This window comes from Neofelis nebulosa, chromosome 7 (genome assembly GCF_028018385.1).
Source record: "Neofelis nebulosa isolate mNeoNeb1 chromosome 7, mNeoNeb1.pri, whole genome shotgun sequence".
Classification (NCBI taxonomy): Eukaryota; Metazoa; Chordata; class Mammalia; order Carnivora; family Felidae; genus Neofelis; species Neofelis nebulosa.
In genome coordinates, this window is record NC_080788.1 from 38088856 (window position 1) to 38231536 (window position 142681).

General features: G+C 48.6%; 2 protein-coding genes, 2 long non-coding RNA genes and 1 other non-coding gene across 20 annotated transcripts in view; 1 reads left to right on the plus strand and 4 right to left on the minus strand.

The window, feature by feature from the left end:
• Positions 1–4386: 4386 nt before the first annotated feature.
• Positions 4387–17027, minus strand: LOC131516373 (uncharacterized). Its single transcript, XR_009264034.1, has 3 exons — positions 16549–17027; positions 11019–11098; positions 4387–5977 (listed from the first exon to the last, which is right to left on the minus strand). It is a non-coding gene; the product is annotated as an uncharacterized LOC131516373 (long non-coding RNA).
• Positions 17028–19320: 2293 nt separating this feature from the next.
• Positions 19321–77703, minus strand: LOC131516374 (uncharacterized). 2 transcript variants are annotated; one of them, XR_009264035.1, is made up of 4 exons: positions 77423–77703; positions 76659–77106; positions 22140–22259; positions 19321–19411 (listed from the first exon to the last, which is right to left on the minus strand). It is a non-coding gene; the product is annotated as an uncharacterized LOC131516374 (long non-coding RNA). The 2 variants fall into 2 exon arrangements; XR_009264036.1 differs by having other exon boundaries at positions 77357–77703.
• Positions 77704–78013: 310 nt separating this feature from the next.
• On the plus strand, positions 78014–78120 carry LOC131518316 (U6 spliceosomal RNA). Its single transcript, XR_009265007.1, has one exon. It is a non-coding gene; the product is annotated as a U6 spliceosomal RNA (small nuclear RNA).
• A 5052-nt stretch (positions 78121–83172) lies between these two features.
• On the minus strand, positions 83173–94002 carry SKOR1 (SKI family transcriptional corepressor 1). 2 transcript variants are annotated; one of them, XM_058737283.1, is made up of 9 exons: positions 93917–94002; positions 89425–91627; positions 88210–88300; positions 87171–87278; positions 86578–86649; positions 85135–85209; positions 84821–84895; positions 84242–84307; positions 83173–83719 (listed from the first exon to the last, which is right to left on the minus strand). In XM_058737283.1, exons 2-9 carry the CDS (start codon positions 91615–91617, stop codon positions 83625–83627), a joined length of 2775 nt encoding a protein of 924 aa, XP_058593266.1. In that variant the 5' UTR covers positions 91618–91627; positions 93917–94002; the 3' UTR covers positions 83173–83624. The 2 variants fall into 2 exon arrangements, with proteins under 2 accessions (XP_058593266.1, XP_058593267.1); XM_058737284.1 differs by lacking the exon at positions 93917–94002 and adding an exon at positions 91850–92018.
• Positions 94003–110663: 16661 nt separating this feature from the next.
• MAP2K5 (mitogen-activated protein kinase kinase 5) overlaps positions 110664–142681 on the minus strand; it is a 270655-nt gene continuing 238637 nt past the window's right edge. For all 14 annotated transcript variants that reach the window (XM_058740633.1, XM_058740638.1, XM_058740627.1 and 11 more), the window contains one exon: positions 110664–111104. In XM_058740633.1, coding sequence (XP_058596616.1) covers positions 111000–111104 — 105 coding nt within the window. In that variant the 3' untranslated portion in view covers positions 110664–110999. The remainder of the gene's footprint in view (positions 111105–142681) is intronic.

Consider the following 142681-nt stretch of genomic DNA (forward strand, 5'->3'; position numbering starts at 1 on the left):
GTTGTGAGATCAAGTTCAATGTAGGGCTCTGCGCTGGGTGTGGAACCTGCTTAAGATTCTCTTTGCCCTCTCCCTCTGCCCCTTCCCCTCTGTCACATGCACTCTCTCTCTCAAAAAATAAAATAAAATAAAATAAAATCCATTGGTCTGTCTTCCACTTTTTTTTTTAATGTTTATTCTTTTTTTTTTTTTTTAATTTTTTTTTTTCCAACGCTTTTTATTTATTTTTGGGACAGAGAGAGACAGAGCATGAGCGGGGGAGGGGCAGAGAGAGAGGGAGACACAGAATCAGAAACAGGCTCCAGGCTCCGAGCCATCAGCCCAGAGCCTGACGCGGGGCTCGAACTCACGGACCGCGAGATCGTGACCTGGCTGAAGTCGGACGCTTAACCGACTGCGCCACGCAGGCGCCCCAATGTTTATTTATTCTTGAGACAGAGAGAGAGAGAGAGAGAGATCAGGGGAGGGGCAGAGAAAGAGGGAGACACAGAATCTGAAGCAGCTCCAGGCTCTGAGCTGTCAGCACAGAGCCCGACGTGGGGCTCGAACTCATGAGCTGTGAGACCTGAGCCAAAATCAAATGCCCAACTGACTGAGCCACCCAGGCGCCCCTATCTTCTACTCTGAATGACTATTTTACCCACACATGATTTTGTAACATTGGTCATTTGGAAAATGTCAGCTCATGGAGTTATGCAGATCTTTCTAATATGGACCATGTTATTAACAATACCAAAAATCACATTTGTTAATATCACCACCCATCTCACCACTCAAGTGTTTAAGTGTTGGAAAGTTGTCCAGGTCATGACATAAGCCATAGAGTACCCTTTGAGAACTGCTGATGTCATGAACAATCCCTTTTATGTGTAATAACAAAAGGCTGCTGCTCAAATTTGCACCGAGCTTTTATTTTTTATTTTAAAAATGTTTATTTATTTATTCCGAAAGAGAGGGAGAGTGAGAGAGTATGAGCAGGGAGGGGCAGAGAGAGAGAGAGAGAGAGAGAGAGAGAGAGAGAAAGAGAGAGGGAGGGAGGGAGAGAATCCCAAGCAGGCTCCACGCTGTTGGCCCAGGGCCCTATACAGGGCTTCAACTCAAGAACTGAGAGATCATGATCTGCGCTGAAATCAGGAGTCAGACACTTAGCCGACTGAGCCACCCAGTGCCCCTTGTGTAAAAAATTCTAATTTTTGCCTGAAAGCTTGAATTTCATCATTAGTAATCAACACTGCCAGTTTTCCTTGAAGGGATAGGATCTTTTCATTCCGTTTTGAGACAATGTCTGAAAAATTCCCAAATCTGAATCGCCAAAGATCACCATTTAGTCATCACCTCAAGTAAAAATGGTGCTCCACGAAAAAACCAGTGGAATTCAGTTTGCAAGTCCAACAATTCATTGCAAACGCCCCTCTCCCCAGATGGCCTGCGGAACGCAGTGAAAGTGTTCCATGGGCGCTTCTCATGGCATTCTACAGGACCTTAAAAAGACAGGTACTCCAAGGCTGAAATTTAATAAAATGAATAATCTCTACGGCTTTCAAAGAGATTCTTTTTTTTTTTTAATTTTTTTTAACGTTTATTTATTTATTTATTTTTGAGACAGAGACAGAGCATGAGCGGGGGAGGGGCAGAGAGAGAGGGAGACACAGAATCGGAAACAGGCTCCAGGCTCTGAGCTATCAGCCCAGAGCCCGACGCGGGGCTCAAACTCACGGACCGCGAGATTGTGACCTGAGCCGAAGTCGGACGCTTAACTGACTGAGCCACCCAGGCGCCCCTCAAAGACATTCTTAAAGAAACTGGTGTTTCCGTTATTTCGAGTGTGTGGGGGTGACAGGTTACAATGACCATTAGGAGAGTTTGGGGCTGTCATTTCTTGATCTAACACACCAGCAGTTCTACTCAACTTTTGCTTTTTGTAACATCAATGCCAATGTCAACACTGTGGGGGGAGAAAAACACACACACACAAAGCTGGGGCGCCTGGGTGGCTCAGTCGCTTAAGCCTCAGACTTCACCGATCAGGTCATGATCTCGAGGTTCATGAGTTTGAGCCCCGCGTCGGGCTCTGGGCTGACAGCTCAGAGCCTGGAGCCTGCTTCAAATGCTGTGTCTCCTTCTCTCTCTGCCCCTCCCCCACTCGTGTTCTGTCTCTCTCTGTCTCAAAAATAAATAAACACTAAAAAAAAAAAAGAAAAAATTGTAAAAGAGTAAATAATGCCTTAGTATTATCATTAAACATTGGTTTGGCATTGTGGATCCTCTGTAAGGGTCTCAGGGACCTTCAGGAATTCATAAGACCACCCTTTGAGAACTACTGATGGAGTATATAATCCCTCTTGTGTTAAACGAGAAAAAGAAACCAACAAGATACACACAGAAGTGCTAACAGTGTCTACCTCTAGCAATTGAAAGTGATAAAGTGATGTTTACTTTTTACTTTATATACTTTTCTATTTTTTGAAGCCTTTACGATGAGTATGTATTTCTTAAGTAATGAAAAACACTAAAGAAAAAGAATAAATGAAATTGAAATTATAAACAACCATTACCACACACTCTGAGAACGTAAAATGCCGGTAGAACTATTCTCATATTGAAAATATGAAGAGATTAGGTACATAAAGCAGGGGGCTTAAATTATTAAAAAAAAAAAAAAAAAAAACAAGACAAAACGGGAAAGCTCGCCCTGAGAAATACCTCATTTCTCACAGGGCTGGAGGAAGGAAGTTGCTGCTGTGTATGAATGCTCGAGGCACCCACCAAACCCAGGTAGCCGAAATGAATAACCCTGCTGATACCTTTAGATGCAGTTTGAAAATAAATCTAAAACACATTCTCTCCAGAAGACAACAGGGTTAGCCTCAAAGAGTGATTTGACACTTTGGAAAGCTCGCGGCTTCCTTCCCAGAGGAAGGAGAAAATCAGACACCCGACCCAGGGTTGACATACAAAGCAGCTGCCATGGTTTTCTTCAGGGCCTTATGCCTCCCAGCCCTGTGCCCTCCTCCTTCCAGACGGCGCCCCGGTCACCTTGACTGGAAGGATCCAGTGCCCTTCTGATCTCCCCTCCTCTGCCCCCCACTACCTAAGCCTCTTTCTTGGTGTCAGAACACCATGATATCAGTCATCCACGCCCTAGCATAAATGAATCTCCATTACCACCCTCGCACCCTCGGTGCATTTGCTGGTTAAGCTGATCTGCAAAGCTGCTCCTTTCTGCTGTGTGACATCAAAGAAGCTACTGCCCCTTTCTGGGGTCTGTAACCTGAGTGGGTTGGACTAGCGGCCTCCAAGGTGGCCAGTGCTCTGGAGCTCTGTGACTGAGCTCCTTTAACGCAGGGTGGTGTTAACTCAGGAGGCTTTGGGAACCGGCATCTTGTTTTCAGTTCCGGAATTAAAAGAAGATTCAGAGGAAGCTCCACACACACTCCCTGCAGCGTGCCCCCTCCCCCTTCTCTTCCTCATGACCTGTGTCTCCAGGGGGAAGATCAAACAAAGAGGTTGCAGAGGGTGGTGGAATGCTGTGTTTGGTTAAATCCCAGGCTGGTTATGATTACAAAGTTCCTGCGACTGGGGAGACGCAATGGGGAATGTGGTGGGAGGGATTCAGACCTTGGAGAACGCACTCTGGCACACCCCCCACACCCGTGCACACTCTGCGTGCACTCGAGACCCTCAACACAACTGTGAGTTGCTAAAGCCTGTGTTCCAACGCCCACCGCATGTGTGCCCCCCACCCCCTTGTTTTTTCCACAAGGGCTATTGCAAGAGTAAAAAACTTCCACAAATTAAAGGGGCAGCTGAGGGACTTTCTGCTCTGGTTGCGTCTCAGTGTCTGTCTTCCTACACCTGTGAATTTGTCAAGGGCAAGCATCATGGGTGGTTCCTCTCTTTACCCCCAACCCTTCTCATCGCACCGGGCACATACCTGATGCCTCACAAAATGTTCTTCCATGAATAAATGAATGATGGAAAAATGAATGCTACCACTACGGTTGAAAGACATGTTTTTAAAGGTAATGGATTATTCCCCATCAGGTGTCATTACGTCATTCAACATGTGATGTTGTCTCCATTTTCTTCACCATAATTTGCAAAGGACGGACCCTGGGGGACTGTTCATGTTAGCTACGGAAGAGCAAAATAAAGAGCTTGTGCTGGCACGTTTAGCTGTGCTATCCTAAGATCACACTAGCCCTCTCTAGACCTCAAATTCAACTCAAAAAGAAGGTTAAAAATACCAGCCTTGGGGCTGGGTGGCTCAGTCGGTTAAGCGCCCAACTCTTGATTTCAGCTCAGGTCATGATCTCACGGCCATGAGATTGAGCCCCGCGTTGGGGTCCTTGCTGGGTGTGGAAACTGCTTAGGATTCTCTCTCTCTCTCTCTCTCTCTGCACCGCCCCCCCCGACCCTGCATGCACTTTCTCTCTCAAAATAAATAAATAAACATTAAAAAAGATTACCAGCCTTGAGTCTATAGGGAAGCTATGAAACTCCCAAAGAATAAATACCATTTATAAACTGAGAAACTCATTGAAGCCATAATGACTTTCAATTATTATTATTAGATAAGCCACCTAAGGCCCAGAGAGGGCAAGTGATTTGTTCAGGGTCATCCAGTGAGTTAGTGACAGGCATCAACACCCAGTTGGTGCCTGACTTCCCCACCCCCTCGAGGACACATAAAAGGAGGAAGTGCTTTCTCATAATCATCCACCAGCCCCTTAGAGCAGTTGGGACCATCAACTCAACAGGGCCTTCCGGAAACATTTGTAGGAAGATACCTGGCTAGGGTGAGGCCAGGGTCACAGGCTCAGGCTGTGCCCATCAGATAGCTTTGCTGCCTTCTGGGTACACTGCACCTGCAGACAGCCTGCATTGGTGGTGATGGGCTGGACATGACCGTCCAGACACTCCTCCAGCAGGCACTGTCAGTGTCCTGCCCAGATTCCCATGGCCCACCCTGGAGGTCACCGACAGCTGTGGTAGACCTTTTTATGCGCTCCCAGACTGCCTCTCTCTACCTGAGGGCTTTCCCTAATAGCAGGAGCATGGGGCAGGCTGAGAGTGTAGAAAATCAATAGCCCCAGGTTTAAACCTCACTCACTAAGGAACAATTATTGATGGATAACAGATTCTTGGTCCCTCAGAAGGTCCCCAGTGGGACTGAGCCCCTGTTGCCCAGAAGGATAACCTGCTCAGCAAGATATCCCTTAATAAAGAGGTGACTTACCTGCCTTCCCTGTCTCGCATACCCTCTCTCTCACCTTGAATTCCGTGGCTCATCTCCTAAATGAATAATTACCACCAAATCCTGCTTTAGGGAGATCCAGGTGAAGACAACTTCCCTTCACGCTCTCCAAGTGGAGAGATAGCCAGAAGGACAGAATATCTTATTCACACACCCATTCGACAAATCCATTCACTGGGCAACTTCCTTTGTGCATCTTCTCCGCAAAGGCAGACCATGTGAGATGATGAGGATGCCGAGGCGAAGCTGGTGAGGGGCTTAGCTGCCCGCTTGGCCCTTGGTTTGGCCTCAATCCCCAGTCAGAGCAGCTCTTTGAGAGGCAAGGCAAGGTCAAGGCCTTGCCTGAGAGGCAGGAGAACCGTCCCCAGGGTTTGGCTGGTCTGTTCATGCCTTCACCCATGCATTCATCACAAATTTTTGAGAGCCAACCATGTGCAAGGCCTTGTGCTGGGTGCAGATATGCAGCAGTGTGAAGCGGGATCCCATCATCTCAGGGCCTGCCGACCATGGGGTCTTGCACAAGCTCCTTTCCCTATCGGGGCTGAACTTGACGGTCGCTAAGGGCCTCTCCGGGCTGGAACATCCGCACCTGTAAGGCAGAGCCCCTGCCCTCCAGTAGCAGAAACTCTAGTGGTCCCTCCAGGGCCTGAATATTCTTCAGTGGGACTCTCTGCACAGCATAGAGTGGTCGATGTCACAGTGCACAATGGGGTTTCTTCCCTTAAAAGAAACATATAATGAAAAGGAAGTTTAATAAAAATATTCAACTTGGCAATAAAGTAACCCACTCTAGAATCTTCATGTAGAAGCTTCCATGATCCCGGATCCCATGTTTAGGGTCAGAGTACTCAGGGCCTAGCTGCAAGGGACGTCTGCCCCAGTGGCCTGAGCACAGTGTTATTAACCCCTGCAGCACAGGACATCCTGGGAAAGCGGAGAGCAAGAGACCACACTCCCACTGCCAAAGGGACCTGGGCAAGGAGCTGTCACTACTGTGGACTCCAACCCAGGAGTCAAGTAAGGGTGTCCTACAGTCCTGGCCCCACGCTGGGTTCCCAGGCCAAAGGTGACAGGGGAGAGAGAGGCAGGGGCACCTGCAGGGTAGACACTGTGGATCAGGATGGAATCATGAGAGTGAGGGGCCAGGCAGTAGGTTTGGCCAAGGCCAGGCTGCCAGGCCCACCCACAGCCCCTTGCCATCAGCTTCTCTGTAATTGGCAATGTTCGGCAGAATGCTTGGTCAGATGTTGTGGGAGGTAGCTGTTACCATTCCTCTTCATAAAGACACTAGGAACAGAGTCGGTTTTGAGCCCAACAGTGGCTTGATGGTGGTGTGGTGGGCTTCCCTCCCTCTGTACTCCCCGTCCCGTTCCTCTTAGCTATACAATGAGTAGTACAACAGAATCTCAAATCCATCCCTACTTGTCCTCAAAGCCCATGATCTTAAACACTACCATACAGGGGCGCCTGGGTGGCGCAGTCGGTTAAGCGTCCGGCTTCAGCCAGGTCACGATCTCGCGGTCCGTGAGTTCGAGCCCCGCATCAGGCTCTGGGCCGATGGCTCGGAGCCTGGAGCCGGTTTCCGATTCTGTGTCTCCCTCTCTCTCTGCCCCTCCCCCGTTCATGCTCTGTCTCTCTCTGTCCCAAAAATAAATTAAAAACGTTGAAAAAAGAAAACAAAAAACAAAAACACTACCATACAGAGTCATTGGGAGAAATTATCTTCAGGGAGCCTTCTCTCTGTGCCTTTCTCCCGCTGCCCCAGCCCCAGCTGGCCAAGATCCTCTTGGTAGGCAGAGGCCTCCCATCAGGAAGAAGGCAGCAGAAAATGAACCCATTCATACTGAAGTTTTGTGGATTTAACGTGTTCCCCATTCAGGCCATGAGCTCACTCTAGAAAGGGGAGATTGAACAGGAATGATATTTAAGAAAAATGGCCTAATTAGCTGTGTGACCTTGGGTTACTTACTCAGCCTCAGTAAGCCCCAGTATCTTCATCTATACCACGGGAATAATACTATCTTTGCCTTGTGGCTGTAATGATTAAATGCGGAAAATGCCCAGAATATAATAGGCATCTACATATTTAAAATTAGAATTATAAGCTTCTTGAATTTACTCATGAAAGGAGGGGCTATCTTTCTTTAATGAATGACTTTAAAAAAAATTTTTTTAATGTTTATTTTATTTTGAGACACAAACAGAGTGCGAGCTGGGGAGGGGCAGAAAGAGAGAGGGATATACAGAATCCGAAGCAGACTCTAGGCTCCGAGAGAGTCGGCACAGAGCCCGACGCAGGGTTTGAACTCCGGAACTGTGAGATCATGACCTGAGCTGAAGTCGGACACTTAACCAACCGAGCCGCCCAGACACCCCACTTTAGTGAGTGATTTTTAACAGGGTTGTCTGTTTTTAACAAGGTAGCCGTACTTAGGGGCTGTGAAGAGGTGTCAGCGATAACAGGACTCTGAGAGGCCCCCCACTTGTAGCCCAAGCCTGAAAAGAATCTGAGGGTCGACAGAGATGGGGACCTGGACCAGAACAGCCTGTGTGGTTTAATCAAGGCTCCCAATACCATTAGCCTGTGTTTCTCTAAATTTCTACCAAGGAACTCTCTATAGTTGCAGAGAGGAATGTGTACTGCCAGGAGGTTTAGATAGGCATATGGAATTGGCTTTCTGCCAGTAGGAAATTTCTTAGAACACATTTGTGTTCTCATAAAAATTCCTGCAGATTCTTGTATTCTATGCCAAAATATATATATATTTAATTTAATTTTTTTTTTTTTTTTTTTTTAAACCATGTCTCCCCACTCCCATAAAATCTTCAAACTGGTACTTCCAGAAGATACAGCATGATCAGCCTGCGGCTTCACACTCTGCCTGTATCTGCCACAGGCCCTCCTTCCGTGGCTGTGCACACCCGGCTTGACAGCATGGCTCAGAAACTGGAGGTGACTCTGGCTGACCCCACCGTCTCTCTTGGCGCCTCAGGCCCAATCTGGCCTGCTCAGCTGCTGCCCACACCACATCCACAGCATAAATAAAACACGGGCAGAGTACCACGACCACACATACACAGAAACCAAGAGGCCCGAACCACTGTTTGGGGAGGAAATGGGGCTTGAGAGACCTGGGAGGCACGGGGGCCATATTAGCCAGGGGTCTTAGGTGGTAAGCAACAGAAATGGACTCTGGGTAATTTACTCAGCAACAGTGATTTACTTCACCAGAAGATGCGAGACAACAGAGATCCGAAGGAAAAGTTGCAGCCCCAGGCTCCCAGAGGAATCGACAGGAGGGCGGTTTTAGGAACCTGGGAAGCAGACCCCAGAGGGAAGTCACCAGGACTAGGATGAATTAGCCCCAAACACTTTCTGTATCTGTATCATTTGCTCAAGATCCAACTTCCTAGGAGGAGGATCTGGTGGCATAATGGAGTGACATGACTCATCTTCCAGCCAGGGGATGGTCAGTCCCACCCAAACTATATGAAATGCAAAAGGGGTCAATTGCTAAAGCAAAATTATGCTATCATCAGAAAAGTGGGCACTGAATGCTGGGCAGCAGCAATTCAAATTTTTTTTTTTAATGTTTACTTTTGATCAGATGAGAGAGAGAGAGAGAGAGAGAGAGAGAGAGAGAGAGCAGGCGAGGAGCAGAGGGAAACAGAATCTGAAGCAGGCTCCAGGCTCTGAGCTGTCAGCACAAAGCCCAACACGGGCTCAAACCCATGAACCATGAGACCATAACCTGAGCCAAAGTTGGACGCTTAACCAACTGAACCACCCAGGTGCCCCTGAGTCGGAGCAATTCATAGGTATTCACTGCAGATCCTTGTCCAACTTGACTCCAAAGCCAGCCTGGCTGTCCCGCACCCCCCTCCCCCCCAGGACTCATAGGTCATCTCTAGGGAGAGTGTGCCATCACCAGGTCACCACTGTCACGTGCTGAAGCTGACTCTTCCTTCCTCAGGACACAGAGCCTATCACCTTGGGCAAGAAGTTCCAGCATAAGGCACAAAGGCCATGGGGGATAGAAAGCGCATCTGGAAAGATCTTTGTCCTCAGCAGGATGACCCACAATCAGAAGCAGAAACATTCAAAGGAACAGGTTGCAGTGTGAGAGGGGAGGAGGACATGGCCACAAAAGGAGAACCCAGGAAGAGAGGCCTCTGTTCCTGTAGGCAGACTCACCACCCTCATGGTTTGGCCAAAAGCAGGTGTTGCCCTAGAAGTCCTTACTAGAGAATTCTTTTTTTTTTTTTTTTAGGAAAGTATTTTGTTTTATTTTTATTTTTATTTTTTAATGTTTGTTTTTGAGAGAGAGTGTGAGTGAGGAAGGGGCAGAGGATCCGAAGCAGGCTCTGTGCTGACAGCAGAGAGCCCCATGTGGGGCTCACAAACCCAAGAGATCATGACCTGAGTGGAACACACTCAACCGACTGAGCCACCCAGTTGCCCCTAGAGAAGTCTTGAGCCAGGCCTGGTTTGTCAGGCAGAATCTTCTTCCAGCAATGTCAAGAAAGAAAAGAAAAGAAAAGAAAAGAAAAGAAAAGAAAAGAAAAGAAAAGAAAAGAAAAGAAAAGAAAAGAAAAGAAAAGAAAAGGAAAGAAAAGAAAAGAAAAGAAAAGAAAAGAAAAGAAAAGAAAAGAAAAAAGAGAAGAAGGAAAAGAGGAAGGAAGGGAGGAAAGAAAGAGAGGAAGGGAAGAAAAAAGGAACAGCAACAGCTAGCATACAATATTCAAATCACACGTGTTATAAAACATTCAAGGGGCGCCTGGATGGCTCAGTCGGTTGAGCGTCCGACTTCAGCTCAGGTCACGATCTCACGGTTCGTGAGTTCGAGCCCCACGTCGGGCTCTGGGCTGACGGCTCAGAGCCTGGAGCCTGCTTCCGATTCTGTGTCTCGCTCTCTCTCTGCCCCTCCCCCATTCATGCTCTGTCTCTCTCTGTCTCAAAAATAAACATTAAAAAAAAATTTTTTTAAACACTCAAGTAGTGCACAACTACGCAGTGTAAAAAATTAAAGTCTGTAGAATGACTCTTTTTTACTGCCCCCCCCCCAGACTCTGCAACTTGTGCCCATTGCATGGGATCTCCAAGTACCTGCTTCCCCCCTTCTCGTGGACAGCAAGAGGGGTCCCTGGAGTGGACGGAACAGAGGAGACAGGGCAGGGAAATTCCCACTGCTGTTCCAGACCTGAAGCCAGGGCTGAGCCGAGAGCTGGGGGTGTCTCAGATGCAGTCCTGCACACAGTAGCTGTCCCCTGGGCACACCCGGCAAAAAAGGAAGTGGTGGAAAGAGAGGGTGGGGGCTGGGCGCAGGAAGCAGGAAGGAAACGCAAGGAAATTAAAGTTCCCCCTTCCTTCCCCATTCCACTTGTCTTACTCCCCCCAGAGGTAACAACTGTTACCAGCCTTTCCTTACTCAGTTACTTATATAAGGCAGGTAATCAGGTGAGAAATTAACTGAGTGTTATTTTCCCGTAGGCTCTTTATGAAATGATGAGAGAGTATTTTGCTTCTCCTCCTCTCAAGAAGGCCAGTCTGCTCGGTGCCCTGGAGAGACCAGGGCTCCCCCGTTGTCCTCTTCCATAGAAAGGAAGCCCTCCAGGGCAGGGGTTTTGTCCTGTTTCTCCAGCACTTAGAGCAGAGCTTGGGGAATGGTAATCACACGGTACATATTTTTGAATGAATGATGTCTTCTCTCTTATTTAACAACACCCCTCCTTCAGATCAGATCAAGTTTGAGTAGGTTACCTTTCTTTCCAATCAACAACCTCCAGCTGGAGCCCTTGGTCTTGCTCGTGCACTCTGAGATAAGGGAGCATGTTATAGACCTGGAAAAAAACAAGGCTAACCTTAGGTTTGGAGTCAGTGGACCCACCTTTGTGTTCCCGCCCAGCCACTAGCGGTGGGGGACCCAGAGAAGTGTAGCAGACGCCTTGATGTGGCACACAGAGCCCCCTTCAGGGCTGAAGAGGTGTTCCCCCTCCCAGCCCCCAGCAGCTGGAAGTGTTAAAGTCTGATGGCTCTCAGCTGAGTCCCCTGAAGGCCAAAAAGGACCACTTCTCAGAAGGTGTCCTCCTTTTCCTGGGGCAGCCCAAAGCCGGCTCCATGCTGGAGTATAAAACCTCGGTCCCCTCTCATCAGCAAGGACAACTCTGCAGAGCCACCCCAGCTCCAGAGCAACCTGCGGGATTATCTGACACCTTTGTAGTCCAACCTCCTTCTGTGTCCAGTCCTGCCTTCTTCACTGCCCTGGGGTGCTGCTCCTGAGACCACTTCCCAGGGAACTTCCTGCATGCCAACCTCAGAGACTGCTTCCCTGGGAACCCAAAACGCGGCAAGAGGCCACCTGATCTCTCTGTTCCCAGGCTCCTTAGCTATACAACGCATTAAAGAATGTGGGCTTTGAAGTCAGAGTTAGATTTTAATCCTAGATCCACCACTTGCCAGCTGTGTGTTGGGGGGGAAATTTATTTAACCTGAGACTTATCCGCCTCATCTGTAAAATGGGAGACAGCAGACATCTTGGGTGCCTGGTGTCTCATCCCTTCAACGTGCCTGTGATACCAGCCGCAGCTGTGGGGGACAGTTTCATGCAAGCTCAGACTCACTTGTGCTGGCAAGGTGCCCACCAGTTGTCCTTTACATTCCTTGCTTTGGACAGGCTGTCCCTAGGCCACTGAACCTCTATATGCTTCACTGACATTTCTTTCTTTCTTTTTTTAATGTTTATTTATTTTTGAGAGCGAGAGACAGTGCAAATGGGGGAGGGACAGAGAGAGAGATTGGGAGACAGGATCCGAAGCGGGCTCCAGGCTCTAAGCTGCCAGCAGAGAGCCCGACGTAGGGCTTAAACTCACAAACTGCAAGATCATGACCGGAGCTGAAGTCGGACGCTTAACCGACTGAGCCACCCAGGCGCCCCTTCACTGACATTTCTTGGCCCCACATCTGGGTAGGATTTATTTCCCACCCTCGAAAGTGAATGCATCATACGTATTGCTTCTTGGCCATTCGGTCTCATTGACATGGCGTCATTGACATGGCACACTAATGTGATATTCTGCAGAATTGTCCAGATGGTCTAAGTCCCTTCAGACTACATTATGATAGAAGGCAGAGAATTAACATAGCCCTGATGCAGGACGCAAGAGGATCCTGTTCTCTGCTCCATGTGAAGGTGAACTGCTTTTGAGTCTTCTCTCTTCTAGAAAGAAGGCAATAAACAGATCACAATCATGCACCGTGTTCTGGAGGTTGTGTTGATCAGCTCCAGCACAGATACCATCGTTAGCACAACAGCAACAGTTGGGGCTAGTACTTGGCTAAGTTTGTGGTAGTTTACCCTCCTCAGCCATTTTATACAGTTTTCGCAGGGGCTAGGCTGGTAAATTAAAAGGGAGTATGACAGAGACCACCGTCTCTGCTTCCTTTCTTCTTTGAGCGTGGCACCGATTCCTCCCATCTCCCTTGGGACATAGTCATGTATTTGATTTAGTATCCGGGCTGGGAGGGGGGGGGGGGGCGGTGCAGTTTTAGAGACTTCCAACTGGACTTCCTTACTATATACTAGCTCTTATTCCATAGGTCAAAAAACCAATATCGGGGTTCTACTAACTACCAAGTATGTCCATTCCAGTTATACACTCGGGCACAGGGAAATAAGCACAGGGCACCCAGGGACCCCACTGAATTCACCGAGACCTAGACCTAAGCCAGGGCTCCGTTACTACCTGGCTCCCATTCGGCTCGCTCTAATGGAGCAGGAGGTGGTGCATAATGGCACTTGGGCCACCAAATATCAGTGCAGTGATAGTGCAGACCCTGTGGCCAACAATTCTTCAAATTCCTTGCCAGTTCCCCTTTCTCATGCTCAGTTACACAAGTAATAGCCATGGATTCTTTCTGAAAAGGAGTGGGCATGGGGAAATACTACCAAATACATTCGCCATAATGTTGCAGACCTTCAGTCCATGGCTCAGGTCCAGAAACAGGGTAGAGAATGGTGACCTTTTACTGGGGGCAGCTGCCTTGGCTCCCTGATCATTCATCCTTGATTTCTTTTGATTGTCTAAAGTAGACAATACACTGTGGGCCACCCATCTATCTTGCCTCTGGGAACACTGTATTCTATTATGGTCTCCATAGCCTCTGTGGGTCAGGCCCTTCTGACTGCTACCCTGATTTTGCTGCTCATTGCAATAATCATGCCCACCTGGCTTCTAAAGTTTCGGCACCACCACCCGGCCTCTATTATTTTGGGATCCCATAATCCCTGTGGGTATCAGGGAGCCCAGTTCTGCAACTGGTGGGCAGAAGGTGGTGCTCCCCTCACCAGCCCATTCCTTATTGCTTCGATAAGTAGACTATTCTCCAGAACAACTGGCTGGTGGACTTTCTGAACTTGTGTGCTACAAACACTCAAGCTTGCCCACTTCTCTGAGCCTTTTGACTTCTCCCTCCACTGTCTGCCATGCCCATTCTTTTTTTTTTTTTTTTATGTTCACTTATTTATTTTGAGAGAGAGAGCATATGTGAGTTGGGGAGGGGCAGAGAAAGAGGGAGAGAGAGAATCCCAACCAGGCTCCTTGCTGTCAGGACAGAGGCCAACGCAGAGCTGGATCCCATGGACCGTGAGATCATGACGTGAGCCGAAACCAAGAGTCAGACGCTCAACCAACTGAGCCACCCAGGCACCCCTGCCATGGCTATTCTAACATTTCTACTTCACATGAAACCCTGCTTTTCCTAAGCTTCTAAAATCCATCTAGAAAGTATATTAGCACTGTCTCCTGGGTTTCTTGCCAGGAGTTAACTCCTGCATCATAGGAGGGTACTTTCATATCAACACCTGCTCTTATCCAGCTTTATTTTCCTCTTCTATTTTTTTACTTAAAATTTTTTTTAAATTCATTTTTGAGAAAGAGAGAGACGGAATGTGAGTAGATGAGGGGCAGACAGAGAGGAAGACACAGAATCTGAAGCAGGCTCCAGGCTCTGAGCCATCAGCACAGAGACTGATGCGGGGCTCAAACTCACGGATGCGAGATCATGACCTGAGCTGAAGTTGGAGGCTTAACCTATTGAGCCGCCCAGGCATCCCTATTTTCTTCTTCTCTGGATCTGGTCCTTCAGGATTCAGTTCTGTGTATACATACCGCCCAGAAGTTATCAGCCAGGTCTGGTGGCTCCTTCAGTGAAGTGCCCCTCTCCTCCCTTAGCAGGCCCAACACAGTTGGGATCTGACTCTTGGTGTCCATCGGATAGTCAGAAAGGAGGTGAAGGCAGGTTCTGAGGGAGGTGAGCATTATCCTGTAGGGTACTGCCTCATTTTAAACTGCATTTAAATCTCCCAAAAAGAGGGACAACTCGTTGTCAACAGGAAGTGGGCTCCTTCTGCGGGCCCAGTGGATTCAGAAAATCTGAGTTCAAGATTCTCAACTGCATCTACTCCTATATCCCAACCCGAGTATTAGGATCCCACCTCTTTCCTAACAGGCTCTGATCTTGGCATACGAGGCCTATCAGAACTGAGAAGAAGTCCATCTTCCCTGGAGCTCTGCTACTTTTAGCACAAAGTCCTAAGCCCGGTCCTCCTTCTGCAGGAGGGATTTCCTTCCATGCTACCCCAGGGGCTGCCCTCTGGCTTTTGCTTTTGGCCTTGGTGATTTTTCACTTTGACGTTGTCATTATCCCTCTTTAGCAAACCAGCGGGCTCTCATTCATTTCCGTGGTCCTTATACTCATTACTTCCCTCAATGTCCAGAGACGTTGCACCAGCCACCATGACTCCTTCCACCTGCATCTCATCCCAGGTCACAGGCAGGGAGGCCTGATAATCACGAAGTTACAGCGTGCAGGGGACCAGCCTTCCTTTCTATACCGGCGATGCGGTCTTCACTGGTAGCCAGATGGCAAATGACCCCTCTCCCAATTCCCACATCCGCTTCCTCGGACCACTTCTGGCACCGGCTGTCTTGGGTTAGGTTCCCTGAAGGCAGGCTCTGAGGTGGAGCACTGTCTGAAGAAGGTTAAGCAGGCAATGCTCTTGGGAGACACACCGTAAGCGAGAGGACCGGCCTGGGAAGAAGAAAGCTGACCCCCAGTGGGGGTGCAGCTGGGTCCTCAGCTGATCCTACAGGGGGCTCTGAGCTGGGATGGCCCTTCAGCGGGTCCCAAAGTGAGGGGAGGAGGCCCAGCCTTTACACGCCCGCGTCAGCCAGTCACGGGCTGCCCTCTGAGGCCGGGCCTCACCTTGGTGCAGCCAGCAGCTTGTGGCCGAGGACAATTCCCAGTGAGGGAAGGAGCTGTGGCCAGTATTTCCAGCAGCTGGGAATGGGCGTGGGGCCCTGATGGGGGCCCTGGGAGGGACGCAGCTATAATCACCACAGTACTCATTTCACAGAGTTCTTGTGAGAACGAAATCAGATAAAATGTGCTAAGAGTTTAGCAATATTCCAGGCACTGAAGAAAAAGCACCTATTATTGTAGTTACTAATTAATAATTTAAATTATGATGCATATAATACTGTTAGGCTGAACCATATACATTGTCAACATCTAACCTCCATTTGACCTGTAAATATGGAATTTCATATGGTTCATCCTCAGAATGAATAAAACCAGCTAATCTCATGCTTGTTCTACATACCTTACAGGATTATTTGAGGATCGACCGGAGATGGCACACGTAAAAATGCTTTGTAAAGTGAAAAGTTCCATTAAAATGTTGACGCACTGGATTATTCATATTATCTGTTTTTCTACGACAACATCTAATAGAATGGCTGCGTTCAAGCTTCCCCAGCCAAGGATAATAAACTGTCTTACTCCATGAAATACTCAAATTACAATTCCTTTGAACCCTGCTGGCCCACATGGGAGCTCAGCCCCTGCAGAGTGTCCTGAGCTATTTTGGAGAGCTCCTCAGTAGTGGGCGACACCAGCCCTGGAGCTTGCCCTCCAGCCTCCTCAGTGGATCCCACACCCTCTATGACTCCCACCCTGGGGGACATGGCCACCCTCTATGGGTAGCCACCAGCCCTGAGCCCACACTCTGGCCTCGTCTTAGCCACTCAACTCCAAGCATGGTTAGGCCCCTTTTCTCCATGTATCATACTTAACCAGAAACCAGGCCCAGCTTCTAGCAGGAGCTGACAAGACTTGGGGACCACAGAAGACGGGTAAAACAGAGCAATGCTCACAACCTTGATTCGTGTGGTTTTTCTCAGAGCTCACAGATCCCATGCTCGTGTCCAGGTAATCTCATAGGGTCACCTACCTATCCAGGCCCAGCTTGCTCCACATGGCAGGGTCCAGCTCAGCTCCACTTCTAGAGCTGCATGGAGCATGTCTTCACTCGTAGGGCAGACTAGAATCAGGAGAGAGAGAGAGAGAGAGAGAGAGAGAGGGAGAGAACTTCTCTGTCACCCCAAAGGCCCACATCCTGAGTCCTCAGTTTCTGCCCCAGGATAATCTTTCTTCCAGGATGACTGGCAATGGGAACTTTCCTTTGGTGGAACTTACCAAGGCCATGGTCTTGCTGTGTGTGGACGGCAGGACAACTACAGAAATACAGAATGGCCCAAGATCAGTCCAGTTCAGGATATTGCGTATACACGATGTGTGTCCAGCCCAGTCTGGTCTAGGCCCTTTTCACGGTTTCTCTTCTGGGAGACAATCACGTCTGAATGTGCTTTCTGCAGTCCTCTAGATGGAGTCCCCCAAATCTTCCAAAACCTCCGTTCAAATCACTCACGGTTCCCTAAAGAACAAGCAACAGTTTATTACCCAGTGCGCTCTTGACTAAGACAGAACTGAGAAGCCTTTCTCTACCCTCCACACACGCAAAGGAGCACAGTGTTAGCTGAGTGCCAGCCACACGCACCATGTACACAAGACCCCTGCTGCCGTGAGCTTCCCGACCAGTGGGAGTGAAAGACTACCTCGTCAACCCATCGGCAGAGTCCCGGTTAAAGGGACAAGGGCCCATCCATATGATGGGAGGTTGGGACAGACAGAACATGCTTTTTATTAGAGACCGCTGGAGAATTGTGGCGGGCAGCTTTTGTAATAGATCCCAGTGATCCCCGCCTCCTGGCATTTACACCCTTGTGCAATCCCTCCTCGTGTGTATGAATGCGTGTGCATGTGCGTGGTGGCTGGGCTGAGGGTGAGGGGCAGCGAGACTTACTGCCTTCTCCTAACAACTAAATTATGCAAGATTTGGTTCTGAAAGCCCGGGACTTCTCACTTGCACGCTGCCATGCTGGAGGGCCCACGTGGCCAGGACCTCAGAGGAAGGAAGCCACTGGGTCCAACAGCTCCCAAGGAACTGAATCTTGCCAACAATCTCACAAGTGAGCTTGGCGTCTGATGCCAGTGGAGCCTTGAGATGACTGTGAACCACACCGACCCCTTGATGACAACCTGTGAGGGGCCCTGCGCAGATGATCCAGGTTAACAGCACCCGGGTTCCTGACCCACAGAAACAGAGATAGGAGTGTGGCTGTGGGAAGCCACTAAGTTTGGGGGTAATTTGTTATATAATTAAGTCAGAGACAATTTTCAAGATACATATTTTTTTTGAGAGACAGAGAGAGCAAACAGGGCAGTGGCAGAGAGAGAAGGAGACATAGAATCTGAAGCAGCCTCAGGCTCCGAGCTGTCAGCACAGAGCCCGACGTGGGGCTGGAACTCACGGAACCGCGAGATGGTGACCTGAGCCGAAGTCAGACACTTAACCAACTGAGCCACCTAGGTGCCCCTTCATTTTTATTTTTATTTTTAAATTTTTTAAATGTTTATTTATATTTGAGAGAGAGAGAGAGAGCAAACAGGGGAGGGGCAGAGAGAGAGGAAGACACAGAATCCAAAGCAGGCTCCAGGCTCTGAGCTGTCAGCACACAGCCTGACATGGGGCTCAAACTCACAAGTGGCAAGATCATGACCTGAGCCCAAGCTGGATGTTCAACCAACTGAGCTACCCAGGCTCCCCTATTTTTATTTTTATTTTTATTTTTATTTTTGAGAGAGTGAGTGGGGGAGGGGCCGAGAGAGAGGGAAAGAGAGAGAATGCCAAGCAGGCTCCTGGCTGTCAGCACAGAGCCCAGTGCGGGGCTCCATCCCACAACCCTGGGATCATGAGCCAAAACCAAGAGTCATATGCTTAACCTACTGAGCCACCCAGGAGCCCCAAGATATATCCTTAAGTAGAAAAATCAGGGTGCAGAAAAATGTGTATAATACATCATTATTTGTGTAAAAAGGCAGAAATATATCTACATTTCTGTGTGTGTATGTCATCCATATATATGTGCATCCCTATATATTTATTTCCTTCTACATGCATAAAATACCCCTGGAATGATAATGTTACATTCAAAATTTGGGTTTCTTCCAGAGAGGGGACCTGGTGGTTGGCGGAGGGAGGATGTCCACTGTATACCTTTTATATCTTCACTTTGGATCATGTGAAAGGGTTGACTATTCAAAAATAAGCACAATATATTAAAAGAAGAAAAAAAGGAGCGACTGGGTGGCTCAGTCGGTTGAGCGTCTGACTTTGACTCAGGTCCTGGTCTCATGGTTCGTGGGTTCGAGCCCCTCATCCGTCTCTGTGCTGACAGCTCAGAGCCTGCTTTGAATTCGGTGTCTCCCTCTCTCTTTGTCCCTCCCCTGCTCTCTGTCTCTCAAAAATAAACTTTAAAAAAAATTTTTTAAAAAGCAGCCAAAAAATCTTGGGAAAAAGAAGCTGAAAATAATACATTTTTTTTAAACAATTAGGGAAGCCCACCTTATGGATTTGTGGGTGCCTTTTATTCCCCACAGCCAAATGCTGTCAGCTCTCCTTTCAAAGCGTCTCCAGTCTGACCCGCCTCTCCCCATCTCCACGGCTACTCCCCCGCACCAAGCCAGGAGCACCACGCACCTGGGCTATCGTAATGGCTCCGTAACCCTTCTCCCTGCTCCCACCCCTGCCTCCTTTCCTGACCCTGTGCCACCCAGCCTCCAGAGGGATCTTGAAACATTAAAAATTAGATCGTGTGACTCGCCTTCTTCAAACTGGACTTTTCAGGCCAAATTTTCACTTTCTCTATTAGCATGTTTGGTGTAGGGGATAGCTTCCAATTTCAGAAATGCTCCTGAAAAAAAAAAAAAAATGAAGGGAGACAGGAACTAATATGTATTAGGTGCTTACATAAAGCAGACTTTGTATATATTATGCTGTTTACTCTTCATGACAGCCCTGTAGGCTGGGCACAATTACTGTCCCCATTTTACAGATGAGGAGAGTCGAGGTTAAGGAGGCTGCAGTACATGTCCATGAGAATTGTCTGCTCGGCATCCCTTCTTCTGGAACTACCTCCCCTTGGCTCCATCTACTTGCATTATTGAAAGAGCTGCCATCACCCGCAATTGTCCTGCCTCCTGGCACAGCCGACTGCTTCAAGGGCAGGCGTCTGGCCCAATACGGACAGCTGAGCCCTCCCTGTCCTGAGGGGTTCCCTCCTCGGCTGCTAACGGCTGCAGGGAGACCCACTGAGTCAAAGCAGGAGAGAGGCCTTTGACGATCATCGCTCTCAGCTGGGAGATGCTGACCTATGGGGATCAAAACTGCCCGGGTTTGGACCAGGGAACCTGGCCACTCCTCTCCCTCCAGCCATGAAATCCAGTTTGTCACTTTCCCCGTGCCTCAGTATCCATGTCTGTCAGATAACAGGGTAGGGACCGGTGGTTTGGATTGGAGGAGATGATCTCGAAGGACCCCAACTGGCTGTGTGACCGTGGGGCCTCAGTTTCCACAAACTGTAAAGTGAGAGCTGGAGATGGGAGGGGGGAGGCGGGGCATGGGCGAGGCGATCTCTGGAACGATTTTCCAGTTCAAAACAACCACAAGGTAAAAAAGTAATAATGACAACAACGTTTAAAAATCACAGGGTTATCACGTCACGGGTAAGAGGCCGCCTCCCTTCTCGGTGGGAGATACATCTTCCCCCCCAAATCTTTTGGCTGAGCCCCTCTTTAATGAGGGGGTGGTAGACCTTCTAATCTGGGCCTCCTGACTCGGAGCGGGCCCATCTCACCCAGGACGAATGAACCACAGAGACGAAAACCATCTGTGGTGTGGCAGAGACCCTGCCAGGGGCCCCGTAGCAGCCTGCCTCTTGCCAAGACCCAAGACCCCACCCCCAGCCCTCTCGGCACCCCTGCTCCCCCCACCCCCAGATTTTATTAAATGTTATGTTTCCCATCTTGCACTGGAGCCTACTGCTCGGAGGTTACCAGCTGCTCTTAAGGGTCCTTTATACAACTCCGCTTGGGCTCCCAGCCACCAAATTCTTCCTGCTCATGCATTACTTAGATTAGCTAAGGATGTTGGCATTTAGAGCCAAACTCCAGCATGCATCTCAGAAGGCGGCCTCCTGACTGCCACAGCTGTTATTTCAATGCAGCACCCCTCCGTGGGGATTGTTCTCCATAACGTGAGGTGTCATACAGGCTCTCACTGTATCTATAATGCCGCCTATTTTTACAGTTAGTTGACTCAGAGCGCAGTCCGCTGATGACCTCTCGCATGCAATCGGTCTAGGCGGCCAGGCAGCAGGTTCCAACCACTCTTGTTGCCCGGTTCCTCTTCGGATGACCCCACCTTGCCTCTCGGTGGAGACGCAGCCCCTGCTCCGGATGCCAAGAGACCCTCCCACTTGTATGACACCTGACAGTTTACGGAACTGTCACCAGAACTCCTCGTTCCTCTGTGGCTTGCCATCGTAGGGATGAGGAAACCAGGTCTCACAGAGGAAACCTTGGTCAGATATAATGCAAAGCACATAATGTTAATTATTTTCACGACGCAAACTTCTTCACTTTGAGTCTCGGGCTTTTCCCACCCCGCCACAACTGCCTACGGTTTTTAAAAAGGAAACGAACTTTGAGAAGTGGATGCCCTAGCCATGATGGCCCATGCCAGATGTCAGGGCAAGGCTCTGAGCTGCTGTAATGAAGAGGTCCGATAGAAGGATGGCCCAGGGAGCAAAAGGATGAACTTTCTCTCACACAGACTGTCAAGTCCCGGGTTGCTTCCAGGTTGTTGCCCTGCCATCTCCAGAGCCCGCTTATGGGTCTCCCTGACTGTACCTGGGTGCCAGCTGGTGGGAAAGGAAAAGAGGAGGAGACATGCCGCGATCTTAAGGCCCGAGTCCCCGCACGTCACGCATCATCACCACTCACACTCTTCTGTAGAGAATCCGGTCACATGGCCACCCTTCACTGCAGGGGGGCAGTGGGGGGGGGGCTGGGAAATAGAATCTAGCCATGTGCCTGGGAAGGAAGGGAGCTGGACTGGGGTGGGTAACTGGCAGAACCTCCCACACAAAGCTTTGAAAACCTCCAATCTTCATACTCTCCTTGACCCCCCACCCTAGAAAGTAGCTCTCTCTCTCTCTCTCTCTCTCTCTCTCGCTCTCGCTCTCGCTCTCGCTCTCTCTCTCTCACTAGCCTCTATTGTAGCCAAAAAACAACCATTTAAGGGTCACCTTTGGGTTTGGAAGGCACTTGGGTCTCCTACTGATCATTATTTGAATATTTTTTCATTCTTTCAATTGCCATTTCAATGCAGGGAGTCATCATAACTCTGGGCTAACATCCTCCCAGTTTTACGGTCTCAGTGCAATGGTGCCTGTGTTTCCCAACGGTTGCAACAAAAATCCCAGGCCTGGGTTGCTTGCATTTCCTTGAAACCGAGGATAAGATGGAGGGAAGGAAGATTCCTCAAGGGAAAATTCCATTCCTGTCATCAGAAAAACAGGAGCAAATGTTGGGCAGAAACAAACAAACCATGAAAGCATGTATCCACTCTATCTCTCTTACCTTCTCAGCTACATTGGCTTTATTGTCTTCTCTTTCTTTTATTCTCTGCCACTCCATCAGCACGGTGGAGGCCAAAAAGTGCTTGCTGAATGGGCAAGTCTTGCTCAGAGAAGGCCAGCTCTATGCAAAAAAAGATTGCCCCAATGGGAGTCAAGTTACTCAACAAATATTTATTAAATGCATCCTCATGCCCAGGCACTGCGGTAGGTGAGTGAGCGAACCAGGCAAAGCTCTTGCACCCGAGGACCATACCTTCTGCTGGAGAGTGGGAGGCGGACAACAACAACAGTAAGCAAATGAATAGATAAATACACAAAACAGCAGGGGCTGCAAAATTCTCACACAGGCTGCAACGTGGATGAACCTTAAAGATATGATGCTAAGTGAAATAAGCCAGACACAGAAGGACAAATATTGCATGATTCCACCTACGTGAGGTCTCTAAACTAGTCAAATTCATAGAGACAGAAAGTAGAATGGTGGTTGCCAGGGGCCAGGGGAAGGAGGAAGGGGGAACTAGTGTTTGATGTGCACAGAGTCTCAGCTGGAGGAGATGAAAACGTCCTGGAGATGGATGGTGGTGACGGTGCACAGAGATGTGAATGCACTTAATGTCACCAAATTCTACACTTTAAAATGGTCAAAATGGCAAATTTCACATATGTACATTTTATCAGAATTTTCTTTTTAAGGCAGGTGATAGGGGTGCCTGGCTGGCTCAGTCAGTGGAGCACGTGACTCTTGATCTTGGAGTCATGAGTTTGAGCCCCATGTGGGGCATAGAGGTTACCTAAAAATAAAATGTTTTTTTTTAAAAAAGGCAGGTGATAATAAATGCTATAAAGAAACAAAAGCAGGGAAAGGGGAATGGGAAATGGTGTGGAGAAGTGGGGGGGGGGGTGTCGTTTTTAGGTAAAGTGCCAGAAAAGGTCTTTCTGATCAGCTGATGTCAAAGCAGAATCCAGAATGAGGCAGGGGTTCCCCACCGGCTACGGGGATACAGGGAGAACATGCCAGGCAGAGGCGAGAGTCACAGTAATGACCCCGAGAGAGCAGTAATGGGCTTGGTAAGGACAAGGAGGAAGCTAGTGTGGTTGGGATCCTGGGAACAGGGCAAAGCAGCAGAGGTTGAGGTCCAGGGGCAGGTGGGGCCCAGACCTTGCAGGGCCTTGAAGGCCGCCTTAAGAGCTTTGGGTTCTACTTTAAGGAATTGAGAAGCCACGGAAAAGCTTAAGCAGCATATTACTCCCCCCTCACCTCTCTCCTTTAAAAACAAATTTCAAACATATGTAAAAGTAGGGAAAGTAGATAATGTATACCTATCACCCAGATTTAAACATTAACACTTAAACATTTACATTTAAACATTTACATTTAAACATTTTACCATGTTCGCTTTTTTTGTGTGTGTGCTGAGTTTTTTAAAGCAAATTTTCAGACATCATGGTGCTTCATCATAATTAAATATGCATCTCTAGAAAATAAAGACATTTCCTGCACAACCATGATACCAGGCTTGTTCCTGACAAAATTAATGATTCTTTCATATCTATATTCAAATTTCACCAAGTGCTCCAAATGCCTTTTTTTTTTTTAAGTTTTTTATTTATTTTTGAGAGAGAGAGAAAGAATGTGAGCAGGGGAGGGGCAGAGAGGGAGACACAGAATCCGAAGCAGGCTCCAGGCTCGGAGCTGTCAGCACAGAGATGGATGCGGGGCTCGAACCCATGAACCGTGAGATCGTGACCTGAGCCGAAGTCGGACACTCAATCGACTGAGCGACCCAGGTGCCCCCAAAATGCCTTTTTACAGCTGGTTTGTATAACTCAGGAACACACATTGCATTTTGTTAGTATGTCTCGTAAATATTTTAAATCTAGGACCATCTCTCACCCTATCCCTGCTCACTTCTTCATCACACTTTGACTATTAAAGAGGTTAGGGCAGCATCCTATGGAATATCCACATGTTGGTATTGTGACTCACATTTTATTTAAAAAAATTTTTTTAATGTTTATTGATTTTTGAGAGAGAGAGAGGGAGAGACAGAAAGAAAGAGAGAGAGAGACAGAAAGAAAGAGAGAGAAAGCATTCGTGGGGGAGGGGCAGAAAGAGGGGGAGAGAGAGAATACCAAGCAGGCTCTGCGCTGACTCCCCATGCGAGGCTTGAACTCACAAACAGTGAGATCACGACCTGTGCTGAAATCAAGAGTCAGACCCTTAACCGACTGAGCCACCCAAGCGCCCTTTGTGACTTACATTTTAAAGGACCACTCTTGCTTGTGTGTGGATAATAGACTTCCTTGGATGGAAGCCAAGAGGCCATTTTGGGAGGGGGTGGTATTGTACTAAGAACAAACTCTAAGCCCACAAAGACAAGAGCACAAGAATGGAAACAATAGGGGGAAAGGGTTGGTCAACATGCTGGGAGGATGAAAAGCTGATAGACAGCCCAGTCAGTCATATCAGAGTAGAAGCAGCTGACTCCGAAGAGATTATATACATCGGTGATACCACGAGAAGCAAGCCAGAGAGGCTCAGTGACTGGGGGACCTGGTAATGCAGAAGGCAAAGAGAAGGCTGAAAACAACAAGTTTGGTTGATAATGACACTTAGGCATCTCCTCCAGAAAATACTCTGCCTGCTCCGTCTCCTTCGGTGAGGATCACCAGTTGGCAGCCCTCTCTATGACAACAGAACTTCCATAAAGCTTTTCGGTGACTCACTCTTTAATAAGAAGAGACAAAGATTCAATAAGTTGAAGAAAGCCTCCAACACTAAAGACAGAATAAAGCAAAAGGAAAACAAGAACTTGGGGGAGACAAGGACAATGCAGGGAGCAGAATAACACAAATAAAAATGTCCCATCCATACTTGATATTCTCAGAAGGGTAAGAGAGGAGATTGTGAATGCATAAAAAGAAAACAATACCATAAAAAGCAACAGAGTGGGGCACCTGGGTGGCTCAGTCAGTTAAGCGTCTGGCTTTAGCTCAGGTCATGATCTCCTGGTTCATTAGTTCAAGCCCCACATCAGGCTTTCTGCTGTCAGCAGAGCCCGCTTCAGATCCTCTGTCCGCTTCTCTCTCTGCCCCTCCCCTGACGGCTCTCTGTCTCCCTCAGAAGTAAATAAACATTAAAAAACAAAAGGCAACAGAGAACAAGATGGAGCTTTGAGAAATCTAAAGTATGGTAGCTAGAATAAAAATAATTTAAATGGAAATACTGGAAGGAATAGTCTAGGAAATTCTTCCAAAAATAAAAAGATAAAGGCAGAAAATAGAACACTTTTTTAAAAATTTATTTATTTGTTTTGAGAGAGAACATGTGCAGAAGAGCCAAAAGAGAGGGAGGGAGAGAGAGAATCCCAAGCAGGCTCCACACTGTCATCCCAAAGCCCGATGCAGGGATCAAACTTACAAACCATGAGATTGTCACCTGAGCTGAGATCAAGAGTCAGACGCTTAACTGGCTGAGCCACCCAGACGCCCCACAAAGAACATTTTTAAATTAAGGGACAATCCAAGAGGTCTAAAAGCCAATGAATTGGAGTGTCAGAAAGAAAGAAAAAATAAAATGGAGGGAAGGAAATTATGAAAGAAATATTACAAAGAAATTTCTCAGACCTGAAGGACGTGAATGTCCAAATTGAAAGGGTCTATTGAGTGCCTGGCACAATGACTAGAAATTTTAGAACATTAGGAATAAAAAGAAGAACATAAAAATTTCTTGAGGGGAAAAAAGATTGCATGCAAAGAATTAAGGATCAAAAATGTAGCAGACTTGGGGCGCCTGGGTGGCGCAGTCGGTTAAGCGTCCGACTTCAGCCAGGTCACGATCTCGCGGTCCGTGAGTTCGAGCCCTGCGTCAGGCTCTGGGCTGATGGCTCGGAGCCTGGAGCCTGTTTCCGATTCCGTGTCTCCCTCTCTCTCTGCCCCTCCCCCGTTCATGCTCTGTCTCTCTCTGTCCCAAAAATAAATTAAAAAATGATGAAAAAAAAATTAAAAAAATAAAAAAAATTAAAAAAATAAAAAAAATAAAATAAAATAAAATAAAAAAACAAAAATGTAGCAGACTTCTAATAACAATCTGTATCTCTCAAAATATTGAGACAAAAGTAATTTCTAGTCTAGAACTCTCCATTCTGCAAAATTATCATTCAACAGTGACGTTAAGTTAAAAGCATTTCCAGATATACCAAACTTCACCATTTTATCTCCCTCGTTCCCTTTCTCGGACAGCTACTAGAGGATGTGCTCCAGCAAAGTGAGGAAGTAAGTCAGAGAAGAAGACATCACATCTGGGGAAAAGAGATCCAACACAGAAAAGAGATCAAGTGGAGAAAGGAAGCCCTGGGATAGGATCTGAGCCCAAGCTCAAGGGAGCAGTCCACAGTGGAACAGGAGGCTAGAATGCTCTGGGAGAGACTCTGGTAAAACAATGGCACTGAAAAAAAGAGACATTGACACATTATCTGCTTACCCACGTAGAAAATTGTCCAACAGGGGCTGTTGAAGGTCAAAGAAACCATGCAAATAAAAAAAAAAAAAGAATGAGAGCCTTATCAACTCCAGGTAAAAATAAAGCCTATATGAGAAAGGAAATGTCACATGGTACATTACTTGACTCAGTAAAGAACAGTATTTACTCAGTCATAATAAGCAAACATTGAATACTGATTTCACTGATAATTACAATATAACTCTATTAGCATGGCTTAGGAACATAAACAACTACAGAAAGGGAAGCTGTTTAAGAAAGGTCAATTTTTATCTACCACAATAGAAAATGAACAGGTAATCCCTAAACTTACACATCAAGAATATTGAGGGAGAGAAGTTAAAGCAATTGGAACAGGTGTCAGCAAATGATGTCCCACTGGCCAATTCTGGTTTTGTAAATAAGGTTGTGCTGGGATGTGTCTACACCCACTCATTTACCTACAGCTGCTTTGTAGCTACAAGAAGAGCTGAGCGGTTGCAACATGCTGGCCCACAAAGTTGAAGGTATTTCCTATGTGGCCCTTTATGGGAAAAGTTGGCCCTTTTACAGAAAAAGCAAACCCCGGATTTATAATAATGGAGATAAATACATTAAAAAGTAGCCAGAAGGGTTAAAAGCGGTTGTTCTCGGATGCTTTTTGCTATAAGCCTTCAAATATTAGTTGGCTTTTTAAATATGTGCATTACTACTTTTGATAAAAATTTTAAAATGATTGTTTTTAAGGAGTTGTCCTGATGCCCAGGAGGGAGGCAGGGGACTGACATCAGGGTTCGTGCCTGAGCCTTGCCCTGCTGTCTCCTGCTCTTCGCCAGCTGTCCACCATCCCATCTAAATGGGGCTGAGTGAGTCAGAGCTGCCTGGCCAGAGCTTCACAGGAACTGGAACCAGTTCCTGATAGCAGACTTGGAAGGAACAGCTCTGGGACAGCCTCCCACCTCAAGCCATCATTTGGTATTGTCAATATCATCAATGAGAGGCAGAGGAATATCATCGTGGTTCGGGTGGCTAAGAGCTCTACTGTTAGATTACCTAGCTTCATAAAATTCAGGTTCCTCCTCTAATTAGCTATGACCTGGACACATTATTTAATTTCACGAGGTCTTGGTTTTGTCACTGATAAATGGGGCTGATGATGCCTCCTTATGCGGTTGTGGTGATCTTAATTCAACCAATACATATGGGAGCACTTGGCACGGTGGCAGGTACATATAAGCCAACCGAATGTTAGCTATTTGTATTCCCAGTTTCACAGATGACACAGATGAGGTCCAGAGAGGGAAAGTGGCATGCACAATGTCACACAGCACATTGGAGACAGAAGCAGGACTAGGGCCTGGGACTCCTTTGTCTCAGTGCGATACTCTCCCCTGGCGCCACTCTAAGTTGCTTATATGCATAAAGCACCTCTGGAAAGATACACAAGAGATGAACAACACTGGCTACCTATGGGCAGGTGGAGACAGAGTGCAAGGGAGGGCTTTACTTTCACTTTAAAATTTGCAAACCACGTGACTGTATTACTAACACAAAAACAAGGAGACACATAGATTAACTTTATTTAGTCAATCTCATTTATGTTTGAGATTAACAGTGCCTTTCTCATGGTGGAGATCAATTAGATAACAGACATTTATCTATATTAAAGAGGTATCCAGAAGAGGTTATTACTAGCAATCATGGTGCTTTTTATTAAAAGGAAACTTTTCTCTAGATTTGTGGAACAAACTGTGGGAAGGGGCACAAATTTCACTAGCCAGGGTCTCCTCTTTGAAGGCAGAACGGGTTTCCTTAGCCACAGGTGGAGCCATCTTGGAGTGCAATGGAAATTTCCACCTTGGCACCTTGCAAATGAAAGGTCCCCTTCCCCCCAAACTGGCTCTCCCAAACTCAACTCTTTGCACCCAGGCCCCAATTTGGACAACTCTTCTGGAAAACATGATTAAGCCTGAAAAACCTGGGGGTTTTATTGGGGATGACAGTGAGGGCCCCAGTTTGTTTTTCAAGGGAGGGAACTAAGTCCCAGAAATAGCTGAGCCCGAGCTGGCAGGCGGCTGGCAAAGAGCAGGAGGCTCCAGGGCAACGCTTCCAGGCCATGTTGACTTTGGACGGGCTGCTTGAGCATTGTAAACAATTGCAGAAATGATTTCCTACCCTGGCAAAAGTCTTGTTTGGACAAGGGTTTCCCCCCCCCTTCTTTAAAAGGCAGTTTTATCATTTGTTTGCAAAAATGCTCAATCCCCTCTTTCTTTTCTTGTTCCCTCTGTGGCTCTGGTCTCCCCCAGAGCCAGATGAAAAATCTTTGTGTTTCTTTAATGTTAACCAAACCCCCATTCCTCCTTTTTAAACTGTTCCAGGTCTGTTGGACAAATACTCCCCGGCAACAGGACTTACAAGGGTCTGTTAAGGATTTTGTTAGGCTGGAGTCTTTAGCCAGAGTGACTTAAAATATTTTTTTTCTTCTTGTTTATTACATTTTAAACTCCTAGCACAATAAAAGCTGCACACAAGGATTGGGAAAGCAATAAAAATGCAACTTATAATGTCTTGGCCTGAACTAGCTAACGCTCCATCTAGACACTGATGTAACAGATTTGGTCTCACACACCCTCCCAAGATGTCAGACGAGGAAATAAAATGGGCTGTCTATAAGAAAGAAAGCATAGGGCAGGACTGGGAGCCTGTCTGACTGCTGACCAGGGTGGGGCTTCTGAGAGGCTGGGAGATGGACTGCACGTTCTGAAAATCCACCAGAATCCTGAGCTGTTTCAAAAGAAGGAATATTGTGCTCTTGACCACCCAGGGACAAGGGCAACCACAGAGTGCATGAAGAGTGTGATATGCTAACCTACATACCGCCTGTCACCTAGCTTCAAACGGGAGAGGACAATAAGAGGAAGAAAGAATGGGGAGGGGTAGGGGGTTGAAAGAGAGAAAAGGGACAGGAGGTAAGGGGTGCTTGGGGGAGAGGTTGCATCACCCAGCCAGAACAGAAGCTGGCTCAAACTGGGTAATTGAGGGAAATTTCATGAAGAGACAATTGACAAGGTTTAGGCAAGAAGTGAGGGAAACCAAAAGGGACAGAGCTGCACCGGAACTAACAATAGCAGGGAGCTGTCCCATCCCCAGGCTGGAAGGGCCCCCCCCAAAGGTGTCACACAGGAAGTGAAATCCTTCTCATTCATTCCATCAACAGGAAATCTACCACTCTATTTGAAGACATGAGAAAAACAGCCAAAAGATGAATCCAAATTAAGAATTTACATAGGAGGAAACTGAGGTATAAAAAGACTCGTGGTAAGCATTACATCTATTTAAACATACAGGTAAACATTCTTTTTATTTATTTTTGAGAGAGAGACAAGAGTTCTAGCGGGGGAGGGACACAGAATCTGAAGCAGGCTCCAGGCTCTGAGCTGTCGGCACAAGAGCCCAAAGCGGGGCTCCAACTCATGAACCTCGAGATCATGACCTGAGCTAAAGTCGGTGCTTAACCAACTGAGCCACCCAGGCACCCCTGAACATTCTTAACTGTAATAATTATGTTGACCAGGAAAATAATACAAGTGTTAGAATTATCATTTAAAAAAAAGGGGGCACCCGGGTGGCTCAGTCGGTTGGGCGTCCGACTTCGGCTCAGGTCATGATCTCGCGGTCCGTGAGTTCGAGCCCTGCGTCGGGCTCTGTGCTGACAGCTCAGAGCCTGGAGCCTGTTTCCGATTCTGTGTCTCCCTCTCTCTCTGAACTTCCCCCGTTCATGCTCTGTCTCTCTCTGTCTCAAAAATGAATAAACGTTAAAAAAAATTTTTTTTTAAAACCTTGAAAATGCTTTTTGTTGTTGTGTTTATTGTTGTTGATAAAAAAAAAATCCCAAAATTGACACAAAAAAGGAGGTGGGGGGGGGGAATAGAAGAAAAAGAAACAGATATTTGCTTGTTTGTTTGCTTGTTCATTTTTATTGTGGTAAAATATCCATAACATAAAATCTACCATTGTAATGATTTTTAAGTGTACGGTTCCTTGGTATTAAGCACATCGACACTGCTGTGCACCCATCACCACCATCCATCTCCAGGACCTTTCCATCTACCCCAGCTGAAACTTCCTATCTGTTAAACACTAGCTCCCCATGCCCCCTCCTCCCAGCCCTGCAACCACCATTCTGTCTCTATGTATTTGACTACTTTAGCAACCTCATATAAGAGGAATCCTACAGTATATTTTTCTTCCTTTTTCTTTCTTTCTTTTTCTTTCTTTCTTTCTTTCTTTCTTTCTTTCTTTCTTTCTTTCTTTCTTTCTTTCTTAGAGAGAGGGTGTGGCAGAGAGAGAGAGAGAATCCCAGGAGGGGCAGAGAGAGAGGCAGAGAGAGGGAGAGAGAGGAAGGGAGAGAGAGGGAAGCAGGGCTCACCCGAAGCAGGGCTTCTGTTCACCCTAAGCAGGGCTTAAGCTCACCCAGAGTGGGCCATGAGTTCACCCAGAGTGGGGCTTGAGCTCACCGGATGCAGGACTTGAACTCACAAACCATGAGATCATGACCTGAGCTTGTCAGATCCTTAACGACTGAGCCCCCCAGGCGCCCACATTTCTCCTCTTCTGACTGGCTTCTTTCACTTGGCATAATGTCTTTGGGTTTATCCCTGTTGTGGCGTGTCTCAGAACTTCCTTAGTTTTAGGGCTGAGTAATATCCGTTACATGCATGGCCTGCATTTTGCTTATTTCTTCATCTGTTGATGGACACTTGGGTTGCTTCTGTCATTTGGCTACTGTGTACGACGACCCTGCCATGAAAATGGGTGTACAAATATCTGTTCAAGTCCCTGCTTTCACTCACTTCTTTTGGATACACACCCGGAATTGGGATTACTGGATCATATAGCAATGCTTCGTTTAATTTTTTGAAGAAATGGCCAACCCATTTCCATAGCAGCTGCGAGAGAGATTGTTTAAATCACTAATAACTCCATTTTTCTTAGGAGAGAGAAAATGACATCGTTTCCTTTCTGAAAATGACGAATTGAGAAATGTTAGTTAAACATGATTTAAAATGACAAGGATGACCACCAGGAGAACTAAAAATAGTCTGACTACTTTCCAAATCGCCCGAAAGCGACGCACAAAAACAGACCACACAGAGGATAAAACAGAGAACACAAAATGTTACAGAAGTGGACTAAATCTATGTGTTATAGGGATGAATAAAACTAATATAAAACTAACAAAACTTGGAAGAAAACTTAGAAAGTCATCTCTTAACTGACTTCTGAATTAAAGAAGAAATCAAAACAGTAACTGAAGAATATTTAGAAAACACTGTATATAAAGGTCTATGACCTTGAAAACATGCCCAGTGATAGATGCCAGACACAAAAGGCCACATATTATACAATTCCATTTACATAAAATATCCAGAACAGGCAAATCCCTAGGGACAGAAAATAGATGAGTGGTTGCCAGGGACTGGGGGAGACAGAATGGGGAGTGGCTTTTTAATGGACATGGGGCTTCCTTTTGGGGGTGATGAAAACGTTCTGGAACTAGTGCTGATGATTGCACAACATTGAAAATGTACTCAATGCCACTGAATTGTACACTCTAAAATGGCTTAAGTGGTAAATTTCCTGTCGATGTATATTCACCCACAATGGAAAAAAAAAAAATCTATGGAAAGAGGGACTTATGTTTCCATGGATGGTAGACTGGATAATGCCTACCAGGCTGAGGACAATTAGAGACTTTGGACAGGATATGAAACGCATCTGATTGGAGGACTGGAGATCCAACAGGCAATGAAAAATTATAGGGTCAACATTCAGAAAAAGGAAATGTGGAGTTCGTCTTTCCACAGTGGGCATCAGACAAGTCCACAAGAGGCAGCTGAGAGGTGGAGAAGCCGAATGGAATATCTAACAGCCTTCTGGGGCTGGGGATAAAAACTGGAGTCTGTTCTGACATCCGTTGGCGTACTGCAATCAGTTGACCACCTGGAATTTGCATCAAAGTTCCCAAATCCACTGAAAAAGCAGAGGGGTCTACCTAGTAGGGACCCCGCCTTGGCACCCCTGCGTTGAGTATGAGCACACACTCGTGAGGGCCTTCGGCCAGCGCTTCATGCTGGTGTCTTCTCCCATTTTAGACAACCACCATTTTAAGCACCCATTCCAGTTCTCTATCAAACTATAACTCCAAGGACTCTTCACATGGAAAACAAACTGAGAGTTGATGGAGGAAGGTGGGGGCGAGGGGGGGGGGGGGGGAAGGGCCAGATGGGTGATGGGTACTAAGGAAGGCACTTGCTGTGACCAGCACTGGAGGTTGTAGGTAAGTGACGAATCATTGAATTCTCCTCCTGAAACCAATATAGCACTGTATGTGCACTGTATAGAATTTAAATAAAAATTTTTAAAAAACGAAAACAACTATGACTCTGAGGAGGAGATCTCTCTGCCCATTGTTGGACATTATGGGCTATAGAGCACATTCCTTGGCCTGAAGACATGTGACTTGGAGGCCCAGACTGGTGGAGTGTCTTCAGTTCCGGTTTTTCTATTTTTTTTTTTTTAACGTTTTATTTATTTTTGAGACAGACAGAGACAGAGCATGAACGGGGGAGGGGCAGAGAGAGAGGGAGACACAGAATCGGAAGCAGGCTCCAGGCTCTGAGCTGTCAGCCCAGAGCCCGACGCGGGGCTCGAACTCACGGACCGCGAGATCGTGACCTGAGCTGAAGTCGGACGCTCAACCGACTGAGCCACCCAGGCACCCCTAGTTCCGGTTTTTCTACAGCACTCTTGAGCGTTTCTCTCTATTGCTTGGTAGGCAAAGCCCAGGCGGAGTGAGTATTTGCTCTTGCCAGGACCCATTTGCAGCTGCCCAGGGCCACCAGTACCAGGCCCACTTAGCAGCTATGTTCAGGGCCTTCTCCCCAGGAAATCCTCCCTAGTGCCATCTGCAATCTCTGCCTCTCTTGTTGGCAGATGGAACTGTTCTTATTGGCACTCCACGCCTCAGAGGGTACGAAAGGAATATGGCTAAATTCAGCCCGCATCTGCATTGTTGCAGCCCCGGATGTCTATTTATTTCACGGACCTACGTGGCTGCCTCAGATGAGCACACCAGGATATCTATTCACTGGCTCCAGTGACCTGCTGATCCTGAAAGGGAGTTCTTCTAATGGTGTTCTAACTGTATTTTCTTACACTCGGTATTTGTCTGTCTGGCACCCATTCATCTCAGGGCCAAACTAACAGCCCCAGTTGTTTACAGCTCGCCTGCTACCTGTAGCCCATACTCTGAACACCTCTTTGTCTTACTCTCACACAGCACACAACATCCCCTGCCCTGAACCACCCAGGGCCAGGGACCAGACAACTGGGAACAGCCCCTGCGCCCTGGAGCCCACCTGAACTGTTCAAACTAGCCAACCCTAAGCTAGTCACCCTGTCCTGCCTTGTCTTGTCTTCCCCATGGAAACCCTAATAAAGGCGGTGGCCTGTGTCTTCCCTTCATTCCTTTCTGCCCGCCCCCCAACACTGGTGCTTCTCCATGTGTCACACCCTGTGAGGCGTAACACACCCCCTCTCGGAAAATGTAAGTAATAAAAATATTCCATTGGCATTAGCCTCTAAGTGTCATCGCTCAGTCACCTTTACAAATCACAACTGAGCACAAGTAAGATGGACATCAACATGTTCCACTTTAATGCACCCCTCAAATTCCCATGGTGGTTTTCACAGGGCTGTGCCCCCTATGGGCATCCCTTTATTTTATTTTTTTTAAAGACTTTATTTTTTTATCTGTTTTCCAAATGTTTACGTATTTTTGAAAGAGAGAGAGAGGGAGGCAGAGAGAGACAGAGACAAAGGATCCGAAGCAGGCTCTGCGCTGATGGCAGAGAGCCCGATGCAGGGCTTGAACCCACGAACTGTGAGATCGTGACCTGAGCCAAAGTCAGACACTTAACCGACTGAGCCTCCCAAGTGCCCCAAATATTTAATTTTTTTAAGTAATCTCTACACCCAACATGGGGCTCAAACTTACAACCCTGAGATCAAGAGTTGCATGCTCTACTGACTGAGCCAACCAGATCCTCTATGCATCCCTTTAATAGGCCAGTTTTCCATTGCCCTTCTGCTTGACCATATGGCCAAGCCATTGACCACTGCCCCAATGAGTCAGTAAAAATTCAAAGAGGGGCAAATAGCATGTAACTCAGTCCACTGAGCTGATTTGTTTTTAACCATTTTTCAATCAGAATGGCAGGCTTCCAAGCAGGATGCTGTTCCATGCACCTTGGAACTTCCATCCATAAACCAAGAAGCTCTTTTGTTGGTTAGCAGAGAGCTGTTCACCACCTGGGCACAGTCCATGTAGCAATAGGTTCCGGCAGCTTCTCAGATGATTCCAAAGTCAGCCTTAGGGCAAGAGTCTACCTGCTTGTGAATATGCCAAGTAACTCTTTTATTCCCTCAGAACTTCATCAAAGAACTAGAAACCATAAAAAAAGGACCAAACAGAAGTTCTAGAGATTAAGAATACCAAAACCAACAAATAAGAACTGAGTGTGTGGAATTAATGGCAGAGGAGACAAAGCTGAGGAGAGAATTAATGTACTAAAAAAATAGAACTGAAGAAATATCCAGATTGTATGGAGAGTCAAAATTCAATGCAATATAGAAGTAAAACAAGCAATATACTAAAAAGCTTTAACATACATGTAATTAGAGTCCTATACATGAAGAAGAAGAAAGTCACACAGAAACATATGTGAAGAGACAATTGCTCAGGAGGTTCCAGACCCGATGAAAGATATCAAGTCACAGATGTAAGAATTACTACAAACTCGCAAAGAAGCTATGAAACAGAAAGTCACACCTAGACAAATCACAAACTCGGGCACAAAGAAAATCTTTTATTTTTCAATTTTTTTAAACATTTATTTATTTTTTGAGAGAGAGAGACAGAGTGTGAGAGGGAGAGGGGCAGAGAAAAGGGAGTCAGATTCTGAAGCAGGCTCCAGGCTCTGAGCTGTCAGCACAGAGCCTGATGTGGGGCTCAAACTCACGAACCATGAGATCATGACCTGAGCCAAAGTCGGATGCTTAACCAACTGAGTCGCCCAGGCACCCCCAAACAAAATCTTAGAACAGAAAAGAGACAGCTTTCCTTTGAAGGAGCAATAATTAGAATGACATAAAAAAATCTCAACAAACCAATGAAATCCAAGATACAATTATGATGCGATCATCGGAGAGCTGAAATACTACACCCAACAGAAACACTCATCAAGATTGAAGGCAAAGTAAACATTTTCAGACAAATACAAATTCAGAGACTTCATCACCAACAGATCCGATTCAAAGGGAACCCGAAAGGGTGTTCCTTAGGCAAATGGAAAAGAGATATCAGATGGATATACTGAGATGCAGGAAGAAATGAAGAGCAACAAAATAAGCAGGAGAATAGATAAATCTAACTGACTACTGATTGGCAAGAAAAAGGAGGAGGAGGAGAAAGACGAGGAGAGAAGCAGAAGGAGATCTTGTGAAGTCTGAAATATATTTGGAGTGGTCTAAATAAAGCGGTAAAACCACCAAATAACACTAGACTTTGGTAAGCCACTGATTCATTTGTAATCATTGGGGTGACTGCTAACAGAAAAATTAAAAAGTATATAATTTTCAAGCTAATGGAAGGTATAAGTAGAATGATAAAATATATCGTTCTAACATAGACAAATAAACCAATCAATAGAATCAGAATCACATTTATTCAGTCACCTATTTAACAGCAAAGGTACCATGGCAGTACACTAGGGAAAGAAAATATTTTAATATACAGTGTCAGGCTAATTGAACGTTTATATGGAAAAAAGAATTTTGTTCTCTATCTCAGGTCACACATGAAAAATAATTCCAACTGACTGCAGATCTAAATATAAATGGGGGCGGGGGGAAGCTCCTTTTAGAAAGAAACATAAGAGAACATCTTCACAATCTTGTAGTATGTAAAGAGTTTTTAAAACGGGACCAAAATAATGAGCTGACTATCTAGGGAGAAAGGATAGACTGGACTATATTAAGAATGAAAGTGGCTTCTAGGTGAAAGTTAGTCAAATGGCAAACCATGGTATGTAAGAAGATATTTTCAATAAGAGAGGATGTTTTTATCTGGCCAGAATACGTTTAAAAGCCCTACAAAGCAATAACAAAATAACAGAAAATGAATATCCACTTCACGATAAATTATATTCCAGTGGCCAACAGACACAGAAGAGGTACTTAACTCCACTAGTCATGAAGGAAATACAGATTAACATCATTAGATATTTCACACTATCTCCAGAATTGACTAAAAAAAAAAAAAAATAGGAAAAAAATCAGATAATACCAAGTGTTGCCAAAAATGTGGAACAAACAGAACTCTCAGAAATTGCTGGTAAGGGTGTAAACTATCTATGGGAAAAATGTTCATCAGTATCTTGTAAGGCTGAAAATAAGGACCCAGTAATTCTTAGATATATATATATATATATATATATATATATATATATCCAACAGAAATGTTTAATGTTTACCTAAAAGGTACAGAATGTTCGTAGAAGCACTATTCATATATCCTCAAACTGGAAACTAACCAAATGCCCATTACCTGTAGCACAGATAAATCACACATGGCATATTCACACAGAATTTCTCTACAGCGATGAGAACTGACAGACGTGGGACAAGATCGCTATGAACAGAATTGTGCCCCCCGGAAATTCATATGTTGAGGTCCTAACCCCCAATGTTACTATATACAGAGTTAGTAGCATCTTTTTTTTTTTTAATTTTTTTTCAATGTTTTTTATTTATTTTTGGGACAGAGAGAGACAGAGCATGAACAGGGGAGGGGCAGAGAGAGAGGGAGACACAGAATCGGAAACAGGCTCCAGGCTCCGAGCCATCAGCCCAGAGCCTGACGCGGGGCTTGAACTCACGGACCGCGAGATCGTGACCTGAGCTGAAGGCGGACGCTTAACCGACTGCGCCACCCAGGCGCCCCTTAGTAGCATCTTTTAAGAGCTCCGTGAGGTCATAAAGGTATGGGGTCCTCATCTAACAGAACTGGCGTCCTTCTAAGAAGAGGAAGAGTTGCCAAGGATGCACATGAACAGAGAAAAAGCCAGGTGAGGACACAGTGAGACAATGTCATCTGCAAGTCAAGGACAGGTACCTCAGGAGAAATCAAACCTGAAAATCTCAATCTTGACCTTCTAGCCTCCAGAACCATGAGAGGATAAATTTCCATTGTCTAAGTCCCCCAGAATGTAGTATTTCGTCATGGCGGCCCTAGCAAACTAATATGGTACGGATACAACACATTTTGTTTTCCATTACCAGTTGGTGGCATTTGGGTTGTTTCCACTTTGGGGCTATGGGAACAATGTCGCTATGAACATTCAGGTACAAGTTCTTGTGTGAACATGTTTCCATTTCTCTTGAATATATTTTGAAGTGTAATCCTCAGTCATATGGTAGCTCTGTGTTTCAACAAGTCAAATGTTTAAAAATCCATAAAGATAAGAGCAGGAACTCTTGCAGCAAAAATAATAATAAACTTAAGATACATAGGATGATCAAAATCTAGAAGACTGTTCTGTGAAAACATTGATAACATGTAAAAGCCCCTGGGAAAACTGATAAAAGAGAGAAGGCATTAATTACCAATATTAAGAATGAGAAAAAGACATAGCTACAGATCCTATAGACATTATAGAGATAAGACGATGAACAACTTGTGTCTTCAAATACATTAAAAATTTGAGTTTGAGACAGCAGCTACAAAACAACCACTTACAAAAACCAACAAAACGAATAGAACATCTAACTAGTACTATATCTGTTAAACAAATGGAATTCATAATTTGAATCTTCCAACAAAGAAAACTCCAGTCCCAGATGGCTTCACTGGCAAATTCTAATAAATATTTAAGAAGGAAAATTGTCGTGATTACACATACTGTTTCAGAAAATAGAAGAGAGGAAACATACCCCAAACTCAAAGTATGAGGCCAGCATCACCTTGTTACTGAAACCTACCAAGGATATTAGAAGAAAGGAAAAGTATAAATCAATCTTGTTAACAAACACAGATGCAAAAAAGTCCTAAACAAAATAACAGCAAAGTGAAGAATTCAACAATATATAAAAAAGATAATACATCCTGCAAGTCTGTGTTATCCTAAGGATGAAGGGTTGGTATAAATTTGAAATTAATCATTAAAACTTGGGGTGCCTGGATGGCTCAGTCGGGTAAGCATCTGACTCTGGATTCCCGCTCAGGTCACAATCTCGGTTCATGAGTTCGAGCCCCTCCTCCGGCTCTGCACTGATGGTATGGAGCTTGCTTGGGATTCTCTGTCTCCCTCTCTCTGCCCCTCCCCTGCTCAATCTCTTATCTCTTTTTTTTCAAAATAAACATTTTTTTAAAAATCATTAAAATTTATAGTATGAATGGAATATAAGAGAAGAGTCCTATAATAATGTGATAGATTTTTCAATCTAAAAAGTAAATTCAAAATTAAAATAAAAGTTTTAAAAAATAGTAAAACTCAACATCCATTGATGGTCATCCACCCTCATACAGACTCTTATGCTTATTAATTTCATGCCCGCTCTTCCTAAATTCCCCATTCTTCCACTGCGACCTCAACCTCCGGTCCACCCTCAGCAATATCCCCTAAATCCTCAGTCTCCTCTCCAAACATTCATTTCCTCTTCTTGCCTTCATTGAAATCTGGTTCTGCCTGAGAACATTGCTTTTCTTACAGCCCTCTCATGTAGCCGCTGGGTGTTCTCCTTTACCCCACAGATCACAGGCCCAGGGGTGGGGGAGGGGTCCTCCTTGCTCTCCTTTGACTTTTCTAGACTACTGATCCTTCTTTTTTTCTCTACAAAACCACTATTCCCTTGAAGTTCGTGTCCTGAGACTAAACCAGCCCCTATCCTTCTTGTTGAAGCCTTCTCGGCCTGCCGGCTACTGCCCCTCACTCGCTGAAGTACCTTCACCATGAGTATCTCACCATTCTTTGTGATTTCACCCAACATCTATCAAAGACTATACAACACCCTGGCTTTTCAGGTTCTGTATTACTTGTCTGTTATAAGAGCTACGTTTTATTATGGGTTAACATGTGCCAGGTTCTAAACTGTGCTAAATACTCCACGTGTATCAGCTCCGTTAATCTTCACAATAAGCACAATTATTATTTCCATTTCACAGATGAGGAACCAAATCATAGGGGATTAAGAACTTCATCCCGGGGTCACCCAGTAAGTAAATGGGGTGTCTGGGATTCGAACACAAGACTCAGGCAGCCAAGCCTGAACTACAAGATACTGTCAAGTGTAGACCAACCAGTTGGGGTAGGCTTAGGAGGTCAGAATCCAGGACAACAATCTATTTGCTTAACAATAGAGGCTGGTTAAGTAAACTGTGATAGAATCTTACGTAGCCATTAAAATGATGATCTGTATCTGTGTTTACAATACCGAAACCCATTCATAATGTGATTGAAAAAAAGCAAGATGGAAAATAGTGCAATAAACCTGCACATGAACATTTATAGCAGCCTGTTCACAACTGCCCAAAACTGGAAGTGACCAAGATGTCCTTCCAAAGGTGAAAGGATAAACAAACAGCGGTACATTCATACAATGCAATATTATTCAGCATTAAAAAGAAATGAGCCATTAATCCATGAAAAGACATGGAGGAAACTTAGAAGCATACTGTTTCGCCAAAGAAGCCAGCCTGCCACAGGGAAGGACAGCTAAGTACTTACTGTATGACTAACTATGTGACATTCTGGAAAAGGCAAAACTAGAGAGACCATAAAAAGATCGGTGGTTGCACCAGGTCCCAAAGGGAGGGATGACTAGGTAGAGCCCAGGGGATTTTTTTAGGGTGGGGGAAACTATTCTGTATGACACTGTAATGGGGGACACAGACATTACGCATTTATCTGAACTTTGAACTTTACAGCACCAAAAGGAAAGCTTAATTAAGCTATGGGCTTAATGAATAATAGTGTATCAACACTGGTCCATCAGTTGTGATGAGTGTGCCACCCGAATGCAAGATGCTAATAAGAGGACAAACTGTGAAGATGGGGACAGCAGGTACATGGGGACAAGAGGTGCATGGGAACTCTGCACGATCTCAATTTTCTGTAAACCTAAAACTGCTCTGAAAACTAAAGTCCGTTCATTTAAAAACAACGGTATAATTGCATGCTCCCTTTCCACGTTAATATACGTCCGAGTGTTTTGTGCACAGGGAAGTCTGGAAGGACGTAATCAAAATTAATAGCAGTTGTCTCCGAGGGGTAGGATGCACGGAGATCTTTCTCCTAGTTCTACTTGTCCTATTTTCTTAACAAAAGCATGCATTAATTTCTTATGAAGGAGTAAAGTGAGGCCGTGGGGGCAGCCGGGCCAGGGCCCAGCGCGCCCGGGAGCCGGCGCTGCCAAGGCAGGGCGCCGCGGGGAATGCAGCTTAGCTCGGAGCCCGCCGGGGCCGACGCCAGCCTCTGCATCTGCTCCGCCCCCCGCGTCCCTCGGCCTTTTGAGAGTCGGGTCGGGGAGGTTAAGAAAGGGAAGAGCGAATTCCTCCGGTGCAATCGCGTCTGCACGCGCGCTGGGCAGGAAGGCGGAGGGGGGGGGAGGGGCCGGAGGGGCTCCGCGGGGCTCGGCCGGGGGCCCGCAGACGCGCTGCGCAGCTCCGGGGGGGCGCGGCCGGCCTTCAGTGGGCTGGAATGTTCCCGCGGCGCAGTGTACTTTGTTCTGAGGCTGGGGGAGGGTGCAGCGGGGGCAGGGCTCCAGGGCCCCTGGGACTTGGAGGGCGGCCAGCTTTCCGTTCCCAGGGCGCCTTCCCGGGGGGTGGGGAGTGGAGGGAGAGGAGCTGTCTAGTTCCCAGGCTGGGCAGCTGCGGGGCACTGACGGAACCCCTGGATTCCAGTGCCGGCCCTACCACCCACTAATGGCATGCTTCTGGGGTCGGGGCTCAATGCCTCTGGACCTCAATTTCCTCATCTACAAAATGGAGATAACAATAATAGTACATAGTTATTGTCTGGCATTGTTGTAAAGCGCTCTGCATGTGTTCATGCCTCATAACTACCCTTTGAGATAGGTAGTACTGTTACTAGAATAACATCATTATCCTATTAGAATAATATTCCCTCACTTTCCAGGCCCTTTGGACAGCTCAGATGCTCTGGCTGTAGAAAGCCTAGCCCAGCCTCTTCCTACCAGGTAGTGAAATGCGCGTTGTTATTACTTTCACTTTAAAAATGAGAAAAGAGGGGTGCCTGAGTGGATCAGTCGGTTGAGCATCCGACTTCGGTTCAGGTCATGATGTTACAGTTCCTGAGTTGGCTCCCCACGTGGGACTCTGTGCTGACAGCTCAGAGCCTGGAGCCTGCTTAGGATTCTGTGTCTCCCTCTCTCTCTCTGCCGCTCTCCTGCTCCCACTCTGTCTCTGTCTCTGTTTCTCTCTCTCTCTGTCTCTCAAAAATAAACATTTAAAAAATTAAAAAAAAAAAAAAAAAAGGAAAGAAATGCTCGGGGAGGTTAAGCAACTTGCCCAAGGGCACACAGCTCCTCAGTGGCCATCCTGGATACAAACGCCGCTGGTAGTCTGGCAGAAAGCCTCCACTCTTAAATGCTGCCTCCCTACTGCCAGTCTTAGGAAGCCCTTAAAATCTGTTTATTTGCACATACTGCAATCCATGCAACAATCTGGAGGAAGTATTACTAATAATAATTACTACTAAGTAATGATAATGATCATCAACTGAGGGCTGTAATTCTCACAACACCCCATGAGGTAAGCACCACTATTACTATTCTTATTTTAGAGATGAAGAAATTGAGGCAGAGCTCACCAAAGCTTAGCTGTTGGCTACTTTCAAAATATTTTAGAGGGAGGCAGACCCTTCCAGACTCTGAGCACAGAGGCTAGCTTGGAATGACAGTGCTTCCTCCTGCAAATGTTGTGAGAGGCAACCTTGCCTGGTAATCCAAGGAGCTCTGGAGAGTGTGATGAGTCTCAGATGATCCCTAATGCCAGCTAAGCTCCTCTCTCCTGGGTGGGCTACTTCCGGGCGCCCGGCTGCCTAGTGCCTGAAACCACCGCCCCCCCCCCCCCCCCACCCCGCCAAATCTCCGCAGAAGGCAGGTCAGGTCTGTGACTTAACCACGAAGTTCAATTTGTTTGAAGTTTGCTACATAATGTTTTAAACCAAATAATTTTCAGCATTTTTGATAAGTGACATTTCATATTTGCTAATGGGGGTCAGTATGTGAACTGTTTTATTTTTTAATGATGACGATATTTTCTCATTAAATGAAACAGAAAATTCCATACCCTATGTTTCTGCCATAATCTGCATCCTTGGTTTTCTGTTTATTAAGAGGGATTTTCAAAAGTTTGTTTAAGTGGCCTTACTGAGAGAGAGAGAGAGAGAGAGAGAGACGAAGTGTTTGAGTCTCATTCCTGGGAGGTGAATGAAATCTGCTGGGATTTTTTTTTTGGTAGTCGCCCCACCTCACCCTAAGCCCTAGAGAATAAGGGGAATACACAGCTATGGATGACCCTTACTTTTAGAGCATCACAAATGACTACTGAAAACACCAAACTTGCCCTTCCTGTCTCCCAGGCTCGGCTGTGCTCTGGACTGTCACACCCTGACTCAGAAGAGGGAGGGATTGCTTGAAAAAGAAAAAAAGTAGTCAATACATCATTTTTATTATGTAGGAAAATCTAAAAATCTGCCCAAAGAAGCATGTATTATGTGATTTGGATCTGAAATCTCATTATACTGCATGTGTGTGATGATCTTGGCATCCGTTAAAATTGTGGCTAAAAAGTGCACTCTGATCAGCTTGATTCTGAGAAAAATACATCAGCATGGGTTCTACATAACTCTCTGCCAAAAATCACTGCAGGGTCCTTGTGAGCTGTGTAGCAGAGAGGGATGGCTGAGGGCAAGAATGAGTGGGTGGATGATAGATAAATCCATCTATGGATGGGTGTGAATGGCTGAGGGCTGGAGAGATGGCAGGCCATTGCACTTGCTGGGCTCCAAAGGTCCTTGACCCACCACAGCACTGGCCATATGACTTCAGAGGGATTTGTCTACCTGTTGGACTTCTCCATGAGATTTGGAGCTCCTTGAAGGCAAGGAGACAATTCTGTTTTTGCTTCCTGGCTCCCTATCAGCACATCCATGGAGGTATTAGTTAGGATGTAGGCGTGGCTGCTGTTACATGTAACACCCCCCACCCACCCCTGCATGAGGGGCACCATGAAGTCCGCAGTGCGGCCCACAGAAGGGAAAGAGAGGAAGGGGCAGGCACACATGTCCTCTTCAAAGGCAGGACCTGGTAGTTTTAACGTTTATTTTTTTTGAGACAGAGAGAGACAGAGCATGAATGGGGGAGGGTCAAAGAGAGGGAGACACAGAATCTGAAACAGGCTCCGGGCTCCGAGCTGTCAGCACAGGGGCCCGATGCGGGGCTCGAACTCACGGACTGCGAGATCGTGACCTGAGCCGAAGTCGACGCTCAACCGACTGAGCCACCCAGGCGCCCCAGGACCTGGTAGTTTTACACACCACCCTCGCTCTCATCACAGAGGCCAGAACTTAATCATATGGCCACACCTTGCTGAAAGGATGCCTAGAAATTTTGTCTTATCCTGGGCGGCCTTTGTCCACTTAAACTTTTTTTTTAGTATTTTTATTTATTTTTGAGAGACAGAGAGAGAGAGAGAGAGAGAGCGCACACAAGTTGTGGAGGGGCAGAGAGAGAGGGAGACACAGAATCTGAGCTGTCAGCATAGAGCCCGACGCGGGGCTCGAACTCACCAACCGCGAGATCACGACCTGAGCCGAAGTCAGACGCTTAACTGACTGAGCCACCCAGGCGCCCCAGCCTGGTGTCCATTTAAAAATCAGAGGTTTTCAAAATAGCAGAAACAGAGAGTGGAAGGCAATTACTCTCCCTCTGCTACCTAAGTGAGCAACACATTCTTATTTGTTAAATGAATAAAAAGACGGAAATGAATCTGACACTGCAAGTCTATTCTGAGAAGAAAGAGCATGTGGAATCACATAGTTAAGTGGAAAAAAAAGCAAGCGGGGTTGGCAGATACAGTTATTGCTGTCCTTCTTTACCAAGAGACATTTCGAGGAGAGCGACAGTAGGCCCGGATTAGCTCTTCCGCTTCCCAGATTCCCTCCAAGTGGCCACGTGACGCCATGTGGCCACTGAGATATCAATGGAAGACAGCTGGAGATTTCTGAGAACGTTTTGCTTTAACACAGGCATCCTTTTCCTTCGTTCTCCCTACTTCTTGGTTTCTGAAGTGCAGTCAACTCGTGACTGTGACTCAATGAACTGCACATTAAGTGTGAGGCAGCAGAAAGCAGGGACGTGGCCGGACATTGACGCTATTGTGACAATGCTGCCCGACCCTGCCTGCTTGCCTCCAGACTTCCCGCTCACGAGAAGTGGAAACTCCTACTTGGTTAAGTCAAGACAGTGGCCTTTCTGTTGTATGCAACCTAACCAATCCATAGATCCTATCTTGAAAATTCACTGACCGCATAGAATATCCCTGGAAGGACACACAAGAACCCATAGCCATAGATGCACCTTTGGAAGAAATCATGAGCTGAAGGACAGGGGACAAGAAAATCTACACCCAGCATGGGGCTTGAACTCACAACCCCAAGATCAAGAGTTGCACTCTACACCAACTGAGCCAGCCAGGCACCCCAAGAAACTTACTTTTCCTTTACGGGCTTATAATTTTGAATGTTGAATTGTTGGCATTTATATACTCAACCAGAAAGAGTTGAGGAAAGTTGAAGGACGCTGTTCATTCATGAATTTGATCTGCAGTCATATTACTGCATCACCTCATGACATTGTCACTGGTGGCACAGTTGTCCCAAGAAATTCATCTCAAGGGGTGAATTTTGAAAATTATTTTTTAAAAATAAATTAGATGTATGCCATACTTCAGTTAAAGTGGGGTTTTGTGGGGGGACTTCTTTTGGCTTGTTTTATTTAAATCGGAGAGATCTAATTGTCTTTAAACTCAATCGTATCTCTATTGTTGTATCTCTTTTTTTTTTTTAATTTTTTTAATGTTTATTTATTTTTGAGAGAGAGAGAAAGAGGCTAGCCGTGGTGGGGCAGAGAGGGAGGGAGACACAGAATCTGAAGCAGGCTCCAGGTTGTCAACACAGAGCCCAATGCAGGGCTCAAACCCACAAACCATAAGATCATGACCTGAGCCGAAGTCATACGTTCAACCCACTGAGCCACCCAGGTGGCATCTCTTAAACTAGGTGGAGAGTATACTATTGTCTTATTATTCACTGTATTTCTTTGATTGGAATATTTCCTATTTTGAAATTAATTAATCGTGAAAACTCAGAATGCATTCAAATATAATCAAGCTCTCTCAGTCGCTTGAATTACAATGTGCTTTCTTGAGAAGCAGAAACAGGGCTGATACAGAGAACTACCAAAACTGCATATGACCCACAATTTATCTTATCCTGGCCTCAGCTAGTGGCGATTACCCTTGCCAGGGGCACCACAAATAGCGGTGAGGATTATGAATGATCTTGGTGCCTGGTAGTCATGATTCACAGACTTACTTTCATTTTCTTCTTAATTTTACCTATAGATAAATTCTTAATAGGGAAGGAGGCAGGGACGATGAATCAAACCCGAAGATTACATCCACATCTAGAAGGCACAGGAAAGAGCATGACCTGATGATCATTTCTTTTAAAAAAAATTTTTTTTTAACGTTTATTTTATTTTTGAGACAGGGGGAGACAGCATGAACGGGGGAGGGTCAGAGAGAGAGGGAGACACAGAATCTGAAACAGGCTCCAGGCTCTGAGCTGTCAGCACAGAGCCTGACACGGGGCTCGAACTCACGGAACGCGAGATCATGACCTGAGCCGAAGTCGGATGCTTAACCGACTGAGCCACCCAGGCGCCCCTGACGATCATTTCTATTAGGAGCCAGGTGGCAGTGACGATTACCAAATCAAAACCAAACAGATGGTACAAGGGCAACTTGTCATATTCATAGTCACATAGATAGAGATGATTGACTTCTGTGATCATTTTTTAAAAAAATTTTAATGTTTATGTATTCTTGAGAGAGAGACAGAGAAAGACAGAGAGAGAATAAGCAAGGGAGGGGCAGAGAGAGAGACACAGAATCTGAAGCAGGCTCCAGGCTCTGAGCTGTCAGCACAGAGCCTGAGGCAGGGCTCAAACTCGGGAACCTCGAGATCATGACTTGAGCCAAGTCCGACGCTTAACCAACTGAGCCACCCAGGCGCCCCTTCTGTGATCATTTTAAACAGTAGGAGATTAACTCATGTTTATTCTGCAACAGTACATACGTGTTCCTTTCCTAATATTATCCATGCTGTGAAGACGGGAAAAATAAAATTTATTGAAAGATATATTTTAATTTAAATAAAGCTTCATATTTTAGAAATTAATTTGCTTATAGTTATGTACTTTCTCATATAGAATGTTGTTTACATGTCCTTAAAGGCTGATTTTACCACTCATATGTTTATAAAACACTTTTATAGGGGCATCGAAAGCATCTGACTGGCTCAGGTCATGATTTTGTGATTCATGAGTTCAAACCCTGCATGGGGCTTTCTACTCTCAGTGCAGAGCCTGCTTTAGATCCTCTGTCCCCTTCTCCCTTTGTCCCTTCCCCACTCACACTCTCTCTCCCTCTCTCTCTCCCAAAAATAAATAAACATTTTAAAAAATGCTGTTATAAATATCATGCCAAAGAAAATATGAGAGGCTATTTATTTAACTTCTCTACTAAATGTTTAGTATTTCTCAGAGAGGTTATGTCCATGAGACTGTACCTTGTATGTGAATGTCATTCATTATGTATGTCATTGGAATAAAATAGGTTGAAAACAAAAAGAAAAGTCCCACATTATCAATAAATTGTGTTTTTTTTTAATGTTTATTTATTTTTGAGAAAGAGACAGAGACAGAGAGGCGAGCAGGGTAGGGGCAGAGAGAGAGGGAATCTGAAGCAGGCTCCAGGCTCTGAGCTGTCAGCACAGAGTCCAACATGGGGCTTGAACTTGTGAACCACAAGACCATGACGTGAGCTGAAGCCAAACACTTAACCGGCTGAGCCACCCAGGTGTCCCAATAAATTCTAATAAAACTAATAATAGGATCAGCTGTAATTCAAAGGGTCACTGAAGAAGATCAAAGCTGGCCTTCTGAGTATCAGTATGTGTGATAAATTATATATTTATTTTGTGCCAAGTCCAAGATCTTTACCATGCTACCCCTAAACCTAAATAAATAAACAAACAAACAAATAAATAATAAGGTAAAATTTCTGTTCTCATCTCATTGGGAGGTGACTTACTAAGGGACAGATACAAAGAAATAAATTTTTTAGAAGAACGCTGATGTTTTGTTAGGCTATATTTGGACTTGATAATTAAGATGTGGGGGTCTTTTTGAAATAATTTTTTTTTACTTAAAATAAACTGTAGAATTAAAAAACAGGATATCTATCTTCCAAATCACAGCAAGATAAAAGCAAGCAAAACACAGTCTGCATAATAAAAGACATGAAAAAGGTAATTAGAATGATAAACAAGTATGACTCATAAGCAAGATTACCAAAAACAAAATACATAATCTAAACAATACATGTAAATGAGTTAAATCTTCTATTAGAAGACAAAGACCCAAGTGCCTGGGTGGCTCAGTCGGGTAAGCATCCAACTCTTGATTTTGGCTGAGGTCATGATCTCATGGTTTGTGGGATTGAGCCCCACATTGGATTCTGTGCTGATGGTGCACAGCCTGCTTGGCATTCTCTCTCTCTCCCTCTCTCTCTGCCCCTCCCCTGCTATGCTCTCCCTCTCAAAACAAGTAAATAAACATTAAAAAAAAAAGAATATGAAATTAGAATTGTAGTCACATCCTCTCGCATCCCATTCAGATGAAAACTTGCCCACAAGGTCATAAGTAAGTGAGGTATATAGGGGGCTGAGAAATGTAGTTTCTACCTGAGTTGCCCAAGGCCCCGGAAGAGTCAATATTATTGAAGTAAAATTTACATTCAATAATAGTCAACTGATCTTTGACAAAGGAGAAACGACAATTCAATGGAAAAAGGATAACCTTTTCAACAAATGGTGCTGGAACCACTGGATGTCCATATGTTAAGAAAAAAAAAAAGGAATCTAAACACAGACTTTCTATCTTTCACAAAAATTAACTCAAAATTGGTCATAGACCTAAATGTAAACTGCAAAACTATAAAACTTCTAGAAGGAGACAGGAGAAAATCCAGATAACTTTGGGTTTAGCAATGAATTTTTAGATACAACACCAAAAACATGATTTATTAAAGAAAAAAATGTAAATTGCAAAACTATAAAACTTCTAGAAGGAGACAGGAGAAAATCCAGATAACTTTGGGTTTAGCAATGAATTTTTAGATACAACACCAAAAACATGATTTATTAAAGAAAAAAAATGGTCAGACTTTATTAAAATTAAAAACTTTTGCTCTGCACAAGACACTGTTAAAAGAATGAAAAAAAAATCACAGACTGAGAGAATATATTTTAAAAACATATATCTGACAAAGGACTTGTATCCAAAATACACAAAGAACTCTTAAAACTGAACAGTAAAAAAACAACCCCATTTAAAAATGGGCAAAATATCTGAACAGGCACCTCACCAAGAAGATAAACAGATAGCAAACAAGCATACCAAAAAATGCTCAACATCATTTGTCATTAAGGAGTTGCAGATTAAAACAATGAGATATATTCATTAGTATATAAGAAACTGTCAAACTGTATTCCAAAGTGATGAACGATTTTCCTTTCTCACCAGCAAGGTATAAAACTTCCAGCTGCTTTGCATTGTCAACAGTTGTTGGTATTGTCAGATTTTTTGATATGAATCATTTTGTGATGTAGCAGAATGTCATTGTGGTTTTCATTTGCAATTCTTTTTTTTCTGCTTATTTGCATGTATAATTATTTCTTTTTTTAATTTTATTTTTTATTTTTTAAGATTTACATCCAAATTAGTTTTGATTTCTATTTCCCTGATGATGAGTGATGTTGAGCATTTTTTCATGTGTCAGTTGGCCATCTGGATGTCTTTTTTGGAGAAGTGTCTATTCATGTCTTTTGCCCATTTCTTCACTGGATTATTTGTTTTTTGGGTGTTGAGTCTGATAAGTTCTTTATAGATTTTGGATACTAGCCCTTCATCTGATACGTCACTTGCAAATATCTTCTCCCATTCTGTTGGTTGCCTTTTAAGTTTGCTGATTGTTTCCTTCACTGTGCAGAAGCTTTTTATTTTGATGAGGTCCCAGTAGTTCATTTTTGCTTTTGTTTCCCTTGCCTCCAGAGACGTGTTGACTAAGAAGTTGCTGTGGCCAAGATCAAAGAGGTTTTTGCCTGCTTTCTCCTTGAGGATTTTGATGGCTCCCTGTCTTACATTTAGGTCTTTCATCCATTTTGAGTTTAGTTTTGTGTATGGTGTAAGAAAGTGGTCCAGATTCATTCTTCTGCATGTCGCTGTCCAGTTTTCCCAGCACCACTTGCTGAAGAGATTCATTTGCAATTCTTAATGACTAACCATACTGAGACTCTTGTTATGTGCGTATTTGGTGAAGTATCTGTTTAAATCTTTTGTTCATTTTTTAAGTGTGTTGTTCATTTTATTTATTATGGAGTTGTGAGGTTTCTTTAGACATTCTGGATATAAGTATCAGGGTCCAATCAAGAAAACTATTAACAGGAGATTGATGTAATGGGGAATTGACTTGTAAGGGTCAAAGAGAACTCTGGTGAATACAGGAATAGCAAATACAGGGTCAGCCACTAGCAGGGCTGAGATCTAGTTCTCTGAGAAGGGCCTCCAGACCTGTTGGAAAGAGCATAGCATGGATCACTGGATGGTGAAGGAGACGCTGAGGTGGGTCATTGGTGGAAACTGGAAATCTGCCCTTTGGGGGTTGGGGATGTTGTCCACAGGGAGGTGCTATACAATGGAACTTGATACAAAGTCCCCCAAAGAGTACTGGGGGAAGTGGCTCAGAGTCAGTTTCCCTTGCCAGTGGCATACCACTTTGAGAAGGTGTTGAGAGAAGCTTCTAGCAGCTGGGCACTGCTGGTTGCCCTATGCTATCAGAACTGGGAGCTAGGGAAGCTGCCCTCTGCAGGAGCCCAGTGCAAGAAAGCCTGCACTTTGCAGGACACTGGAAAGAGGAAGAGAAAATTCCCTCCTCGTCAGTGTCCCTCCAGCACCCCATACTGGCACAACATCACTCCAAATGTCATAGATGAAATCTCTACACAGCCCACCTCCAGGATCACAGAGCAGGCAAAGAAGGGTGGATTTGGAAATGAGAGGCAATAAACTGTTGCCTGGCACAAAAGCCTTTATCATATGTGTGTTTCTCCGGGCCGTGGCTTGCCTTTTCATTTTTTAACAGTGTCTTTTGAAAAGCAGAGGTTTTTAATTTTCATGATGCTCAATGTGTCCATTTTTTTCCTGCCATTCATGCTTTCTTCAGCCAAAAAAATTTTTGCCTAACCCCAAATCAAAGATTTTCTCCTATGTTTTCTTCCAAAAATTGAACAGTTTGAGCTCCTAGATTTAGGTTTATGATTCATTTCAAGTACTGTGTATGTGTATTTAAAATTTACTTAAAAAAATTTTTTTTTAAGATTTTATTTTTTTCTTTGAGCAGTTTGAGGCTCACAACAAAATGAAGTGGAAGGTACAGAGAGGTCCCGTCCTCCCCCATCCCCCTGACATACGTAGCCTTCCCCATTTAAAACACCCCCCACCAGAGGGTATCTTTGTTACGAATGCTGAACCAACACTGGCACATCATAATCACCTAAAGTCTGTATTTACATTATGGTTCACTGTTGGTGGTGTACATTCTATGGGTTTGGACAGACGCATTATGACATGTATCCAACCATTACGGGCTCATAGAGAGTATTTTCACCGCTGTAAACATCCTCTGTGCTCTGCTTACTCATCCCTCCCCTGCTCCGTATGCATTTTAAAAATTGACAAAAAGCATATATACAGTAACTTACAAAAATACGTACATGTACTGTCATTTATATGAATGGTTTGGAGTCATTTATCTCATTTTTCTTCTTTTGTCAACAACTTAGCACTGTTTTTAAGGTCTATTCACGTTCCTACGTATGCATCCAATCCCTTGTGTCTCTAATGGCTGTGTAGTAAGTACTGTAACCATGTGCACCTTCCACACTTCCCGCATCTACTCCTCTGCAGATGGACGACTGTCTGTGATTGCCCACAATCAGAGCGGATGCAGCAGTGGACATTCTAATGCAAATCCCCTCCTGGACCTGTGCGATCATTTGTTTGGTATACCCACCCAGGACTTACTTTGCTGGGTCCTAGGCTCTGCATGTGCCTAATTTGTCTATGTTGTGCCAGACTGCTCTCCAGAAGGGACAACTGTTCCGCATCCCCACCAGCAGCAGGTATAGGAGACTGTATCTCCATATACCTGCCAACGCTTGGCATTTTCCAGCTTTCCAAGTTTTGCCTGTCTAGTAGATGGAAGGTGATATTTCCCTGCTTTCTTAAGTTGAACCTCTCTGATTACTGATGATTTTAATTCTTTTTTTTTTAATTTTTTTATTGTTTTTTATTTACTTTTTGAGAGAGATACAGAGAGAGAGAGAGTGAGCTGGGGAGGGGCAGAGAGAGAGAGGGAAACACAGAATCTGAAGCAGGCTCCAGGCTCTGAGCTGTCAGCACAGAGCCTGACATGGGGCTCGAACTCAAGAACCGCAAGATCATGACCTTAGCCAAAGTCGGATGCTTAACCGACTGAGCCACCCAGGCGCCCCGATGATTTTAATTCTTAATAATCCTCTTCATATGCCTGTTTGGGTTACCACTTTTCTAAATTGCCCATTGATAAACTTTGTGCATTTTCCCATAGGGCCTGTTACCTTTTGCTTACGTTGGATTTAACCTGCTCTTCCTTTTTTCGTTTCCTAAGATGGAAGCTTAGATCATTGATTTTAGATCTTTTCTACTACACGCATCGATGCTGTAAATTTCTAAGCACTGCTTTCCCTGCACCGTAAAATTTTTGATCAGTTGTATTTTCATTTCAAACTAGTTTAAATACTTCAAAATTTCTCTCAAGACTTCTTCTTTGATCCAGGTGTCATTTAGAAGTATGTTGTTTAATGTCCAAGTATCTTGGGATTTTCTAGCCATCTCTGTTATGGATTTCTCCTATCATTCCATTGTGGTCTGAGGGCAAACATTGTATGATTTCTATTTTTCAGTTTGTTAAAGGTGTGTTTTATGGCCCAGAGTGTGGTCTGTCTTGGTGAATGTTCCACGTGGGCTTGAGAAGAATGTGTATTCTGCAGTTGGATGAAGTAATCCATAGACATCAATTATATCCACTTGATTGATGATATGGCATTCCACCGTATCCTTACTGATTTTTGGCCTGGTAGATCTGTCCATTTCTGATAGAGGAGTGTTCAAGTCTCTAACTAGGTGAGTGAATTCATCTATTTCTTCTTGCAGTTCTATCCATTTTGCCCCATATATATTGAGCCTCTATTGTGAGGCACATACATATTAAGAATTAATCTGCCTTCCTGGAGAATTGATCCTTTTATCATTCTATAATGCCTCTATTTATCCCTGAAAACTTTTCTTGCTCTTTGGTCTTATCGGCTTGAAACTAATACAGCTACTCCAGCTTTTTCTTGGGTAGTGTTATCGTGATGTATCTTTCTCCATTCCCTTACTTTTAATCTACATAAGTCTTTTTATTGAAAGTGGGTTTTTTCATAGAGCACATAATTTGGTCATGTTTTTTCATCTACTCTGGTAATCTCTGTCTTCTAGTTGGTATGTTTAGACCATTGACATTTACAATGACTATGATATACTATAGTTGGATTCATATCCACCATATGTGTTACTGTTTTCTATAGGCTACCCCCACCCTTTGTTCCTTTTTTTGTCCTGTACTCTTTTCCTGCCTTTTGTGGTTTAACTGAGCATTTTCTATGATGATTCCCCTTTCTCTCCTTTTTAGTGTATCAGTTACACTTTTTTTTTTTTTACCTTTTTTAGTTGTTTCCCTAGAGTTTGCAATGGATGTTTATAACTAATCCAAGTTCACTTTCAAAAAACACTATGGTTTCACGGGAACTACAAGTACTTTACAATAACCAAGTATTCCTAATTCCTTCCTCCCATGCCTTGTGTTATTGCTGCCATTTCATTTTACTTACACATAAACTATAATTATAAAACACACTGCTATTATTTTGAACAAACTGCTACATAGTAGGTTAATTAAGAATAAGAAAAATCAAAGTGTTTATTTTACCTTCACTTATTCCTTCACTAACACTCTTCCTTTCTTTATGTGGATCCACCTTTCTGACTGAGATCATTTTCCTTCCTCTCTCTGTAAGGCAGGTTTACTGGCAACAAATTCCCTTATTTTTTGTCTGAGAAAGTATTTCTCCTTCACTTTTTTACCCTTTATTTTTTTTTTAATTTTTTTTTTAACGTTTATTTATTTTTGAGACAGAGAGAGACAGAGCATGAACCGGGGAGGGTCAGAGAGAGGGAGACACAGAATCTGAAACAGGCTCCAGGCTCTGAGATGTCAGCACAGAGCCCGATGCGGGGCTTGAACTCACGGACCGCGAAATCATGACCTGAAGTCGGCCGAAGTCGGCCGCTTAACCGACTGAGCCACCCAGGCGCCCCACCCTTTATTTTTTTTAATTTTAGAGTGAGAGAGAGTGTGTGTGAGTGGGGGCGAGGGGCAGAGGGAGAAAGAAAGAGAGGGAGAGAGAGAGAGTGTGTGAAAGAGAGAGAGAGAGACAGAATCCCAAGAGAGACAGAGTGTGAAGCCCAACTCAAGACTTGATCCCACGACTCTGGGATCATGACCTGAGCCGAAATCAAGAGTTGGATGCTCAACTGACTGAGCCACCCAGGTGCCCTATTTCTCCTTCACTTTTGAAGGATAATTTCCCAGGATACAGAATTCTAAGTTGGTGGGACCTTTTTTTCTCTCAACACTTGAAATATTTCACTGCACTCTCTTCTTGCTTGCACAGTTTCTGAGAAGTCAGATGTAATTCTTATCTTTGCTCCATTATAGATAAGGTGTTTCCCCTCACCCCCAGCTTCTTTTAAGACTTTGTCATTGATTTTATGCAATTTAAATATGATATGCCTAGGTATAGGTTTTGAGGGGGGGTCGTGCATTTAACCTGCTTGGTTCTCTCTGAGCTTCCTGGATCTGTGTTTTGATGACTGACATTAATTTTGGGAACATTTCAGTCATTATTACTTCAAGTATTTCTTTTGCTCCTTTCTTTTCAACCTTTTTTTTTTTAATTTATTTTTGGGACAGAGAGAGACAGAACATGAACGGGGGAGGGGCAGAGAGAGAGGGAGACACAGAATCGGAAACAGGCTCCAGGCTCCGAGCCATCAGCCCAGAGCCTGACGCGGGGCTCGAACTCACGGACCGCGAGATCGTGACCTGGCTGAAGTCGGACGCTTAACCGACTGCGCCACCCAGGCGCCCCATCTTTTGCTCCTTTCTGTCATTCCTTTTTTTTTAATTTTTAAAAAATGTTTACTTATTTTCAGTCCTTGGATATCCCATTCTGTTTTTGCTGTCATTTTTCTCTTAGTTTTTCAGTTTTGGAAGTTTCTATTGGCATATCCTCCAGCTCGGAGATTCCTTCCTCAGACCTGCCCAGTCTATGAATGGGCATACCAAAGGCATTCTTCATTTCTGCTGCAATGTTTTTATATCTCATTTCTTTTTGATTCTTAGAATTTCCATCTCTCTGCTTGTATTATCTTTCTGTTCTTGCATGTTGTCTACTTTATCCATCCGTGCTCTTAGCATGTTCCTCGTAGTTATTTCAAAATCCTAGTCTGACCCTTCAAGCATCTCTGCCAGATCTGAATCTCGTTCTGGTGCTTGTTCTGTCTCTTCTGACTGTGTTTTTGCCTTTGAGTATGCATTGTAATTTTCTATTGAAAGCCAGACATGATGTGGATAAAAACAACTGTAGTAATGGGCCCTTAGTGATGTGGTGTAAGGTCCATGGGGGGAGGGGGAGCCAAGAGGCCTACGATGAGCCGTCGGTCTTTCAGTGAGCCTAGACCTTTGGACTGTGAACTTCACAAGTGCTTCCCAGTTTTCCCCCCTTAAGTGGGACAGGATGGCTAGAGCTGGCTGGAGCTGGGTAGTTTCCTTCCTCCAGGTTGGTTAGGTTCTGATACAAGCAAGACTCAGATAAAATAGTTTCTCCTGAGGGCAGGTGTTACGAAGAACAAAGTCCACCAGCACATTTCAAAATGGTTACTTTTCCCTCCCCCTCCTAGAAGTGTGAACAGATTGTTCTCTGCTATTTGCTGTGAGAACCTGGTAGAGCTTCTGGAGGTAAATCTCACCCTCTACGACGGGCACCCTTAGGGCTCCTAAATCTCAGACTTGTCCACATGGAGCCTCTAGAAATCCAACAATTGCAGTTCCGGTTTTCCTGTCTAGCACTGTTCCCAGGATTTCTGCTCTGGTAAGTTGTGAGCATTCATCCGTTTGTATCTTCAACTTTTGGAGCAGTGGTTTGCCCTGTGTGCTCAGTTCTCTGGCAGATGTAAGAAGAGCTGTTTATTTTCAGTTTGTTCCACGTTTTACTTGTTAGGAGAGAATGTAGACTTCCAAGGTCCTTACTTGCTGGACCGGAAACTAGAAGTCTCTCTTTTGCTTATTGGTTTGCATCAGCTACTTGTATATTCTATTTTTTTTTTGTATATTCTATGTATTAATTCCTTATCAGTTTTAGATTTACAAATATTTTCTCCCATTCTATCATATATTGCCCATGGTATCCTCGCTTGAACAGAAATACTTCATTTTGATATCATCAAATGAATCAATTGTTTTCCTTCTGGTTTGAGAAGGCTTTTATAGTTTTACATAGAGTCCTTCTTAGGACCCAAGTGCCAAAGATACTTTCTTATATTTTCTTCTATAAATTTAGAGTTTTAGTTTTACACTGAGGTCTTTTGTAATTTACAGTGTACCTTTAAAAAAATATTTTTAGTTTATTTATTTATTTTGAGGGAGAGAGAGAGAGACAGAATGAGCGGGGTGGGGGGGAGGGCAGAGAGAGAGGGAGAGGGGGAGAGAGAGAGAGAATCCCAAGCAGGCTCTGCACTGTCAGCACAGAGCCCAATGCTGGGCTCGAACCCACAAACCGTGAGATCATGACCCGAGCTGCAACCAAGAGTCGAATGCTCAACAAACTGAGCCACCCAGGCATTTCTAGAGTATACCTTTTTATTTGGTGTCAGGCAGGAATCCTGTTTATTTTGTCCACACAGTAAGCTGGTTTAATCTGTCCCTTCTTTATTGATTTGTGATGCCTCCCACACATATACTCCTGGTCTGATTATGAGTTTTTCATTCTGTTCCATGATCTATTGGTCTGTTTTTGTGCCAAAACAATGTTGTTTTGCTTTGTTCATCTTTGTAATGTGTTGCTCTTTGCTCTCCTTTTGCAAGATTGACTTAGTTCTGTTTGTCCATATACATTAAAAAAAATCTTTTTTTTAATTTTTTTTTTTTAAGTTTATTTATTTTTGAGACAGAGAGAGACAGAGCATGAACGGGGGAGGGTCAGAGAGAGCGGGAGACACAGAATCGGAAGCAGGCTCCAGGCTCTGAGCTATCAGCCCAGAGCCCGATGCGGGGCTCGAACTCACAGACCGCGAGTTCGTGACCTGAGCCGAAGTCGGACGCTTAACCGACTGAGCCACCCAGGCGCCCCTAAAAAAATTTTTTTAATGTTTATTTATTTTTGAGTGAGAGAGAGAGAGAGAGAGAGAGATTATGAGTATGGGAGAGGCAGGGAGAGACAGAGACAGAGAATCTGAAGCAGGCTCCAGCCTCTGAGCTGTCAGCACAGAGCCCGACGCGGGGCTTGAACTCACAAACTGCGAGATCATGACCTGAGCCCACGTCAGATGTTGAACACTTAACCGACTGAGCCACCCAGTTGCCCCTGTCTGTACACATTTTAGAATGAGTTTGTCAAGTTCCAGAAAACACACCTGAAATCTTTATTAGGATTTCATTGCACGTGTAGATTAACTCAGAAATAAGTGACAGCTGTGTAGCATTAGGCCATTTTATCCAAGAGCATATTTCCCTCCATTTACTCAGGTTAGTTTCTCCATCCTTTATTAAAGTTTAAAGTTCTCTCTGTAGATTTCTTGCAGATTCTTAGTCAAGTTCATTCCTAGATACTGTACATGCTGTTTTGATTTTGTGAACAGAAATTGGTTACTGCTGGTGAGGAGAAATGCCATGGATTTCTTTTTTTAGGTTAATCTTGCATCTAGTGATTTGACTGGATTCTTTAAACAGTTTTAACAATCTATCTGTTGATTCTCTTTGCTTTCCAAGGAAAATGAAAATATTACCTTTACATAGTAATCGTTTTTATCTCTTCTCATCCTTATATATCTTATCCTTTCTTCCCTGATACCTTTGCCTGGAACGTCCATTATTACATATTAAATGGTGGCAGTATAGTTGGATTCCATATTTCATTCCAGATCTTAAAGAGAATGCACTTAAAGTCTCTTCATTAAGTGAATGCTTGCCTTAAGTTTTTGCTCTCTAGCCTTTACCAAGTTAAGGATGTCTCTCCATACCCATAAATAAGTGAGAAACATTATTAAGTGTTTTTTTCTTCATCAATGAATTGAGATAACCATATGGTCTTTGTCCTTTATTAATGGGGTGATTTCTGATGTGGAACTTGAAATTCCTGGAATAAATTCTACTTGATCAAAATGTATTCAAAAAAATTTTTTTTCTTTAATTTTTTTTTTTTTTTTGAGAGAGAGACAGAGTGTGAGCAGGGGAAGGGCAGAGAGAGAGAGAGAGACAGAATCCGAAGCAGGCTCCAGGCTCTGAGCTGACAGCACAGAGCCTGACGCGGGGCTCGAATCCACGAACTGTGAGATCATGACCTGAGCAGAACTTGGACGCTTAACCAACTGAGCCACCCAGGCATCCCGGTATCATTGGATTAGCACACTGATATTTTATTTGGGACTTTATTTATATTTACACCGTAGGGGAAAGGGGCCTATGCTTTTCACCTATTGCTTTGTCTTTTACATGGAGATTATACTGCTTTCATAAAAAGATCTGGGCAGCATTTGTTCTTTTCTAACTCTCTGGAGAAACTTACATAAGATAGGAATTAACTGTTCCTTGAGAGTTTGGTACAACTCCAGAAATTCATAAACTTTTATTACCATGACTCCCCCAGCCCCATTGTTTTCTAGTGTTTACCACATATTTTGAAGGACTTGGTTTAAATTATCGAGCCCAAGTCTTACTTTCCCCAGGTGGCTGCACACTGTAGAGTAAGTACACACAGCACTTAAGAATAGTGACACCACAGGGGCGCCTGGGTGGTTCAGTCGGTTCAGCGTCTGACTCTTGATTTCGGCTCAGGTCATGGTCTCAAGGTGAGCCGAGCATTGCACTCTGCACTGAACGTGGAGCCTGCTTCAGATTCTCTCTCCCTCTCTCTCTCTTCTGCCCCCCCCCCACCACTTGCGTGTGCACGTGCTCTCTCTCACTCTCTCTCTAAACAACAACAACAACAACAACAACAAAAGAGGAGTGGCACCACAAGCCAGGTCGCACACCTCAACCCACCTGTCAACCCTCTTAGTCTCTGTAGGTAAAAGGGCTACATCTTCTCCTCCAGTCCCTCCTTCCTCAGCCCTCATCATGTACCTTTGAACTCAGCCTCCTACTTTATTGAGAAAAGGAGACCCCTCAGGTCCCTTGACTCTCATCTACCTACTTACGGCGACTGCCTAGCCACACCCGGTCACACTGTCCCCCCCTCCACCCCCCGAGTCTCAGAACATGAGGTGAGTCCGAGGCAATCCCTACGGAACGTGCCCCCAAGCCCCCTCCCTTTCCCCCAGAGACCTCACTCCTCTAGCCTCCCCTCTGTCTCCTGAAATTCAAACTCTCCCTCCCTACAGGGCTGCTTCTCCTCAATCGAATCTCACCCATCCCCAAAAAAATCCCTCCTTTGTGTGCTGTGGGACGGGCATTCTCACGCGCTGCAGGTGGGATTGTAAATTGGCAAGATCTTTCTGGGAAGCAATTTGGTAACCCGAATCAAAAGCCTGAAAAATATTTGCACCCTTTGTCCCAGTAATCCTGCCTCTAGAAATCCATCTAAGGAAGTAATCAGAAATGCTGACAAAGGGAGATGTTTAAAGATGTTAATCTCAGTGTTATTTTAACGGCAAAAACTGGAAACAATCTAAAGGTTCAACAACAGGGGACAGGTCCAACACACTGTACGTAAATATAATGCAATTTTGTACAGTCACTAAAAATATAATTTTTAAAGACTGGTTGACATGAGAAACTGTCCATGAAAAATAAGTGAAAACAGCAGCATATGAACAACATATAGAGGACGGTGCCGAGTTTGTTATATATAGAAATAGCTAACACTTCTGGAATGTTCGCTATTATATACATTCTCTCAATCTTCACAGTGTTCCTGTAAGGTTAAGACTGTTATCCATGTTTTGTAGAGAAAGAAACCAACCAGAAAGAAAAATATCAATATCTTGGGGACAGGGGGAACAGGGGCCAAAATTACTGATGAATTTTTTTCTTCATCCCCTCCCGTATTTTCCAATTCTTTAACAAGGAGGTATGACTTTTTGTCAGAGATACTGAGTCATTATTCTTCTTTCTGTGTTCTATATGCTTTATACATATAGTGAATCATTTGAATGATACAAACAAAACAAAAATCCACCTCCCCCTCCTGCTATTCCAACCACCAGAGATGGCCACTGTGGACTGTCACGCTTTCTTTCTTTCTTTCTTTCTTTCTTTCTTTCTTTCTTTCTTTCTTTCTTTCTTTGAGAGAGAGCGTACGATCACGCACACATAAGTGGGGGAGAGGGGCAAAGGGAGAGAGAGAATCTCAAGCAGATTCCATGCTCAACATTGAGCTGGATACGGGGCTCGACCCCACCACCTTGGTTTCATGACCTGAGCTGAAATCGAGTCAGTGGCTCAACCAACTGAGCCACCCAGGCGCCCCTATATTTGCTTTTAAAACGTGTATGTAGCCACATGTACTAAAAAAGCAAACGTGATCATCTTACCATGTCAATTCAGAAAATTGCACAAATGGAGTCCTTTCAGTGGCTGCATTGGTCTCTGGCCCCATACATCCTGAGGGCCCCTTCCTGCAGGAGGCTCACGTATAATTCTGCCAAGTGGCAATCTATCTCTTGACTGTTTGGCACCCCCCCCCCCACCTTAGGGCTCCAGGTTTGGGGCCTGGAGAACTGAGTTCCTGTCCTAATCCTGCCATTTGCTAGCTGTGCGAGCAGAGGCGAATCACCCTTTCTCTCTGCGAGCCTGTTTCCCCATCTCTCCGAGGGATTAGCAGTTCTTGCTTTGCCCACTGGAAGGGGACGTTGTGAGGCTCCAAAGTGCTGATGGTTAAGTCCTCTTAGGGCTGCCCCTGCTGCCTCTCCTCCCTATCTCCCAGCTGTAGGGATTCTTCAACTTGTCTCCAGTGGAGACAAGGACCAGAGGGCCGGGACAGGGAAAGAGAGAGACCTTGTTACCAGACAAGCACTGGAGGCCTAGAGGCTGGCTTTTGAAAACTCACTCCAGCTCACTCGAGTCTTGTGAGGGGCATCAGGGGAGAAGGAGGACTCTCTGGGTGCTGGAACACAAAGGGGGCGCCTGGAGTGCCACAAGGGGTTGAGGGGAGGGGGAAGCAGTAGAAGAAACTAGGGAAAGCGCTGGAAGGCTGAAAACGCTGCGTGGCGTCCACTTCAAAGCACATTTTAAAGGCTCTGCAGGAGCCAGCCGGTGCAGAAGCCAAGGCCTCCTCTGCGGAGCAGCCGCCCTCTGGTGGCAGCGTGCAAAAGTTACAGCTGCTCCCTCTGCCCCGCCTCCCAGTGCCAGGCTTGAGAGCTGAGTTGCCACTCATGCATCCTGCAAGCATGGGTCCCTTAGTGAGCTTCCAACACAGACCTGAAACCTGCCAAAGCGGGAAGTCAGACTTGGGTGATCCCGGACTGGAACCTGGGACTCTGGATAGGCGGCCCAACTGATGCTGCCAGCAACCTCTAGTAATTGTAAAAGCAAAAGGCACCAGATAATGAAGATTTTATTCGGGCTATTGCACTAGACAGAATATTCCTTAACAAGGACCATCTCAAAGAAAAGGGAGGTGCCTGGGGTCTTAGGCAGGTAAACAAGGGAGTCATCAGTGCGTCTTCTGGGAGTAGTAAGAAAGAATGGAGATGGGTTTTTCCTGGAATGGGCAGAGCAGGGGGGGGTCCTGTGCGGTTCGCTTTCTCCCTGGAACTTAAACGGGTAGGGCAATTTCTTAATCATTGCAGCCCGGATTAGATAAACTTCCACATTGCCATAATGCTGCAGGATGGCCATTTAAGAGCTGAGGGAAGTGAGGCCCCGGTCACCCATCAGTGAGTTTTAGTGGCTGAGGTAAGATTCCAACGTGCAGAGAGGGACCAAGACAGCAAGGTGACCCCAGCCTGAAGTTTGACGTTCCCTCAAAGAGTAAAACCAGAAAATCATATAGGGAGGGATGAGCCCAGCAGGCAGCAGAAGTGACCAGCTCCAGCCATGGCTTTCCGTTCGGTGGGCTGTAGCAGAGAAGGGTAGGACCACCCAGGCTGCCCCAGGAAAGAGGGGCAAATGGCATGAAGGCACAGTGAAGACCCTCGTCAAGCCCCAGGAAGGGCCAGAAACCGGGCAGTTCTGAGATGTGACTACTGTGTCTGCTTCTCAGCTAGCCTGTGTGTGTGTGTGTCTGACTACAGGGCACCCGTGCAGTTACTTTTCCCACCCAGCTTCCTTTCTCTACTCCCCGGCAACTTCAACTGGCACCTGGCGCCTTGCGGCCACCCCAGCCTCCGAGCCTACTCGGCCTCCAGCCAGAGAGCCCACCATTGACTGCAGCTTCCTCTGAATCTTTTAAGACGCTCTCAGAAGACAGCCCATGCTTTCAAGCCAGACCGTGAGTCATCAACTGCAGCCGGCCTGTGCCCTGCCTGGGCCCTGGCAGGAAGCCCACCCTGGCCCTTCAGTTATAGCCGGGAGGCTTAAACGATCTGCTTGTCACAGGGGCTGGGGCAGGACAGCTGCCTTGGAGTGTCAAGAGCACTGCATCGAGCTAAAGGAAACGAGAAAGGAGTTAGAAAGACTCAGCACGTGTCATGGAACCCCACGCCGGGCATACCACTGGACCTCAAGGACGTGTAGACCCATTGCTCAGACCTCCCACAGCCTGGTCTTCTCACTCTCCCAACACCTTCTGCACACCACTGCCATGACTGGCTCCAGGCTGGATCTTAGGCCACTAGGCTTTGGGGAGGGACAACGTGACCCAAGTCCAAATATCCTGGAGAAGCGGGCTCTGATCGGCACGTTCAGGTACCCACCCGACAGTAACTGTGCCCACCTTCCCACTGAGCAAAGTGGCTTTCTGGTAACCGGGGATGGAGACAGGTGGGGCACTGGACACAGGGGGAGGGCGATGCTAGAATGAATGGCCTTACTCTGGTGTTTCATTTTCACCCCACAGCTCAGGCCATTCTTCTGTCCTGACTGCCCCTACCACACCCACAACCCCTTTGGCAGACCAGCTCCTCCCCTCCTTTTGAGATTCCAGGTGGCTGGCACCTCCACCTGGGAGCACCTCCCGGCCCTCCCTTCCCCCACAGCACCCCTCCTTTCTTGCTTCCATCCCTGCCGGCTCATCCCAGCTCCTGAGTTACTTGAAAGACTCAGACTGTCTTTTTCTCAGGGCTGGGACATGGAGGGCTCGGTAACTGTTTCCCGGATGCACTGATTTTGAGGGCTTGGATTCAGCACTGGGGTTGATTTTTCAGAAGGGGATCCCAGGACTTCCAGTGTTTCTCACGTGATGCAGGGTAGCAAGGGAGCTGGCCCGAGTGTCAGTTCGCACTTCACCACGTGCTTGTTGGACAAGACCCCTAACCTCCTGGCTTCCTAACCTCTTCAATTTCCTCATCTGTAAAATGGGAATACTGGTGGTACCTACTTCAAAGAGCTGTTGTGAGGGTCCAGTTAGACACCGCTTACCACAATTCCTGGGACATCGCATGTGTTCATTATCTATCTTATTATTGTTACTATTACCATCATCATATGCCCCTCCCCCCTCCCTCCCCCTTGCCCCATAGAACTTGACGCTGACCGCAGTGGCTGTGCAGAGGACAGGATGCCCCTCTCGAGCCCTTCGAGATCCCATAAGACAATCATCACTCTATCAAAAAAACAAAGGCTTAGACTTTAACATCACTGGGCTTCTGTAACAAAAGTACATATTTTAAATTTGGGGTAAAATATAATTTAAAAAATATATCAGGCAGTCTAACACACTTTGATATACCTTTTCCAGTCTTTCTTTTCTTTTCTTTTTGTTAAAAAAATGTTTAATGTTTATTTTTGAGAGAGAGAGAGAGAGAGACAGAGCATGAGCAGCTCAGGGGCATAGAGACAGGGAGACACGGAATCCAAAGCAGGCTTCAGGTTCTGACCTGTCAGCACAGAGCCCAACGTGGGGCCCGAGCCCACAAGCTGCAAGATCATGACCTGACCCGAAGTCAGACACTCAACTGACTGAAACACCCAGGCTCCCCCAGTCTTTTTTTCTTTACAACGTTAATGCAGTTCTAATCATACTATACCTACATAGTTGAATTCTATTGTCCATAAGTATCATTATATCATGTCTGCTATGTTGTTATAGGTAATGTTCAAATATTTTTCAATGTTTCAGGGAAGGACAGTTAAAGGATATTTTTTTTTAAAGGTAAAACCATTACACTTGTACAGATACAAAATGAATATGTTAAAGATTTTATTTAACTCATTATAAACCAGGGACCCAGGAAGATGACAACCAGTTTAAAGGAAAATGCAAGGGCACCTGACTGGTTCAGTCAGTAGAGCATGTGACTTTTGATCTCAGGGTCATGAGGTCGAGCCCCACGTTGGGAGTGCAGCCTACTTAATTGGGAAAAAAATAAATGAGTCCGACTTCAGTTCAGGTCATAATCTCATGATTCGTGATTCTGAGCTCCGTGTTGGGCTCTGTGCTGACAGCTCAGAGCCTAGAGCCTGCTTCGGATTCGGTGTCTGTCTCTCTCTGCCCCTTCCCTGCTCATGCTCTCTCTCTCTCAAAAATAAATAAAATAAAACATGAAAAAAACAAAGATGACCACACCAACATAAAAATGCACGTATGAGGGGCGCCCGGGTGGATCAGTCGGTTAAGCGTCCAACTTCGGCTCAGGTCACGATCTCACGGTCTGTGGGTTCGAGCCCCGCGTCAGGCTCTGGGCTGATGCCTCAGAGCCTGGAGCCTGTTTCGGATTCTGTGTCTCCCTCTCTCTCTGCCCTTCCCACCCGCGCTCTGTCTCAAAAATAAACATTCAAAAATAATTTTTAAAATGCACGTATGTACATGTACACGTACACGTGTGTATATGTGTGAGCATCCCACATACTCATCTTACAGAGCGATACGCTTCTGTTGAATTTAGGTGGATGTTAGTAATGGCCCCAACCAACAGGATGCAGCAGAAGTGACTGGATGATTTCTGAAGTTTGGTCATGAAGGGCAAATGGCTTCCCCTTGGTTCTCTCTCTCTCTCTCTCTCTCTCTCTCTCTCTCTCGGGACACTGGCCCTTGGAACTCAGCCCCTATATCATGAGGAAGGTCAGACTACACGAGAGGCCATGTGTAGGAGTTGTGACAAATAGCCCCAGCCAGGGCCCCAGCTGGGTGACAGCCAGCACCAACCACAGGTGAATTAGCCCTCCGATGATTAAGCCAAGCTAGTGACTCAAGCTTCTGAGTCTTCCTGCTGAGGGCTCAGACATTGCAGAGGAGAAACAAGCCTCCCTTGCTGTGCTCTGTCTAAATTCCTGATGCACAGAAACTGCAAGAGATTAATAATAGGGATTTCTGTTTGAAGCCATTAAGTTTTGGGGTAATCTGTGTTGCCATAGTACCTGGAACACGCGGTATAGGTGAAGACCACTTCAATATACACAATTCAATGTAAACATTATAAGCACCGCTAAAATTTGAACATCAGCTTCAAAACCAATGTTTGAAAAAGGAAGACCTGGGTAGTTTTTGAAATGGGAGATAGAGCGGAGAGGCATGCAAGTGGGGAGCCGGAAAACTCTTCAGCTCACCACGAAAGGGAGGCAAAAATGATGGATTTTTCTGGAATCTGACAGTCAGAGAAATGTACATGTAAGGAAGTTCACAGTCTTTTTTTTTTTTTTTTTTTTAAATTTTTTTTTTTCAACATTTTTTAATTTATTTTTGGGACAGAGAGAGACAGAGCATGAACGGGGGAGGGGCAGAGAGAGAGGGAGACACAGAATCGGAAACAGGCTCCAGGCTCCGAGCCATCAGCCCAGAGCCTGACGCGGGGCTCGAACTCACGGACCGCGAGATCGTGACCTGGCTGAAGTCGGACGCTTAACCGACTGCGCCACCCAGGCGCCCCATGGAAGTTCACAGTCTTAACGGTGTCAAAGAATTAAAACAACAGGCTGGGGGGTGCCCGGGAGGGCTCAGTCCCTTAAGTGTCTGACTTCGGCTCAGGTCATGATTTCATAGCTGGTGGGTTCGAGCCCCACATCAGGCTCTGTGCAGACGGCTCAGAGCCCTGATGGAGACTGCTTCAGATTCTGTATCTCCCTCTTTCTCTGCCCCTCCCCCGCTCTCGCTCTCTATCAAAAATGAATAAACGTTAAAAAGATTTTTTTTAAATAAATAAAAAATAAAACAACGGGCTGTATGCTTCGTACAAATGTCCAAATTACAGAAGACGAAAACAAATAAATCATTGTGCATTTCACAGAAGGCCAAAAAAACAAAAGGAACATAAAAAAGAGAAGGCCAAAATCCGCAAAGCCCCAACATGAAAATAAGACCCAACATGCCAGAATGCATACAAATGTCTTACACTCTCCTACTGGACGCTGCAGACCCTCTAACTGGATTAATGCAATTTAATGACCACAACACATCTGTACAGCTCACGACGCACGCACGCACGTACTCAGCGTCTGCAGCAATGGTGACGCACCGTCACCGGTTACACCCTGCTCCCTGCCTTTTGGTGCTATCAGTCTCCAGATGGACGTGGGCAGACACATCTAACGGAAGGGCCCAGGGAGGACAGCGATGGCCTCAGAAACACTGGACGGCCTCAGGACACTGACCGCCTGCGCCCGTGGGACAGGAGGCGCTGCCGGGCCATCTGGCAGAAGCAACCCCACCCAGTGAGTGAGGGTCAAACCATCCCCCTACGTGCTTTCCTTCCGGGGGTTCTGGGGCACTGTAGAAGGCAAGACATGCCAATCAACCTTGCCGCTTTGCCCGGCCCCACCGGCACGTCATCAGGGAAAATCCGTCCCAGACGCCTGCCAAGGATTTGGCACTTTTTCTGAAAGGTTCTAACTTTTTTTTTTTTTCTTTTTCTGTGTCTTAATTAGCTTTTAAATTGGGCAGATTGGAGATGGCATATCGAGGAAGATTGGTCTAATGCCATCTACATCAACTCTAAAATCCTATTATCTGTCATTTGTAACAGCAGAAGCTTTTTTTTTTTCTTCAATAAACGTGGCTGTTAACATCAGGTGCTCCGCTACATGCCAGGAGTACAATAACCAGGGAGGTCTGGCGCCTTGTCCTGGGCAGGCCCTCCTGGTCTGGGGAGGAGGGAGAGTAGGCAAGCAAGTAAACAGCCACCTCGAATACAAGGCAGGAGAGAATGCGCGCTAAATATAGGAACCGAGCAGCAAGAACAGGGGGAGTGAACAATTAATGCTGATGGAGGAATGGGGAGGAGGCTTTCTGCCGTGTTTGCAGGGCTCCACGCTGCACTGCAACAGTAAACTCTAAAGGGAAGAAACTACCCACACACTCAAAGTGCTGTCAGCCTGCAGAGCCTGGTTCATCCGGGGCAGCTGAGCCATGCTGAGGGGAAGCTGTGTCCCTCGGCAAGGGTATGGGGAGAGGCCAAATGAAGTGGGTCACATTTTTTTTTAAGTTTACTTATTCTGAGAGACAGAGAGAGAGAGCACGCAGGAGCAGGGGAGGGGCAGAGACAGAGGGTGAGAGGGAATCCCAAGCCAGCTCCATGCTGTCAGCGCAGAGCCAGAAGTGGGGCAAAATGGGTCACATTGGGTCCAAGGGAAAGCAGTGGCCCAGGATGAGGTGTCATCACACAGGAGACCCTAGCCCTGGGGACAGCCTCTGATGTTAGCTATGGTAAAATGTTGCTAATGACCAGAGGGGCGAGTTGTGGGCATTTTCTCAGTCCCAAGTTGCCGGGGAGGGGGCGGGGGGAGACACTGGTTGAGTTCAGCCCCAGGAAAAGTGGGTGGGTGGGTAGGTGGGTCTCAGCTAAAAGGGAAGTAAAAACTAGCCTTTACTGAGTGCCTTCTAGGTGTCAGACACTACAGAACATTCTCACCTTTGTAACTCCAAATATTTACCAAACACTACTTTAGGCATTGGAGATAGAGTGGTAATAAAATGAAAAATCCTGCAGTACCTGGGTGACTCCATTGGTTAAGCATCTGACTTCGGCTGGGGTCCTGATCTTGCCATTTGTGAGTTCGAGCCCTGCATCGAGCTCTGGCAACAGCTCAGATCCTGGAGCCTGTTTTGGATTATGTGTGTGTGTGTGTGTGTGTGTGTGTGTCTTTCTCTGCCCCTCCCCCCTATTTGTGCGGGTGCGCATGCGAGCGCACACCCCCCTCTCTCACTCTTTCAAAAATAAACTTAAAAATAAAATGAAAATCCTGCTCTGCTTGCGTAAATAAACAAATATTTGACATGATTTCAGTGATAAATACCTATCACCAATATTAAGGACTTAAAAAAAAAAGGAAACAGAAAGAAAGGAGGTGCTATCATCAAGAAGTGGTCAGGAAAGACCTCCTGGAGGAGGTGACATTGAGCAGAAACCTAGTTAATGACAGAATGAGCCTTAGGACATGTAGTGAGCCTTCCCTAGTCTAAAGATGGAGAAACCAACCTCAGAGAGGGGCGGTGGCTTTCCCTAGATTACAAAGGTCTGAAGGCTTCTCTAGGGGAGGGAGTTCTTCCTGAGATTCTGGGCTCGGGTGATGTGCTCAGAGGCAACACCACCTTCAGACCCTCCAGTTACATATAGCTGTGGTCGCTGTGGGCTCACAGATCCTTAGACCAATCCACTTGGTACCGGGTTAGCCCATGAGTTCCTTCCCTACCCTCTTCTCTTCTCCTCTCCAAGCCCCCTCTTCTCTGTCCCTCTCACCTCCTTCTCCTTCTTCTTGTTTTTACATTTGACTGCAAATAAACACTGAAAAGTCCCTAAACATAAAGGTTCAGATTAATGAATAACTAGAGGCAGAATGCCTGAGTGACCAGCACCCAAATGAAGAAATAAGAGTGTTGGGGCACCTGGGTGGCTTAGTGGGTTAAATGTCCGACTCCTGATTTTGGCTCAGGTCATGATCTCATGGTTGGCAAGTTCGAGCCCCGCATTGGGCCCTGCGTTGGGCTCTGCGCTGATGGCACAGAGCCTGCTTGGGATTCTCTCCCTCTCTCCCTGCCCCTCCCCCCCCCCCAAAATAAAGAGTATGTTGCTGCCACCCCAGAAGCCTTCATGTGTTCCTTCCCGTTTCCCTGTCATTTATGCCAATCCCTGCCTTGTTTTTGTTACCATTTTACCATCTCTGTGTCCCTAAACAATACACGTTTGCCTCCATAACTCTGAACTTTATATAAATGGTATAATTCTGTAATGCCTATTGTGCCTTACTTCTTTCACTCAGCATCAAGTATACAAGATTCATCGCTGTTGTTGGCTGTACTGGTTTGCTAGGGCTAAGTACCACAGACTGGTGGCTTAACGGGAACATAGTTTCTCACAGACCTGGAGGTTAGAAGTCCAAGGTCAAGACACCAGGAGCGATGCCTCCATCTGTTCCAGGGCTCTTTCCTTTGTTTGTGAATGGCTGTTCTCACACTGGCTACCCACCCCTCTCCACCGCCCCCCCCCCACGTGTCTATGTCTGAATTTCCTCTTTGTATAAGGACTTCATGTTGGCTTAGGAACCACCCATATGACTTCATTTTAACGTAATTACCTGTGTGAAGACCACAGAGTGTGGTCACACTCTGAAGTATGGGGGTTAGGACTTTCACATATGAATGGAGGAGGGATACATTTCAGCCCGTGACACTGAATGTAACTATAGTTCACTCATTTTCACGAGCAGCTCGTTTTCAGTACTGTCTTGCGTCCTATTGCCTGAGTGCACGACCATATATTTATCCATTCTCCTGTGGATCGTCCCTTAAGTTGTTTCCAGTTTGTGGCCATTACAAATAATGCCGCTTTGAACCTTCTTTTTTTTTTTTTTTTTTTTTTTGCGTGTAATCTGCTGCACGTGCACATGAGTTTCCGTAGGGTTTATAACTAGAAATGGAACAACGGAGTCATAGGGGTCAGTTTATCCCTGTTGTTAGAAGGCCTGCAAACAGTTTTCTAAAGTGGCTGCACTGATTTCTCCTCACTCCAGCCACATATTCTCTTATCTTCACGGCTCTGCTTCCTCAGCAATATTTGGCATTCTCAGACTTGTCAGTGGTAACCGGGAGGTAGTCGATTTTGCATTTCCCTGATGGCTGATGGGGCTGAGTGCACTTTCACAGGGGATGTCTGATGCTCCCATTCTGTGAAATGCCCGCTCAAAGTTATTTTTTTAATTTTGTAATCTCTTCACTTTCTCTGCTCATGGCAACTTTATTTTAAGGGCATAGTTAACACTTTCCTGCCGCTGGGTTTCGGCCCTCACCACCTGATTCACCCCGCAAACTTATAATAACTTGACTGTAGGAGAGCAAGGACAGAAGCTTCATCCTTCCTTCTCAGGAATCCCTGGGCTTCTCATGCAAACATTCCAACTTTCCCCTCCAACTTCTCACCTCTACCTGTGGACAGAGCTTCACCCCAGATGGCAGCCTCTTCTCTTACCTGGCCTGTTGCTCTGCTGCCCACACAGGGTTATGATAACTGAATGAGATCATGTGCAGATGTCCAGCATGGTCCCTGGACTCCTACATGCTCTTAGCAAATATTACTTCCCTTCCCCTTTCTTGATGCTCTGCAGAAAAGTAGTAGAGTAACATTCATCGACTGCTACCTGAGTGCCAGGAGGTATGCCAAGGGCCACCCATTATCGTTCGAGCTGCCTATCCATTACCGTTCCCTCTCTCTTTTTTTTTAATGTTTGTTTATTTTTGACAGAGTGTGAGCAGGGGAGGGGCAGAGAGAGAGAGGAGACACAGAACTTGAAGCTGGCTCCAGGCTCTGAGCATCAGCACCAGAGCTCGACGCGGGGCTCGAACTCCCAAACAGCGAGATCGTGACCTGAGCCGAAGTCGGAAGCTTAACTGACTGAGCCACCCAGGCTCCCCTGGCTGTTATCTTCTTTCTTAGTTACAGATTTTATTCAGAGCATTAATATGCATCCTCTGCTTTTCTTGCCTTCCTTATTCCTGGTGCCTGGAGCTTGGAGCTCCAGCAGCCATTTGGGGCCACAAGTTGTTATCCTAAAGAGCCAGCTCTGTGACACAGTGGAGCCATCAGACCAGACCTTGAAAGGCAACTTGTCTAAAACAAAAAAAAAAGAAAAGAAAAGAAAGACAACTTGTCTCATGCAAGAGAGAAATTAACCTCTGTCATCTTAAAGCAATAGTTACTTGGTTTTCTATTATTTGAGGCAGAACCTTATCCTGATACTCATGAAAAGTACGTTTTTGGTTAATTATAAACATGTGTTTGCTTGAGCTAAGTTTTCCTGCCTCCATTAAAATTAGTTTTGCTGGTGAGTAAATGATAATATATTTAAATCTCTACAGTCAAATTTATATTTTTCAAACGACCCATTGGATCAGTATTTTCACACGGATATGAGTACATTGAGACAGGGCATCTTAAGTAGCCAAGAAATTAGTATTCCCTATGATAAAAAAGTGTTGCTTACTCTTTATAAGAAGTTGTCTTGTTTATGACAGCTACCCATAGGTATTATGTCAGGATACTCAGAGGGTAACGAGTCCATTCTTTTTTAATTGAATTAGCAGCAAATACAGAGAGCTTCCTGTGTAAGTTAGGTAGGCTGCAATCTATTCAAAGTGAGACTCTCAAGTCATGGTCCCTACCCTGCTTGTGAAAAATCCATTGGTTGAAAGTCACTGCCAGAGAGCAGGTTAATGTGTTTGGTTACCGAACCACTATTAAAATAGGAAGCAGCGTAAGGTGCGTCATGCACACGCACACGCTAGTGAGGAAGCCACGTGTGATGTAGGGGTGAACACTCCGGATTCTGATTGCAGGGCCTTGGACTTGGATGATTCACTTAATCTTTCCGAGCCTCAGTTTCCTCATCTGAAAACGGTGGTTTACAACATGCACATATTGTGAGGATTACGTGAGAAAAAATGCATAAAAAAACACCCGGAAGGAAGGAAGGAAGGAAGGAAGGGCTCACAAAATGTTAAATAAGGTGGGCTTGTTTCTATTTTGTGACAAGAGGCTAATTTGGGGCAAAGAAGAGTGGTTTGCCCCTTCAGCAGGAGGCCTTACTCCAGATTCAAGCCACTTGAGTCACCAACCCCCAGACAGGCCCCAGGGGAAGAGGCCCCTGAAGACCGGACCCTGACGCCCTGCCCTGGGGTGGGTGCGAGGCCCCTCACTCTGCATCAGCCAAGCCCAGAGGAGCTGGGTGTAAGCACAGATTAGGTTGCAGTTTTTATTTAAAGATCTTAATTTCTGGCACTTATTTCGGGGATTACAGTGGTGGCTTAAGATCCTTTAAAGACATTCCAAGTTGAAGTCTTTCCTTCACTTGGCTGCTAAAGTTTAATTCAGTCTAATTATTTCATATGGCACCGACTATAATAGTTTCATAATTTCTAGTATATTAAGCACTTAATATGTTGTGTCATTTGGAATCACATATTAAATTCAGCAAAGTACATTTTAATGAGAGTTAAGTGGTGTGAAAATATTAACACAATGTGATGGTTCATCTTGTTGTTCATATTTTGTAGGTCTGTTCCTGATGCACAAATGCCTCACTCACCAGGTATGGGAAGGATTTAACTGCCTGAGGCTAGAAAGGGGGTCTGGGGAGACCATATGCCTACCTTTTTCCCCACAGCACTTTACAGTGGGATTTCCCATGGGGCCTCGCGACCCTACAAAAGCAAGTAGGGAAATTGTTATTTCCATCTTAGAGATGAGGAAACTGATGTTCACTGCTGACTCTCATAAACGTGGTCTTTCTTGGTTCAAAGCCATTGTAGTTTTTCCCTGTACCACAGCTGTCGTCGGTGTGACCCTGGTGGGGGTGAGTGCTGTCTGGACTCAGGGGAGGGCCGTGAGTATCTGGAGGGGGTGTCACCTCACCTCTCACCTTGCAACCCCACAGAGAAAAACTAACAGAACCACCGAGAAGTTGGCAGACTTTCTACTCGGACTTGGGATCCTTTTTGCACCCTCACAGAGTGTCCCTTCCATACCCTAAACCGAAGTGCCTGTGCTCTTAGGCTAGCCTGGGATTGCCAGAGAAAATGGTCTTGGACTAAATCACAGTGAACCCATCAGATAGCAACAGCTCAGGCTAAGGAGGCTTCAAAGGCAGGAGTTAAGGCAACAGAGAGAGAGATTTTAGAGAGATCCTCCCAGAACCCTCAAATGGGACTCCTTTATTCCAACTAGGTGCAAAAGTCAGCTCTTGGAGCCAGAAAGATTTGGCAGCAAATTCCAGTGTCCCTGATTAGCTCGGTCACTTTCCTCTCCAGGCCTAGCTTTTCCCCATCAGTAAAAGTGCTTATCTCTCAGACATGAAAATGAAACAGAACATCAGAAGAAAGGGAAGGATTCAGACTAAGCTCAGTGAACAGGAGTGAGTGGGTCTAGGAGCCTGTGTGCTCAGACCCAAAGCCTTGAAGCCCTCTGGGTGAAAACAGTCCTCATCACAGCTAAGAAACGGAGGGACAGGGGAGAGGGAGAGAACTCAGAAAAAGGGGCTACTATGACAAAAAGATTAGAGTAGCTAAGAAACAGTCCCGGTAGTCACTTTAAAAAGAGGAGCTATTTTCACTTTTTAAAAAGTGTGTTTCATCCAGGTAGCTGCAAGATTAAGGAAAGAAGACCAAAGAAGAATAAGGAGTGGTTATGCATCGAGTATATTTATACCTTCCATGTACCTCCCACATGCCCAGGGCCTAAACACTTTACAGAAGCAGCTCATCTAAAGTGCTCGGGCTGTTCACGTCAAAACTGAAGTCAGTGTTCAAACTGCCGTGCTGGGCACTCAGCAGAGTCACCGTCCTACAGGTGGGGAAATAGCCAGATATTCACAAAAAGAGATCACAGGGAGGGTCAAAAAGTACCGCCTGGGCTGGGGTCCCAACCCCCCCCCCCCCCCCCCCCCCCCCCCGCTCCAAATGCAAGCTGGGGAAGGGGCAGGATTATAGGGTACCACTGAGGTCAGGCATCTGGGATGGATTAGAACTGCTCTAACCACAGCAGGGGCCAAACCAGAAAAGCAAGGGCTGTGAGCACAGGGGGATTAAGGAAGCTTGGGAGGAGCCACTCCCTCTGGCCACAGCTGACCCTGCCTCAGGCCTCCCTCTGAGCTGTCGGCACACAGATCTTCTTCTACTTGCCCCTCCCCCCACCCCTGGTTTTCTTCACTGGGAGGCAAAGAAGGAAACTCGGAAAAACTCATATACACTGGGGTGATTAGGTGGGAGAGCATACTTCAAAAGAGAGCTTACAAAAACAAGGTTTAAGTCAGAGCACGTGCTGCTCAAAGGGATTTCTAGGACCTGAGTGGTGGGTCCTCTTCCATGCCCAGGCTCCCCACAGTCCTGCTCTGTGTCTGGGGCCTTAGGACCTTCCGGGCCAGGCCTGTGAACTCGGCACATCCCCGCCCTACGACTGGGTAAAGCCTCCTGATGCCCCCAACGCCATTCATCCCCAGGGTTCCCAGCACAGAGGAGGCCACGGCTGCGTCTCCACATCCCTGCTTCTTCTTCCCTCTGGTGGGGTTGATGGGAATCCCTGGCCCTTCTTCCTTCAAATGAGTGACATGTGGAAACACTCAGTGCTCCCAGGCTGCAGGGGAAACACTACAATGTTAGAGGATGCTGAGATCTCATGTCTTCACTGACGTGTTTTCAATATGAAACAGGCCGTTTCTCCATTGATCAAAATGTAATTAAAGTTGCTCTGATCTCTCGCACTCAGAGGGCGGGAAGCTCCAGCTCAGACCTCAGAGGGCAGGAAGCTCCAGCTCAGACCGGACGGGACTTTTGGGGGGGGGGGGGACCACTCTGCCTTTCTTGAGGTTCTGCAGCCCATGGCACTCAGGGAAGGCTGTCGGGACTCAGGCCACCTCAGGTCTCAGAGTGGGGGGGGGGGGGGGGACACCAGCTCCGAGGGCCAGCAGGAGCCAGGGGCTCCCACTGCGGCTCTGAGACCATGCAGTTCTCTCTGGCACCCATGTACTCTTCCCTGCTTTCGGTGTCTGTCTCCTTGGGTCTCTCCTTACCGACTCCCTCCATACATCTGTCCTCCGGCTTCATGCCACATCCAATCTGCCTCGTCTCCTCTCATCCCGGCCCTCCCCCTCCCTCCACGCTAGGCCTTTGGGGCTCAGGGGCGAGTGTCACAAGGTTCAGCGGGTCCCAGACCCTAGCCTGCCCTGTGAACTGTTCCCAGGATATTCTATGTCCCAAGGATGACTGGCATGCTCCACCCTTCTAAAATAGAAAACAAAAAGTGTTCAATTTTTACACGTTGCTAATTGGAGTCTCAAAAAAAGTACTTCAGTTACCCAGTTACAAAAAAAAAAAAAAAAAGTCACAGCATGTCAAAGCTGAAAGAGAGGTTATCTTCTCTAGGGTGGTTTCCTCACTTGGCAGAGAAGTCCAGGGAGTTGGGCAAGGTCACAAAGGCAGATGCAGGAAGGAATGGAAACTAGAACTCAGACGTCCCTCGGTAACACAACTGCTCAATAAGAAAACAGACAAAAACAAAAAACAAAATAAAACAGAACAAAAAACACCCAAGCTCCACCTCTGGCTCAAAATAACACCTACTCCTGTAGCCAGAAATGGTGAACAACCTGGTCCATCTCCTGCTGGTTTTCACAATAAGGCAGTTATGAACCCACGAGATGTACCTGTCACCGTGACACGTGTGCGCATTGACTGTGACCAAAAGGCTCTTCTTCTAAATAAATGAATAAAAACGTGGATGCTAATTGAAGATTAGCATCATCTCCCATCAATGCTAATACGCTTTTTGGTTATTTGCAATTCCCTTTTGCAAATCTGAGGGAAACATCATTGCCCAAATTAGCTCTTTTCCCTCAGTGAAGGCCGTATTAGCATTTTGAGGTTTGTGTTTGCTTACTGCTTATTTAGACAGAGGTCAGGTGAGAAGCTGGGCAGCCTGCACCTGATTTCCATTTCACTGAAGACAGGTGGGGGGAGGGACTCCAAAGTACCCAGAGGCCAGGCCAGGTGCTCCCTGGCTGTGGTCTGAGTCAGGCTCACAACGCTGAGCCACAGCATGACCGGGAGCACCACCTACCTCCACAGTGGCTTCTCCTGCCTGAAGGACTTGCCCAGATGGGTGACATTGACTCAGGTAGCTCCCAGGTCATCTTCTGCCTGGCACTGTCTGTCAGGTCCTCTCAGGGTTGCATCCGTATGGAGCGACAGTTCAAATGTCCCCTTCCCTCCTGCCCACCTTCATTCCCCAGTCACTGTCTAAACCCCATGTTCTTCCCTTCTAGTCCCTCTCAGCACTGAGAATGCTCTTCCACGTTTGCTTGGCTCCCTCGCTGGAACCGAACGGCCACAGCAAAACAAACCACTTCTTGTTGGCCCTGTAGCCCCGGCGCTGACGTCACAGATGCTTGCTGTGTGGTGAGGGAACTAGGGCAGGAAGGAAAGTCTGAGCCGATAAGGCCTTGGGAGCATTGTCCAAAAGGGGAGGCCACACTCCTGGTCCCAAATCTTTCCTCGCTCGAGTTCCACTGTGAAGAGGAAAAGATCGGTTTTTGAAACCAGACTTGCCTGCAAATCCCAACTTCCTTCACGACTGGCAGGCTAATTTTGGCCTTGATTAACCAACTAGAGCTTGTTTTCTAACGTGCAAATTGAGGGGAAGGACACGGGTCAGCTAAGGGGCACGGCCCAGTGCTGGACCAAAGCCTGGCGACCTTTCCCGGTCTGCCACACCTCGAGTCACACTACGGAAAGCGTTGGCCCCAAGCGGACGCTCACCCCCTTGCCCTTGGCTTCAAGCACGGGGCGCAGGGCCCGACCACCCCAGGGGAAGCAGCGGCGCACCGTGAACCACTCCTCCGCTCTGCGGCCCCGGGCCACCCTGCCCGGCCCCTTCCGGTGCACGACCGGCGTTTCCAGCTCTCGCCAGGGTCACGGGTCCTGCCGCGGGGACTGCCCGACCCGATTTCTGTGGGGCCCCCGTGCGCATCACCGCCTCTTGTCCCCCAAAATGTGCTGGCGCCGCGCACGCGCCACCCCGCGTAGTTTCGGGCACACCGTGCCGCCCGGTTTTCGGTGGAACCCCGCGTGCGACCCCTGGGGGCCCAGCTGGGACGGCGGGGAAGAGGAGCGCGGCCGCGCGCGCCACGTGACCGAGTGTGAGGCTCGCGCCCTCCGGGGGCGCGCAGAGGTCGCGCGGGCCGAGGGCCAATTTCCCATGGTCCCTTAATTTGCATATACAACGTTGGAGGGTTAGAGAAATAATTAGAGTTCATTTCGCTGTAATCACAAAGATACAATTACCGTGTGTACGAGATACACAAGGTCATACGTCTTCAAAATTTAGTTTTTTCTAAGTAGTGCAGTGTGGTCACCATAACTGTAAAAGTCTTCGCATTCTCTGCTTTATATACCTTCAGAGCGGGCCTGTGTACCGTGCTCGCTTCGGCAGCACATATACTAAAATTGGAACGATACAGAGAAGATTAGCATGGCCCCTGCGCAAGGATGACACGCAAATTCGTGAAGCGTTCCATATTTTGTACCTGAGCTTATCCCTCCCTTACAAACACTTTTCACTTACAGGTTCTTTTGTTTCACACAAAGGAAACTGTAGTCCCAGGAGATGGAATAAGAGGAGGTGGGGCACAGTCAGAATCTCTCTTTGTCATGCTTTTTCTGTCTGGCCCCAGTCTTCGATCTTTTCCAGCTTGCGTCTGCTTCCCCTTGCACTATCCGGAGTCCCACGGTACCTTAACACTTAAAGAAACGGTCTTGCCAAAGTGGACCCACTTCAGGTCCAAAACAGAACAGGGACTTAGGGCTGTGATAGACAAGGTGACTCCAACAGGAACGCGCAACAAGACTCACCATGCTGCCTCTGAATCAAAAACAAATAACGCCCGCTCCTTAAGGTCTACCGTGTGCGAGGGGCCTCACCAATATCCGGGTTTCGTATTCCTGACAGCCCTGCCTTGTGAGTATTATTGTCACCATTTTACAGGAGTCACTGAGAGGCAAAGCAACCTGGGCATGATCATGTAACCAGTAAGTGGCTGCGGCAAGGCCTGCTAAGACCTTTGGAGGCACAGGCCCTGAAAAGATCGGGACCCTGCCCCTGCGCAATGAATGCAAGACCCACAGTCCTAATTAGTAGGATTAGTAAGAAAAGTCCAATAAATTTCAGATTTCCTGCGATGACTTTATCAATGGTTTTGAAATATCTTCCCCCCCCCCCCAGGAGAAAAATGTTAGTGCACATGTTTTGCTGATGCCTGAGCACACACGTAGTCAGCCCAGCGGTCTCTGCAGCCTCTGGGAGAGCAGCGCACAGATCCCAGGCTCTGTGCTCCCCACAGATAGGGCAGGCTGCAGACGCCAAGCCCCTGAGCCGCCCCAGGGCAGAGGCGGGTCCTCTCCCGGTGGGCGCTCAGAGCTGCGAAGCAGCGTTCCATCAGGGATCCATTTCTGTTCCCTTCAGTGGAGGTGAAATGATCCTTTCCAGGTAACAGCCGAGAATAGCGGTCTGTGGGACCTCTCACTGCACCTTCTCCTCGGCTCACAGCCTCCAGTGCATGGAGTTGGAGGGCAAGCTTTGGTTTTCCTTTCTTTCCTCAAACATGCCTGGTTCTTAGGAAGAACTTGGGCAATTGGGTGAGTAGTTTTCAATGTCTCCTTCTGGGATGCCAAACAAGGAAAGGACCAATGTTGGTGTGACTCTTCTTCTAAAGAAACTATTCCTCTTGGTCTGACCCGTTGTGTTGGAGCAGAAAAGAGGAAAGACAGGCAATTCTTAGTCCTGGAAAAGTCAGACACCTGGCTGACTTTCCTGGCTCCGCACCGTTCTATGAAGTAAAACTTCTACTCCTGTTACACATGAGGAAGTTGAGGCACAGAGACATTCAACAACTTGCCCAATGTCACACGACTAGTAAACGGCAGAGAAGGGCTTGAAGCCCAGGAAATCTGGCTATAGAGCTTGTGCTCTTAACCAAACACTATGTCACCTTTGAAGATAGGGAGAGATAAAGCTGTTTAGAATCAATGGAAAGAGAACACAGGCCCAGTTCTGCTTTTGTCGGTGTTCTGAATTCAAGGACAGGAGTTGTATTTTTGCAAAGGATCAAGGCTCTACCTTAGATCCAAGGAGGTGGAGTAGTGGACAGTGGGGGAACTGCACCCTCTTTGGGACACAGCTGAAAAAGGAAGAAAGTTTTCCTAGGCCAACAATCTCTTGCCAGACACCTGTCCCCCTCCCCAAATAATCCTCCTGAGGAAGGATCATCTGACCACTAAACGTGTGCTTAATTAATATTAGGCAAATGAACTTAATCGTCTCCCAAGAGCTGTAGTCCAGAAGCACCTAGGGACTCCTCCCCTCAGACATATCCAGCATCCTGATAAACCGCAAAGTTGGAACCGCTTCATTTAGACATCTGTTGAGCTACTTTGGGGCACTGGGTGCTGTGTTGGAGATCAAAAGGAAAAGCAAGATGTGGCCCCTGTTGCCAGGGTACTTACAGTCCTATGGGGAACACACACACACAACCAAGGATAACTCAGAGAGGGGAGCACACGCTTAGCTTCAGGAACCAAGTGCCACAGGAATGCAGAAGTCAGTCTAAGGAATCCGGGGGTCTGCCAGCTGTTTTTTTGCAGACAGGTTACCAGATTTGCAGGATGCATGGAGGCCGGATTTCTCCGGCGGGGGGTGGGGGGTGGGGTGGGGGGGGGGTGGGGGGTGGGGTGACTCTCCACCAGGGCCTACAGCTTAATCCTGGATTTTCTGGGAAAGGTGAGGATAGAGACTGTAAACAGCATCTCCTTATGAGTATTTGGAAGTTCCTGCGCTGAAAAAAGGTGGTCTGAGGTTGAGGGGGCATCTTTACCTGGTACTTTATCCACAGACCCAGGACTCCCGAGCCAGACCCCCTGTGGGCACCTCTCGGAGTCACGGGTGTGAAACCAGACACCTCGGAAGAACACCCAGGTCGAAGTTCTGTGCTCCACAGCCCGCTGGCAATTCCCGAAACCCCACTTTTTCTCCCTAAGACAACGCTCCCTAGTCTAGGGCCTTCGGACGTTGGCTGCAATGCCTAAAATGTGTCGCAAGGTGGCAACGTTGTGGCGAGAAATAGACTTTTTAAAAATCCTGGGTTTTTGTTTTTTTTTTTTTTCAAAGCATATTTTCCCTATTAATGTTTCATTTAACTTAATTAGAATCTGGTAAACTAATTAAAGTAGCTACGAGCCCCGCAATCAGCAATAATTCGTATAATTATTGATAATTACATCCATACCAATCGTTTGGTTATTAACATTTGGGGGAGAACAAACCACTTCTGAAGGGACGAGGAACCCAAGAGGGTTTTTTGCGACAAAGCTTTCTGGGTCGGATCCGCCTACACCTCCAGTCTGCAGAGATTCCGGCCCAGATGGGGCGCCCTTTGGCGAACCCCTGCTGCCTACGGCTTTTTTCTCTACTTTGGGGAATTCGTTAAGGGAAGGTGAAAAGGAGTATTTGCTAGGCTTCTCTGCGTGGGCCGCGGCCATGGAACTTCCTGCCTGGGTAGCAACTGTAATTCCCATTTTATAGAGCAGGCTGTGCCGCTTCCAAAGGCGTGGTCACGCCAAGGGGGTGAAGTCTCGTGCTCTCCCCAACACCTGGACTGTTCTGCGCGTCCCAGCACCGCTCGGCCCTGGACGCAGTCACTTGCTCACTTCCTCTCGCGACCTGTTTCGCCGTTGGTGCAGCGGAGAACTGATCGGGTTGGTTCCACCCAAAGGAAACCTTCCCGATCCCCGGAGGGTCCCTGCTAGGAGACCTCGCGTCCCAAGGTGACTTCTTCCCTCGACGACACCTCACAGTTTAGCCGCTGCCCTCACCGCCATTATCTCTCTCATGTCCTGTGTCTAGCCCTCCGACTGTCTCGGGACTGGGGTCCTGAGAGCCCTAGCGCAGGGGGCTCCGGGGACCGGCTTCCTGCCTCCGCAGCGCGCCGGGGGGTGGGGTGGGGGGCCTCCTCTCCTACGCCCCTTCCAGGCGGCGGGCAGCGCGCTCCCTGCTCACCGACCCGCCACGGGCCCTCCAGACGACCCGCTACCAAACTTCCCGACCGGCGCAGCGCAGGGCTCCCAGGCCCGAGGGGCTAGCCCGGCGGCGGGGGACCGGAGGAGTGCACGGAGACTCCAGGGATGTCGGAGGGCGGAGTCCGCGGGGCGCTGGACCGGGCTGGGGGCCCGCGGCCCTGCGCTCCGCTTCCCTCCCAGAGCTCTTCCGCGCGCGCCGGGGTGAGAGGCCTGAATATTATTTTACGTGGGCCAAAACGGAGGCCTAGAAGGATGAAAGGAGCGACACAGAGCCCTTAGTCCTCAGCCGAGGTGGTGAAACTGGAAGCCAGGGCTGAATGAGCCCCAGGACGGTGCGCTTTCCCTCTCCAGGCACACTCTTCTCCCCCTCAAAAAAAGTGCGCTGCAGTTTCCATCCTTTATCTGTAGCCTAACCCGCAGGTGCGCTGTGGAAACTGAGGCCCACGGGAGGCGTGCGGCAAGGTGAGGCCTCATCAACAGCGGCCAGGAAGCAACCCACCGCGGTCACACGCACCCTGACACCGCCCCATCCCCCAGTCGAGACCACCTGACTCCAGCGCAGGCGGGCGTCGCCTGGCTCCTTGGGCTCCTCCACGTCCGCGCACCCTCCCGGGCCCAAATGGACAGAACATTAAAAACTGCCAGGGCTCCCTCCGTTAGGGTAGCGGAGGGGCAGGCAGGAGGATATCTGTGTGCTTCCAGGCTCGCCCAGACGAAGTCTATCCTAGGTACCTCGCTCCCCGCCCCGCCCCGCCTCGCCCCAGCGCTCCAGGGCCAGGCCTGCGGTGTCCGCGCCTCCTGGCAATTCTGAATGAACCTGGGCTTCCGGGCAGGATGCCGGGCAAACTCCCAAGAAGTGTCCGGTCTCTGACCGCGCTGGAAAGGACTTCCTCGTTGAGGCAGGTGTGGAAGTGGGCGCCAGTAAACCCTCGGCCCTTGAGGGAGCTCCAGGGAAGAGTCTGAGACCCTGGCACCCAGGAGCCTCCTGTAGTCCTCTCACCCCTGGTCGAAAGGCTCCAGGGAGGGTCCCAAACGTGGGGAGAGGGTGGCCTGCGGGGCAACCTGGGTGTATCTGAAGGACTGGTAGAGAGGTCGGGGAGCTCGCTGCTGCCTACCTGAGCCGTGCGATTCTCAGCCCCCGCGCTCCACGACTCGCGCCGCCGGCGGTCTTCAAGCTCCACCTGTTGCCCACCCCTCAGCCCGCCTCCGCCCACCCTCCGCACCCCGTACTCCCACCTCCACAACCCCAGGAAGTGACAGATTTCTTTTTTTTTATTAAAAACAAAACAAAAGTCACGGATACAGGGTGGTCTCCCCAAACAGGCTCAAGGTGGTCTCCATCTCGTGAGTCAGTTGTCGCCCTTTTTAAAGTGCTGTTACATCAAGAGGTTACAAGAAAAAATAGACAAAAGAAAACCCAAAGGGGAATGCAAAACGGGACTGGAAGCAGGTCCAGGAGAAGGAAGCAAAGTAACCTACAGCATAAATAAAACCGAACCCAATACTGAACCAAGAGAGACTCACAGTACATTTATATCCATTGCACATAGCCACTTTGTCATTAGGAACAAGTTTCAGAAGTGGACGGGACGGGGGTGAGGGGGGAGCGCGGGGCCAGCGCCAGCGAAGTTGCTACATTGTGTACACAACTGGGGGTCCGAGGCTGTATGGGGTGGGGGGAGGCCCCCTTACCCCTTTCTTACCCCCTTCGGTCCATTTAACCCCATGAGGTCCGATGCCCTGGAGTTCAACCGTGGGGCGAGGTGGTATTTACACTTGGAAACGGAGAAGGGGCCCTGGGCCGAGGCGCCCGGGAGGAGGGCGGGCGGGCGGGAGGCTGTATTTACATCGGTCGTGTCCGAATGGCTTGTTCCTCGCTCTCGGCCGCCGCGGCCGCGGGTATTTACAAGAAGAGAGCAGCATGGCTTGAGGGCGCGTGGGCGCGGCCGGGCCGGCCCTAGGGCAACAGCGGGGGCTTGAAGGAGCAGTTGCCAGTGCAATGGCGGGGCGTCAGCATCTTGCAGGAGAAGTGGTGCAGGGCGTCGTGGGCTTCTGGAGAGACAGTCAGGCGGGCAAAGCTGGGCACCTCTCCTGCCTAGCCTCGCCGGCGAGGCCTACCCTCTTAGTCCACTCGCCTCCTCCCCTGCCTGCCCAGATCTCACCCACCCCCTCCCGGCTCAGGGGTTATCAAGTGAGCAGATCAGAAAAAGGTAGGAGGCTAGGAGTGAGAACCTGCGGTGGTTTAGAACCACTGCTCGCGTTCAATAGCCCCATTATACAGAAGAGGAAACTGAGGCACAGAAAGAGGGAAGTCAATCTGCCCACGGCCAGATTTGGATCCCTCGGCAGATTTCCCAATGCCCAGGGCTCAAGGGGTTCTTTCTCCCTATTCTATCGTTCTAGAATTATTTCGCATTTAAAAAAAAAATCCCATTTCCCTCCTTTCAGGTAGACCTGGCCTTCCCCTCTCACTAGCCCCGCCATTTACTTTTTCATTCATTCATTCACTCACTCATTCATTCACTGGCACAGCCAGAGCCTGGCAACCCTATCTTTGTTCCCCGGCTTCCGCACCTTTTAATTTCTGCTGGATAGCATAGCGCGCCTTCCGCTCTTGATCGAGTTCGTTACACAGAGTGTCTGGAAGACATGGGGAGGGGCCAGTGAAGAAATGAGACCACCCTCCAGCCGGCCGGGGTCACAGCCTGGGCCTCACCCTCTCCCCAGTGCTCAGCCCCCTCGAAAAAACAAATCCGGGGGACCGAGGGAGGGAGCATCAGTGCTCCAAACTGCAGCCTGGCGGAGGGAGGAAATGGCCTGGGATGGCGCTTAAAGGCAGACGGATCTAACCAAAATTAAAGCAAACTTAGGCATTACTTCCCAGGTAATTTTACGCCTCGATTTTTAATTTAGAAACCATGGAAATTGCCGCGATAAGAAGTTCAATCACTCCATGTAATGATGCCTGCAAGCCGTTTGCTGGGCTCGCTTGCCATTCTGAGGCTAATCAGAGTATACAAAGGATATTAAATAAAAAAAATAATTGTTAAATTACCTTCAATTTAAATCCAAATGACTGAGCCAACATTGCGGCTCCTGCCAGACGAGAGGCAGTTACGGCCCGTGCGCGCGCTCACCTGACTCCCGTCTTACCTCTGACAATTTGCAGCTGTTGTACCATTTCTTCTCGATAAGCCAATTCCCTCTTCATTTGATCCTGAAAATTATCTGTGCAAATTGATTAAGTGAGAGCTGTTAGGCACAGCCCCCTCCCTCGGCCCCATTTCCCCACTCCCCTCCCCCACCCCCACCCCTTCGGTCTGCGGCCTAGCGGGAAACCCTGGAAAAGGAGGGTTCCGCGGCTCAGGCAGGGCGCGCAGCCGCAGCTGCCAGTCCTGGGGTCCGGGGGCGTGCGGGAAGAAAGCTCTCGCGCTGAGGTGGGGTGAGGTGGGCCAGGAAGGGGGTACCTTTGAGACTCTGAAATTCTCGCTCCAGCTTCTTGCGGAGCTCCATTTGCTCCAGGAGCAGTTTTTGCAATTCGTCTGCGAAGGGCCGAGAGTGTGAGGTAAAGGAGGGTGTGCGGGACTCAGGCCCCCCTCCCCAAGGTCCTGCAGGTCCCGCCCTGGCCAAGAGCCCTGAGATGGGAGTGGCGGAGTGGTGGGGCCCGGAGGCAGAGGCCCTCCGCACTGTTTTCCCATTTGCTTCCAAAGAATCTGGACGAGGAAAAAGGGCCAGGAGCTAGGTTGCCCAGGAGAATTAAATTCAGGTTTTGGGCTTCTAGGCTCTGGCTCCAGGCACTAACCAGCATGGCATCTGCTTTAAGTTGTTCCAAACTCCCAAACCTTAGAAGCTGGCCCAGGACTTGATTTACCCCTCCAAATGACACACCCCATTCCTCCCTTCAACCATACAGAGCTGGGTGAATCTTGTCAAGGACTTGGTCCCCTGCCCTGGAAAAATACATATTTTCACAACAGTTTGTTCACAATTTCAGGAGGTCTCAGGACCCCAAATCCATACTAAGGGCCCTCATATAAAGCACCAATGATTTGAAAGTAATTGCATAGCCTGTTAAATGTGTAACCAGGAAGAGTGGAAGACCACCACTGCTTTCCCCCCCTTCCTACATCAGTTTCCAAGGCCATCCCTGGACCGTTTGATGGCAGGGTGGTGGATAGCGGGTGGATGTGGAAGGCACCGTTAGTGCCCTCAGAACTAGCTACAGAGGAATGGCAGGGGCTGCCCTGACCAAGGAGCTATTGGTATCCAAGTCCTCCCTGTGGGGGAGGCTCTCTGAGAAATCCCACCCCTTGCAGGTGCCGAGGAAACACAGAAGTGGGAGGTAGAGGAGCAAAGTGGGGTTAGAGGCTCCCATCCTCTGTGCCTCAAGCCACATGCTCCCCCATTGCAGATGAAGCAGCTACCCCAGGATCCCATTCCAAAAACATGCTCCATCCCCACCCCATGTAGGGTGTATTGAGGTGGGGCCAGAACGCCTTAATTCCAGGAAAAAATTAACCTCTCACACTCCTAAAATAAATGCCTCTTTGCAATCTTGCTTTTCAGAAAAAGTCCTGTGTTCCAGTGAGGTTGGGAGACCCACATTGGCCTATCTGATTGTCATATGCATCAAGTTCTGAGAATTATTACTCATCTCTTTTTTGCTGGGTTCTTCAGACAGGCTAGCCTCAGGAACCCAAACTTCTAATGAACCTCTAGGGGTTTGGTTCACTCTCCCCACCCCACCCCCTCCCCATACCTCTGTGCCAGGATAATGTGTCCAGAGGATTATCCTTTGCACTCAATGAAAACGGATTCCCCAAGAGCCCTGTCTTCCCATGCACTCCCTTATAAGTAGGGTTCATCTCCCCGAAGCACAGCGTACCCCCATTTCACAGATTTAACCTCACCTCTGGCCAGGTTCTCGATATCTTTCTCCACTAGCTGAGTTCCTGTGACATCCAAGGTGAGCCCATCTTCACCTGGGATACAAGGGCAGGTAAGAGGGGTTCTCTCCTGGGAGAGGCCTTGGGAGGGGAAGGATGAGCTTTCCCGGAACCGAGCTAAGTCAGGGAGCTACTACAGACCTTCTACCTTTAGAAGAGTCAGTTACAGGCATCCAGTATTACCTACCTTCCAAGCTATCATTTTAGAGGGTGACCCACTGAAGGAGAGTGCACCCAGGGAAGGTAGGCTATCTTAGGGCAGGAAGTATATACCCTTTGACCTGCTTCACGTGGGTGACGGTGTCTCTCATTTCCTTTTAGTACACCCCCTTCCCTTCCCCCAGAAGAGCCCCAAACCCACTAAGGAGGAAAGCCCTGGCCTGCACCTCGCGGGCGCGCTGTTTAAATATGTATCTGCCAGCCGCACAAGGGGACCAGCAGCCGCTTACGTTTGATCAAAAGCCTTCCTCAAAAGCCAAGCCCAAACCTGTGTAAACCTGGGAGACCTGGGCCCCGGCTTCCGGGTGGGGTTGGTGCGTGAGGGTCCTAGGGCTCACCTCGGTCTGTATTTGCGGGACTTGGCTGGGAGATACTCCTTTGGTCTGGATAGGATTTCCTCGTTTCCAAATCGTCGGCGGTCGAGTGATTGTCTTCCTTATCTGGTTCTTAAAGGCAATAAACCGAGTTTCAAGGAGAAGCAAAGAAACCGTGACCCCGATACGGCCAGAGCTGCTACGGTCGGGGCGCCCGAGCCCTAATTAAAAGCGTTGTGGCCGCCGCTGCTTCCCGGCTGTGCGCCTGGGCTTGCACCCTCAGGCTTTGGGCCGGGCACCCCCTCCCCCGCGCGCGGTCTGCTCATCCCGCGCTCCACGCCCCCTCCCCAGCCCCTCGGAAAAGAACAAGACGAGCAGCCGAGCCCACCAGGGACGAGCGACCTACATCGCGCGCAGATACTGGGGCACCGCGAGCGCGCGTGGCCGCCGGGTCTGCCCGCGCCGCCCCCGCCGAGAACGCGGCCCAGGCTGCGAGCCGCGCGGGGTGGCGGCGGGGGAGACATCCTTTCGGGTTCGGCCTGCCCGGATTTCCGAGGCCCTCAGCCCCTCCTCTTCGAGCCACAGGGGCCCGGCGCACTTGCAGGTCTCCCCCCGGGTTGTGTCGCAGCCACCGCGGACTCTTCGCAGGTATCCAAGCGCGCAGCCAAGCTCCCGCACCCTCCGCCCTAACCTGGCTTGACCACAGAGGACCTCGAGGCCCCAAAAACTTGGCGAATAAATGAGAGGACTGGAAAGAGGTGCCAGGCGTGGTTTTAAAAAGGATTTTATGAGGTGTATGTGAGCGTGTGTTGTGTGGTGGACAGGGAGGTTTGTTGTTAAGTGACCAAACGATGGAAGTTGTTAGTTCTCGCTTAGCTTCCTTTCCCTTTCTTTCTTTTTCTTTCCCTCTCCCTGTTTTTCTCGCTTCCTCTGCCTCTCTTTCTCCTCTCGTCTTCCCTCGCAGCAGCACCCCCCCCACACACACACACAGCCCTGTCCCTCCGCCCGCGGTCCCCGCGTCACATTGGCCAGCGACCTCGGCAGGGGGGCTGAGGGGCGTTACCGTGGGCCTCGGGGGTGCAGAGGTAGGAGGCCGCGGGCCCCAGCGCCGCCGCCGCGCTCTTCACGTGCTCGTCCCGCTCTGGCGCGTACACCTGCGGCGGCCGAAAATGACAGGCGGTTAGGGGTGTGCTTGTAGCGGCTCAGGGTCCCCCAGCCCCGGCCGCGGCCGAGGGGGAGCCCTGAGAGGGAGGCGGAGGTCAGCTAGCCCGTGGGCCCCGAGGGCCCTGGGCGGCTGTGACGCACGCGGCGCAGCCTGGCGCCCTCGGAGGCCACAGCAACGTTGTAGTTTCAGGGTAATTATTAGCGCCCTCGAGAAAATTATCAGAAAGACAAAGCGGCTCTCAAGACAAGAGCTGTCCAAAGCCGCCCCCCCACACTTTGCCCACCTCCTTTCCGGCATCTTCCCACCAGCCCACGCCCAATCCCCGCATAAATGACGCTTTTTGCATCCAGCTAATGATTCGTGTTTTAATAGACCCAATGGAAATAAATGTACAGGTGTGTGCACCCACTTTCAAAAGGCCAACGACTTCGGCTTAGTTGCACAGCTCCGACCCGAACGCGTGGTTCAGACAACTTGAGAGCCCCTCTCCCGCCCTGCACGCCATCTCGACAGCTGCTACCAAATGAACCCTGCGGTTCCCCAGGCCGGAGTTCAAAGGGACTCAGAAAACTACAAGTTGAGGTAGAGGAAGATTCCGGAACCCCGTACTGCTGGGGCCCGGCTTGAGGGAGAGGCGGTTCTCTCCTCTCCTCACCAGCCCCCTCGTCCCCGGGACTCTGATCTCCATCTGGACGAGTGTGCCACGGGCCCGGCCTCGCAAGCGCTTTTCTCTGGCTTTGGGTGCCTTTTTCTGCTCCCCGTTCTTTCCCCAGATCCCTTTTATTTCTGTGTTACTGAGGTCCCGGCCTGTCTCTGCGCCCCCCCCCCCGCCCCCCCGCCGCCCGCGCTCCCAATCAACAAAAACACTGCACACTCGTTTCTCAGGCCTGTCCCCCCCACCTCCGGATTTTCTGAAACCCTCACTCACGGGGGCGAGGGGGTCCCAACAAGTTCCACAGCGCTGGGCCTACTCAGAGCGGCTGGAGCCTACCGCTGGCACGCCCGCTCAGAACATAATCCCCGTCCTTAACTTGTCCAGTGCCTGCCCCACATCCCGAAGGTGCCGAGGGGTAAGCGGGGAGGCGCCACCAGCAAGGCGGGCGCGGGGCTCACCTTGGCCGGCGCGGGGCCCCCCAGCGGCCCGCAAGGCTCTCGCAGCTCATAGCCGCCGCTCGGCGGGCTCCTCTCAGGTCTCCGCACCACGTCGTCGGCAGCCAGGTCCCCAAATGTTGACCTGCTGGCTGCGGGCAGCCCCGGGCGGCGCCGGGAGCGGGGGCTGCCGCCATCGGGGGAGTCTGTGGGACCGTCGGCGCCCGAGGAGGTGGTAGACGGGGGCCCTACAGGCTGGTCCGCGTCCTGGCCGCCTGCCGTGCTGGGCGCACTGGGTGCTCCGGGATCCGCCTCGTCCAGAGCGCCCTCGTCCTCGGGGAAGCGGTTGGACTCCACGTCCACCTCGGGCTCGTCAGCGGTGTCCACGTCCGGCGAGGCGGAGTGGTAGCTGGAGCTGCCCTCGCTCAGAAAGTCTGGGCTCACGTAACCGCCGCCGGACCCTGCACCCGGCCCTGGCCCACGAGCCGGCCCGGCGCCATACGCGTCGCGGGCGCTACCGTAGAGCTTGGCGATGCTCTCGGCGTCTTTGACCACCGGTCGGAAGGCCGACACGTAGGAGCCTTTGCGTGCAGGCGGAGGAGGCGGGGGCAGTGGGGCCAAGGGCGGCGGCAGCGCCTCGTCCGCGCCGTCCTCGTCCAGCGGCCCGCGGGACAGCGCGCTCGGGCAGCGCTCCTCTGAGCCCAGGCCGCCCTCCTTGGCCGGCTCGGCACCGTCCAGGGACTCGGGGCCGCCGCCGCCGGCAGCCGCCGCCGCCGCCGCGGCCGCCGCCGCTACAGCGGCCGCCACCGCCTTGGCTTGGCTCTGCGCGGCTGGATAGGGCGGTACCGGGAGGCTGCCTGCCGCCGGCCAGAACATGGGAAACGTCGGGTACACGGTGGCTGCGGCGGCCGCTGCAGCCACGGCCGCTGCGTCCTTGGCTGCCCCAGAGGGCTGGTGACCCCAGAACATGGCGCCGCCACCCGGGCCAGGGCCTGCCCCCGGGGGCAAATGGCCGGATCCTGGCCCTCCCGCGCCTCCGCCAGTGCCCGCGCCTGCGCCGCTCCCGGTGCCTGGACCGCCCTTGGGCTCGCCCGCACCTAGCACCGGGTCGTCCTTTTTGGGGCAGAGGCCGAAGGCCGTGGGGAAGCCATAGGGGTGAGGGAAAAGCGGCGGGGGCAGTTTCTGCAAGAGGCCAAAGCCCTTGCTGGGCACTGGGATCACTGGGTAGCTGCGAACCCCGGCGCCGCCACCAGGCCCTCCAGGGCCCGCCGGGCCGCCGGCTCCCGCCGCTAGACCAAGTCCCCGCTGCGGATGGGGAGGAGGCGGCCCAGGAGGTCCGGTAGCCTCGTCTTCGCCGCAGCGCAGGCTTTTGTGGGGCGGCGGGCCTGGGGCCATCTCTGCGCCACACCCGGGGCCGCCCCCGCCGCCAGCACCGCCCTTCCCCTGCCCACCCGACCCGCCATTAGCACCGCCGCCGCCGCCTCCTTGCAGCGAGAAAGTCCGCTTGCGCGTGCCGCCATTGAACATGGCCTTGACGTCCTCCCAAGCGTGGCTCAGTTCATCTGTGGCCGACTTGTCACTGAGTTTGAGGTGACGGCGCCACGAGTTGAAGTTAGCGGCGTCGGGCTGCGTATACTTGGCGTCGGGTGTGCGGTGCGAGTGGAAGATGAACTTGTTAGGCGAGAAATACATGCTGCAGTAGCCGCACTTGATGCACTTGGCACGCGAGCTGTTGTAACGCGCAGGGATGAAGCTGCCACGCGAGCCCCACGCGCACTCGTGCACCACATCGAAGGCGAAGTTCTCGGGCAGCTTGGGTGGCTTGTGCTCGCCCAGGAACGACTTGCACAGGCGTTCGGCCTCGCGCTTCGTGATCATACCGCAGCGGCGCGAGGAGATCGGCATGGCCCCGGCCCGACGCAGAATCTCCAGTTGCACGGGCGTGCACTGCACGCACGTGATGCCCAGGGCCACACGGCGGTTGTGGATCTCATTGTAGCTGTAGTTCTTGAGGAGAGTGTTGGAGATCTGTGCCAGGCACAGGCGTTCCTGGCCGTCGATGACCAGAGACACGATAGGCACCCCGTACAGCGACGTCTCTCCCACCTGGTTGGGTTTGAGAGCGCTGGAGCCTGAGTAGGGTTGCAGCTCCTGCTTCGAGGTGGGTGAGGAGTTGCCCTCGCGCCCCGGCCCCAGCTGAGTGGTGAGAGCCTCCATGCCGCCGCTCCTATGAAACAGAGAAAGTAGAGAGCAGTTGAGCCATTTTCAGCGCCACCGTGGCTCGGGCCCGCCCAGCTGGGCGCGCCGAGTTGGGCGCGCGGAGAAACTTGGCCACGGGGAGTCCAAGCTCATTCTCCCCCTGGACGGGAGCCTTTTGTTATTCAGACGCGCGCTGGCGCCACAACAAAAGCCCCTGGGGTTTGTGGGGAAAAAAAGGGGTAATTGAGACCTCAGGATTGCCCCGGCAGCTCGGAACCCAATTTTGTTTTCGGATTGTGCAGGAAGTGGGGCCCAGAGACGGAGAGTGACTTGCCCAAGACCACACAGCAAAGCCATTGCCTAACCCAGGGTTCGTAACGTCCAGATCCTTGAGCCTTTGGCTACCCTTGATGCCTGCCCTACCCGCCCAGGTCCTGAAGCCCGGACTTCGGGGACAGGCTGCCCCTCTGCTCAGTCGCGCATGCACGCGGGCGGGCGGGGAAGACGCAGGGAGGGGTACGGACCGGGGGAGGGGCGGTCACTGCCCATCTCCAGACAGCAGGGGGCGGGGGGGGGGGTGGGCAAGGAGAAGGAGGAGGGTCTCGAGGCCGTGGCGGGGGCGGGGGGTGGGGAGGGAGAAGAGGCTGAGGCGACCGCTGTTCGCGGTGCTGAACCCGACTCTCAAAAGCATGCTGTGCGCGCCCAGCCCCAGGGCTGCCCCCACCGCACCCAGTTCCGTGAGGAGCAGGCTCCCTGGGATAACAGCACTGGTTTCCACAAACCCGAGCTTTCTCTCACCCCGGAGCCTCGCCTTCGTTGAGCAGAAAGGTTCCGGTTGGATATACACACCGTTTTCTTTCCAGCCATCAGTGGGACCAGGGTCACGCAGTTCCTATCCACATTTTCTGCATTTTTAGCTGCGTTCCAGACCAAAGCTGGTTTCCATCCGGGTCAGCGCGTGGGGACAGAGAGGTTCTCAGGGAAGTTTCTCAGGAGCCACTTCGCTTCTAACCGCCCACTCCCTAAGTTTTCCTCCTTCAGATTTGCCTTTTCTACTCAGGCCAAATGCAGTCTCTTCTGGCTCTGGGCTTCCTCGGGGGGGGGGGGGGCGTCTCCTCTCTGAGTATACTTCAAGCCGGGCTGTCCCGGTTCATATGGATTGAATGGGAATCCTTGCTGGTGTCCGAAGCCACAAAGCTTCAGGTCAAAAGTTGCTGCCGGTCCCGCGCTTTGATCTCTGGCCCAGGAAGGGAGGCAGAGGACCTCAGCAGCGAGAGGACCCACGGACTGATGCTTGGGGCCCTCTATGTCGCCTGGTCCAGCCACGTGTCCTCAGACACCGAAGTCTCCCATCCGGCCCATGGCTGCAGGCACTCCTGAGGCCCAGGCAGCCCACCCCCGAGGGCTCCTCCCCTAAACTCGTCAGGAAAGGCAAATCCATTTTCAGAGGGGCAGCTCCAGCCAGACTGGGGATCCGAGTTCAAAAGCCTTCATGGAAGACACTGGGATCTTCTGTCTGTTTCTCTCCCTCTGTTTGTTTAGGTGTCCCTCATCTGTCGATCTTATCTGTCCCTGAGCTGTCTGTCTCTCCCAGCTCGCTCCTCTTTCTCCCATCTGTCTTCATACCTTCTTCAATATCAAGCTATTTATCTGCTATCTGTCTGTTTCATCCTTATCTCCGCGTATCGAATTGAAACAAGTTGACCCTCCTTTCGCGTTGAAGTGCCTTGTAACATCTTAGGAGGTAAAAACACTGTCCTAACTCCCCGACTGAGGGGTCCGCAAGGCAAGCCCCGTAACCCCCTGAACAGCTCTCAGGCGGGCTGGGAGGTGACTAGGGCTCCGCGGCTCTGGGAAATGACGACGTCTTCTCGGTTTCCCGAAATCGGCAAGTGTGTCCTGCCCGCATGCAGTGAACGGAGCGCCTCAGAGCAGAGCGCGTCCTCTCCAAGCTGAGGGTCTGGGGGCCCCGCGAGGTTTTCCCGAGTGGAGGGGGCTCTGGGCCCCAGAACCAGAGGAAGGGGGAGTCTTAGGAAAGGAACTGAATTTCGAGGGCCAGAGCGGAAAGCCCGGGCAATGAGCTGTACGCAGCGACAAGGAGCAGCCGCCAGGGCTGCTTGCGGAGCCCTCTCCGGCTCCTGGGGCTTGAAGGGAGAGGGCGGACGAGGCGGGAGGCGGACAGCAGTGGGAGTGAGGCGATGGAGTCTTTAGGTATAATAATAAAAACAACACCCACAAGAACCCAAATACGAACTAAACGAAAAAAGCTGTAGGGGTAGGGCGCGGAGGCGGCGGGCGACCGGACGCTGGTACTCACCGTGCGGCGGCGGCTGGAGCCGGGCGAGCGGTGAGAGGAGGTGCGCGGCGGGCGGAGCGGCGGGCGGGAGTCCGGGATCCGCCGGGCTCTCCGGGTGACGGCGCGGCCCCTCCCCGCGCGCGCGCACAGCCGCGCTCCCGGGCTCCTCGCGCTCACACCCGCGGCCCCGCTGGCCCCTCCCGCGCGGCGCCCGCTCTCAGCAGGCGCGGGACGCCAGGGCCCCGGGCGCGAAGATGTGTGCCCTGCACCGCTGCCCCCGAGGCCCCGGACGGGCCCGGAGCGGAGGCCGAAGCCTGGAGCGCATGGCGCGGCGACGGGCACGGCGCGGTCACAGCCTGAGGAGCGAGGCCGGCGCGGGGCGGGCGCGCCTGACAGCTGCGAGCCGGGGCGCCACACCCACCGCCCGCGCGGTCTCTCGCGCCCTCCCGGGGTCCTCTAGCCCGCGGGCCACGCGCCGCGCCCGCCGCCTCCTGCAGCTCCCGGGCCTGCGCGCCCCAGGTAAGCGGCCGCACACCTGCGCCCTGTGCCCGGCACCTGCGGCCCACGCTCGCCAAAGGGGACAGGATGGAGGAAGGGCCCGCAAAGTTTGCCTCCAAGGATGAAGTGGGAAGGGCCCAGCACTCCTCGCCTAGGGACCAGGAGCTCTCTGGGCCAAGGCCGGATGATGGGGCTAAGGAAGGCTCTGGAGGAAGGGGCGCGGGGAAGGGCATCACTTTTGGGCCAAAGCAGTGGAGCCCGATATTGGCCCTGGGGAGCCAGTTGGGTAACCAGCAGCCAGTTGGGGAAGAGATAAGGGTGTAGGCTATGGAGGGGGCAGAGGGGGAAACCAACTCCCCACCGCCTCTGGCTTGGTTGGAAGGCGTCAGGACAGCTCCAGCCTGAGGAGGAACGACTCCTTCAATGAGCAGTGGACTAGGGAATTGGATTTTCCCCCTCCCCGCTCCTGCCTTGATTGCCTCCACCAAAAGCGACCTGCCCAGGGCAGGAACTAAGTCATAGCTTGGAGTTACCTGGGGTAAACTATTTTCTAGGTGGCTGCTAGAATACTCTCTAGCTCTGCTGCTAACTCAGTTTCCCGGTGGTAGGGGTTTAGCTCCCTGATGCTACAGATGCCCCTTGGCATCTTCTTTCTTTCCAAAGCTCCATTTATCTCCACCCCTCTCTCCCTCTGCCTGTCGGTTTCTGTCTTCACTATTCTTTCCCCCCACTACCCCTTTGGGTCACCGTATTCTCCCTTTCAATCTCTGTCTCTACTTCATTTGAGTTACCAGTCTCACTCCTTCCCTGTTTGTTCATACCCGGGCGCCCCCTCACCCGCCCCCCCCCCCCCCATGGCATTAACTGTCCTTAATGGACACGTTAATTAAACTGTAATTAATCATACTGTCCAGCCTAAGTTTGAACAATTACCCTAATCAAACAGAAGTTAATAATGGCAGCGATGGCCCGGGGCGCGGCGGGCCGCCCGGGCAGGGGGCGCAGCGGCCACTGCGGCTACCGACGTTGGCAGCAGCGGCTAACGCAGCCCGTCCTTGGAACCCAAACGGCGCCATAAATCTTCCGCGGCCAGCGGCGCGGGGTCGCCCTCTCCCCCGCCCACTCGTTTTCCTTTTCGCTCTGGGTTTCGGGCCCTCTCCCCTCCTGCAGTCCGCCTCCTCCGGGGTGCGTCACTCCTTCTCCACTTCTCGAGCTTTTTTCTTCTCCCCGGTCTCGCAGGGACCCTAGGAGAGTCCTCTGGGGGTGCGAGCGGATTGTCCAGGCCTCGCCCTTGGAGAGAGGGGTCGGCTAGGCCCAGCCTGATTCGTTTGTCACCTCCTCCGCTTGGCTAACATGTTCTCTGAAGCCTCAAAAACTGCCCCCAAGTTTGAGGGTTCTGTCTCCTTCGCGGGGTCCCTTGCTCTTTCACCTCCCTCAGTTGCCATCTTTCTCTCTCTTTGGATCTCCTTGCCTTTCTCTCTTTTCTCTCAGAGCCGGCTCAGCCCTTTTCTCTGCCTCTGGCCCCTCTGTTAGTGCGTCTTTCTCAGGCTTCTCCTCTGTCCTGCTCTAACCCTCCTCCCCCCACCCCGCCCCCCATGACACTTCCCTCCGAGGAAAAAAGGAACCTATTTTCCGTCCCAGTCTGAGAGCCACCCCCAGCCTCCACCTGCTCATCCCCCCTCCCTCCGCCCGGCCTCCCCCACCCCATAATTACAATCCCGTTCGGTAATTATTCTTAGGCTCCTAATGATTTTTTAAAAGGCATCTTAGAATTTGGTGTGTAGTGACAACGATCGCTGAGCCAGGACGCCCCGGGGTGGTGGTGGGGGGTGGAAGTGGAAAGAGGAGGGGCAAGGCTTCCTGTCCTGCCTCTATTGTATTGGGAGGGCCAACAATGCCTCTAGGGCTGGTCTCTAGGGCGTTTCCAGCAGCCTGGCCCCAGGGCCCGCCGGGGACTTCTCACACAAAAGTTGTTTCCCCAGGTTATGGCACTAAGGGAGTGCAGGGTCGCCCCTGCATCTCTGTTCAGCACCAAACCGCGGACAGCTCCCTGCACCTGAGACCAGCTTCGTGGACCCACGCAACGCTCCATCCAGGGTCTGAGCTGGAGAAAGACTGGAGGCGCGTGGAGAGAGGCTGGGGAGGCGACATCGCTCGCTTGAGGGGTAGTGGTCTCCGGGGAGCGGGTCTCGGGGATCGGGCCTGGCTCTGCTCAGGACCAGCGTCTAGTTGGTTAGTATGACCGCGAACCGCATTTTACAGTTTGCAGAGCCAGTTCTCACAGAGCCAGTTCTACAAGGGAGTAGGTAGGGATTACTTATTCCCATTTTACAGGCAGAAACTGAGGGCCAGGCAGTGAAAGCCAACCCACCCAGGTTCCTCGGTCAACGAGGGACGCAGGCTGATCTCCCAGACGCCAAAGGTGCCTTGCACGCTGCTGGGAGAACCTCGCTTAGTGAGGGGAAAATAAGTGCAGGGCCGCGCAGGTCACCGGGAGCTTTTATTATCATTGCAACACTTCGTGCGGAAGAAACAGGCCTAGCAATGCCAGGTCACTTGCTCAGGGTCAGGCAGCCAGTGCAGGGCAGCGCTGGGACTTGAACTCAGGCTCAGACGCGAGAGCAGGGGACCCGTCTTCCTCAGAGTGGGCTCTGGATCCCGCCGCCCAGTGCAGAGGCTGGGGATTCCGCGGCACTCCGTGCCCTTGGTCTTTCTGACCCCCATTAGCGCGGATTCTCTCTTTTCTCCACTGCCGGGTGGCAAGAAGGTCAGAGAGCCGGAGTCAGGATCACGTGCTCCCCCCACCACCTGCCCGGTCCGCTCTGCCTCCGCGTCCCAGGCGTCGCGTCCACCGGCCCGGCACCCATTCCGGCTCCGGCATGGGCTGGGGCTAGGCGGCCGCGCCTTCTCCGCAAGCACATATCTTTTACCAGTTGAATTAACGGCAGTTTTCGTCAGTTAATTAGGTTTAATTTACATAATTAGTACAGTATAAAGAGGATTGGGGATAATCATGGGGTACGTAGCGCTTACTGTGTAAACACGTATTCTGAATTAAAAATCAGATGTAATTAAGGCGCGCAGGCCCTGTTTAGGCAGGGTTTTAATTGTAATGAATTTCTAATTAACACTCAATGATTGCCAAATGCAAAGGGCTGTAAAATTTTCTCGTAGTTTTGCTAATTTATTGTTTACTTAATATCTGGATATTAATCCCACGGCCAGATAGACCCGAACCCCGTGCGGCGGCCTCGGCCAGAGCGAGTGAAGGTGGCTGGGCGGGGCCTGCTGGGCCGCAGCCTGGGAGCAGAGGTGTGGTCGAGGGGGAGGCAGGGGCCACCGAGCCGGCGCGAAGGGGCTCAGAGCTCCCGGCCCAGCTCCCTCTGGGTGCAGCCAGGAAGCCTGAGGCTCTGGCAGCGCCAGGACTTGCCTGAGGTTGCGCACTCTCCCCCTCGCTCAGACAGAGGCCAGACCGGCATTCCCTACAGGGCGGAAGACTCCTAGCTCAGAAGGCGCAAGGAAGTTGAGGCCCAGATCCAGTTCTACTCACAGCTTGAGTGAGGTGGACCTTGACTTGGCCTCAATATCTGCCTACATCTGTAGGAAGGGCACACTGACCAGCATCTTTCGAGAGTGAAGGACTGGCCGATTTAGGAGGCTCAAGAGCCCTTCAGGTGAACATCTTTTTTCTGCAGTCCTAGGGAGCTAGTTGGGAGTGGGGGCTGAGGGCCACTGCTTGAATGTAGTATCCCAGAGCCAGGCGGCCTTGGGAAAGGTTTAAAGGTCATGGGGCCTGGTTCTGCTCATCCTGGGGGTTGCTCTGCACTTGGGGAAGCAAGTTAGGCTGGGAGGGCCTAAATGGGGAGCCCAGGACCAGATTTCTTTGCCCCAACCAGACATAGAAACCCTCAAGGCCTGAGCAGAGGTATATGGAAAGAGGGTGGGTGAGTAGCTCAGCTGACCCCAGGACTCCCTCTCTCCCAAGATCTCTAGTTTGTATCCCTGCTCATATCCCAGATGTCCTCCCCTGCAAGGGCTTCCCTCTGATCAGCCCTAACTTAGCTACAAGTCTCTTTCCAAGGTCCTTAGCACAGGGGAGACTCTGTGGGCATGTAGACATTTCCCACCAACCCAAAGAAACACACCAAGAACATTCAACGGCACCTAGAGACTTCTGACCCACACAGTAGGCTGCGTTCACTTGTGTTTCCAGTGTCTGCCCTTCAGAAGCCTCTGAGCCGTCTCCTGAACACTACATAGGGTCTCCTCTAAACCTGCCTGCTTGCCTGGGCCTCATCCCTCTGTCTCGTAGTGTTTTATTTTCACCCTTAGATTGCTCACTGGTTACTATATCCTGATTAGTTCTTTGTGAGTGTTTTCTGAAATCTCGTATGGGAACGTTTTGTTTGCTATTGTATTCCCAGGGCCTAAAACGGGGTCTAGCACATAGTAGGTGCTCAACATGTTTGTTGAATGATTGAACAGCATTTGAGCGTAAAGGCTGAGAGCCCCAGCCCAGGTCCCAGTTGAGTTGCTGGCCATAGTGATTGAATGTATCCTTGGTGTCTAGAGGCCAAATGGTTCTTCAAGAGTAAAAGGTTCTGTGCTCCCTGGTGATTAGATCTAGGAGGTCCTGGGGTTCCTCAAGGTTCAGGCACAGCTACTCAGGTAGAGTCCCCCAAGGCTTGTTCTCTTAGAAGGTGGGGATACGTTCTGGCAGGTGGGAGGTGGGACAGCTGGCTGAACTCTCCCTGGTTGTAAGGGGCTTCCTTCCCTGGGCCTCTTTCACTCTGCATGGTGGGGGAGGGCTGGAAAGAGGACAGACTCTGGAGCCAGCAAGACCTGGGTTCAAATCCCAGTTCTGCTCTGAGTCTTTCAACCTGCATCTGTAGAGTATGTCATCTGGGTGTTACAGAGATGTCATAACGATTAAACAAGTGGCTGGGTGTGTGGCACGTAGCCAGGTCTGGGGCTAGAGTGAAGTACCTAGGGTGCAAGATTTAAGAAGACATTCTCTTTCTGGGTCCTGGAAATCCTTTCCTACTCCCAGCCCTGCACAAAGCACAGGGCACAGAGAGGGTGCCCAGCACACATGAGTCTTCCTCTCCCAGATAGCCTCAGATCACTTCCAGACAGCTGCCTGAATATTGGTGGAGTCCAGTCTGCTTCCTGGGACAGGTCAAGCTTTGTTGAGGTATAATTCGCATACCACATAGTTCACCTATTTAAAGCCTACGATTCCATGGTTTTTGTATACTCAAAGAATTGTGCAAACATCACTTTTAGAACATTTTTATCACCTCAAAGAACAACCTTGTACCAATTAGTTATCACTTTACAGCTCCCCACCTTCCCCAGCCCTAAGCTACTGCTACTTTCTGCCTCTATATTTGCAATTCTGGACATTTCATTTAAATGGAAACACATAATATGTGGTCTTTCGTGACCGACTTCTTTTGCTTAGCACAATGTTTTTTTAAAAAAAATTTTTTTTCCAATGTTTTTTATTTATTTTTGGGACAGAGAGAGACAGAGCATGAACGGGGGAGGGGCAGAGAGAGAGAGGGAGACACAGAATCGGAAACAGGCTCCGGGCTCCGAGCCATCAGCCCAGAGCCTGACGCGGGGCTCGAACTCACGGACCGCGAGATCGTGACCTGGCTGAAGTCGGACGCTTAACCGACTGTGCCACCCAGGCGCCCCGCTTAGCACAATGTTTTTAAGGTGCATCCATGTTGAGGCACAGATCAGTGCTTTATCCTTTTTCATTGCCAAATAATAGTCCATTGTATGGGAATCCCATATTTTGCTTATCTGTTCATCTATTGATGAACATTTGGGTTGTTTCCGCTTCTTGGCTGTATTGAATGAGGTTGGTATGAACATTCATGTGCAAGTTCTTGTGTGGTTGTATGTTTTAATTTCTCTTGGATATACATCTAGGTGTGGAATTCCTGGGTCACGTGATAACTCTAGGTTTAACTGTTTAAGAAACTTTTTCCAATGTACTGTACCATTTTACATTCCTACCCGCAATATATGAGGGTTCTGGTTTCTCCGCATCCTTGACAACACTTATTATTGTCTTTTTTATTACAGCTATCTTAGTGGGTGTGCCATAGTGTCTCAGTGTGGTTTTGACTTGTATTTCTCTCGTGACTAATGATACTGAGCATCTTTTCATGTGCTTATTAGACATTTACACATCTTTTTTGGAGAAATGTTTGTTCAGGTCCTTTCCCCACTTTTCTAATTGGGTTATTTCTACTTTCATTATTGAATTGAAAGAGTTCTGTGTATATTCTAGGCACAAGGCTTTTGTCAGATACAAGTTTGGCAAAACTCTTCTATAATTTGTCTTTTAAGGGTGTCCTTTAAAAGCAGAAAAGTTTTTACTTTTGATGACATGATTTATTGGTTTTATTTTTTTGCCATTTTGGGCTCTTGGTATCATATCTAAGAACTCTGCCAAGCCCAAAGTCATAAGATTTACACCCCCATTTTCTTCTAAGCTTTATAGTTTTAGCTCTTACGTTGAGGGCTATGATCGATTTAGAGGTAATTTTTGGGCACGATGTAAGGCAGGGATCTAAATTCATTCTTTTGCATGTGGAGATCCAGTTGTCCCAGCACCATTTGTCGAAAAGATGAGTCTCTCCCCATTAAATTGTCTCGGCAACCTACTGGCTTTTCGGGTCTGGCGAAATGGTTATCCTTTCCCCAGGAGAGATGGGGGTCTTCCCAGAGAAGGGCTGCTCCCCCTCCCCCGGCCTCCTCCTTCTGCAGCTGTAAACGGGAGTTCTCCACAACCTCACAGGGATCAGGAACCAGTCTCCAGCTAATAGTGTTGAGGCTTTTCCCCTTTCCCCGTTGATGATTCGCTTCTTCCATCTGGCTCCTGATGTGTGTGGCCTGTGCCTCTTTTACTACGTTGGCCTGGGCTGGAGTGACTATGGGGTGTTCTGTCTCTCTTAGCGAGGAGTCCTCAGAGAACACAGCCTGCATCTGACAGGGAGGAAGCAGCCTTCACCTCAGGGCAGGTATGGATTTAAATCTTAGGGTTACTGCTTCCTGGTTGTGCGGCTTTGGGCAAATCACTTCACCTCTCTGTGCCCCCGCTTTCTCCACTGTGAAATGGCATGCTGGCATCATAGGGTTGTTGGGAGAACTAACTGAGATATGCCAAGGGCCCAGCACAGCGCCGGGCACACGGGGGGGGGGGGGGGGGGGACTCGTTTCCTTAGTGGTAGCACTGGAAACGGGAAGGGGATCTTGCTCCCAACACCACCGCTGCCACCCCAGCCCTCGTCCTCTCTGTCCCTTTACCCTGCTTTATTTCTTCACAGCAGCTGTCCTCACCTGAAGTTATGGCATTCTTCTTTGTCTGTCTCCCCTGCTGGAACATGAGCTCCTCGCTCCCAGCCGTGTCTCCAGCCCGTGGCGCACAGGAGGTGCTGAGGAAGTATTTGATGAATAAACAGTGTCTCCAGTGCCTGCAGTGGGTCCTGCTGGGGGGTCAGAGAGGCCCCGGTGCCCAGATGGGTGAAGCCCCGTAAGGGCCCAGCCTCCAGGGCTCAAGGAGGGGAGTGGAGCTAGAGGTCTGAGGGAACCTGCCTCTTGAAGAATAAGAGGTGGTGGTGCTGGCTGCATGGCACCGGGAGAGAGTGTGGGGGTGCGGGCTGGTCAGTGGGGAGGGCTGTTAAGAATGGCAGCCTAGAACGTGCGCGTTGGAAACTGTGAAGGGATGTACCCACGGGAGGGTTCGTCCCAAAGGCATTTGGGCAGCCTGGGCTGGAAGACGATGAGGAGACATCGTCTCAGTTTCCTAATGCTGCTCTAACAAATGACCACAGCGTTTTAAAAACAGCACGGGTTTATTATTTTACAATCCTGGAGGGCAGAAGTTGGAAGCGGGTTTCACGGGGCTACAAGCAAGGCATCAGCAGAGCTGCGTTCCTGCTGGAGGCTCTAGGGAGAATCCGTTTCCTTGCCTTTTCCAGCTTCTCGAGGCCACTTCTATCCCTCGGCTCCCAGTTCCTTCCTCCATCTTCAAAGCCAGTAGTAGCCTGGCATCTTCAAATCTGACTCCGCCTCTCCACTCCTTCCAGTCTCTTCTACTTTCAGCGACCCTTGTGATCACACTGGACTGACCTGGATAATCCAGGATAATGCGGGGCGCCTGAGTGGCTCGGTTGGTTAAGTGTCCGACTCTTGGTTTTGGCTCAGGTCATGATCTCACAGTTTCATGGGTTGGAGCCCCGCATCAGGCTCTGCGCTGGTAGCGTGGAGCCTGCTTGGGATTCTCCCTCCCTCGCTGTTCCTCCCTCACTTGCACTGTCTCTCTCTCAAACAAATAAACTTAAAAATAATCCAGGATAAACTTAAGATTATTTAAAGGTTAGTTGGTTGGCAACCTTAATTCCCCTTAGCCACGTGACATAATCTATTCATAGTTTCTGGGTATTGGGAAGTGAATTTCCTTGAGGGGGGCTCTCATATTTTGCCTACTACAGAGGGAGGGAGGCAGGCAAAAAAGTGGGAAGGCACAGGGACTGGGGAGTGGGTGTGCGGGGCTGTATGTGTAAGTGGGGCAGGGGTGCCTGGGAGGAGGTAGCCAGCCCTTTTGTGCATGTCCTGGTCAGCATCAAAGATGACTTAATAATGACACCAACAACCCACGAGGTGGGTGTCGTTATCCCATTTGACCAATGAGGGAACTGAGGCTCAGAGAGGTTAGGTATCCTGCCCAGGGCCACACAAGTCAGTGGGAGAGCTAGGATGTGGGCCCAGGTCTGTGTGACTTCAAGCCCATGCCATTCATTGCCACATTCCACCATCTCCCCCCTAGGACTGCCAAAAAAGGGCCCTGGAGGCCATGGGGTGGAGGAGAAGGGAGCCATTTGCATGTCAGAAGACTCACATTGAAGGCTGCCTCTCTCACTGCCTTCCTGACCAAGTTATTTAAAATATCTTTAGGGGCGCCTGGGTGGCTCAGTCCGTTAAGCGTCCGACTTCGGCTCAGGTCATGATCTCGCGGTCTGTGGGTTCGAGCCCCGCGTCGGGCTCTGTGCTGACGGCTCAGAGCCTGGAGCCTGCTTCGGATTCTGTGTCTCCCTCTCTCTCTGCCCCTCTCCCGCTCATGCTCTGTCTCTTTCTCTCAAAAATAAATATTAAAAAATACAACTAAATATCTTTAAAACAAATTACGATGACAAAAATAAGGAATCTGAGGAGCACCTATACCCTGTCACTCTGCAGCATCTACTGGGATCTTGTTCCCAGGAGGCAGGAGGGCGAGGCCACGTCACTGAGTTGGCTGTAGCCCCGCCCTTCCCCCTCCATTTATTTAACTGCTATTATCCCTGAATCACCTGAATGCCTGGTGCTTCCCCTCCCCCCCCCCCCCCCCCCCCCGCCCCCCTCACTGCTCCTGCCTTCCTGGGCTCTCACTGGAATGAGGCTGATGGGTGGGGTAAGAAAACAGACAAGGATAGCACAGCGAGGCCAGGCACTGATGGGGGCTCTGGGGCCACAGGGGGACAAGTCTGTCCACCCCCCTACCCCTCCCTCCTTGGAACTGCATTTCAGCCCAGCCTTGGAGGATAAGTAGGAGTTAGTTCAGAGACAAAGTGGTCATTGGGAAAGGTGTCGGGGCTAAGGGAACAGCCTGTACAATGGCTGGGAGGCAGAGAAGACTGGGCTCATTCGGGGAGCAGAGCATCACCTCCTGTGATGGAAACATGGAGTGGGAGACAGAGGCGGGGTGATCATGCTCTGCCCTTGCAGGGGTGCTGAGAGGACCAGATGAGGCAAGGAGAGGCTGAAAGCAGTATGCCGTGCTCAGCTATGCTGTAACAAAGTGTTATTTCTTTTCTTTCTCAGAACTGATCTGGACCAGGGAACTCTGGGTACCCCGTACCCTCTTTTTCCATCCTGCTGCCCTCACTGCTTTTCCCAGCGTGCACCCCCACTGCTTTCCCTACTATGGTCCCTCACCCCCGCAAAAGTTGGGGGAGGATAAAGAGCACATCCTTGGGAAGAACCTTCGGCGCAGCCAGACTTCCCCCGACTGGATGCCTTTAACTAAGTCTGTGGGCAGGAGAGACTTTTTATCCCTTGCAAGTTAATGCAAACTGTTAGGGAGATAAATAAATGACAGGGCTGCCGATGGACTGTTGGGCTCAAAGGAGGGAAATTTGTCTCACTTTAGAAGAAGGACCTGGAGGGCTCAGCCCCATCGACTCGTTCATTGTGCTGTTATCTGCCAGAGAGGTGGTGACACCGCAGCAATTAAGACAAACTTTGGTCTATAAGTTCGCGCCTGCAATCTCTGGCTTCAAAACAAGACAAATGATACCGCCAAGGGAGGAAACAAAGTCTTTTTCAGACTCTGTCCAAAGTCACAGCAAATATTTGTAGTTGTTCAGCAGAAAATTTGACATTACGAGGCCTGGGCTCTGCCACCCCTACCCCTGCCCCACATTAAAAGGCATCTCGGTGGCTTGCTTCAACCCAGGCTGCCTCCAGGACTCCGCCTGGCCTCCCCCTGAGGGGCCTCGCCCAGCCAGCCCTGCCCCACCACACCCACCTGCTCCCCAGTTCATGAGCACCCCTGGCGGATCAGGGACACAATGTCTGCCGGCCCAGCCTCACCACTGAAGGCTGGCTGACTTCCTCCCGCTTCCCGTCTGCTCCTCCCGCTCCATGCTGGCAGCTCATGCCCACGGAGGACCCGGCTCAGGGACCAGGCCCTGCTTCTGACCACCTGGGCTCCCCTGCCAGCCCCTCCCCACATCCCCACACCTGCTGGCCTTGGCCACCCGCACCTCAGAGCCGAGGCCGGCCGCTTCCCACCTGCTCGTAGTGGAAACACCCTGACCCTCAGTACAAAAGTTAGGACATGGTCCAGGTACAGTCCTGGGAGTCCACCCGCCCCAGTGCAGTGTCAGGAGCCGCTGGCCGCCTGGGCTGTGGAGAGCTGTCAGCGCTGGCTCCCTCCTTGTCCTCTAGCTCCCACTGCTGCACAGCTTCCTCCCAGCTTGCCCGGCACTGCCCTCCCCCTCCTCCCTCCCCCGCCCCATGCCCACAGGACTCCTGTCCCCTGTTCTCTCTCCCATCCTCCCTCTGCACCGAGAACAGAGGCTCCCACCTTGATAGGGCCCAGACTTAGCTAAAGGATGAAGCTCTAATGGGGAATCTGAGCAGTCAGTGGGACAGACCTCTTTGAGGTGGCATCGTGGCTCTTTCTGGGCTCCCCCAGCCAATGTGGAGGCAGCTGTCCATCCCCTTCTTTTATTATTTTATTCTATTAATTTTATTTTATTAAAATTTTTTTCATGTTTATTTTGAGAAAGAGAGAGAGAGAGAGAGAGAGAGAGAGAGAGAGAGAGAGAGAGAGAGAGAATAGAGAGAGACAGGGAGAGAGAGAATCCCAAGCAGGTTCTGTGCAATCAGCACAGACCCGATGTGGGGCTTGATCTAATGAACCGTGAGGGCATGACCTGAGCGGAGATCAAGAGTCGAATGCTTAACCCACTGAGCCACCACCCAGGTGTGTCTGCTCATCCCCTTCTGCCAGCCTGCCTACCCATCACTCCTGGGATGTCGCTTTGAGGTCATTCTCTGGCCTTCAGTCGAGGGTACACAGACCTGGAAGCATATGCCTTCCTGAAAAGGTGTGGGCATGTTCAGCTGGAACACAAGGCCCTAGGTCCTTGGCCTCCAGACAGGGCCCCTGCAGCCATCCTTAGCCAGGTTATTCAGCCCACCTTGCGCTTGCCTGCCCATCCCCCACTGAGGTGGGTTCCTGGCTGGAGGCTCTGGGTCATACTGCTCTGGGCCACAAGGCATTGTCTAAGCACATCTGGGAAGCAAGGATCCCACGTTCCTCCCTCTGTCCCCATTGCTTTTTTGGAGGATCTCTAAAGTTCTGGGATTTTGTAACCTTTATTTCACAGTTGGGAAAACTGAAGGACAGAACCAGGAAGGGACAGTGGGCTGAGTGCCAAAGGGCCTCCTTACCTCCAGGCCAGGGCGGCAGCACCTGTTTCCCAGGGTGACCTGGGGACCCTGCAAAGATGCTTCTGTCCTAGAAACACTCCCCTTCAGGCTCCCCTGAGGGTCTGAGAGGACGGAGGCTGTATCTAATGGGATTCTGGTCTCCAGGAGGCTCTGGTTAGAAGGCAGATGGACTTTACTGAGGGTTGGAGCAAGAGGCCAGAACAGGACAGTGACAAGTCCTGGGGAGAGGGGGCTGCCCCCAAGGGCCTGGGACCTGAATACCCCCTCCTTCCATTCTTCCAGCCTTCCCTCCCACACCTTGGAGCACCTTCCCCCTGCCAGCCCTGGCCAAGCCCCGGGGAGAGAGGAGTCAGACTCATCCCTGCCCTGGAGGGGCTCACAGTCTGTACCCAGAGAAGGCAATAAAGAAGCTTCCAAGAAAAGGTGCCATTTGAGAGGCCTGATGGGAGGCATGGGAGTTGGCCACATGGAGGAGGGTGGGGGAGATGGTTGGGGTGACATTCTGGGCAGAGGGAAGAGGGGATCTGCAAAGATCCCCCTCCAGCCAGGGGGAACGTTGCAGGAAAACCCCCCAGTAAATGCCCAGTTCCCCATCTTCCCAAGGCTTTGAACAGAAGGAAACTGAGACCTTGGGGGCTGCCCCAAGGCAAGGGATTTCATCATGGGGTCCAGGAGTGAGAAGGCTCCAGGGGGTCCAAACCTTGGTTGTGAACAAAACCTGTGTGTGTGCATGTGAGTGCACGTAATTCGGGGACAGAGTTTGTTACTTGCTTGGGATGCTTGTGGGGGTAACCCAGGCTCCAGAATATCAGGACTGGGAGAAGCTCCAGGATTCAGTGAAATCAACACCTGCATCTACTGAGGAGGAAACGGACACTCAGATGGAGACGTACTCTGTTTAGCCAGAGCTTCAGTATGCCCTCCAGAGCAGTGTCTCCCAGCGCCATTGGGGGGCGCTCTGCCTGTGCGACCTGGGGGCTGGTCACAGAGCAGACCCCTGGGCCCCATTCCCCCAGGTACTCTGTGCACCAGTGTGTGTGTGTGTGTGTGTGTGCAGTCTCTGTGCTAGATGGAGGATGGAGCACATGTGTGCGTGGGAAGCTGACTTCCAGAGCTGTGGCTAAGGGTGGGGCTCTGAGTTCCAAACCATACTTTGCTACTTACTTGCTGGGAGACCTCAGGCCATGTCTCTTGGCCCCTCTGTACTTGTTTCCCCATCTGTAAAATGGGCAGATTAATGTTACCACCTACCTCACAGGACTGTCGTGAAGATGACCGTCTCAGTAAGCCCTCAGCATGGGGCTGGCATGGAAGGCCTGCTCATTTTCTCTACCTCCCCTGGCTTCCGATTTAGGCATGACAGGCTTGCTCGGTGCATCTTCTCAAAGCAAGGATGAGCGTTAAGCCTGGGTGGTGGCTGGTGGTTAGACCATTCTGGGGTGGTTAGACCCCTCTGGGGAACCCCCAAGCTTTCCCCACTCCCTGAGCACCTCTTCCTTGGAAAGGACCTGGGGCCTGAATGCCCCTCCTTCCATTCCATGCAGCCCTCCCTGCCCTGAGCACTGACTCAGGGAGCAGCAGCCTTGATGGCCTGGGCCTCATCCAATTCTGTGACCTTCCTAGCCCCAGGCAACAGCAGGTGCTCAGTAAGATGGGCGCTCAGTTTGAGGCTGAGGGGCAGCTGGAGGCCGTCACCACCTTGAAAAGCGTTACTAAAAGTACGACTCTGATCCTGCAGGAGAAAACAAAATGATGCCTCATGTAGGGTGGCTCCTTCACGGGCGACAGACTGAGCATGGGCTGGAAATCACAGGCCAGCCACTTCAGCCATTCGGCCAACAAACATTCACTGGGCACCTGCCAGCTGGGCTCTGTTCTTGGCACTGGGGATACCGTGTGAAGGGAACAGATCTGAATCTCCGCCCTTGTGGAGTGTACATAGGGGGCAGGAAGCGAGGAGATGGCAGATAAATTGTCAAAGCAGTGGTTTATCACACAGTCACAAATGCAGTGGAGGAAGATGTGTAGGGAAAGGGAACAGGAGTCCCAAAGAGGTTCGGAGGGCTGCAATTATATATATTTATTATATATATATACACGTATATATATATACACACACATATATATATATATATATATATATATATATATATATATATATATATATATTTAAGTTTATTTACTTTGAGAGAGCGCGCAGTGGGGAAGGGCAGAGAGAGAGGAAGACAGAGAATCCTAAGCAGCCTCCGCACTGTCAGCGTGAAGCCTGATGCGGGGCTCAATCTCATGAACCGTAAGATGATGACCTGGGCCAAAACCAAGAGTTGGATGCTTAACGGACTGAGCCTCCCAAGCACCCTGGAGGGCAGCAATTTTCAATAGGGTGGTCAGGCAACTCACTGAGATGCCATGTGAACATAGCCCTGATGGGTGTAGAGGTGAGCCACGTGGATATGTGGGTGACAGTTGTTCTCACGCCAAGTACAAAGGCCTGTGTTCCCTGGCATACCAGTTGCCTGTACCTTATCAACAAAATAATTGTGTTCTGGCTCAATGCAGCATGAGCTGCGCTCCCACACGTGTGATACAAGGATTCTGGCTCCTTCCACGTGTGGCTCAGCCCCTCCCACCACAGCCATTTCCGACTGAGCAGGAGAGAGAAAGTGTAGTGCAGAAGGCACCTTGGCACCTACCTTAAACTTCTTGGCCCTGAAGCAACATACAGTCTGTTCTCTCATTCTATTGACAAGCGCTGGTCACGTGGCTCTCTTAAATGCAAGGGGTACTGGGTGACATCCTCCTGGGCTGGGCAGGGACTTCCCAACAACAGCCCTTCACTGTGGAGGGAGCGTGAACCTCCCAGGGTCTGCTAGATGTCTCTGCCGCAGCCCTGAGTGGGGAGTGTGCCTGGATGTCCAAGGATCAGTGAGGACACCAGGTGGCTGGAGTACACTGGGGGTGACCGGAGTTGAGATCAGAAATAATGGGGGCAGGGGCACCTGGGTGGCTCAGTCGGTTAAGCATCCAAGTGGGCTCGTGTCATTATCTCATGGTTTGTGAGTTCGAGCCCAGTGTCGGGCTCTGTGCTGACACCTTAGAGCCTGGAGCTTGTCTTTGGATTCTGTCTCCCAATCTCTCTGCCCCTCCCCTGCTTGTGCGTGCTCTCTCTCTCAAAAATAAATAAAACATTAAAAAAAAAAAAAGGAAATTAATGGGGCAGACTGTAGGGTCACACAGGCCATTGCTGGGTCTTTGGCTTGTCCTGTGGGCAAGCTGAGCTCTGCTGGAGTTTTGGAGCAGGAGAGGGCTGCGATTCCCCTTGTTTTCACTGACTCCCTCCAGTGGCCGTGTGGCGAACAGACTGCAGGGGCAGGTGGGAGTGGGGAGCATGGTAGGAGGCTGTTGCAGGGGTCCAGGTGTGGGGCCTGGGGTAAGGACAGGAGTGGTGGAATTGATACATATTGAAGGTAAAGACAACAGTCTTCCAGGTGGGCTAGATGTGGGGTGTGAAGGAGAAAGGAGTCAAGGCCAAGTGCCAGCATGTTAGCTTGGGTGCTGGGAGTACGGAGATGCCATTTACTGGGACGGGAAAGTGGTGGAGGTGGCTCTGAATGTGTGTGTGGCGTCAGGAATCTGCTTTTGCGTGTGGGAGATGCCACTTCGACCTGCAAGTGGAAACCCAAGCCTCTCTGAGCCTCAGTTCCTTGCCTGTAAAAGGGGGGTAACCACACTTACCTGGGCAGGAAGATTCCCGGAGAGGATGGCTGTGAATGGCCCGAGATGAGTGAGGTTCGCAGGGTGTGGGGTCAGAGGCAGTGATGGGCAGCTTGCTGGTGGAGCCGGAGGTGGGGCGTGGGAGTGGGAGATGGGAGAAGGGCCTCTCGGAGCCACTCAGGGCCTTTTTCCGACTCCTGGTCTCCTGCTCCCTCCTCACCCGCTGCCCCAGGACAGATCACGGTGTTGAAGCCGGTGGGATAGAGAGTAGGACAAAAGCCAGTCTGGCAAGGAGCACACAACGGGGGTCCTGGGGGTCTGGATCTATTGCTGGCTCAGCTACTCCTTCCACGGGACTTGGTCTGGGGACCCCCATGCCTCAGTCTTTTGTCTGTCAAATGGGCTGGGCTGTGGGCCTCCTCATAGAACATCTGGAAGCACTTGGGGTGCCTGCAGGTGCCTGGGGAAGGGCAGCTGAGTGGAGGACCCTCCCTCACCCCCCACAGTACCACCCGCATGTGGGGAGGCAACCACAAAGCAGTAATATCTTTATTCCCATCAGTGACGCTGACAGGGCCTGACCCTTTACAAAGAAAAAGGTTAGGAAAAAGAGGGGCAGGGGCACAGGAGCCTCCATTCTTGATGCCCCCACCCCTCTGCCCACCCCCAGCCAGTGCCTCCAGACCAGGAAGGGCAAGGGCTGGCCACTCTTGAGGGCTCCCTATGCTAGCCCATCTGCCGGCGGAGTTGAAGGTGAGACCAGGGAAGCCGGGCCCAGCAAAGCTCTTCCGGTGCAGACAGCAAACGGGGCGCAACAGGTAGGCTGTCCCCTTGGCGACCAGTCCTGGGCTTTCAGCGCCCCTCTGTGGCGTCATGGGGGCCCCTGTTGATTCCGCCTCTCTTCCAGTGCCCTGCATACCCACATGGACACCACGGTGGCATTTCCGTCATTGAACTGCATGATGAACGGGTGGCCCTGTGGAGGGGAGGAGAGGCTGTGACACGCATTCCCCAGACTCTGTGCTTCATTACACTCAGCAAGGCCTGTTCTCAGCCCAGACCCTTTTTCTTCTCCGCACTAGCCCTGTGAGATAAGGAGGACAGCTACGAACCCATTTCTCAGCTCGCTGACTGAGGCCGGTGGTGGGGAGGTGACATGTCTGTCTGCAGCACTCGCTCACTGCGCGGCTCAGATTCTGCCTGGTGCTCGCCTACTTTCTCCTGAAAGCTGCCCTCGGGTGAGGGCCTGTCCCATGTCCACACTGCCTGGCCCCACATCACCCACACCACTCCAACAGCTGGCCGGCCAACACCTGGCTCCCGGGTTTCCAGTGTCCCAGTCCAGCTGCTGCCCACAGATCTGAGGATCCTCTCGTCTGAAGCTACGCCAATCCCTTCTAGTGTTCTTTGTCTAAGGCTCTCTGAACAAGTCCCAGTGCGCGAGTGGAGGGAAGGCCAATGTACCAGGGCAAGGGGCAATATGCTGGTGGGTGCAGATCACTCTGCTTCCTGGTGACAAGTTGGGGGCTCGACTTTGGAGGGGCCGGTACTGTCTCTGCACGGCCTGTCTCGGGCTCTAACCTACTTAGCCCATAGGCAGGCCAGGTTATATTTAGCCAGTCCCTTCCCGTGCGGTACTGAGGAATCAGGATTCACACTCACAATCTTACGGCCTCCTAGGAGTTCCCAGGGAAGGTCAGAAAAAAGTAGTGGCAGTCAAAGAGTCACCTTGATCACAGGCCAAAGGTGAAAGGAAAACTGAAAGGCATGCTCTTCCCTCCTCCTTACCAACTCGCTTCTTTGCTAAAGAACACACATAGGCAGCTTCCTCCTCTACCAAAAACGTAGCCAGAGACCCAGGGAGCCACAGTGGGTGGGCAGAGGTGGGGGGAGGCTCCTTGCTTCCTTCCCTGCCCCCCACCTCCTCCTCTCCCTCCCCTGAAGTCTTCCAGATCCAGCTCCCCTGCACCCTCCAGCTTTCTGAGTCCTTCTTGGGCCCCCCTCACCTCCCCACTGGTGTGAGCTGGGCTCCCAGCACTGCTTTCCCAATATACCCCAGTCCTGACCTGCAGCCCTGGGGGTAGCCAGCCGCTGGCCACACGTTTGAAGCTCTAAGCTGCCTTAAAACGAGCTCATCATGTGGCCAGGAGGGATGTGGGCCCAGGGCGCGATGCCCTGGGTGTCCAGACCCCAGTGTCTGCAGGAGTGACCCAAGACCAGGCCAGGGGAGGGAATGGGGCTGCCTGGTCAGACCCGAGATGTCTCTGGGGACAGGAAGGAAGATCATCGAGGCTTCCTTACCCTGGACTGATGTCACATCCCCTTTGCTGGCTTTCCCAATTCAGGCAAGGAAAACCGTCCCCAGGAGCATCCTTCATGGTCTGGCTCAGAGACATACAGAACACCGGTGGGGGTGCAGGGAGGGAAGACACTCAGCTTAGAGGGTGCCAAGGACCCCCACCCCAGGGCAGGGACTCACCCAGGCCATCACGGAGCGCGGCCTGGAGCCCAGTCAGGCGCCTCCTGTGATCTGCTTGAGACATTCCATGGGGCTCCCAACACATCTGTGGGGCGGCCGAGGGAGCAGGTGCCCCTTGTGGGCTGCTGCTGGGTAAAAAGAGTGGGAGGCCAGCTTGGGTTGGTGTCCCGCAGGCAGCGCAGACCTGGGTTGGGGGCTGAGGCAGGAGAGGCCCAGGAGGGCCTCTATCTTGACCCCCATTCGGAGTTCTCCCCCCTGCATATACGCCTACCCCACACCCGCCTTCCTAAATCGCTGCCTAAATAGACGGAATTCTTCCTGAAGTCCGAGTGTCCACATTTCCTTTTCTGGAGGCTCAGGAGAGACGACCTTGCGCCCTTGAGAAGAACAAAGGGAGAAGCTGTGCTCAGGAGCCGATGGGCCCCCTCCCCCCAAGCCCGGGGTAGCACAGTGTCACTTTCCCAGAATGCCCGGTGACTTTGGGGCCCATATGCTCCATCTCTGTTATCATCTGTTCGGGAACAAGCAGAGCGGAACTGCAGGAGGGGAGAGTGGAGGCATTCCTTCAGTTGCGGGCAGGCTGATGGCCGCTCTGCAGGGAAGCATTTGCCCAAGTGCCCTGGGAGGCGCAAGGGGGAGGTGGTGGCTCTGGCAGAGACTTTGCCCCTTTCCCGCCCTCCTCAGTTGGGAGGTGACTCTCGCGTCCCGCGTATCCCTGATGCTTTACCCCAGCCTGAAGGGAGTGACCTGGACAAGTGGTCTTGTCCCCAGCTGCCGCTGACTGGCTGGGGGGGAGATGAGTGGAGGAATCACAGAGGGAGGCAGAGAGGACAGAGACAGACGGACATGGAAGGGGAGACCTCAGCCTGTCCAGGCATCCGGGCCTGCGATGTGTGAACTTGGGAGCTGTTGGCAGTGTGGGCTGCCGTAGAAGTGAACGTACCAAGAGAGCCGGTGTGCGGGAAATGAGAGCACAGAGAGCAGCAGTGGACCGGGGGGCCACGTTCCCCGGGGGCCTGGAGGCAGCTCTGCTCGCAGGGCCCGTGAGCACCTCACGGTTCGCGCGAGAGGCACTGAGTCATAGGTGGGTGCTATGATCTCCACCGTACAGATGAGGCAATGGAGGCCGCTGGCTCGTGGCCGACATGCCTGGGCTCCCGGAGCTGGGGCTGGACCACAAGTCTCTGTAACCCAGGCCCATCATCCGGGGTTCTCCTAGGCTGACCTGGGGTGTACAGAAGTGGGAGAATCAACACGCAGATCGCGATCCCCCTCACCTCATCTCTGTCATGATTCAGTCCCTCCCAGACAAAGGTGGGCCTCAGGCTGCGAGCCTGAACTGCCCCAGGTCCTGACCTCCGTTAGCACTGTCCCTTGGACGCCCTGGGAGAGTGCTTGCTCTGCCATGGTGGCAGGTCACTCTCACTCGACTCCCCCTATCCCCATCAGCCTGTGTGGGGAAGCAGGGAATACCATCATCCCATTTTACAGAAGAGGAAACTGAGGCCCAGGGAGGGAAGTGGCTGGTTAAGTGCTGGCGCTGAACTCCAGTCTTCTGGTTTCTGTGCTGGTGTGTCTCAGGGCTGGACTATGTCCCCTGTGACCCGGGCACTTCCTCTTTATAATACAGCGACCCTCCTCCAGCCCCATGACATGTGTGATGCAGGAACTCCTCATGAGTTTAACGAGCAAACAAAATTCGATGGACAGTTCTGGGAAAAGCATGAGAATCACTCAGCCACTGAAGTGCCTGGTTCCCAGGTGGCTCCGGACAGGCCTGGGCAGATGCCGGCATAGCCAGATGCTCTAGGAGTCCAGGCAAGGCCAGACGCTGGAGCTGGATGGAAGCTACACCCTAAATAACACTGAGTCCAGCACCGTGGATAAGTGCTCTGTGCCGGGCACTCACCAAGGGCTTTGGTCCTGATTTTCCTACAAAAATCATGCTCACTCTGGAGGTGCACACAGCTATGTGCACCCACCTTCCAGATGAAGCAACAGAAACTCGGGGACCTGTCCGAGGTCAGCAAAGCGACCTGCACGCAGCTTGTCAGGGGCATCCTGCCCTGTCCCTGCCAAGGTGGCCGGCCCAGGCACCCGGACCTCTGTCCTCCAGCCAGAAAGTACGTTAGCAGCCACTCTGCAGGGGCTGACAGGGCACGTGCCAGGCGGGGACTGCGGCTGGTCTTGCTGGCCTTGTCACCAGCGGTGGGAGCCACTCTCATTTCCTGGGTTCTCTCAGGGCCAATTAGAACAATTACACTGGTGAGCGTTGAAGTATTATGGTCCACAAACTTCGCCACAGAAAATGGAGGCACAATGAAGGCAAAAGGATGGGACTGCAAGAGGTAGGATGACCCCAAAAGTGGGACGTGGAGGGGGAGTGAGAGGGACGAGCCAATGGCAGCCAAAGACGGCTGGTGTTGCCTGGTGCAGACGCGGCCGCATGGGGCTGAGGAGGGATCGTGCTGGTGCAGCTCGGGGAGCAGGGGGAAACAGCTCAGGAAGAGGAACTGTAGTTGTTCCTGCTCCTTCAACTTGGGCACTCTTCACTTCGGCAGAGTGACCGGTGTTTCGCCAGAGTGTAACTCTCTGCCTCTGTAATTTAAATGTCCCTGCTTTTTTCCCATCGGTTTCACTGTGATGAGATGCCTTCCTGACAGCAGGGCGCTCCAGAGACCCTCCCATGTGGGCAGCACTCTGCCCTCTGCCAAGGGGGAAGGGAGACGGTGGGTGGCAGGGAGCCAGGGGGTGGTTAGTGTGCCCACTGTGTGGGCGGGAAATGGAGGCCCCGAGCCTGCAGTGGGGATAATCCTGACTGAGGCTCAGGCATTTGGACTTCTCACGCTCTGCCCTTAACTGGGATTTGACTTTCTGCCTAAATGGGAATTTACCCATTTGAGTCTTCACACTTTGTTCTCTTGTGTAATTTCCTAAAGAGCATCGTGCATTTGAATCCTTTAATAATATGCAGGTGTGGCTGCAACGCCAGCACATAGTAGGCCCTCAATTAGTAGCAGGCCTGTGGCACGACAAAGTCACTGCGTATTGTGTATGTGTGCATCTACTCGTCAAGCACTTGCTATGCGCCTTCTGGCTGCCTTACATCTGCACATGGCCTTGAACCCTCCCAACACCCTCATTTACAGACAAAAGAAACTGAGGTGCCAAGAAATGTGACATGGGTCAAGGTCATAGAACTAGAAAGTAGCAGACTTGGGATCTGCATCTAAGACTCTCTTCTGTCATAGAGGACATCAACTTCTGTGCTCCTTGAGGTCAGGCACAGTGAGTTCTAAATTTCTACTTTTTAAAAAGAGTATCTTGTACTTCATAGGTGCTCAACAGGTGATTTATTTTTTATTTATTTTTATTTTACAGAGAGAGAAAGGGGGAGAGGGGCAGAGGGAGAAAGAATCTTAAGCAGGAGCCCGGTGGGGGTCAATCCCACGACCCTGAGATCATGACCTGAACTGAAATCAAGGGCGCCTGGGTGGCTTAGTCAGCTAAACGTCCGACTTTAGCTCAGGTCATGATCTCGCAGTTTGTGAGTTCGAGCCCTGCATTGGGCTCTGTGCTGACAGCTTAAAGTCCGGACCCTGCTTCAGATTCTGTGTCTCCCTCTCTGCCTGCCCCTCCCCTGCTCACGCTCTTTCTCTCAAAAATAAATAAACATTAAGAAAAAAAAAAAAGAATCGGACACTCAGCTGACTGAACCACCCAGACGCCCCTCAAGAAGTGATTTTTAACTGCAGTTGGGGTGCCAAAAAGGCATATGTGTCCCTCCCCTGTTCAAAGTCCAATGTGTTAGGCATTTCTATTCAAATAGTTTACTTAATAATCAGCAATTCTAAGCATTAATAGTATCTCCACTTTATAGATGAGGAAACTAGAGCACAGAGAGATTGAGGAACCTGCCCAAGGCCATACAGCTTCAATACAGTGTTGTCTCCAGAGCCCATGCCCTCAGCCATTGTGTTGTCCTTTGTTATCAGTGCCAGAGCTGGAAGATGGTGGCATCCACCCTGTAGGCCAGCCTCCCCTCAGAGCAGAAGCTGGATGGTCTATTTGATAACCCCAGCTTCCCTGCTTCTCTATTCCTTCTCCTTGGGTCTAGGCTCCAGAGAAGCAGGAAAACTAAGGTCCAGTGCCTGGAAACTTTCCAGGGCTACAGAGACCAGACCCTAGAGGTAAACACAGAGAGAACAATCAAAAACAGGATGTCCAACAGCAGGCTGGGCTCCCAACTGGAGATCTCACTCTATGGGGCCTTTGTGTCTCCTCTCAAAAAATGCCACCTCTCCCAGGTGCAAACACCTTCCTTCTGACCTCTCTAGAGAACACACTTGCTCTGCTATGTGTTACCATCATTTGAACCCACTTTATCCTAACACTAGACTGTTAGGATAGTCTAGGATAGACTGTTAGGATAGAAACCACTCAAAAGCAAGGCAATACTAATCGCACAGCAGCCGCCAAGAAAAGGGAGTTGGATTGACTGGTAAGTTATGGCATCTCCCCAGGAACCTGATGCCAGGCTGAGAAGCATCACAGGCTGGGGTGGGAAGGCCTAGCAAGAAGGCTCCACAAGCCGGGGCTGCTCTAGACTCTAGGGGGGGCCTCTCTGGACCACAGGACTCCCCTCTCACAGGGTGAGCCCCCGACCACCAGGCACTCCTCTCCCACCAAGGAAGCTGCATGGAAGAGAATTCCAGGGACCCATGAGCCTGCTGAAACAAGCAGGCACAGCCCGGTTACACTTCAGCCAAGTCTAAACCAAGTAAAGGCTACTTGGGTGGGCTGGCAGGGGCAGTCTTGGGATTAGGTGGGGCCTGTAAGGGGTGACCTGAGAGGCTTCAGGGGCCCCAACGTCAACACACTGCCCAGCACTCCACCTTTCTTTGCTGGGCCCGCAAGCCTTGCCTGAAGGCTCTCTGCACGTGCCTTCACGGTTCCAGCCCTAATGGCAGGGCTAATGCTTTAGTCTCTTCTCAGCAACAGTGGAGGAGTGGTAGACGGGACCTCAGAGACGAGTGGGGCTGCAGGATGTGAGGTGTGTTAGGGCTTCCACATGTTTCATTCAAGTTGTTAAGAAATATTTTCACTATATTCGTAATTACAAAATAACATACACAGTCAGATGCTTAAGTCAACGTGTCACACTGAATACTGGCAATTCATCACCACGGACTGTGCTATTAGCTTATTTTTTTTGCAGCTCTTGGAGGAAAGTCAGTCTGCTTGTTAGATCGGTGCATATTACTTAACTTCTTATCTGTGGGTTGACAACTAGGAGGGGCTGTTCTGGTGCACTGGCCTTGGAACACACTCAGGGCTGTGATGTCCACTCACACTGTAATGATCCATTGGGCTGTGTGAGTGCCACACGGGAGCCGGGTGCACTGAGCCCATGAAGTATGTCTGCCCAGAGGCTGCCACGCGATGCCCAGCAAGGGGGAGAAGGTCAAGGCTGCTCTGAGTTTCTGATGGTGTCAGTTCCAGTAAGTTCTGAGTGCCTCTTGTCTGACCTACAGATTTTGAAAAGCAACTCATATGAACAGTTGCTGGTTACTCACAATGACTAAGGTTCGAAATACAAGTTTTCTGCTACTCCTTTTTTAAAGCTTCTCTATGGGTTTAACTGACGCCTAAGTTGAGCAGGCAGCCGGGGAAATCAGGGTTTCCGTGATTCTGTGCTACTGAGACAAGAGCAGAGAGAAACTGAAAGCTGATGGCAATAAAATCATAACTGTCACCTATGAGCCCAGCTCTCAGATTTTTGTGTTCTTCAAGAGAGGTCTCATAAATGACTTTATAAAGAAGTGTCAACAATGAATACTAATACATTCATGCTGGAAAAACCACCCTCTTTTCTATATTGAGATCCTGCATTAATTTTACATCATAAAAAGCATTCCACTGCTAAAGGTTCAAAACCACATATCGAATCCCTACTTACTGAGGAGAGAAGTTCAGCTTAGAGAGCGGAATGACTTATAAAAAGATGCACAGATGTCTGATGTCTCTGCACCTGCTGACAAGTGGCAGGGCAGCGGGCAGCCTTTATACTATTAATTACATGACATAATAAGTCATAATCACCCCTGGGGTCAACTCTGCCTTTCAGGCCGGGCATGCCAGGCTGGTCACCAGGGGGAGCTGGGGAGAGAGGTGGCTGGAGGGGAGACCCATGAGGGACTCAGCAGGGAAGAGCTGAGGTACCTCAATAGAAATCCTCTCTGTCCCTGTGTGGGGTAGCGCAAGGAGCCCTGTACAAAGAGTCAGCAAACCTTCTCTTGTTGTTCCAGAGTGATGGCTTGGGAAGGGCTACAATCTCCTGACTGTAGAGGAGAGACTGATATGGGGCGGGGGGGGGGGAGGGACTCCCTTCCCCAGGCTTCATCATTCCACCAGAAGGACTTCTGTTGTTACTACTTTCCTGAGCCTTGCCCCCACGGAGAAGGAATGGCAACACTGGGAGGAAGGACTGAGCATGATGAGCTCAGGGGTCTCTTGCCCACCGGAAGGGTGTGTTCTGGTCTGATCTCTTATTGGAGAGGCCTGAGGTTGCTCACCCCTGGGACTCAGTAAATTCCCAGCAAGGCCACTGGGGCCACAAGGTAATAAGCACATCCTTTAATCCAGGTCTTCATAGAAGTAAAGCTGATACTTGCTTTCCACCATTTCCTGAGTCCTGTTTCCCAGCTGGTTTTGAAGATAAGGACCATGTTTGCTGACCTCCTCACTCCTGCCCAATACCACTGCACTCTCTTCCTCTTGGGGTGGGTTAAAATAAGGACCAAACAAGATCGCCAGCCCACAGACACAGGCAGGCAGTGTGAGGGGTGGTTATTACTCCTCTGCATAGAACACTTTGGGGGTACAGCTGCAAGATGAGGGTGTGAGCCTGGTTTCTGTACAGCTAGTGTGGAATCCGCCTGTTTACCTAGCTTGACTTTCTAGAATGTGCTTTCTCAGCCTCTAATTTCTAAAGCTTCTCCCTGGGTGGGGGTGACAGGGGACCCTTCCAGCCCTTCATTTTCGTTTAAGACCTAAGAAACAGTTTGCAGCTGTGACATGCCATTTCAATCAACCTTCCTGAGTTTATTCTTCACAACTGCTACAGAAATAGATGTTCCTCCCCAAATATTCAATTATTAGCAGCAAATTGCTTACCTCTAGCCATCCTACACTATACACAAACAGCTAAGGGGGTCAAGGAGCTCTCCACCTTTCATCTGAGCAGATCTATGTGCTCCTACACAGAGTAATTGGTCAGAAAATGGCCCATCGAGAGAATAAGATGTTTCCAGAGGTCTCCATGAGTCATTCTAGGGCCTGTACGGTGTGGTACAGGGACAGGGCACAGGGTGACTTCAGAGGGCCATGGTGAGGGGGGTAAACATGCAGGATGCCAGCACTCCTGAGTCTGTGTCAGAGGAAGCTGGCCCATGTGAGTGGCAGAATGGTGCCTCTGGCCCATTTAAGGGGGGCTGTGGTGGCTGTCCGGTAGGGAACTCAGATAGGGCTAGGGATAGGATGCTGGCTCCCCAGGCAGTTTCAGGGTGGGCAGATGCCCAGAGGAGTCGGGATCAGAGGGTACCAGAGGGAGAATGGGGGTCTTGCTCCAATAATGCTGAGGACTCTTGCCTGAGAGGCTGAATGCGTAACAGGTCCAAGCAGTGAATATGGGACCATTTACCGATTTCTTGATGTTTAAGGTTTGTCTTTTGGGATGACAGCTGTGTGGTGGTGGAGGTTGAAAGTCTCGATGCTCAGAAGGTTGAATTTTCTCCCACCCCTTTTTTTTCTTACCTCTTGAGATTCGATGTTTGTTTGGGGACCTTTGATGGGTGTGTGCATGTGCTCATGTGTGTATGTGTGATGTGAGCTTGTGAGTGTACAAAAGGCAGGAGGTAGGCAATGAGAACCAGCACAATTTCTGGTACACAGGGGGAACTCAGTATGTTTGGAGTGATTCTAACAGTCAATGAAGACACGATGAGAGACAAAGACAGCCTTAAAGACTTCCTTTTATGTGGCCCTCACCCTGGCAGATAAAATGGAACAGTTTTAAAAGGCATAGCTTAACTCATAAGAAAGAAAGGGAATCCACAAATGCTAACAATGAAGAGGGAACTGAAAACCAGAATTTTAAGTGAGTGGAAGTCTCGCTTTACGGGGGCTACTGGTTCCAGGAATGTTGTCCTGGCAAGTGTGAAAAACGAAGCAGAAACAGGAGACAAGGTCCCCCAGAGGGCTGGCCCAGAGACCCTGAACAAAGCTGAGACTACAGAAGGGGTGAGTTATAAAAAGTCTACACATCAGCATAGGGGACCATAAGGTGGCTCTGAGTAGAGTCACCCAAGAAATATAAAAATGGGGCGGAGCCTTGTGTAGTTGGGGCCCAATATACTACCTCTGTAGTCTGAGAACCCCAGGTTGATAAACTAACGGAATGTTGATCTTGATCTAGTGATACTCTGGAATGTCTGTCAGAAGCATATGAAAAAACCATTCTTGGGCAATCATTATGAAATTCAAGAATATCCACAGTAACAAACTCCACTCAGTATGAGCTTACAGTAAAAATTCCAAAGCATGCGAGGCACTAATTCGCCGTGGACCAAAATGAGAAGACAAAACACATACGGGAAGATGAGAGTTCTCAGAACGGAGGTAATAGAAAAATAATTGGGAAATGTAATGAAAAGCATACATTTGGAAAGACTAAAGACATACAAAAAGAAATTGAAGTACTAAGAAAAGAATAAGATATTATGAGAAAGAGAACAGAGATTTGAAAAAGAATTAAATGTAACTTATAGAAATAAAACATATAGTCACTGGAAAAAAAAAAGAAACTGTGTATAGATGAGCCAGACAGCAGACTGGATACAGCTGAAGAGAGACTTAGTAAGCTAGAAGGATGGTCTGAGAAAATTACAGACAGCACAGTGTGTGTGTGTGTGTGTGTGTGTGTGTGTGTGTGTAGCCTATAAATATATATATATTTATAGGCATACACACACACACACACACACACACACACACACATACACACACACACACACACACACACACACACACACATATAGGCTACTTTTTAACGTGAAAGAGAAAGGCCCAGAAAACAGACCAAGACAAGATAAGACTGGACATGTGGGGCTGGAGTAATATCCAGAGACAGCTGAAAAATTTTGGGAACCAATGAAAGACAGGAATTCTCAGATTAAAAAAAAAAATCACAATGATCTCCAAGTAGGATAAATATAAGGAAATCTACACCTAGACAAATTGTAGGGAAACTGCAGAATACCAAGAACAGAGATGTTAAAAGCAACCAGGGATAGAGACGTATTGCCTACAAAAGGTGGCAATTAGGCAGTCAGCAGATTCTGCCAGCAAGACTAGAAGCCAGGGGACAACAGAGTATCTTTAAGGTCATGGGAAAAATGGTCAAATCCAATTAAACTAACAATCAAAAATTAGGGCAAAGTGAAGGCAATCCTAAACAAAAACTCAATAGTTTTACCACTCACAGACACTCTTGGACAGAGCTCCTAATGGAGGGAGCACAATGCAATAGGAACAAGGAACAAAGAACTGGTGAACACAGGGATAAATCTAAATAAGCACTGATTATATATAAAATGACAATGATAGTGACGGCTGGTCTTAAGGATCTGAAAACAAGATGACAATGAAATCCTGGACTGTGATGACATGTAAGAAGGAACTGATGAGACACCTGTAAGGTCCTTATATCTGGGGGGAGAAGGGCTATGGCAGAGAGTGCTGGCTGTCTCTCAATAGCCCTTCTCTCTTCCTCCTTCACGAAACAAACCCTGATTTTAATGAGGAACACTGATACCCAGCAAAGCAACTGCACGCCCTGCCTCCTTCACAGCTACTTTTGGCCAATGCCCTGTGAGCACGTATGCTGTGTGCCAATTCCTAGGACTGTCCTGAAAAGAAGGGGCAAGCTTTTCTATCACCCCTTCTCATTCCTGCTGGCTGGAGCTCAAATTCCCCTTGGCTAGTAAAATGGAAAGAGCTGGCACACCAGTCTGGGCACCCTACTTCCTGCCTTCTTTTACATGAGGGAGAATATCCTGTGGTCTTCTTTAAGCTGCTGTTTTTTTTTTTGTTTTTTTAATCATATGCAACTGAAACTAATTCTACCTACTATAAAGGTAAGGCATTGAGCCTAAAGCTGAATACCCTTGTTTGCGAGTGTATATTTAGTAACTAACCTTAGGCTTTGCTAAATTAGATAAAAAATTTAGGGATAATCAATGAGAGGCTAGAAATGGAATGTAATTTCTAAACAAATGGAAAGAGTAAGAGGAAAAGAAACAAAACCCCCAACAGAGTGGGGAAAAATAAGTCAAAAAGTCTAATAAGGATATTAGAAAAAAATTCAAGCATACCAATAAGCAATACATACAAACGATTAATTAAGAAAGTAGGATGATATTAAACACACCAACAACAAAACGCAGAGATTCATTTACAACACCAGAACACAGAAATGAGAACAAAGGCAGAGAAAAACACACAGCAGACAAACACAAACCAAAAGAAGAAAGCATAGGTTTATAAATAGCAGACAAAAAGAAAACTTAAAGCAAAATATATTTGAGACCTTTCACATAAAGGTAAAAGAAACACTCTGAAATGATGATATGGTATTTTGGCATAGGTACCCTACCGTCACTGCCTTAAAGCAAACACTGATAGAACTGCAGGGAGAAACTGACAAATCCCAAGAACAGAGGAAGATTTTAACAAAGCTCTCCTAGTAACTGAGAGAGAAAACAGGTAGAAAATTAGGCCACAAGGTATTTGAGTCACACAATTCACACATTTGATCTCCAGGATGTAAAGAGGACATTGCATTCAAGAATGAGAGGCTACACATTGCTTTCAAGCAAAGAGGGAACATAGGGAGAAAAATCAACCATGTAATAAGGGAGTCTCAACAAATACAGATCTGATATTACACCAACTATGTACGCTGACCGGTGGTGCATGAGAAGTAGGTAACAATCAAAAGAGAGCAAAACACCTGAGTATTTGCAAATAAAAAAAAAATACTTCTAAATAATTCATGGGTCAAAATTTTCCTAATTGAAATTAGAAATTACTTAGAACTGAGTGACAGTAGAAACACTACACATAAATTTTTGTGGGATACAGCTAAAATAATTATTAGAAGGCAATTGACAGCATTATATGGGTGGATTGGGGGGAAAAGATTGGAAATTTATGAACTAAGTGTCAAAAGAATATAAAATTATAAACAGAAAAAGTAAATCCGAAGAAAACATAAGACAGCAAATAATAAGAACACAAAGGGATTAAATAGAAAGCTATCAAAGAGATGATTAATTCAGTAAAGTACTGGCCCTTTAAAAAACTAGTAAAACAGGGGGCCTGGGTGGCTCAGTTAAGCATCCGACTCTTGATTTCAGCTCGGGTCATGATCTCATGGTTTGTGAGTTCAAGCCCCACGTTGGGCTCTGTGCTGACCGTGCAGAATCTGCTTAGGATTCCATCTCTCCCTCCCTCTCTCCCACCCTCAAAATTAAATAAACAAACATTAAAAAATAACATATTAAGAAATTAGTACAGCAGACTAACCTGTGATGAAATTGATAAAGGCACAAACAAGCATCATCAGGAATGAAAAGAGGATACATAACCACAAATCCAGAAAAAAAAAAAAAGGACATTATATATGAAGGATATGAGGCCAACATATTTGAAAATGCAGAGTGAAGATGACCCAGTAGCAGACAGAGGGGGCGGGGATATGGGTGGATATATGGAGGGGAGGAGGTGGGAAGAGTGATAATGGTGGTGACTGAGAGGTGCCAAAGAACCCTGGCAAAGCATCACCCTCGCCGGCGGGTCATGGGTTCTGAGACCTGGTATCACACTTTTAACTTTCAAAAGAAATTCCTGGGGTGCCTGGGCGGCTCAGTCAGTTAAGCGTCCAACTCTTAGTTTCGGCTCAGGTCATGATTTCATGGTTTGTGAGACTGATCCCCGAGTTGGGCTCCATGCTGACAGTGTGGAGCCTGATTAGGAGTCTCTCTCTCTCTCTCTCTCTCTGTCCCTCCCCCATCAAAATAAATAAACTTAAAAAAAAAAAAAAAGAACTTCCTATCCATTGTCTCATCTTGTTTCAAGTAGCATCCAATGAAGTCAGGGCTGCTACTTCCTGAAATCCATCTTACTTACAGCTTTTCTAACTTCTTAATAAGGATAAACAACCATTTACATGAAGCCTGGGCCTAAAGTGGAAAATTTCTGATGCTACCAAATCAACAAAAAACATAGCGGCAAGAAAAGTGCTAAAGACACTGGTTGTCAAAAATCTGGGTATATAACTTTAACTGAAGCACCATCATTTTTAGTGTTTTCAGCTGCGATGCCCTCGAGTTAACTGAGCCTCGCTCAATTCAACGGAATGGGTTACTACTGGGGTGAGTGTGGGGGAGCCCAGGGGACTGGCTGGGGCAACCCTTTTGGAAAATTTGAAATCAGAGCGCGACAAAGGCCAAAGCTATCAGGCCTAGCCTATAAAATACAGGATTGAAAATGCCCAGTTACTGTATAGTTTCTGCTATCAGCAACCGATGTTTTCCATTTGAAACTGCACCTCTTTTTTTTCCCGCCTCTTTTTCGTTTTTAAAGGAAAGCCACAAAAAAAAGAAGCAAGCCATTTGAAAATTCTGATCATTCTGTGTCCCAGCAGCAAATAAAAATCATCAATAGAACCCACTTTTAGCCTTGAGCAATATTTTCTAAAACAAAACACAAAGAACCTGTGGTACTTAACTATTCTGTTATTGATTTACTGTGGTTTGCAAGGTAATGTTGAAGAAAATTAAATGTACGGAAGCCTGAAATGCGTTTTCTGTGGCGGTGAACGGTGTGGCCTGTGTTTTCTGAGGCAGTGTCGTTGGTCATGCTCACAATGAATGACTAAGGGAGCGCACTTCATCTGTTTACAAATAAGCTGGCGGCCTTCACCGCAGAGCCTTATGAAACCAGGTCTATTTTCACTGTTAAGAGGGACAAAGTTATTTAGTTACCAGCTTGCTTCTCCTGGCACTTATGCTCCAGTTCCAGTTCACGAGGAGACTTTAATTCAATCAAATTCCATACAGATGTACTGAAAGGCTTCCAGGCACCTGACATTAAATATGGTTTTAAGAACACAGCCCTTCCTTGGGCAACACCATGGCTTATTTGGTCCCTTCAGAAAATAACAAAACTGGGGCGCCTGGGTGGCGCAGTCGGTTAAGCGTCCGACTTCAGCCAGGTCACGATCTCGCGGTCCGTGAGTTCGAGCCCCGCGTCAGGCTCTGGGCTGATGGCTCGGAGCCTGGAGCCTGTTTCCGATTCTGTGTCTCCCTCTCTCTCTGCCCCTCCCCCGCTCATGCTCTGTCTCTCTCTGTCCCAAAAATAAATAAAAAATGTTGAAAAAAAAAATTTAAAAAAAAAAAAAAAGAAAAGAAAATAACAAAACTTCAACACTTTGAAGTCTACCCTAATTATTGATTCAAGAGTGAGGTGGTCATATTGTTTCAATCACGGACATTTATATGCAACATTATCAAGCGGTAGACTTCCTACTTACTGAAACAGCCTGTTTTCAAACCTAAAAGCACTTTACATATCGACAGGTCATGGTTATTGGACACCCTTATCTAAAACAAAGAATTGGGAAGTTCAACTACAACTTGATCACATTTAGCTGGTCGCTCAAACCTTTAGTCAAGCCAATTTTTTTATACTTTGGACTTAATGCTAACAAGCTTAGTATCTGGTTTCCCAATCTGAAGCACAAAAGAAATAGCCAAATGGCAGAGAAAGAGGGGAGGGCTGCTGGAGGGAAGAACAAGGACAGGAGTAAGAAGTGACATCAATTAGCAACACTACACAACAAAAACAGAAAACCAGCTTGAGGTCGCTCAGGGCGCGGACAAATGGCCCTACATGTGTTAGGAGACACCGACACAGCAGCACACAGTGAATAGACGATGGTCACAACAATGACCTACAGAAATTCTTTTAAAAAGAGAAATCCTGATGTGCATAATCTGCTTAAGAGGATAAGGAAGTGCAGAATACATTTAGGAAGACCTCTTATGCATAATCTTTTTTTAAAGCTTTGATTTTATAAAGAAAAAGCTTTGGTTGTCTGGATAGTTTCCTTATACTGAGCAGCTCATTCACCAATTGATGTGGTGCTGACCTCTGAGCTTTAGAACGTCAGTATTGAACACAGGGAAAGCACTTCCTCTGCCCAGCACCGTTCTGCAGCAACCTGTGATGTCATGGGGCAGGTAAGCTGTCAGGTCATCTGAATTCAGTAAAGGCATATGGGGCCACTCAGGGCCCAAGTTTATCTCAGCTTCCTTTGCAGAGAGTTTGATTACTTCTAAGATTTATGGTCATAGCAGAGGGGAAAAAGGAAATACTTCACGAGAGATTTATAACCTCATCCTGTTTTTTTAATAACATTAGGGATGACATCCTATGACAGAATCTTGGAATGACTGCAGGACAACTTGGAAACTCAGTGGGAAGTTTTATATTTGGGGGGTGTGGAGCATTTTGTACTTGGAAAGGTCAGGTAGGAAAGGACCAGGGAAATGAGCCAGGGAGACGGTCAGAGAGTGAGTGTCAGCTGGTTTAATTTTCTGTGTCAACTCTGAAAATTAGATAAACAATGACAAACCAGGCTTTTTAAATGAACTTGTCACTTCTGGTTTTCATGATACACAGTAACATTTTTCAAGTCTTGGTAGCCCTAAAGACAGATTTAACCCCTGAGAGGTTGATGTAAGTGTTCCGAAGTCCCCACATCTGAAAACAAAAGGTTCAGTCCAACTCTACAGCCCTTAAAAAGAAAAACTAATTATCTTTGAAACTTAAATACTCTTCTCCTAACAATTAAGGGGACTTTGCCTACAGCCAAAAGGTTCAGCCTTTTGCAGAATGGTCTCAGCAACGTCAGATTTTTTTCTCTCCATCATCTTCTTGACTTTGCGGACCAACTCAACCCATTCAACATGGTCCCTTGATCTTCCAACCACTGTTCCTAAGCAGTATTGTCTACCTTGAGCCCATGCTGGTTTCTCCTCTCACTAACTCAGGGGAGCACAGCCATTGCCCGTCCTGCTGCTCCATTGTCATGAAGACGTGGGACAGAATAATTGCCCTTTCTTGTGCTTTGTGCTCTTGTAAGTATACGTTTCTGTGGTGACATGCTCCCTCGTGCTGAAGGGGAGAGAGCAGTGAGGCCTTTTAATAGCTGCCCTTACTAGTTCTGCTATAAGGATATTTATTCAAAGATAACCCAGTCTGAATATGTTGATTTAGACAGAGAAATACATATATTTACAGATACCAGCATTTGAGTAGGGTTTTTTCATTCCACAAAGTGCTTTCAAGCTCATTATCTGAATTCCAGTGTCACAACCACCCCCAGGAGGGAGCTGGATGGCATTACTGTTTTTACCTCTAATTTGTGGATTCAAAAGTTTCAGAGTTAAGTGATTTGACTGACTTAGTGGAGATGTAAACCGGACGTCAGCTCCAAAGCCTGTCCCTTTTGTTAGAACATGGGAATAGAAGCAATGTAATCGGGATCATTGTGAGCGCTTACTCTGTACCAGGCCCTAATTAGGTGCTTTCCTGCACGTTATTTCATACCATCTCTCTCTGGAGAAGTAGATGTCAGCCTGTTTATAAGCAAGGACAACGGAGCTCTGAGGCAGTAAGGACTTCTGGCGGCTGAAGTCTCAGGGATGGCTGGAACCCAGGTGCTCAGACCTCCCATGTCACCCCATACCTGATCGCTGGTAGAACCCGCAGCCCGCAACAAAAGTGCACACCCCATGGTCTGCCCTGGATAAAAGTATGCAATAGGTGATTTCGAGCCCTCTGATCCCAGTCTTGGCCTCATCCCTAAATTCTGATGTCCTTTCCCTTTCCGATGTGGAAGAGTCTCCTTTTCCAGGCTCCCAAGTTCAAAATTGCCTCTGCTGCCAGCTAACTGCTGAGAAGAAAACCACCTGATTAAACCAACTCACAGGAAGGTATGGATGCCTAGAGCTCTGGGATTATGTGTGTTTGAAAAGACGGTGCTCCTCCGGCCCAAATGCAAACTCTGAGGTCTCAGGTGGTGACAGTGCTGGTGTCTGTGCCCACAGGTCATTTGCCTGTGGCTCGTAGGAGACTGCAAGTCTCATGCTCCACAGTGCAGCTCCCCCCACTCCCCCCAGTTGTGTGAACCTTGTCTTCTATAAAATAAGGAGGAGAGCAGCGACCTCAGAGGAAAGCTGTGTGTGACCTTCCTAGCACAGAGGCCATCATGGAAAAGGGTGTGTGGTCACAGTGATCTATGACCTCAACTTGTCAGTACTTATCACACTTCTTTCCTAAGGAAAGTTTTATAACACCTAACATATGCTCAGTGCTAAGTGTGGAAGACGCTAGACCAGCTCTTTTGACAGCTGCACACCTTGTGGATGGACGGGCAAGAGAGAATTGTGGACCTTGCTAATTCTCCAGTAAGGAAGAATGTATTAAGGACCCTCACCACTCACTGAGCAGCCCCTCCCCTGAGCCTCAGGCCTAAAGTCCTGACTCACTTCCTCGTTTAAACCAAGAACGAGCAGACTTCCCTGGGTTCAGAATTCCGTGTAACTAAAATACAAAATAGAAAAAAGGCATCCCAACTGTTGCACTCGTGCACAGCCTATAGACAAGACGGCAGTGCCCTCAGACAGCATTTCAAATACAGTTTATTAGTGTGTGATATGAGAAGGGTATTTTTATTGCATGATATAATGCAATGGGACCTTGGGCGCTCTGTGGAAAGACCTCACACTCAGAAGTGTAATGAACCCGTAGTCCCAAAAACATTATACTGTACATTAACCTATCATTAATGGCACATTAGGGCTAGGGGCATTGCACGCTTGCTGGTCAGGGCTCCATCAGGACAGTGTTGAGAAAACCACACAGTCTTCCCAGGCTTAAAACAAATAGAGAAAATAAATATTCCTGATGTCTACAGGCAGCTTTAAAGGAAGTTCAATCCTAGCTCTGCCTTGTAATTTCCAAGTCTGCTTTTTTAAGAGAGGAAGACACACAACTAAACAAAAGAAGGAAACGACCCTCTTGAAGTTCACCCCTCAGTGCTGGCTCGGCAAGGTCATGATCAGATGGGCACCTTTGTTAGCATAAAAGCTGCCCAAAGGACAGCCTGGATCCTGGATCCCACATTAGGGAGGCAGAAAGGGGCCCAGAGACAGTATGTCTATCTTCCTTGCTTTTTAGATGGGGCAATCAAGGCTCAAAAACATGATGAAGAGACAACGTATCCAACAGGAAAAAGGGGTGAAGTATGTGAAAAATATCACAAATGGCCAATAAATGCAAGGGAAAAAAGTGTTCAATTTCATACTTAATAAAAGAATGCAAAGTAAAACAACTGTTTACCACTGATCAGATTGGCAATGATTAAAGTCTGATAATTTCAGCATCAGCACAGGTGAGGGGAACTGGCATTCCCATACCCCCTATACAAAGATGTGTATGGAGACGGTCACCATCCTAACAGCAAAGATCCGGAAATGGTCAAAATGTTCTATGACAGGGTCCTGGTTAAAGAATTATGGTACATCCATATTATGGAATACCACGCAGCCATTAAAAAGAACGAGGTAAGGGGCCTCTGGTTGGCTCAATAGGTTGAGCTTCCGACTTCAGCTCAGGTCATGATCTCGTGGTTTGTGAGTTCAAGCCCCGCATAGGGCTCTGTGCTGACAGCTCAGAGTCTGGAGCCTGTGTCGGATTCTGTGTCTCCCTTTCTCTTCCCCTCCCCCGCTTGCGCTCTGTCTCCTAAAAGTAAATAAACATTAAAAAAAAAAGAACGAGGTAGACTTTTATATGATATGGAAAGATTCTAGAGATAGATATATTAAGTGAAAATGCAAGGTGTGGAACAGTAACAAGAGAAACTACTATTAACACTGTTTAACCCTGGAGAGCGAGGCTGGGGACCCTGCTAGGGGCTGGAAGAGGACAGACTTCTTACTATATATTCTCCTGTGCTACTGGAAATTTTAAGCGTAATTTAAACTTTTAAGCATTAACTAGTTTTAGAAAATAAATGATGAGGGTAGGAGCAAACACTTTGGGGAGCCTCTTTACTATGCTATCTGCTCTATGTGCTTCCTTTTGTCTGGATTTTCACAAAAACCGAAATGGTAAGTTAGTCACTATTACCCCCTTTCCGCGAAGCGGGGACTGGCGTTTTGAGGGTGTGTGATGATTTGTTCAAGGTGGCCCTCTTCCTGTTTACTTTTAGTAGAGACAGAGAATATTTGTAAAGTAGAGACTGATGCAGCCCACAGCCACCTTCCTGAGTGGGGACAGTTTGCCTAACCCAGCAGGGATCGAGGATGTTGGAGGGGGCGGGGGGGGGGGGTAGGGGAGAGAAGGCAAGGCAAAGAGGCTACTGACTCTGGCCAAGGCCCAATCAAATGTCAGGAAGTATCTTCTCTCCATACCATAAAAGGGGGTGTGCATAGGGACCCTAGGGCTACACAGGGTTCAAGTAAATAGTGCTTGGCAACTGGGGCTCAAACACACGAAGGGAAGTTATTTCCCTAATTAAACATGAATCAACTTCAAAGGAAACCCAGCTGCAGATCCGTGGAGAGGCAGCCTCCTCAGACCAGCAGAGCCGGGAGGTGAGAGTTGGGGCCCGGAAAGTATCCGGGCAGCCCCACGCCCTAGGACTGTCTGTGGCAAGTCTCCCCATTGCCCCAGAAAGTTTGCTCTCTCGTTTCTCACTCCTCCATTCTTCCCAGTAACAGTCTTGTGATTTTCGGATAACAGACTTTGTGGCAAGATTTTAAAATGCGAGATTTTATTTGTCCTAGGGTCTGCCAGCTCACAGTGTAATTAAAATGTTGATTAGTAAACAGTTTAAATATATGACAGACAATGCAGTTAAAGCCTACAGTTAGGTCAATATGTGATTTAGATTTGCCATTTAAAAAATCTCATTTAAATTTTGCATACATTAATCACTACCATACTTCAAGGTTCTGATATCCACCTGACTACAATATTAAAATAAAACTTGCTGCCCCAGGGAAATCCTACTTATTCTTAATTGTTTCGAGGCTTTGATGGGCTTTTAATCTAAGATTAATTTATGCAATTTTAAATAACTCTTCTTATGATTAATAAGCTTGAAAATTAAAAGGAGTCTAAAGCAATTATAATGAGCATTTGGTCATAACCTCATTAGAAGAAGGAGTGAAGGATACAGCTCTGGAATTCTTACAAGACTACGATTTAAGGTTACTTTTAGAGAAGTCAAACATAGTTCCCGAAATTGCAAAGGCAGGTTAGCAAAGGTCAGTGTTAAAATGACGGCTAGCCAGATTAGCATACTAATGATTTTCCCTGATGGTGACAGAAAGGACACTGAAACGAAGATGCAGAAAGAGAGACAAATGACACACTGCCAAGAAGCTACCGGCTCTGAAGTCAGTTTTCTGTTCTTCTGGCTGGAGACCTTCTTGGAATCTGAGAGAGAACCAGAGAGTTAGGAATCCCTATTCACAAGTCAGGTCCAGCCGAGTCTGGTCCATGTGGAGTGGCAGAGATCAGCACTGGGTGGCCCATCTGCCTGCTCAGGTGTATACAGCCTCAGCTAGCCTCTGCCCTGCTCGGGAACCAACAAAAGCTTCCTGCAGCTACTCGGTGTGCAAAGCCCTTCTAGATCAGACCCTCCCCACCCTGCCCAGCTAACTCCACTCCCTCCTGTCCCAGAGGTCTTCTTTGCCTTGGCCGGAAAGCAAAGGGGTCCTCACTGTCCCGTGCTTCCTCTGGTCTCAGCTTGTGCTATTCCTTCTTCCTGAAACACTTTCTCTCTTGTTATTAGCAGCAGTGATGAAAATAATGGCTACCATTCATTGAGCACTAATTTTATGCCAGACACCGTGCTAAGCATGTAACTTACTTTTTTGGTTTTTAGAAAGATGGTTTTATTACTTTTTAAATGTTTATTTATTTTTGAGAGAGAGAGAGAGAGAGAGAGAGAGAGCAAGTGCAAGCAGGGGAGGGGGACAGAGGATCCAAAGAGGGCTCTGTGCCGAAAGCAGTGAGGCCGATGTGGGGCTTGAACTCACAAACTGCAAGACCATGACCTGAGCCGAAGTCGGACGCTCAACCGAGCCACCCAGGTGTCCCGTGTATAACTTACTTTTCCCTCACTTAAATCTCCTGCTTTGTGGGACTCCACTTCTGCAGGTAAGGAATGCGAGGCTCAGAGAGGGCCATGTATGAGGTCTGGCAGCCAGCGAAGGAGGGGTGGAGGATTGGGAGGAGCTGGCTCTTGGCTGAACCACCACTTTCTAATTCTCATACTGAGACAAATTCCAACAATCCTACAGGTCCAGCTGGAGTCGAGCTGCCTCCCTGACCACGGAGCCCCTCAGCCATCCTCCCTGAGCTCTCATACCACGTGAGTCAGCGGCACACAGCCCATCCTGCCTTCTTTGAATGTCTCCTGTGGGCATGTCTAGTCTGCTGCTCGAGGACACAAATGCTTCTTATATATATATATATATATATATATATATATATTTTTTTTAATGTTTATTTATTTTGAGAGAGAGGGCACGAGAGCGAGCGTGAGCCAGGGAGGGGCACTGAGAGGGAGACATAGAATTTGAAGCAGGCCCTAGGCTCTGAGCTGTCAGCACAGAGCCCGACGCAGGGCTCGAGCCCATTGACTATGAGATCATGACCCGAGCCAAAGTCGGATGCTTAACTGACTGAACCACCCAGGCGCCCCTCGTATATTCTTTTTGAACCCATCACAGCACCTCAGAGACACAGACAACACATACTTGATTGTTTCACAGTAATTCCCTCCAACAAGATGCTCATTACATTTTACCAATGATAGAGAACAAAAAGTTAAGCTTTCCAAGGGCTGGGAAGGAAATGCACAGGGGTCCATCCACCCCTGCAAAAAAAATGTCCAATTCACAGGACACTTGCTGCAAACATCCAAAATACGTTTACTTAGTTCTAAATCACATTCAGCTCCACTGAAAACATTTGACTTCCAAGAAGCTTAGTAGCTTAGGCCTAGGGACATCAGACACACGAGAAAATCATGAACCAAAGAGGCTGAATGATTTAGTGTTCCACAGGTGTCTAGCACTTTACAGTTTACACGCACACTTTCACAAATTCTTTTTTTATTTTTTATTTTTTTTTAATTTTTTTTTTTTCAACGTTTTTTATTTATTTTTGGGACAGAGAGAGACAGAGCATGAACGGGGGAGGGGCAGAGAGAGAGAGGGAGACACAGAATCGGAAACAGGCTCCAGGCTCCGAGCCATCAGCCCAGAGCCTGACGCGGGGCTCGAACCCACGGACCGCGAGATCGTGACCTGGCTGAAGTCGGACGCTTAACCGACTGCGCCACCCAGGCGCCCCACACTTTCACAAATTCTTATTTAAATGAAAACAACACTTTGAGATTGGTATCACCACCCTCGTTTTACAGATGAAGAAGCTGAGGCTCAGATAAGCTACATTACTCTTGACTCCCTAGTTATGTAGAGGCAGAACCTGAACTTGAAGTCGTATCTTCTGATACCCTTCTGATCTTTTTTTTTTAAACATTTATTTATTTTTGAGACACAAAGCACAAGTGGGGCAGGGGCAGAGAGAGAGAGGGAGGGAGAAGACACAGAATCTGAAGCAGGCTCCAGGCTCTGAGCTGTTAGCACAGAGCCCGACATGGGGCTTGAACCCATGAACAATGAGATCATGGCCTGAGCTGAAGTCCAATGCTTAATGGACTGAGCCACCCAGGTGGCCAAGAATCTGAAGTAGGCTCCAGTCCCTGAGCTGTCAGCACAAAGCCCAACATGGGGCTTGAACTCACGAGCTGTGAGATCATGACCTGAGCGAAGTCGGACGCTTAACTGACTGAGCCATCCAGGCGCTCCCTGATCTGATCGATGCTCTTTCCAGTTTACCATGCTGTTTCTTGTCTCATGTTCATGACAGACTCATTTCAAGATCTAGAGCCCATCTTCGGCCTCTTCAGGCTTCACATACAGAGGACAGAGTACGCCCTGCCAGTTGTCTGGCCACAAATCTTTCCAGCTTTCCAATTCTACCATAATGCTTATAGAAACAAGCAAAGTCAGGGGCGCCTGAGTGGCCCAGCAGGTTAAGCGTCCAACTTCGGTTCAGGTCATGATCTCATGGTTCATGAGTTCGAGCCCTGTGTCAGGCTCTGTGCTGACAGCTCAGAGCCTAGAGCCTGCTTCAGATTCTGTGTGTGTGTGTCTCCCTCTGCCCCTCCCCTGGATGTGCTCTGTCTCTCGAAAATAAATATTAAAAAAAAACAAAACCAAGCAAGGTCATGGCTCCATGCCTGTGCTCCTGCTGCTTCCTTGAATGCCTGTGTTGGACAGACACTCATGGGCCATCTTCCCAGCCTCACTCTCCCTTCTGCCTTCCTGATGGACCCTGATCTCTGGCTCCCTGTTCTGTGTGACCTAACTACTTTTTTTTTTCCAACGTTTTTTTTTTTTTTTTTTTTTTTTTTTTTATTTTTGGGACAGAGAGAGACAGAGCATGAACGGGGGAGGGGCAGAGAGAGAGGGAGACACAGAATCGGAAACAGGCTCCAGGCTCCGAGCCATCAGCCCAGAGCCTGACGCGGGGCTCGAACTCACGGACCGCGAGATCGTGACCTGGCTGAAGTCGGACGCTTAACCGACTGCGCCACCCAGGCGCCCCAACTTTGTTCACGTGTCTCTCAAGGCACTCACCAGTTTGGCTTCTATTTCATTTAGTCCTACCCACTCCCCAACCAGTTTTTATTGAGATATAACAGACACACAGCAGTTATAAGTTTCAGGTGTACTGCATACTGATTTGACATATATATTGTGAAATGATTACCACAGTAAGTTCACATCCATCATCTTATATAAATGAAAAGAAGAAAATGGTTTTTCCCTTGTGATGAGAACTCTTAGAATTTACCCCCCCTTAGCAACTTTCAAATATACCATACAGTAGCATGAAGACTCTGCAGACTGTTTTCCATAGTGGCTACACCCGTTTACATTCCCACCAACAGCAAGAGGGCTCCCTTTTCTCCACATCCTTGCCAATACTCGTTATCTCTTGTCCTTTTGGTGAAAGCCATTCTGACAGGCGTGAGGTGGTATCTCACTGTGGTTTTGATTTGCATTTCCCTGATGATGAGTGATGCTGAGCATCTTTTCACATATCTGTTGGCCATTAGTATATGTCCTCTCGGAAAAAAAATGTCTATTCAGGTCCTTTGTCCATTTTAATTGGACTATTTGTTTTGTTTTTGCTACTGAATTGAAGGAGTTCTTTATAGATGTTGGATATTAACCCCTTATCAGATAGATGGTTTACCAATATTTTCCCCATTCTGTACGTTGTCTTTCATTCTTTTTTTTTTTTTTTCATTTCATTTAGTTCTTTTTGACCACCTGTAAACAGAGATTACTAAACAGCTACTTTTGCCGCACCCCTGCAATGGTTAGATCAGTGCCTCACTTTCACACAGCACTGTAAGCTCCTCTGTATTCCCTGCAGCTCTGCAATTCAAGTGGTTGGTCTGGGAATTGCTTGCTACTGGTCTATGACAAGATAAGAACTATGCCATGTCAATCGGCCCACAGCTTCCTTCACTGACGAAGTTTTGCTGCAAACAAATGTGGGCTAAATTAAACAGAGGTTTTGAGTCATGCTTGATTTATGTTCTGGCACAAGCTCCTTATCTTGTGGTCAAGAAAGAGCTCCGATGCTGCTACCAGTCCACGGTCCATATGTGAATAGCACTAGAAATGGCACCTGGCAACTCACTCTGCACGTAGAATATGCTCAGTGAATTTGCTGAGTTAAAAGAAATTTCCCACAAACTCAAGGAACAGTATCTCTTGGAAGTTGCGTACTTCTACAACCATGATGGTAGAACTGAAAAGGAGAAAAGGTTTGAGGTCCTCAGTTTCTGCTGCAGGTTGACAAAACCAAAAACCAGTAATAACTCACAAAATCTTACAGCTTCCCTTCAGCCAACTAACAGACCGAGTGCAAACTCCTGGTGATCATCTTCTCTCCTCCTGTTTGGCCTCTTCGCGCTGAGGTTCAATCTTTGGCCAGGCGCTTGCTACTGTGTGCGGCCACCAGTTCCCCGCCTCAACCATGGCCCTGCAGCTGCGGGACGAGGCCAAGGTGGAGGGGACCATACGGAGTGAGGTGAGCAGAGGAACAGTTTTGGCTTCACAAGCAAACTGCTGAAATCCTACATGTTTCTTTGCAGGCTATTTGTGTTTAGTTTTATTTTTGATTGCGAGAAATCGTTGGACTCAGCTGAAATTCTCACAACCATAATCCCCTGCCCACTCTAGAACCAGTAGATATAGCTTTGTTTAAGGCCGAATGGTCCAATGTCCATCCTGACTGCATGGCTCCAGGCAAGCCAGTTAACCTTTCTAAAGCCCCAGTTTAACACATCAGTAAAATGGGAATAAGAATGAATGACCCTTGTAGTGTTTGTGTGAAGGTCAAATGAGTAATTTATATGAAAGAACTCTGTAAACTCAGGTGTTCAAAAAATGTTATGTTTAGATGAATTTCGCTCTCTACAAGAAATCTTTTTTTTTTTTAATGTTAAAGGGTGGAAGCCTTTCCGCATTATCTGCAGCTCCGAGACGCACGCAATCCTCATTCCCACTGCTTTCAAGTAAGTTCAGAGAAAATAAGTTGTAGTATGGGTTTTGGCTACTTTCCCTTATGACCCAAGCTGTGTCCCACCCAGGAGGTAATACACTCACATAAATAAATGTTCTGCAAGGCCTGGCTTACTTGTCACCCATTCACAAAGCCATCCTGGAAAACCCTGGCTGGAAGAAACCATGCCTTCTGCAGAAGACGTTTTTACCTGTTAAATTCATATCATTCCAGTTCGATAACTATTTAGCGCGCATTCTACTTGGGGCTAGGGACCGGGCAGGAGGCTAAGGATACACAGGTAGGTAAGACATGGTGTCCTCCAGAGACTCGTGGTCTTGTTTACAGATGGTTACGAGTTATGTGAACAAGTTACCGCCACAAAGTGTGAGAAGTGTGCCAGCAGAGGCACTTGCCGGGAGGGAGGGTGTCATACAACAGGAAGTTATGCCCTCCCGAAGCAGGCCTGGGAAGCTTCTCAGAGGCTGTGCGAGTGAACACTCATTTTCTATCTAAGTCTACTTCTAATCCTCGACAAGTGCTGGGGGCTCTTAAAGTTACTGAAACGTCAGGATCTCGCCATGTGGACGTGAGGAAATAGTACAAGCAAAGACACAACCATGTGAGAATGCCTCATGTGTGCAGGCACCGTGAGGGAGTCGGGGCACCACGCGGGCACCATGAGGGCATCAGGGCACCACGCGGGCACAGCGTGCATGTGGGGGAGCACTGGAGGGGTGAAGGGGCACTGAAGGTGGACAGGGGTAGGTGAGGCAGGGCCTCTGGCGGGTCTCCCATTCTGTCCAGTGCTTGGTTGTTTCTATCCTCCTGTTCCTTGCTAGACCGTAAGCTGGCTGAAGTCAGGATTCAGGGCTGACATACAGCTTTCCTGGCATTTCCAGGCTGCTCTGCAGAGTGGACACTCGACGAATAAAAATGGTGAGAGAACACCTGTGATGCCCAAAGCGTGTCCCCTCCTTATCTCACGAGAGTAGAATATCTGTACCAGACGTGCGGCCGGTTATAATTCAGCCAGCCCTCTAAATCTACCCTTACGCCTTTCTTTGGTACTTAACCCACTTTCCAGATGACGCGGCATTGCTGCCTGCACAGGAGAGCTGGGCTATTTCCGAAGGCGGGAAGGACGGCGTGCCCAGCCCCGGCTCAGCTGCCCTCCCTGACAGGCGGAGGAAATGCCTGCCTCGGGGAAAGAACTTTCCAGCCTAGGAGCTGGTGCCTCAGGCCCTGCACACACCAGCATTCCAGGGTTGCCGACGTGCCTTCCGAGAGTTAGAGCCGGAGTATTCCAGAGGCAAGGCTGTGGCTTAAAAAAAAAAAATCATGTTTAATTTAAAAATTAGAAACTGGAGCAGGCTGTGAGCACAGGGGTTGATTGAAACAAAATTTAAATTCCTGTCAAGCCCATTTAAACACGGGGGCCCTTCATAGACAATTAGCTGCTCCCTGTGAATGCTGAATAAACTCAGGCCTGGTCACTGCGAGAAGACAGGCGCCTACTGTGAGGCACTGAAAAAAAAATTAACTAAAATCAGGCTGTATGAAATATTTCGCCTTTCAGTAGATCACAGGGGTTTGAAAGTGTAAACAAGACAAAAATCGATTCCTTGGTGCCCTCAAATCAATCCCCCAAAATGGTTAGGGCATCTGTTTCTGCTAAATTTTGTTTACATCGGCAGATTTGCCTTAATTGCGGCTGTTTGTCTCCTGGTGTCCCTGGGGCCCTAATCTCCCGATTACTAATACTTAACACTCATTTCACATCTAAAGCTACTTCTAATCCTCAACAGGTTTTGGGGGCTCTTAAAATTATTGAAGCCGCAGAGGCGGGAGACACAGCCTCTTTGTGAAAGGGACATTTTCTTCTCTACTACCAGCTGGGCCCAATCATCACCAGGGATGGTGACAACAAAGGTGGTAAAAGGCTCTTCCACGATGACTGCTGCTCCGCTGGGGATTCAGAGGATAAAAAAGAGCTTTGATGGAAAAATCTCAACAAGAGGCTAGAGCAGTCCAGCCAAATAAAGTTACTGTCATAATCAAATGCTGTCAATCACCATGAAAATCCAATTAAAAATGTTTCAGCACAGCCCTCTTAAGTGGAAAAATGTACCCTATTTATACAAATTTTTGTCAACGCCACACCAATCCCGCAATTAGAAAGTCCTGCTATTAATTGAACGCACCTCCCCTCCCCCCCCCTCAAGTTTAAAAACAGACGCAGGCCATTCTGAAGCTTTCCGAGGGAGGTGACACACACGTAAGCTACTGGCATACAATTAAGAGTTAATCGGGTTACATGTGAAAATTCCATTTTTATTTGTGTCAAGGGAACCTTTGCACAAATAAACGAATGCTACCTAGCCTCCTACTTCAGAATCAGTGACCATTTATATTAAGAGAACAGAGAAACGGTAAACCAGGATACTGGAAAGAAACTAGTCCATGCTCCGGCAAATGTCTCTCGGTAGACCAAGACCTGATGTTTAATTCTAATCTTGAAAATTAAATAGAGGACAGAAGGCCCAAATGTCTCCACTGCCTTTAGGCAGTCTCTAAATGGCCAAGCGAACCTCAAATTATCTGCAGGCAGATTTGGCCCCCCAAATAACCGTGTATCTACAAAGGCCCCACTGAAACCACAAGACTCCGGATCCCCAAAGGTCTCTCTCAAAACTGCTACAAATTAAAAAGCAAACAACCCATTAAACAAATCCAGCTGGTTTCAACTGTAAATACGAGGATTCTAATATTTTTCCAGCCCTTGAAATTCCTGGTTAGACTCATTAATTATTGATAAGAATCGCATCTATTTATTGGAGTGTACTCACAGGAAAACAAGTTTGCTGCCTTCAACAGCAATTCCCAAATCACAGAGCTAGGCTTCAGATCCTTTTATATTCCCCCCTTCCCCCTCCAAATGGCTAAATGTCTCCGGTCTTTTTCAACTTGGTCCATTATTCCCGAGAGCTAGGGGCTGGGGTGGCATGCATCTGCTATGCTGATAGATGAAGACCTTGAAGTCCCCCTGCCATCAATCTAACCAAGCAAAGATGGTGCTGGCCAGGTGGTCTCCTCTAGGGTCTTGGCTCTCTGACGACCTCTTGATTTGGAATTAACTGTTGGGAGCGAATTCTCAAGCGGTCGGAATGCACGCCGACGATCACAGGTGCTGAGCAACAACTACTTAACACGGTGGTATTCCTCCCATACTTCAAGGTGGGCTGGCCGGACCCTGGTGCCTGTCCTGATTGGTCACACCCATGCTGAACTGGTTGGCAAATGCTTCGAATAGCATCCCTGCAAACACTGTGACATCTTAAAAACTCCTTTATTTTGACACCACATTATTTTACCCAGATGACCTCTGAGCAAGTCAAACAAAGACCTCTGATCAGACCATGCATCCTAGTGTGGTCACCCTGACTCATATTGTATGTTACAATGTCCAGAGATTGCTTGTTCTCGGGTCAGTCTCCTCAGCTTTATTGTGTGAGCTCTTGGAGATCAACGGACCTATCTTGTGTGTCTATCTATTCGATGTCTAGTACAGTGCTTTATTACACTGGACGAGAGAGGCTGGCACGTGCAAAGAGTAAGTGATGGTGATTTCCCTTCTTGCGAGTAGATTAAAGACCTCGCCCGAATGGCAGTAGCATAGATCCGTGCTAGGCACTGAATTATGAGAGCATGACCCTCCTTCAAGGCACTTACAATCTAGTTGGAGAAAAAAGACATCAAACTAGTGAGTTTCACCTCTGGCTGCTCCTTGTAATCACCTGGAGAGCTTTAAAAAATAAAACAGTACCTGCTCCGTGGCCCAAATGCCAGAGATTCTTTGATCTGGGCTGGGATCCAGGCATTGTTTTTTTCCCTCTGATTTTTAACCCACTTGGATGATTCTGAAGAATTGCCAGCTTTAGGAACCACTGTACTACATGGACCAACTTGTGAATGTAAGATGAATATGTAATTTGTGTAATTAAGTGCTGTTCCAAGCGAGAGACAATAAATTCTGGAGTGCTTCAGAGCAGGGAGTGCTCCACTCACTGGGATGGGGAGGAGGATGGAGACCTTCGGGGACAGGGGAGAGGAGGGCATTCCAAACCGAGGCCGCCACCCTAATCAAAGAAGCTGCCAACAGGCTGAGTGGTGTCACATGAGGACCTAGTGACAACATACTCCCAAGACCCGGCCTAGCTCGCTGTGAATGTGGCACAGCGCTAAAGGGCAGCCCAGGCGATCGACTTTCCGGCATCCAGGATAACCAAACTCTTTTTGCGGTCAAGGCCCCACAGCCTCATTGTGCCATGGAACGTGATGCCGGGAAGATGACAGTTGGCCCAGTAGAACAAGAAAGAAGCCTGGCAGGCAGGAGTTCAAAAAACCGCAATCTTAAACAGGCAAATCATCACCATATTAAGAGATTTGACCTGATTGATGGAGGAAAAAAGTTATCCTTAACTGGGAAATTAAAATTGTTAGATCCCCCATGATCAAGGAGTGACAGATTTTATCTATCTGTATCTCTCTTGCTACATGCATGTATATAAATACACACACACACACACACACACACACACATATTTATCTGCTAAAGTCTCGTGAAAAGATTAAGCAGTCACGTCTGTGGAAAAACAAAGCTTGTTTTCTGGGGTTATAATCTCTCTGTTCTTGCTGAAGTGCTAACGTGTCATCAAAAATTCAAATTAAAGCTGTCTGATTTAGTGCGATCTCAAGCATCCAGACAGTGATTCTGCCGTTGTAATTATGTGCAATTAAAAAGCTAAAATCAACTTCTTACTAGTGGATTCCTATTTATAAGCAGACACAAACAGATGATTTTAATGGCCTTCAGAACTTGAAAAAAAAAAAAGTCATTACATGGTGGTCAACTGGACCTTGTGTGGAGCCCCCCACGCTTCTGTGATGCTATTTGCGCTTGAAGGAAATACTTAGCTGAAGTTACAATCCCAGCCAGGGTTTCTCCCTACAAATTCTGGGGGCCTTAGCTAATGAGCTGATTTGCACCTCCAGATGAATAACCGAAAATGATGTCTGCAAGAATGGGCGGCCAGACACAACGAGTATGGCCCTAAGGGTCTGTTTTAAAATTATGAACTTTAAGACACAGGTGATGTGGTAGATGTAGTAAATGTTACCCAAGTTTAGAATTGCTTGTGAAATCATCATTAGCATCTTGC

What these genes read in the sequence shown, in the direction of transcription:
- SKOR1 (XM_058737284.1), bottom strand. Translation starts at nt 91,956, where the DNA reads ATGGCTTTGCTGTGTGGTCTTGGGCAAGTCACTCTCCGTCTCTGGGCC. An exon ending in GGGGCCCCGCGCCGGCCAAG is followed by an intron (nt 88,301 to 89,424) that starts GTGAGCCCCGCG and finishes CGGCCGCCGCAG; the next exon opens with GTGTACGCGCCAGAGCGGGA. An exon ending in ACAGCTGCAAATTGTCAGAG is followed by an intron (nt 84,308 to 84,820) that starts GTAAGACGGGAG and finishes CATGTCTTCCAG; the next exon opens with ACACTCTGTGTAACGAACTC.